The sequence below is a fragment of the Leptosomus discolor genome, chromosome 5 (assembly GCF_034619465.1).
Source record: "Leptosomus discolor isolate bLepDis1 chromosome 5, bLepDis1.hap2, whole genome shotgun sequence".
NCBI lineage: Eukaryota > Metazoa > Chordata > Aves > Leptosomiformes > Leptosomidae > Leptosomus > Leptosomus discolor.
Genome location: NC_141395.1, coordinates 50,713,085 through 50,856,157, shown reverse-complemented (window position 1 = coordinate 50,856,157; position 143,073 = coordinate 50,713,085). Strand labels below are relative to the sequence as shown.

Genomic DNA, 143,073 nt, shown 5'->3' with positions numbered 1-143,073 from the left:
GTTTCCCCACGAATCACGGTTGTGAAGACTTGGTTTTAACAGTACAGTAGCCCTGCAGGAAAGGCTGTTGGTGCTCTGAGGGCATGGCTGGGGCGGTAGGTGAGCCTTTTGCCTAATGCACCCCTCTGGGTGCATTGCTTAAAACACCAGCTTCTGAGCTGCAAGTTGTTCACACTACTAGGTGTGTAATTTGTTCCTGCAAATTGTTACGGGTCGGAGCAACCCCTGGTATCAGTACAGGCTCAAGGATGTGAAGGGATTGAGAGCAGCACTGCCGAGAAGGTCTTAGAGGTACTGGTGGATGAAAAGCTGGACACGAGCCAGCAATGGGTGCTCCAGCCCAATCGCATCCTGGGCTGCATCAAGAGCAGTGTGGCCAGCAGGTTGAGGGAGGGGATTCTGCCCCTCTGCTCCGCTCTGGTGAGACCCCACCTGCAGTGCTATGTCCAGCTCTGGGGTCCTCAGTACAAGACAGACATGGAGTGAGTTCAGACAAGGAGTTCAGACTGTTGGAGTGAGTTCAGACAAGGGCCACGAAGATGCTGAGGGGGCTGGAGCACCTCCCATGTGAGGACAGGCTGAGAGAGTTGAGGTTGTTCAGCCTGGAGAAGAGAAGGCTCCAGGGAGACCTTATAGCAGCCTTTTAGTACTTAAAGGGGGCTACAGGAAAGGTGGGGAGGGACTTTTTAGTAGGGTCTGTTGTGGTAGGACAAGGAGTAATAGATTTAAATGAAAAGAGAGTAGATTTAGACTAGGTACAAGGAAGAAATTCTTTACTGTGAGGGTGGTGAAACACTGGCACAGGCTGCTCAGAGAGATGGTAGAAGCCCCATCCTTGGGAACACTCAAGGTAAGGTTGGACGGGGCTCTGAGCAACCTGGTCCAGCTAAGGATGTCCCTGCTCACTGCAGGGGGTTGGGCTAGGTGGCATTTAAAGGTCCCTTCCAACCCAAACCATATATGGTAAAACACAGACACTGCATCTTTAATTGGGAAACTTACGCCTTAAAGAGTATTTGGGGTGTCCTGCTTCAATACCTTTCTGGGTGGATTGCCGATGAACATCAGTGCTATGGTTGACAGAACCAGCAGTGAGCAGGGAGAATTAGTTTCTGTGTATTTCTAACCAGTAGCAAGTGAAAACTTGGAATTAATGCTTTGAAGCTGAATGGTTTTGGTTGGCCTTGCTACTTGTCACTGAGCAGGTTTTTTAGTGAGAAAGATTTGGAGATTGTGTGAGAAGGAAAGCAACTCGAGTGTCTGTGGAATCTGCAGAGTAACCTGTTGAGTGCTTCCTGCAGTGGTGGGGGAGTGGTTTTTTTGAGTGAACGGCAAAAGGGAGAGCTTTACTGAAATAAATTTACAGACATCCATTCTAGCACACTGGTACGTGAAGTCTTTAATATGCTTCTGTTTCTTATTCACAATTCAAGAGCAAACTTCACAGAATCACAGAAATGTACTTCTCCAATGAAAAGTACCTTCCTATTCAAGAAGCGTCTTTTGAGACAGTGAAAATACGGAATGGGAAGAGGGATTCAGAAGTCAAAGGAAGAACTCTGTGTGTTGCCAAGAGAAGTTGAGACCTTTTAAGCTCTTTGGGAGGGAGAACTGATTAAGTCGAGGACAAAGCAAGCATGAAGTAAAATAACGAAACTTGTGCTGTCTACCTGTTCCAAGGCAATGCTACTAGAGAGGTCTTGTTTCCCCTTCATGGAAGGTGATGGCATCAGCATTTCTGAGGGGTGTGATGGCTCCTTAACAATAATGTTGTATCACAGCTCCCTGGCTAAAGTGCACGCTTGGGGATTGACAGCTGGGAACAAGCAGTATGCAAGTCAGTGCTTGGACTTTACTCTCTTCAGTTTTTATCTGGCAGTACAGGATGAAAACTTGTGAATTGCATTATCAATAGCTGTTTAAGCTCTGAATTACTTGAGCGGTTCCTGTGCTGATGGCTGGGCTATGATGTGCCAAACCTGATGTAACAGTAATGTGCTGGGTATCAGCTGGACCAATCCTTAAGCATAAAGTCTGAAAAGTTTACCAGGCTAGTCCCTTAAACAGAACTGATCTATTAGACTGGCACATGACCAGTACTTAGGGTGGCTATGAATATATGTGGCTTTTTTTGTTGTGAAATGGGACGTGTGCTGGGTTAGTTTGTGCTGTAGGGAACGATGCTCAAGTTAGACTTCACTTAGCAGCACGAAGCTTTATTCTTAGTGTTTGCTGTGATGCACGGTTCCAGGTCAAATACTGCGCGGAGGCAACTTGTAGAAACAGTCCAGTGAAGTTCTGGACCAGCCGCTCACGAAAAACAGTGGAGGTGTGCTTTTGTTAAAAACAAATCCCAAACAACCAAAACCACGTAAAACTGAACAACCCCCCCCCCCCAACCTCCTTCTTTTCTCCCCCCTCCTCCTCCCTCAACTTTTAGAGCTGAAGCTCCCTTTCCTTCAAACCCACTGCATTTCTTCCCTTCCCCTGTAGTTTCCATCATGTTTGCTATACCATAATCGGGAAGAACGGCTGCCTAGCTTTGTGTTCGTCTAGATATATTTCCAGTTTTGTCCACTCTCGTATACTTCAGTAAAATAAATGATTTAACTTGCTCTACTTACTTTGCTGTGAAATAAAAGTGAGGAGCTTGGAGATCAGCTTATCCAAGCGTGCCGAAGTTTAGGAAAACTTACCTTTGTGCGGGATGGACTGGGACACAACTAGATCATGCATAAATATGACTACTGCTTGGAAATCTTGAGAGATCAGTACTTTTCTAATCAGAACCTGTGTAGGTTGTAAAAAAGCAAATATAGGTTGCCTATAATGTCACCTAGAGGCAAAAAAGTGATGTCTTATATCCAAAGTCCGATCTGATGGGAGGGAGTGTGCTCAAGTTCCTGTAGGACCTGGAAATCCTTGAAAGCTTTATCTCTTTGCGGCGAATTGTCTCTGGACGAACTGTCTTGACCCTTTTCTTTGCCTTCCTCTGATTTTGGAGTAATTGGTCATTTATGACTGTGGTGATTTGTGTGACAGCAGTACCTCTGTAGGCTAACAGTTTCATTTAATTTGCTGTCCTAGTCTGACTTGGAGTAGGAGCAAATGTCTCTTAACAGGATTTGCTCAGCTCAAGCAGCATTAAAAGTCATTCAAGGACATATCGGATAAAATCTCACAGTACTTATTAATATAATGGGAACTTCAGGGGTCATAATACTTTAAAGGTAGATGCATTATCTGCATTATATTAGAAAAAAAATAAGCCATTCAGCAGAGTTGGTTTGTTAGTGAATTGCTCCTGGTTCATTGCATGCAGAGTTGCAGGATTCTCCCTCTTATCTCTTAAATGATATTAAAAGCACTGCAGGAATAGTCAAGCCCTGCATCTTGAGTTTGACCAGTTTGAAGCCCTGGCGGAATGTGATTCAAGGTCCCCTTGCTAGTGACAGACATTGCTCCGTACCGGTTTGGAAGCACTGCAGGAGTTGGTGCTGCCCAGCTGAGTGTGCTGTGTAGCAGTACGGGCCAGTTGCCACCAGACTCCATCTGGAAGAGGACACTTCAAGTGTTACACAGTTGGATGGGTGTCTGGTAAAATGTTGGACTGTAAAGGAATCGGTAATGTGTCCTGTTTGATGCTGCAGAGAAAACAACACAAGTTGGTTTGCGTTTCCAAATGACCAGTGATAGTGAACTGCTGCAGCAGTGTGCAAGAGTACTTTATACCAGCAGTCTGTTGGTGTGCCATTAGCAGTCCAGTGTTGGGTCTTATTTTCTTCAGATTAGATGGGTTGACCAAAATTCGGCAGTGGGTGAGAAATGCAGATGAATAATATGGGCTTGCCTTTGTTACGGGCTTGTCTGCTTGGACAAGCTGCAAAACTGTCTCAGTGTCTATTGTTGGCTTTTAATTACCTCATGCATAGGCTGGTTCTCTGAGGGCTTTGTGGCAAAAAGTGTTACTAGTCTAAAGGTGTGATTGGGCCGGTTGGGGAAGGGGGATCAGGAGCATGTTGTTATGACCTGAAAGATTTCTGGGGTATATATGATTGCATATTGATTGTACGGGTGGACTTCTACTGTTGGCTAGGCAGGGTTTTATAGTTTCATGGGCATTTCACATTATCAGATCAGCCAAGAGCAAAAATGTTAATAAGATTTCTATGTAGCTTGCTAATTGCAGTTGCTTGTGTTGGAGAAATCATACTTTAATTGTTATACAGTTAGACTTGTTTGACAGCACCAGTCTAAATCTTAAACCCAGTTAGTGAATGTTGGAGAAGGAACGAGAGTATAAACCTGATGGTTGCCATCATTGTGTTCGATTATTAAGCAAAAAGCTTGTCTTTGTCTTGAATAACAGGATAAAGAGCCAGACTACAGCAGGAGCACAGCTGAACTGTGCACCCAGTAACTTGTGTGTGGAAGTTCTGGCAAAAAAATGTACGTTTTTACAGCTTTGCAGAACATGATGTGACTGCAAGGAGCTGCGAGACTCGAGAAATTAGAAAGGTTTGTGTTTCTTGGGAGGGACCACTTAGAAATAACTGGTGTCCCAGGAACTTGTATGTAGCCACCTCTGCTCGGTAAGGGTGTGTACAAAAAAGCCTGGATTCAGCTGTAAGATTTCAAATAAATTTCCACATTTTGGTATGCATTTATTGGAGGGGCATAATTCTCTTCCAAGTTGCAATACGCTTAAAGTTGGTTTGAGGATGAAAAGGGTAAGTTAGAAGCCTAGGCTTTTGCTCGCTTTTGTAGCTTACTGGAATGGCTCCAGGCTGGTATCAAGTACCTTCAGTTGGCTTCTGTTTGATCTGGTTTAAGCCAGCTGATGCTGTGAGCCTAAAGGAGGGCAGGGTAGCCTAATCAGGGGATTAGGCAGAAAAAAAAAAAGTAAGGTATCCAAACCACCTGGCAAAATTTTGGCTGCCAGGCTTCTGTATGAAGCTGCCACCGAGGAGCGCGTGTACGTGTAACCACAGAAGTCCAGATGATGCTTCCATTAAGTCCCATCAAACCTGCAGTGAGGTTGCCAAGGGTGAAGGTATCTGAGCATGGCCTGCGTTTAGAAAACTGGGTGGGATCTTAGGAGAGCACAGCCAAATAGCTGTTTCCTTCCTTAGTATTAGGGATGTCTGGAGTGGAATTCAGTCAACAGGAGAAGGCTGTTTTGTCAAGATGGAGCTTTCTGTACAGTCTTCGATGGTAAACTTAGCAGTGCTTCTAACACATTTCATTCCAGCTGGTTTTATGTGTGCATGCTTTACGGGAGCCCACCTGCAGATTACTGTGCTCTGACTATTTCTGGGTGACTTGTATGACAACACTAAAAACTACCACGTCCTTGATCACAGAAGTGACTGTCTCAGAGCTTTTGAAGGGCCAGCTAACATCTTTAGCTGAACTGACATGTGTTTCGAAGCTTTTGGGCCAGCTTTTGTCTGCCCTCAGGAGCTTTGCTAGGAGAATCCGAGAGCAAGAACTGGGGTAAGTTGCTGGAGGAATGAAGGAAGTTGCACTGGAGTGAGTGAAGAATAAATTGAGGAGTCTGAGAAGGGAATTCAAAGACTTAACTTCAGCCTAGTTTCCCTGGGCTCTGTTTAAATGATAGACTAAAGACTAAGAGGAGAGGATCCAGCTACAAGGTATCTGTAGCATAGTGACACTGATAGCTAATTTGTCTACTTCAAACTTTTCTTTGTATACGAGAGTGAACTCTTCCTGCTGCAGAGGCATATGTTCACTTCCCCCCTGGGGAAAAGGGGGTGTTAGGGAAAAGCTGATGGCTTTCTAAAATGTATTTGCCAAGAGCAGCTTGTGTGTTAAAGGTCTGGAATCACATATCAGGCCCAAGAAATTGCTTACTCATTCGTCTTGAGAAAAATGTAAGTCAGTCCCTTTTATGTAAATACAGGACTTTTTTTTTCCCCCCCTAGAATCTGGCCTAATTGGACTAGTCAGCTACCTTTTTCCTACAGACTCCTAACTGAAATCAAAATAGTTTCTACTGCTGTAAATTCTCGTCTGTCCTTGATAGTAAACGATGCAATTCTGTGCTACACCAAATCCAGGCATGAACTTGGTAATTAGATGGTGGGAGTTAGTGTGTACCTCAAGCACTGAAGAGTGTTTGCTGGTGTTAAGGTGTTGCTAAGACTATGGATGGTGCTTTTTTTAGTGATATCCTTTCAGATATCACAGTACGTGATTCAGCCTAATATGTCTTGTTGTTAAAACATCAGTATCATTTTTGTCGTGGGACCTGATATTGTGGAGTGGGAATGGCGGGCTTTTCTGGGGCTGCTTTTCAGAAATGGAAGCTCTGGGGTGCAGTGTTGGAAGAGGGAGGTTTGCTTTAAGAGTGCAAAAGAGCAGACTTGTCTTCTGAGGGAGACTGGGAGTTGCTCCAATCAAACTCACTCAAGTAAAGCTTTTAATTAGATTGCAAGGTTACATACTAAAACTTTGTTTAAAACAATTCCATTCTGCACTACAACCTTTTCTTCCTAGTCTTTTCCAACTGTCATCTGGCTGCAGCTCAGCACTGTTTCTCGAGCATTTTTGACAGGTTCAGTCTCTTATCAGGGATCAGAGTCTCTAGAGAATGGCAGCATAACTGGGATAAGCAGCTGCAGTCAAATAACTAAATACATTCCTCTCAAATCTACCTGACAGTGTTTTGACTCTGTTAATCTTACTTGGAAATGTTCCTGTGTATTTGCCGAGTTTGGCCTGACTTCTCCAAAGTCAATGCAGTGTCCTGCCTGATCACTGGTACTGGGGTGCTGGCTACTGCGTCCTTTAGCCTGGACTCTTCCCGTAGGTTGGAAATGCTTTTCACCCATCGTTGCTGAAGCTGACAAACGTGACTGCTTTGGTCACTGTTTGAGACACAGAACTTTGCCCTAAGTCGGGGATTTCTGCCTAACAAACATCTTGTAAGTGCTGGAGCAGTTGTTTTCAAAAGGTGGTGGAGATCTTGGGCAAATACAGAGATTTCTGTCTGATACAAACGAGTTAAGAGTCTTACTGTGGTATCAGCTTGTCTAGCAGCAAAATATGCCACAGTGTGGATCTACTCCCTCACAAGATCTCAGGAAATTAGTCTGAGTTTATAATTGGATTGGGAGGAGGAGAGGAGAATTGCTGTCTTCGCCAAGACACGCGTCAGCTGTCTGAAATGCTGCAGGCTGAGACTTTGGTTTAAGAAAAGAGCAGTACTAGCAACCCCATATTGTTAACTGTAACACTCAGAAGTGTTTGTGTTGCAGGGTGATACATCTTGGGAGAATACAGAGCATTCTCAGAGAGGTTGGTTTTTGTTGGGTTTCTGTTTGCTTTTTGTTTCTTTTTTTTCTAATATAGGTAAGTGAAGGCAGCATTTAGTCTTAAGAAAATGCTGCAGAAGATACTTCTATACAAAGAACCATACTGGACAATGCTGTTGCATCAGGGAGAGCTAGTCCAGAGACAGCATGTGGGAGGAGGCTTAAGTAATGAGATTAATATGGTGGCGTTGATATTGTGATGTTGATATGGTGGTTAATATGCTTGGACTCTGCTAGAAGACAGCAAATGCCTAAACCCTTAAGCCACCGTCTGCTGACCAGTACTGACAGGGCTGCAGAAGCCTGTACTCGTGCTGTTCAGCGACTGGTGTGGCTGTGCAGCTCCATTCACGTCGTGCAGAAGTATCAGGGGCTGGGAGGTGTCTGCTGTTAAAGGGAGGAGAGAGAGCACAACGAGGAAATAGGAGCAGGAATGTACTAATATAATGGTTAGTGTTTGGGCTTCTGTCCTATTGCTTCATGGCATCTTTCTCTCTTAATGAAGTTTTAAGGCTGTGGATCAGGTGCTAAAAGGCTTTGCTCATCTCTAAACTGTTAAGACTTGGAAGATCAAGTTGATGCTAGAGAACCTAGATTGGCTTAAGATGCTTAAGTAGCTTTATAGTTCTTAAAATGGCTTATGCCCTATAAAACTCAGGTAAAGTGGGGAGAGGAGCCTGACTGTTGATGTGTGATTGGGATCTACCTGGGAAAGATGGGGGTAGGGGAAGACCTGGCTGGAAGTCTTTACCCCAGCCGCAGTTACTGGAAGGCCTTCGCTCAGTCTTGCCTGTTAGCAGACTGCAGAAGAGGTGGATTCAAACCAGGAATAGGCTCAGCAGGCAGTTGAATCTTAACAATCAACTTTGAAATAAGAGATTGAATCTTTCCTCCCCCCAAACAGCAGGTGCCTCTTCCCCCTCTGTGACAACAAACTCTTCTCCTCATCTTCCCCACTATCTTTTGCTTGTTGAATTAAGTGGTGGAGTCATGGTAGGCTTGCCACAAGTATGGGCTGTGGTGCATAAGTTGGGCATCTCTGTGCTTAAACAGGCCGCAAACGTAGGACGTCCAAGATGGTGAAGGTGCCTACGTAGCAGCAGAACTCTGATTTGATTAGGCACAGATCTTGTGGGTTGGTTATTTAGGTAGCTTCATCCAAAATACTGTTTGGATCTTGTCCTAGAGTGGTAGCATCTGCATCCTTCCAGTCCTGAGGCATTAGTGGTAGCCTTTCCATTTTGAATTCAGCTCTTTGTATGAAACACTACTGAATACATAGCTTAGTTTCTTCAAAGCCCAGAGGTCGTATTCAGTTGTACTTGAGCTGGGTTTGGTTTCTTTAGGGAAAGAGGGTTATAACGTCTTCATGCATAAACAAATTATTGTTCTGCTAGAACTAAATGTGGGAAAGGCAGCTTCTCTGCAAGGCTGCCATATCTTATCTTTGCTTAGCTACCAACCAGGTAGAAGTGCTTTAATATTGTGTTGCCATAATTAAATTGCCGCTAGAGCCTTGGGCTAAAGTGGAAGCTGCAGACCTGGGTAGCAGGTGGTATCTGAAGAAAGAATGATGTATGAGACTAGGCAGGCAAATATCTGGTTAACCGTGTTTGCTCAAACTTAACGGCTTTCCTAACTATGCAGGAAGTTCCCTCCCTTATGATTCATGATGTGCACAATCTGTGCTGACTGTTGGTGCTAAATAGTTACCTGGGAAAGCTTTGAGCACATTCTCTAACCTTAGCAGACAAGATTACAACATGATTAATGGTAGGAGTTGGGATGGTAACACTTTGCTGAGCCTTGCTGAGCCTTCCTGAGCCACTTAGTGACATTCAGTTGAACTTCTCAATAGTTGGTTCAAGCACCTTCATGCCGGTCTCTCGAACTTCAGCTTCTAAAATGGCATAGATGACTTAAGTACCAACCTCTTAGTTATCCTGAGTTGGTAAGGGTAAATCAGTACTGGTTCTGGAGCAACAAAATCTTCTGTTTTAATCTCTCACATAGTGGGCAAAACCCCACTGCTACTTGTCTCTGGAGCAGGTGCATCCTTAGGCTTCAAGATCTCTTCAGGTACTGGCTTGCAGCCGATACCTGCAGTGACAACCAAGGTACACCTGTAACAATTGAATTTGCTATGTAGGGCAAAGTACAAAATACTCGAGCATGCACAGTAACTACTCTAAGCCACATAACAGAAGTCTAAACCTAAGCTTCAACTCTAAAATGTATGTATGTCCTGCACTGGGAAGGCGGGATACATCTAGCAGGGTGTGGCTCTACATCCTCTATTCCACCTTGAGCCAGCTGTATACGCTCTGAATTACCATGAAGAGTGAGGAGGAGGAGGAAGGCCATGCAGTGGGATACTGTGGTCATGGGAGGGCCCTTTAGAAAGGCTTCATAATGAGCCTACAGGTTTCATCGTGTAGAGAAATCTTGATTCCTGCCATTGCCTAGCTATGTTTGGAGTGTCAAGAGCTGCTAAACTCGTCAAAAAACTTCACGCTGCAGAGCAAAACCTTTCTTTTGGGTTCCATGTGGGTCCTGTCTGTCGTCCCCATCCTGCTTTGTTTCCTTGGGGCCATCACTTTAATTTGGAAAGTCCCTTGGAGAGAAATTCATTCCTTCTCCAAGTGCTCCACAGGAACAGCTAGCAGAGCCTATCTTCTTCAGACCGCCCTTAGCAGTGCCTTTGTCTGCCCTGAATCCCTGCTTGTGCTGAGGAGCTCCTGGGGAAGAAGCAGATAAACTGTTGTGGCTGGCAGGGGAGTATTGTCTTCCCTGAAGTGGATGAGTTAGGGATGACAGGTAGCCCAGAAGTTGTTCTACGGCAGGTTTGGAAGGGTGGACTACAGTCTTTTTTCTGGCTTGGCTTGTGTTTCAGGGTGGAGACCGTCAGACTTCCCTAGGTGATGTTTAGCGAGTCAGCTTCCTTCATCACCAGGTAGGATTTGTAGCTGGGAATGAGTGAGGAGCAATGCTCCTGTAAAGTCCTGCAGGTAAGAGCACAGGAGGCTGATGTGTTTAAGTGCCTTGTTTGGGAGGTGCTGTAGCAACCCCGCTGTATGGCCACCATAAGATAGATTAATCTGAGCAAAGAGGGTCGTTTGAATTAAGGAGTGCTTGCGCGGTCCCTGTCTTCTACGACAGAATTACTTCTGAAAACTAGAGAATTGTCTCGGGTGACTTCTGGGCTCATGCTCAGGCTATGCATAAACCCCGGCAAAAGCAGAATTAAGCCTCTCATGCGGAGGCTCAGATCTGTAACTCGACAAACCTTCCCTGTAAGCCAAGGTATATTCTAGTGGCAGGCAATGTGCTGTACTTGTCTCTCTGAGGGTGTCTTGGAGAGTTCGGCCCATGCATGCTTCTGTCTGTAGCAGTGACAGGCCAGGTCAGTGGTCTTAAACTGGCAATCCAGATGTCTTCTTGGGACATGAAACCCACTTTTGCACAATAAAGACGCAGGAAGAGTACCAGATTTTTTCTGAATGGATGCTATGGGGTAAAACTGAATGCAGGGAGTTCCCTGTAAATGACAAGAATGTAAGTGTTGACTCCAGTAAATGCCCTTGGCCAGGAAATGATATGCCTGATTGTTAGCAGGGATGAACAGATCTTCATAAGGGGTTCTTTGTCCTACAATAGCTACTTTCAGTTGTCATAGCCTGCTAGCATTGGCTGGTGTTGCACTGAATGATTCTCTGGGGTTGGGAAAAAGTCCTGGGGGTAGCCTTGCCTTCAGTCTCTGTGTCGGGAGAGCAATGGTTGAAAACACCCAGCTCTTCCAGTGTGCCACATCTGATAACTTGTCGTGCTGCCTAATCCAGTTAGTACAACCACTGCCTGAGCCATTTGTACAGAAGACAGTCCCCGTCTGCTGAGTTACAGGAGGGAAGGCTGCAAAGCAGAATCGGTTGCTATTCGTATTAGTGTGCTTGGTTGATAGAGAGTATATTATTACTGTAGCCATGTTACAGTTCTCTGCTGCCTTTGGATGCTTTAGAATCTGTGACCAAAGCTTTGACCTTTATCAGGTGAACTTTGCAGTATTTCTGGCAGCCACGTGTCAGAAACACAGAGGGGCATTATATTTTGTTCTTTTCAATGGGTTTTGAAAATAGCAGAATGCTGTGTTTCAGGCTCTGGCACTCCTGTTATGAGTCTGCAGGTAGTCTGCACCAGAACCCAATGTAGGTCTGCAGCTTAAAGGAACTGCTCTTTAATTAGCTGGAAAGTCTGTTCTTGTGCCTGCTGACTGCAGTGGAAATGGGATGTTAAAACTTCAGAAGTGGTATGCTTTCTTCTTGTTTCCCCGGGGAATACATTGCCTAGGCTGGAGCTGGGCATACTGCAAGGCTCTTTCACTCCTGCGGCTTCGAGTGGAGCCTGGCGTAATGTCTCCAATCGGCTTCGTCTTGAAACGTCACTGTTGTGGTGGAGGAAAAGATTAACTTCTATTTGATTACACTCCTCTGTGCACAGGCTGCAAGTGAAGAGCCCAGGTCAAGGTGTGGTGTTGGGAGGAAATGGTTGCTCAGCTGTAAAGGTGATCTACACTGCTAGTAAGCTTGATTTTTCAGTGAAAGAAAAAAAAAGTAGTAAAGCACTGCAAAACTGTGCTGAGAGCCTCTTCTAGGTAAGCAGCACTTCTGCTTCCCAGGGCTAGATTTTATACCCTCGGCGTGAAGTCAGAGGGCTTACGTAAGCCGGTCTGTCTTTATGGTGTACGTGGCAAAACATAAATGCATTCAATCAGGACAGTGCATTCCAGTGTTACTGGTTCTTAGCATAACTGGCAGCTCTAAATGACAGTGGCTGAACCACCAAGGACGTAGGACAGTGCACGTCAGTAATCTTTTTAAAAAAAACAAACCCAAACCAACCCCCCTCATACCCAGATATATTTAGCCTTATGGGCAAAAATCATAACGCACATTAGCACCTTCACTAAGAAACCCTCGATGGTGTTTGTGGCAGAGCCTTCAGAGACGAGTGCTGCTTTCTCCTGTTCTGAGCTCACACTACAGTGCGATACCTGGGCACAGAGACTGGGCTCTGGCTACAGGTTATTACACTGGTGGAAGCAGCTGGGGAAATAGTTACGCACGCAGAATTTTCCATTAATCAGAGGAAAAAGTCCTATACAGATGGTATATGGGATAGATTACGGCTAGTAATCCTTTTGTGTCCTAGAAGATTAAGGATATCCTGGTGTAGCTGCAGTCAGCTGACCTTTTTTTATTTAAATGATTGAAGATTCTTGGTGCAGTTCTGCAGAAGACCAAGGCTCTTCCAGAAGCCACAAATAGTGTGCTGTGGATGTTTGTTAAAGGAACGGTCTGTTTAAGTTGAGCCCCGGTTATAAATTTACAGGAACTTAACTTTGTGCCATGTAAACAGCAGCAGCTACAAGATTGCCCAGAAATCACATGCTGGACGGCTCTATCAAATCTAACAGAGCTGTAAGAGAGCTGAATTTTGTGAGGAGGTGTAGTCAGTGTCATGTGAAGAAACAGAGGGTTTCTGAATCCTGCTGTCCTGGTTGCCCCAGAAAGCAAAGATGAATGCTTCGGTGGAAGAAGAGGGTGGCTGCGCACTCTGAATTTTCTGGCATGGATCTGTATGAGGATTACAAATCGCCCTTCGATTTCAATACTGGAGTGAACAGAAACTACCTTTACCTGTCGCCTAGCATAAACCTTTCTCCACCTGGATCACCTACACTGGCGAAGTCTGGTAACTTCCTTCTCCTTCTTTTGCAAAACCTCTGCATGGAAAGCTTAGTAATTAATGACTGTAAAAAGGAACTTCTCAAATTAAGAATCTATAAAATTTGGCTGTAACGCAGGTGTAAATGAAGGTAAAAGTTGACCTGCTGTTAGCTCTGGTAGCTTATTAGCTTCGGTGTGTCATGTAGGTAATATCTCATGTGCTGTGCATTCACCAGCTTCACCTTATTTGTTATTTCTTAGTTCAGTAGAAAGACAGTTTGAGGGAAAACAAAGTGAGCAAAAAAAAAATCAGGAACAAAAGGGCAACTTCTGCAGGATTGGAGTAATTGTCCTAGTTTGACTATTAGCTTTTTTGCGGGGGGAAGTAGGAATTGTATACTGAGTATGACTTCAGACCTCTGGATAGTTTGACATCTGCTCTTGTCTTAGGACTAAAAATACCACTGATTAATGAAAGTGCCCTCTAAAACCTTTACTGTGTTCCATCTAGCATTTAAAATGCTGTAAATCTTGACTCCTGCAGATACTAACAGTACTCGTGCTCCCCTGAGGAAGCGGCTGTTGCGTGCTGTGCTGCAGCGGCATCCGACTGCTGCTTAATCCTGCTAGTTTCTAGCTGGTAACCGGTTGTAGAGAACACCTACAACCGTGCCTCCCCACACATCCAGTCTGGTTTTGCCACCTTTCCTTTCCATTCTGTGCTGCCAGATGTGATCTTCCAGAGTAATCAAAAATACAGAAAGCTTCTCCCTCCTTCAGGTGTGGCCAAGCGAAGTTACAAAGGTGGCTTTTTTTGTTGTTATTGTTGTTGTAAGGGCTCATTCCTTAAAATCTTAAGGAAATGTGCGCCCCTTGGGGAATGTCTGTGTGAACTAAACCAAACCCTCGGTCAGTTTGACGACCTGGAGACCTCTGGGGAACAGCGGTCGGCTTTCACTTCTGCAGTTACTGCATCTCCAACCCCTTCTGAAGGAGGGGGAGCAGTGCTTTGTAGCTGGTGCTGATGCCTCACCAGAAGCACCAGCCTTTGCTGGGCTTTTATTTCTTTTTTCATTCACTTTGAATGAATATACGATAAGTGTTTGGGAGAAGCCCAAGAACTTTCTCACCCGAGTTGAAGAAATATGTCTTGCTTTGGCTTTTTCACTGAGATAAATGGGAAGCACTTAAATTTGATCTTTCTTGCATATTGCAAAATAATTATCCTCTGTCGCACTGTACATTACTCAAATGTTGGAGTGATCTTGTAATCTTATAACAGTTTGTTCTCCTGAACTCTAACAAGCACCTTATTTCTTTAGCTTTGCCAACTGTGTAGTGATAGCCAGAATGCTCATTCTGAGTGTCTGACCCAGAATATGTCTTTCTGAAGACAGAGCTTTGTGAAGGCTAACCCTCCCCTACCCCAAGACTGCTCAGCTGAGATGACCAGTACTTCCTTAAACTGCTAATGCTTACTGCTAATCTCTGAATTCAGGCCAGAAAGAGGTAGGAACTTCTGGTCAGAACAGAGCATGAACTTGGGCTGAAAGCAAACCCCAAACCAGAAAACCTGAGTGTAAATTGAAGGACTCTAATGCTTCGCCTACCCTGGCAGAATAATAGGGACTTTAAGTGCCACTTCCCTGAACGTGATCTGTGCAGTCCTAATCAACTTGTTCTTGTCTTCATTTGGTTCATTTAAGCAGATCTAATAAACTGCTGCGATAATATGTTAAACTTCGAAATACAGACACCTAAAAACTGACCTTAAAATTAAGTAAGTTTTCCCAATACTAGGTAAGTCTTCCCAATTTTTTTCCCCAACGGAATTTTTACTCTGTTTAACAGTTTGAGACGTGAAATGCTCTGATAAACTTGGTTATAGCAAATGTAAAGATGCAAGAGAACTAACCTAGCAAAAGGTACCAAGTTGGGAGCCAATAACAGCAGTTCTGCTGGTGAACAAAGACCACAAGTGGGAAATGGTCTCTCAGTAACAGATTGAGCCAAAGTATTTCCATCTGCCAGCTGACTGCTCTTTCCCTGGTTTCTTGCTCCACATCGCACCAAAATATCTAAGGTGGGCTGTGTACCTTTCCTGATGAAGCTTGCTGAAAGCCAGGATCTTACCGTCTGTCAGCCCTAATTTATGGGGTACATTTGGGTTGTAGCTGCATCGTTGTGGAGGTCTGTGGGTTGTTACCTGCGCAGACAACTGCTGCTTGGTCAGGCTGCCTAGCACGGCCCTCCCGTGGCACTGATGAACCCTCTGGCCTGCCAGTACTGAAGTGAACTGAGGAACGGGTGCAAAGCGAGAAGGGGTGAACAGTAACAGAGAATGAGAGGGGAGGTGCCAGAGTAAAGACTGATGGGAGACTTCAAATGGAGCTAAAGAAAAAGCAATAAATGGGAGGAGACTGGAAGGCCAGGACAGGAGGGGAAGGCATGGTTAGATGTACAAGGTGAGGCATAAAGGCCTCTTGAGTAGTCGGGGTTTCCTGGCTTCCTGAAAGATCTAGAAATGGGAAGGGGAGGAGGAGAGATCCTGCTGTTTAGCGTTGTGTCTTAAATTCAATGGAAGCAACAAGTAGCACAAACTCCCTTAAAACACTAGTTTTCCAAAGAGAAGGTACATCCGCAAAACGGAAGCTATTGCTGCAGGAGACAATCCAGCAGGTTTTCCTACTTCTGGATTTACTTGATCTATTTTTGGCGAGATAATCCAGATGACTCTTCGTAACCAGATTGAACAGACTTTCAGCTGGATGTGCTAATGCTCTTGGAGCCAGCGTGGCCTTTGGTACTTGCAGGCTTTCTGAACTGGCTTTCACAAGGGTGAGCTCTGTAGTCCCCAAAGGGCCTGCAGCTGGAGAGCAAGGTCAGGAGTTGGAGGCTAACATACTGGGGGTCGTAGAGCATCAGGGGAAGAGGCAGTTTAGATTGTTAGTTTTCCTTCTGTATAGGCATATGTAATTAATGGGATAAATAGCAATTTGACAAAAAGGTGTGGCTTTCTTAACCGACTGATGTTAAGAAAAGGAAATACATTGATGTGTAAACCAAAAATTACCGGATTGTGAGACATGAGCTGTAATACTTTTTTTTGGTCCTATAGTGCTGTGCTTTGGTTTGAGCATTAGACTTGAACTTTTTTTTCTGCCTTATTTTTCTGCCAGAAAATAGTGTACTGGGAAACCTGTAGGAACTACATCATGTCTGTGTAGAAGACAGATGCAAATCTCTGGGAAAACATGGTATAGATTTCATAAATAAATGCGGAATGGGGTTTCAGTTGCCTTCTATGTGCTTCCTTGTCAGTGTACTCCATGGTAACTTACCGTTTACAAATGTTCTACCCATGTAGCAGTGTGCTTCTAGAGGACAAGTGTTCTGAACACAAATACAGGCAGAAAACATGCTGTTTTGGAAAGAATTTGTGGAACTGAGCTTTACCTGAGTTCAGTAACTTGATCAAGAACAAGGCCTCCTCTTGGGTTTGACAGCTGCTAGGAGTGTGTTTCATAGAATACCTACAACTAATGACAGACTTGCAGAATCTTTTTTTCCTGAGTTTTTAGTTGATAGCAAGCCTCACAATGAAATCATAGTGGTGGTCTCATTGCACATTAATGAATTTTTGGATTCCCAGACCAAATGGTAGTATGGAGTGCCATCAGAAGCTGCTGCAATGAGGATGGAATTTTATCTGGTTAATTACTATAGTGGCTAATAAGGGAACACTACTTGATATGTCCTTAGCTTGTCTGAGCTATATATACACACACACACACATACACACATACTTACCCTCTCTCCTTAAAAACAATCCTCCTGGGATTTTTTTCTCATAATTCAAAGTTTTTTATTTAATTTATTTTTTACTCTCTATAAAGCTATTTTATCTCTTGAATAGAGAATTAGTTCTGGGAATCCATAACCATTCCAGCATGCAGTCTCTGCAAACTGGTCTCTTTGCAGATTAGAACAGGATTCTTTAATTCTGGCGAACTATATGTAAGATTTGAAATGGGAAATCTTTTGCTGGAAATTCTGTTCGTTGCATTAAAAGGTGCTTAAAAAGTGATCTTACTGCAAGCACTAAGGACTAAGAATAAATGAATCTTTAAAGTGAGTGCATGATAACAGTACAAGTACTATTGTTCTTCCTTTCCCTGAAGCTGTGAAGGCGAAAGTTGAGGAAGACCATAGGGATGTTTGGGATTCATGCAGAGGAGTTTGGCAGTTTTGGTTCCTGAATTTGGAAGGGGAAGAGGCAGCAGCGTGAGTGGATGCACGTCCTTATTGCTCCCTTCTCAGCACTCCACCGCTTCATCTGAAGTAACGGCCTTTTGTTCCCAAGCTCCTTCTGCAGGCCTCTCATCTGTCTTAAAGTCCAGGCACAAACCAGCAGCTTACTACTAGTTCCATGATATTTGTGACTTTCAAGCCACAGTGGTCCCAGTTACTGGGGACAGAGGGTTGAGCAGGATATGGGGGAAGAGTTTGTACTTGCAGTGGAATCCTTTTCTCGGCCGTTGCTGAGCTTGCTTGTCGCTGTGACTGCTCCCAGGGTGCTGAAAATGGGTGTTTTTAACCTGACCCAGAGAGTGGTGAGGGAGGGAGCCTCTGCATTGGTCCTGAGCACCTCCAGCACTTCTGTGCCACATGAGGAGAGAGAGCAGAGAGTGCCTGGACTCCTTGTAGGAACCACTGGTTGGGACGTAGCATTCTGCACCTTGATTTCTGTCAGAGTAGCGGGATGCATTGTTCTCAACGCTTCCAGTCTCTTATTAGAGCAGCAGTTGCAATTGTGTTGAGCTTTAACACAACTGGATGGAACAAAACAGCTGGTAAAATGCCTCTCGTTGCCTGTATGCCATAGTACTTGGGGAGCGTGGCTTTGGTGTCTTCCCGTCAGTTTTCTTTGTGCACTGGCACAAAAGGGCCGTATATTAATGTTGCCTGCTATCTGGCAGACATGTGTTGATCTGACTTTTACTGGTTTATTCATCTCAAGGGCTGCTGAGAAGTGACTCTATACCTGAGGTTGGAGAGGATGCTGCTGCTACAGTTGGTGTGGCAGAAACACTCTCAGAAGAAGAACAGGATGAGCTAAGAAAAGAGCTTGCTAAGGTGAGTCTCTTGCAAATAGCTCTTAAACTGGTTTTGAGATGAAAATGCAGGATAATGCTGTCTTTGAACGTACAGTTGATGCTTTGCACGTTTATTCTGTGAATGTCTAAAGCTGAGTATGGTACTCCTGTGTGTTGTGGAGAGGGAAAGGGAAGGTGTCAAGGAGAAAAGAACAGCCAGTTCTGGCTATGGGGAACTAAGCTCAAAGTGCTGAGTGGACAGGTCTAAAACCGGGATGCATAAATACCTAAATGGTTTTTTCCTCAAATGAGAAGGGGGTAAATAAGCTGTCAGAGAGAACATGGTTAGAAGCCAAAACTGAGTGTTGTCTCAACTGGTGTGATGTAACTAAAGCTGTTGTTTTCATGAAGGATGCTTCATAGTAATAGCTGTGTAGACACTGTTTTGCTTATATCTAACCATTCTTGTCCATAGTTCATATAGCAGAAATTTTAAAGCAGCACTCCTCAAAGGACAGTCAAATATCTGAACCCGATATGTGCATTTCAAAAGTTGTCAAAGTCAAGCTTTACTGAGTTGCCAGTCTTTTTTCTTGTGTAGCTCTATGTGACTTTAAGATCCTAATAAAAGGCACTCTAAGGTTGGCAGATGAAGGTTAGCTGTGAAATAAGCACATTTGATGCGGTCTTGGTTTTGGTAGTCCTGACTATTACTTCATGCCAAACCAATCGACTGAAGATGGTGAGGGAAATCTGGTCCCGCTTGGGTACATCACACTGGGCTTCATACAGGTATCCGAAACAAAGGGGCATTGAAGATACTTGTATTTCCTCAGAGGAGCTTAAATGTGTGGGCAGCCTGATGCTCTAAAGTGGGTTCAGTCTGGATGAGGAAGGTAGGGTTGGATGTATGCCTCGCCTTTGTACATACGGTCTTAGTGCCTCTGTCATGTTATATAGTCCACAGAATGGCTGTTTTGACATCTCTGATCATGCTCTGGTTGTGCTTCTGTGAGAGCCTTGAGTGACCATCTGTGTAAAGAAGGAAGTATACAGGCAATACAGTTGTGTAGTTGCTGAACAGGTGCTGTGGTTTTGTTGTGGGGTTTTTGTTTGGGGTGGGGTTTTTTTGTGATGTTGGTTGGGTTTTTTGGTGGGTGTGGGTTGTTTCTTTTTTTTTTTGGTGGGTTTTTTTTTTTTTTCAACTGCTCAGTCTGCCACCATTTCCACCCCTGCTCTGGGGAAGGCATTCCTGTGGCTGGGTCCAGCCTGCAGTTGCTGGCTTAAGCCACAAAAGAACCTTTCTGTTCAAGCACGGAGGCAGAAGTTGTGTATGGGTCAGACATGCTCTGAGCTTCCTGATGGTGGTCACGCACTGGTATCTCTTCTGGCATGGAAGGCGAATACAGACTTGGCGCTTGTTGCAGGTCTGGCTAATCTTCAAGCTTCACATAGGCTAATGTTGTCTGAAGGTAATGATTTCTAACTATACAGTCTTTTAGTTACCAGCTTCCTTGTGAATATTCCAGTAACAGAGCTGGCTGCAGGTAGTTTACTTTCTCACTAGCTCTTGTTGTAGACCATGTTGGATTTCCCTTTTTGTATGTAGAAACTGTGAGGCAATGTTAAAAACGCGTTAGCCTTCCCATTGCTGATGCCTAGTAGATGTTTTAATAAATACAGAGTTAAATGGCTGGGTATATTGCTTATTAACTTACCTCTCATCAACTCTTCTGCCACAGGTGGAAGAGGAAATCCAGACGCTCTCACAAGTGCTAGCTGCCAAAGAGAAGCATCTAGCAGAAATCAAGAGAAAGCTGGGAATTAACTCATTACAGGAACTAAAGCAGAACATTACCAAAAGCTGGCAAGATGTTACATCAACCACAGCGTATGTACAGGTTCACGATTGTCTCAGCTGTTGAGGTGAAAACTATGTAGTTCTCATCTTGCGTCTAAACCCTCTGTTCTTGTGTAGATAACACAAAGTTGCGCTAAAACTTACCTGGATAAATGATCATAGATTTCTTTAAAGAAGGCCACTGTTGGCCATATCATCTCGTGCAAAGTAAGAATGGTTGCCCATAACATGCGTGATTCTAGTACACTTTTTGTCAGATGTGTATGAGCTATGTCGGACATATCTGAGCTACCAAGGTGTCCTAAGTCCAACAGAATACCCTTCTTTTCCAGCCTGAAAAATTGGTGTAAAGTGAGCTCATGCAGGAAGAGTGCAAAGTCACAGCTAGTGTTCTTGCTGAACACAACTGTTAGCTTAAGGTCTGGAGTGAACTGCCTTCTGCAATGACTGCATAGAGTGTTAAGAGGAGGTACCTCAGACTTTTTATGGTGAAATTTATCGACAAAAGCATTCGGTGCAAGATTTCAGATGCCTGGCACAAAACCAGACCTCTGTTCTTTTTCAGTGTGTGTGCACGGTGTTGTTTTCTTGGGCTTTTTAGCTTTTTGTGGTTTTTCTTTGTTTGTTTGGGGTTTTTTTGGTTGTCTTTTTTAAAGTCCTACAACAGCAGAAAGCATCTGTTCTGGGGGTGGGTTAGTAGGTGCGTGTTGGTGAACCTGATCTGAAGTCTGAGATGGCAGAGATGCTGTAGCCACAAGGGACTGCAGTGGCTCAAAATAATCCCTTAAGTAGCTTGTCTGTTTGACCCCAAAGTTGAAGTGTACCTCTGGGCTTGACACAAATTTACACACAGTCAAAGGTTCCTTACTTGTTCTATTAGAATAACTGCAGACTTAATTTCGTTTGAACACAGATACAAGAAAACATCAGAAACCCTGTCTCAGGCTGGCCAGAAGGCTTCTGCTGCTTTTTCATCTGTTGGTTCAGTCATAACCAAGAAGTTCGAAGATGTCAGGTAGGTTTCTTTAGCTTTTCCCAAGGTGTCGCACTTTTGATTTAAGCAGGTGATCACTGAAATAAATTTATGCTGTTAGCGTACCAGCGCTTCCAAAAGTTAATCCATTGAGAACCCTCAGCATCTGTTTTGCTGCAAAATCTGCTTTTGTGTCCTCCCTGATGCAGAAGAGTTCTGTGGTCTGTATTTTACATATGCAGGAGAAGCAACATATGCTGGTACCTCCACCGCTACTCTTATTTTTCTGGTAGAGTTGCAGGTGGCAGCCTCTCTGCCTGCCTCTGTGGGATGCACATAGCATTGTCGTTTCTGTTCTGACTTTCTCAGCTTGTGGAATACTACATTTAAACAACTAATGTCTTTAACTGTTTGTGGTTTGGTTTTGTTGGGTTTTTTTGTCTTGTGTGTGGAATCCTTTCAAGTGTGTTTTATTTCTTTGTAAGCTGTTCTACCTCATAGCAGTGGCTTGATTTTATTACCTTTTTAATAGACTATTGGCACTTTTTAATTCTTAAATATTGGTGTGCAACTTACTTTGACTCTGTCAAATGACACAGCCCTTCAGTTAGTTTGGTGGTCATTTCTAGCACTACTGTGAGCTGCATGCAAAACTTTTCCTGGATGCAACCCAATCTTATACTTAGCTTACAATTCTTTGTTTGATTATCTAATTTTTACTACTGAAACATGTACAACTACTCATCTCTGCTTGTAACTTGTTGTGAATAGTGGGTCAGACTTAATTATTGGGCAAGTAAAAATTCACACGTTCTAACAGAATGTTGCTGCGTTGGAAAGCAGTGTAATAAAATCAGCCCTCTGTTTTAAAGTCCTGCCATTAACCTCTTTCTTGCTTTTTGAAGTCTAGTGAGAAAACACTTTGAGGTACAGCTACACAGTTACATATTTTTCTTCAGATTTATCAGAACTTCCTTTCTTTTTTTTAATGCTTACTCTGGCATTGTGCAGACTACAGGCATTTTCACATTCCTTTAGGTAAGGTGGACACAAGAATTGTTTCTGAAACTAAGCATGTAGTCAGACTGTCTCCATTAAAATCTTTAAATAAGCTTTGTCTGTAAAAGGTAATTTCTTTTTTTCTCCAGTGTTAGTTAATGTAAAACTGAAGCTCTTTTAACAACACGAAGAAACATCTTCTCTGATCACCCAGTAACTGTCCCAGAACATGAAATCTTGAGAATACATCGTAATCAGTTAGTCTCTCCTCCTTATAGGAAAGGAATCTGTTAAAATGATTCTGCAAGATTTTTTGTAGAGAGACAGAATATGGTTTTGAGGTCAATGGCATGCAGGATTCCTCCTCCTCTTTGTCTGTACAGTGTTTGTGCCTTGACAGAGTACAAATTTTCCCTTTTCTGTGTCTATTAAAATGGCTGTTTAGCATTGTGACCCTAATCAAATTGCTAAAGTCTAAATGTAAAATAGTTTGTGCATTCTCTGTTCATAGTTTGTCCACTGAAACAGTCCTTATCTTTGAGTTGATTACTTTTAGCAGCTCCAGACACTGAGTATTTTAGTTACTCTGTCTCGTTGCCTTTTATCTGCCTAGTCTAAGCAAATGTTCAATATTAAGTTTTCAGGAGGTGAAATTCCTGTGCAGCAACTTCTGTCCATTGCCTCTCGTCCTATCTGTGCCCACCTCTGAGCCTGGCTTCACCTCTCCTGTACTCTCCAACTAAGCAGCTAAAGACAGCAGTAGGAACTCCAGAAAGGTGTAGGGATCTGGCTCCTAGAATGTGAACTAGGAGCCATAGCCCCAGGGGCAGAGCCTGGGGGGAAGGTGGGCAGCACCACAGGACGATATCAGGCCTCAGACTTTGAATCGAGCTCAGGTTGCTCCTCCCCTTCAGCACTGGGAGGACAAAGGGAGCCTGGAAGATGTCTGTACCTTTTGGATGCAGAGCTCGGCTGCTCACTTGACAGGGTTCACCTTTCTTCCTTGTGGCTATGGTGTTCCCCTGCTAGTATTAGACTGTCCCATTTGACAACGACAAGCACAGACTCAGCTCCTTCTGGCTTCAGGAATTTAGCACCTCAATAGAAGAGTGTCCTAATTACTCAAGTTGGTGGCTAGGTGGCTGTCGAGTACTCTCCATTGGAAACTGGGCCACAGGGTGGGCATGTAACAGGGCCAGAGTCCGCACTGCTGGTGTGCTTCTTGGGGAGAATCACAGCAGTGGGAATTCAAGGTGTTGTGTTAAATTCAGGAGCAGCTGGGTTTAAAAAACAAACAAAAGAGTGGGAAGAATTAGTGCTGTTCAAGATCTTAGTTGTACTTAAACAGGAGACTAAAAACCTTTGAGTGCTTTGCTTTCATGAGGACCAAGTTCATCTGGGATTCATCCAGGAATTCAGGTTCCAGAGTTATGCAGGTGGTGTCTACTTTTAAGACTGCACAAGTCTGAAATTTAGATCTAGTTTTAGCTGCCCAAGCTCTTTTCTGGAAATGAGAACTGATGGGCTACTCTTGGAGTCTTATGTGGCAGCTTCATCATGCCTTTGCTTTTCTGGTACTGCTTTAGCTTAGGGACTTCTCAGCTGTAGTAGCGTGATTGCTTTTGTGTTGGACTTCTTGCGCTTGTTCCATGCAGCAAACATCACGTGCAGGTCTTCGTTCTTGCACTGCAAAGTGATGTTGGAGGGAGTTGCGAAAGGGAGTAAGGCAGCTGGTGGAGCTGTGAACTTGGAAAGTAGTGAAATAGAGAGGAAGAGAGAGTGGTGGTGTGAAGTCAGTGCATCATTGCTTCCTTTTTGTGTTCATTTCCTCTTTTTTTTTTTTTATGCTGAAAATGGACTTTGTTCCTTCGTAGGTTTCTCTTAATACCTTTTTTGTTCTCCTTTACAAGAATGTCTTGAAGTTTTGATGAGCTAGCTATCCCTGTGCAGGCAACATCAGTATTATGTGCAAAACAGTAGCAGAACCAAGATGCTCCGCAGAGCTCCAAGCGCTCTGCAAACTTCCTGAGCAATCATGACTTTGCACTTAGCTCCTCTTGCACCGCATCCGTGGTACAGAGCAGAGGATCTCATCTGTGCCCTGTTATGAGATTAGAAGAACTTTCTTCACTTGCTTTGGAAATCTGATATGATGATGGACTCCTAAGTATCGTCATTTATCAGGATATCAGTTGGAAAGCTAACCGTTAACAAAAGCAACTAACTGGGGTTCCTGCATTCTTAAGCCCGTGTTTTCCAGGCAGGGACTCTGGCATACTGCCTTGTGCATTTTCAAAGTGCGAGGCAACGCAGTAGCTATAAAAATAATCATGTAAAGGATACAAAAGCTTTTAATGCAATACAAAATACATGGAAGGTTGGAGAGCAACTTACTGTGCCTTTTTTGGTTGGGTTTGTTTTGTTTTGTTTTGTTTTTTTAAACCTAGGGCTTTGCTTGCGAGCTTGTAAAAAGGGCTGTTCTTCAAACTGCAAAACTTGATGGCCTAGTTGAGTGAATGCTTTGACGTGGCATTCTGTCGTTTGTGAAAAGAAATACAAGTTCTCTTCTTTGTAAAGCTGCTCAAGGCTTAATCGTGCTTCTTTGCACTACTTGAAGAACAGGTGATTTGACATTAACAATATCAACTGCACGCATCTAATCTAGTTCTTTTGCAACCCAGATGATGATGTGATAAAACTATATACGATCTTATGGTGGCATTTTACAAAACGGATACTGAGTATACAACAATGTATTTGTACATCAGCATGTAAATCCTTCACGAATGTACGAAGAGTTCTTCCATTAAATGACCTCTATGAGATTAAACTAAGCTTCCCTAGACGCCTTTTAAAAGGTTTGCAGTACACCATAGGGGGTTGTTTTCTCTGTGAACAGGTCTACAGGTTGTAAATATATATAACTATGGGGAAAAGAAGGTAACTTTCACTCTCTTCAACCTTGAACTTTGTGCAGGGTGAGAGAAGTGGCTAAGCACAACCGAACAAAGAGAACTAGTTAGTATCAGCCTAGTTCTGTACTAAAACTTAACACATAGCAAGACAGAACTTGGAGTCCTGCACGTCACAGAGCTCCGGAAGACAATTAGCTTCTATGTCCTATGGAAAAGGTTGTGGAAGCTAAACCATCCGTGAAGCTGAAAAACAGCAGAAATGGGGCTGGGGAAAGGGATGAAATGTGGCCACGCATTACTGACGTGTGTCAGGACAGTGTCTGGCCTTACATATCCGGTTCCCAATACACTGTACCTACAACCCAGCCTTCAGTTGCACACCTGCTGTAAGGGATCCCAACATTCAGAGAACTTCTTATGTGTGTAGTTTCTTTTTCTATCACTGTATTCTACTGATGAGCCTCCCAAAAGAATCTCTTAAAACTCATTTTGTAGTGAGCACAGAACCTTTTTGCTTCTGTGAATGTATCTTCTGTTGTGCTGAAAACTAATTGGAGTGTTGGAGGTGCACCAAATGTGAGAAGAGGGGTCTGCCTGCTCCCCCCCAGCAATCGTCTAGGAAGTATTCTCTTGAAAGACATCGTAAAGCCCCATTACGAATTCCACATATAGTTATGAAAAACGGTGATCATCAGTTTTTCTAACTTACCATTGCAGTATTTGACAAGAAACATTCAACATATACAACTAATTTGTTTCAAGAGTAAACAACAGGGGTTTTCTGGAATATAGCACTAAATTAGGTTCCAGATATTCCTGAAGGTACTTGGAGCTCCTTAGTCTATATCCAGTCACCTCCTAGGCGTAGCTGTGCGTTGCCACTAAACAAGCAGTAAGGGGCAGGTTACAGAAGTCCTCCATGAATTTCAGAACAGGGTTGAGACTAGGGCTTTCTTCCTGCCCCCCGCATAAAGCTGACCTTGAATACAGACTGATGTGACTGCTCTCGCTAGATAATCTGTATTGACAGGTAGGTAATTTGTGTTGATGAGTATGGAAATCTTCGATTGAATTGAAATGGAAGACTTCTGAATGTAGGAATAATTCTTTCAGTAGGATGATTAGTTGATTGATAAGACTCTTGAGTGTTCACTTTCTACTTGGTATCATCAAAACTGGAAATGCAGCATGACCCTCATTGCTTGAGAACCTTAACGAGTAGGCAGGCTGTGGCAGCTAAGCAGAGTATGTACTAACAAGCATGGCACTTGAATCTAAAAAGGGAAAAAAGTTGTTGCAGCTTTTGCTCTGATGTACTTGTGTGTGTGCGCATGGCTAAGCAATTTAAAAAAGCGAAACCACACAGTTACTGTGTAAGGTGGTATAAGACTGGCTGCTTACCCAAGACAGTATCCAGAAGTCGGCGCTCTCAGACAGTTTCTTCTCCGTCTAACACTTAAACTAACTTCTCGCTTTCTTCTTTCTTAATGCTGCCGTTTAGTATACGCTCCATACAACATTCCATTAGCATGCCTATTATGAGGTAATGTATGCATAATCCAGCTGTTGGGTTTATTTATTTTCATGTGTGTAATCAAGTCCAATTGAACTTAAGTCACCTAACATAGATTTAAAACAAAACCAAAAAACCCACCCAACTTTGTAATGAATTTCCTGTACTAACATAGAGGATAAAATTTGTTTTATTTCTGCTTAATGGTGGCGGTGATCACACATCTGGAATGTGACCAAGTGCACTTGCCTGCTGTTTGGGGAGCTACAATAGCGTTTCCCTGCCCGTTAGAAATGTAAAGCTACTAAATGAGTCCAAGTTTAAAAGGCAATAGCTTGGCATCTGTTTTACAACAATGAAAGTGAGTAAAAAGTACTGCGGTTTCACAAAAAGTCTCTTGCTTACTTGGAGTGCTTGCCTTTTCTCTCCCCTTGCCTGGCACTGTGTCCCTCCATCTCCTGAGAGAGTCTGGTTTGAGATATATGTGTCACTGTGTGCTTTCCCAAATGAAAGAGTGCTGCGAAGTGTGGGTGACCTACACAAGCAACAGGCAAAGGCAGAAGGGATGCATAAGACCTCTTTTGAAAAACTCTCCTCTCTTTCATCTTTATATAATAATATTTTTTTTGACTCTACTAGAAATCCTTGGTCCTGGTCCGCTGAAGGCAAGCATTTTCCATCCCGTGTAAAGGCAGAAGAGGTGTACAGGCTATTGCACAAACTTGCGAATGGCAGGGAGAGCTAGTTGGAGCATTAAGCCACTCTTCTGACCCTAATAAATAATGTGCTGGCCCTCAGCACTGAAAATGCCAAGTTGTCCTGCTCTTTGTACGCAGAACTTGGTGGTTGTAGTCACAGCTGTCTCCAGCACTTAAGAGGCAAGGGGGAGTCTCCCTTGAATTTAACACATTAGCAGGAAACACTGCTGCGAACTGCGAACACATAGCCTGTTAAATTAAGCTAGTTTTCCTATAACAAATGAAAAACCTCTGATGATAATCTTTCTTCAGCAGTAACGTACTAGGCTAACCAGAAGTGATGACAAAGCTTTTCTGAACAACTGCTTTAGCCACAAAACTGTTTGAAATCACCAGGAATAATAAGCTAAACCAAGAACTTGCTAGAAGTTCTCCGTTCCACGTTGTGATGAAAGACCCTGTCACTGAGCCTGGCAATGCTTAGTTGCCAAAGATATAAATCAGCTGCAACTTGGGTGTGTTTTGAAGCTTATAGTTTTGTAGTCCTCAGGGAGGTCCAGATCTGAACTATTTTTAGGCTACCCTTAAAACGAGGAAAGAGCCCTAAACAAACACAACTCACATTGACATTGGAAAAAGGAACTGTCTGCTTGTTTGCTGATATGTATAGACTAACCAGGTATGTTTTTAATGCTGTGGTTCCTTTTATTTTCCTAGAAATTCTCCTACTTTCAAATCCTTTGAGGAAAAAGTCGAAAACTTAAAGGTAAGCAGTACTAAACCACCTTGGTGATTATGGAGCTGTGGATGTGGAGAAAAGACTGAAGTGGACTCTGGGCAGCCTGTTTTGTAGTTACTGGTGAACTGTTGAAGGTGTTTAGATGACATATTTTTGAGTACTGTGGAAATGGTTTCTCTGCCTCGTGACCTGAGAATAAAAAATGGACTACTTGCCCCTCGTACAGGAGGATGCCTTTAACTAGAAGGACTAATGGCTAGCTAACTTGCACAAACAGCTAGGGTAACATACCTAGTGGTATGTATCCAAAATAGTCTATGCTTTTATGTCCATGCCTTCCTAAGGACTAGTACCCTATGCAGGAGAAAAGCTTGGGATGTTTCTTTTATTTCTGGCATAAAATACGCAAGGCCTTTGTACCTTAATTTAAAATTTACTCACAAAAGCCTTAAGTGCCAGAAACAACCGTTAATAGCTTCTCCAGGTAAAAAAATAACTTTAAAAATAATTAATGCATGTAACTGGAACTAGATTTTGATTGTTCTGGTGGGCACACTGGGTGGAATGAGAAGCATGAAAGCAATAGTGAGTGAGAGAGATAGATAGGCCAAGTGCAAGGTCCTGCACCTGGGTCAGGGCAATCCCCAGCACAGACACAGGCTGGGGGATGAGTGGATCGAGAGCAGCCCTGCGGAGAGGGGCTTGGGGTGCTGGTGGGTGAAAAACTGAATATGACCCACCAATGTGCGCTCGCAGCCCAGAAAGCCAATTGCATCCTGGGCTGCATCAAGAGCAGCATGGCCAGCAGGTCGAGGGATAGGATTCTGCCCCTCTGCTCTGGTGAGACCCCACCTGCATTGCTGCCTCCAGCTCTGGGGTCCCCAGCACAGGAAAGACATGGACCTGCTTGAGCGGGTCCAGAGAAGGCCACAAAGGTGCTCAGGGGGCTGGAGCACCTCCTCTGTGAGGACAGGCTGAGAGAGTTGGGGTTGTTCAGACTGGAGAAGAGAAGGCTCTGAGGAGACCTTATAGTGGCCTTCCAGTGCTTAAAGGGGGCTACAGGAAAGGTGGGGAGGGACTTTTTAGCAGGGAGTGTAGTGATAGAACAAGGAGTAACGGTTTCAGCCTCAAAGAGGGGAGATTTAGATTAGCTCTTAGGAAGAAGTTCTTCACTGTGAGGGTGGTGAGACATTGGCACAGGGTGCCCAGAGAAGCTGTGGCTGCCCCCTCCCTGGCAGTGTTCAAGGCCAGGCTGGATGGGGCTTGGAGCAACCTGGTCTGGTGCAAGGTGTCCCTGCCCACGGCAGGGGGGTTGGAACTGGATGGTCTTTAAGGTCCCTTCTGACCCAAACCAGGCTGTGACTGGGATAGCGTGGGAACGAGGCATTCCCTTGCAAGCGCATTGGCAGTAACACTCCTGCCATCCCACAGGGTGTGTGCTGTAGAGGGCAGTGAAAAGGCACACGTGTTACCTGGGGAAAATAAAATAGTCGCCATGCTCTGCTCAAGATCTCGGAAATTACTGTTGAGACTGGAAACTGTTCAAGGTTCTTCATTGAAGAATGCAGAAGCGAGTTTCAGCTCTCGAGTCTTTCGAAGCCTAAATGGCTAGAAAGGCTGCATACCTGTACCCGTTTTTAACTGAGGGTGTGTCAGCCTTCGAACTCCTGGGAACCAGGGCTGCTTCATGCCCGTGTAGTTCAAAGGGAGACTGCTGTGGTCATCTGCTCCCGGTGATTGTTTTCCGCATGATACTCAGACTTGTCTTCAGAGTATTGTGGAAGTAGCTCAGTCCTGGAAAAGCTGCTCTGCTGAGAATTTATTTACTTACGCAGAGGCACTGATTTTCTACAGCTAAGGGTGTTTGGCATGCCAGGTAACCACAATTTGATGTTGACGCTCTTTCTGTGTTCCAGTCTAAAGTTGGAGGAAGCAAACCTGCTGGGGGAGACTTTGGAGAAGTTCTCAACTCTGCTGCCAATGCCAGTGCCACAGAAACCATTACAGAACAGACACAGGAGGAGACCCACTGAGATTCCTGCCTCTGTCCTGCTACCCACTGCCAGATGCTGCAAGCAAAAACTAAGCACACTCGTAACATTCTTTGCGCTCTTTCCACCAGATGTGCTTTTATTTAGCACGTAGCGATTTCACTAGATTAACTGATACCAAGCTTGTTCGTGGGTTCAAAGTATTTTTGAAACTAAAATACATTGTTTGGGGTTTTATGTGGGAAGGGAAATTTTTATGCCTTTCAAGCATTTAAAGGACTTATCTGTAATTTGAAGGTAACCTTTAAAATATAGCAATGAAAAAATCTCTTTTGAGCAGTTTATTATACTGTACATATACTGTGGATACATAATTTCTTTTGAATCTGTAACTACTGCTTAACTTAATCATTACGAATCTCCTGCTGCCAAACAAGCTTGTTACTTCACTCCCTTGTGATTATTTCAGTTAAGTGTCGCCTGCTTGGGACATGGGACTAGGAGGATCACTCCTGGCTAAAGACAGGACTTCTGCTTCCAGAGGCTTTAAACAAGTCATCCATAGTAGGATTGCACAGGGGTAGGAACATATTGGATTACCAGCATCTTCCTCACGCAACAGATGCAGATGGGGAAACATAACGTCTCAGGCTGATGGACCTGTCTGTGGTTGTCCACCTAGGAAGCTCCTGACCATCGCCAACGGAAGCAGGATGCCTAGCAGTGCTGGTGTGGTTCAGTTACAAGAACATTTTCAGCCTTGGTTTTTGTACGTGCTGTTAACGTGGTAAGATACGCTCTGCGGAACTTTTGATCAGTCGTGAATAGATTCATCTTAATTCGCATGCGGTGGTGTCACATTTACACTAACAAAACATCGACTGTAAGAATAAGCCTGAGCAGGGAAGCGGCTCTTTTCTAGGCATCAAGAGAATTGCTCTCGAATGCCCATGTTGTGTACCATGTAGGCTGACCATCAAAAACATCTGTGATACCATCTTATTTTTTTGATGTGTTGAAGTCCTGCTCCGCTGGCACTCCTGGTCCTCCGCTGGCACTCCTGGTCCTCCGCTGGCACTCCTGGTCCTCCGCTGGCACTCCTGGTCCTCCGCTGGCACTCCTGGTCCTCCGCGAGACCCTGGAAATCTGTTTTGGGAGGCGCATGGTGTCGTACCGCAGCACAGCTCTTACAAGATCTGTTCTCCTACCTGTTGCTTTATCTGATGTCCTCTTCATATTTCTTGTGTTTTGTATGTTTCTGGCACATGGTATTGGTATGGTTAGTACTTCTGGCATGTGTTCTATCACTGCGCTTAAAACAGGAAACAGGTTTTGAAACACTTGTGTGAAATCCATGAAACTTTGATGGCCACAGGATGTCTGGAGGAAAAAAATGTTGGCTCCTGACAACCGTGTTAGCATGTCAGATGTAGTATATATGCTTAGTTACATGTGAGAAGCTTAATAAAAACCTGTATGAGGAATGTATTGTCCTGTGAATATGGAGGATTGTATAAGTAAGAAAGAAATTTCTATTTCTAGTTGGAACAGCCCTTTACCTTTGGTTTCAAACATACTGCTGTATGTACTACGGCAATGTACTTGGCGTTTCTAGAGAAGACTGGGCCGCGGTTGACTTCTCGTGGCTTACATAAAATTAAACTGCCCCAATTACATGGGGAAGGTCAGAAAATGGGTCCAGATGTACCCTTGGCCTCTGGCAGCTACACCTTACAAGTGAAGGGAGAACGGAGTGATGCAGTGAGCGGAGCTCTGGCTCCATTGGCTCAGCACTGCGTAGGGCAGCTCTGTCTGCAACGTGAGCCTTGCCCTAGGGGCTATTATTTATCGAACAGGAGAATTGAGGGGTCATCTGGGATGGGTCTGGATAACAAAGGAAGGTTTGGTTTGTTTTTTTTTTTTTTTTTTTTAAATGCCAAGTGGCTGCATCGTTGGGTCTGTAACGCAGTACTGCTCCCCTAAGCTTCACTGCACCTCCCTCTGCCCGCACCCTCCCCGTGAGAGCCACCAGCCTGAGGGCGCTGCGGCAGGCCAGCTTTTACTGTCGGGCTGTGCGAGTTGCCGCCGCCGCACTATCTCCTGCTCCCCGAGGCAGGACCGCCGCCGGCTCAACCCTCGGGCCGCTGGGCTCGCTCCTTCCCCCCCCCACCGGCCGGCCCTGCGGGCAGCTGCTCGCCCTCCGCCTTTCCCTGCGGCGGTCCCCGGCTCGCCGCAGCGGGACACCGGCGGAGGACAGCGGGCGCCGCGGCCAGCCGGCTCGCCTCTTCCTCCTCCTCCTCCTCCCTGAGGAGGCCCGGGCCCGCCCCGCCGCCGCCTGAGGGCAGCCGCCACCTCCCGCCCGCGGAGCGCGGCCAAGGTAGCAGCTGCCGCGCTTCAGCCGAGACCCGTGCGCTTGCGCGCGCCGCGTGCCGGTGACCCGGGCGCGGCGCGGGGGTCAGAGTTCACGCTCCGCCCTTCGCGCGCACAGTCATGGCGGCGCCGAGCTGGGCTCTCGCCGCTGCACGGGCGGGCGTTCGGCCGCGGCGGCTGCCGGCGATGCGGCGGTACGGCGGCGTCCCGCCGGCGGGAGCGCCGGGTGCCGGCACCCCACCGCAGCAGACGGAGGAGCGGCCGGGCACCCGCTTCGCGGCCCCCGGCCCCCGGCAGGTGAGGGCGCGGCGGCAGGGCCGGGCCGGGGGGCGGTTCTGGCCCGGCAGTGCTGCCTCGGGAGCCTGCTGCCGCCTTCCTTTGCCTCTTGGCCGGTGCAGGCGGCGTGCTTCCCCCCCGGCTCCGCTTTGCCTTCTTGGAAGTGCCGGCTCCGTGCCCAGCCCTTGTGCCTACGCGCCTGGCTGTTCTCGCGTGTTTGTCGCTCTTCTCGCCGCTTCACCCTGCGGAGTAAACGCCCCACAGAAATGTGGGCAGTTCTTGTGCTTCTTTTTTTAACATGCTCCTACGAAAGTCCAAGTGTACAAGTAGTTTTGGGTGCGTAGAATACACGGTACAGCTTCGTGGGCAAAACTGTTCTGGCTTTTACAGGCGGGCAGGGAGGATGTGGAAAATCTTTAATTAAAACAGTTTTAGCAGATCAGATCAAAGGCCTGTTAGGCCAGTACTCTAGAGATTTGTAGTGGAAATACAAAGACTGGTATGAATGAAGCACCTGTGGAAATGCATGTGTGTGAAGGTGCCAAAAGAAATAGCAGGACAGGGGGTGAAGGAATAGCAGATATTACTGTGGAAAGCCAGAGCACAAGTCTTATGAGGAGCGGCTGAGGGAACTGGGGCTGTTCAGCCTGGAGAGAAGGAGGCTGAGGGGAGACCTTGTCGCTCTACAGCTGCCTGAAAGGAGGTTGTAGCGAGGAGGGGGTCGGTCTCGTCTCCCAAGTAAGAAGGGATAGGACAAGAGAAAGTGGCCCCAGGTTGTGCCAAGGGAGGTTTAGATTGGATGTGAGGAAGAATTTCTTCACCAAAAGGGTTGTCGAGCATTGGAACAGGCTGCCCAGGGAAGTGGCAGAGTCACCTTCCCTGGAGTGTAGATGTGGCACTTAGGGACAGGCTTTAGTGGTGGACTTTTTAGTACTGGGTTAATGGTTGGACTGGATGATCTTAAAGGTCTTTTCCAACCCAGATGAGTGATTCTATGATGCTGTTCTCAGGAGTAAAATTGAGGGTCATGATGTTCTTGTCAAGGCCTGCACTCTGATAAGCCTGGAGCGCAGGTGATTCGTCAAGTGCAGACCCTGCTTCGGAACAACAGGAGGAGGGCAACAGGCTTGTATCATATCTTACGTGCTCTTTGCTTTCCTGTTATTCCACCATGAAACCAAACACGGAGAGAGAGGCGGTGAGCAGCAGGCTGCATAAGTGAGAGTCTGGAACAAAGGACCAACCTGTAAACAACTGAGGAATCCTGAAGGGTATAAAAGATTGCCCAAAACCTGGTTCATCATTGCCAAACAGATTTGAGGCCTTGACAGCTGGCGTCCTCTGTCCTTGATGTTGCACCCAAATGGTCCTGCCCAGGCCACTTTGGTTATACACTTCTTGTTGTGAGCCTGTGGGTGTGAGGATGTGAGTGAATGAAACTTTGTGAGTATGGGTGGGTAAAATGCATGTAGAGCTTTTGTGAAAAATCATCACTTTCTCTGTTACATTGATTTTTGTCATGCTGCTTTTCTCACAAGGCCTGTTGTGACTGTGACCATTAACAGATATCTGTGGAATCACAGAAAAATGCAGTGAGTGTGCACTAACACGTCTCAGAATATCTCTTGCGGGCTGAAAAACCCTGACCTCTGGTTTTTTCCTTAGGTGGAGGTGCTCCATGCTGCTCTTCATCCTTGTCACTCTTCTTTTTTTAACTTTTCCAGTTCTGTTTGACTGCATCAGGGGCTGGGATTACTTGGAGTGTGCCCAGTAGGATGTTTAAATGAACGCTGTGAGTTAATATTGCAGGGCCATTTTAGTACTGGGAGTGCAGAACTAGGAATGCCTCTGTCACCGAATCCAGGGCCTGACATCCCTAGTTGTCGTGTGATCTGTAACACCCTGTTTTCCGTTGAATATCCACACTGGCAGGGCTGGCCGTGCCAGGACTGAAGGTCTGTCTAACCCAGGGTGCTGGCTTAGGTGCTGTCCAAGGGGGACGTCCACAGAACAGTTTAGGAAGAGATCCAGTTGGTGTAGCCACAGAAGATACTGAATGTTGCTCAGGGATTAGGGGGGTTGATTCCCCCCCAATTGAAGTAAGAAGCTAGGAACATGTTCTTTTCTGTTTCTATCTGTAAGTAAATTGTCAACAAGCCTGTAAAGGTTCTGAACTAACTCTAATGTTACACAGTATTCACAACATCGTGTCCAAATGGAATTACATACTCAAATGTAAATAATGCAATACAGAAATCAAACTAGGAATGTGAAATGAAGAGCTGGACTACAACTCTGGATTTCTCTATGTGGTGCTGGATTATTTTCTCCCTTGAACAAGAAGGAAACCAGTAGCTTGCTTTGCCCTGACATGGTGGTGTTATAAGCGTAGCAATGAGGTGGCTACTTTCACGCTGTTCTTAGTCAAGCACTCGGTGAGCCCAAGTGCAGCTGAGGGTTGTTCATCGTTTGCTCTTTTGCGAGGGAACGGGTTTTGGTGAGGAGGAGTGTGTGGTGGGAGACGGCGTACTGCAACAAGGAAAGTGAAAGGGATCTCTCTTGCAGTGTAATCTGTTGGTTCTGTGTCGTTTTCCCGAAATCACCTTTTTACCAATTTTAACTGATCTTTGATTGCTAGGAATGTGTTACTTGGTAAATAAACTTTCCACAGCTGGGAGCAACCTTGATGCTCACGTGGTGTAAAGCTGGGTGATGGCGCTGGAAAAACTCAAAGCTTTAGAAGACCTTGGAGAAAATCCTTCTAAGGGAAGCTGCACACTGCGCTCAGGAGAAGGTGCGGTGGCTCTAGCAGCAGTCCCTCTCTGGGCTGCCGTGCACCTGCAGGATCTGCCCTTTCAAGCAGGAGGAATGTGGTCTTGCTCATCCCTTCCCTGAGCTGCAGCTAGAGGAAAGCTTTGGCCTTATCTCTGCTAGCAAAGGGTAGCGCCTTGTTCCTGTCCAGGCTTTTGGTGTACTCGCAGCCTGTAAGAGCACAGAGATGTTATTGGGGTCCTTAGTGTTTCCGTTTCTTTTGGGTTGGGGGAGAGATTCGATAGTGTTTCTGTACTAGTGTCCTGTGTCGCTGTTTTTCACTCATTTTTGAAACTGGGTGAATGCCAGGGTATTTGGTAGGCAATGGCTTACTTTAGGCAAATGTCAGGAAACTTGATAAATGGGTGTGTTGACATGCATTTGTCTAAAATGATTCAAAAAGCATGATGGTATTTTTCCTAAGTAGCTTTTTCAGTTTTTTGGGCACAGCAGCAAATGTGTACTGCTGACCTTGCTTCGTGGTTGCCTGGTGGTGTTCTCTGCTGTGTTGGTAATTTTTTAGGGTTTTGTGTTTTATTTTTCACCTTTGGTTTATAGTTCTGTTGTTACTGTTTTGCAAATAGTGAAACTTAGATGTTCATTAAAATTGTTAAAAGTTAGCAAAATATTCTGATCAACCCACATGGCGTTTAACTTTGTCTACAGCAGGCAGCTTCTTACTGTTTTTGTAATGTCTATGTTTTACATTCTAAACAGAACAAAAAAGAGACAAGTTTAAAGTTCTTCTCTGTGGAATTGCTTAAAGAAATGTTTTAGAAAGACAGGAAATGCTTTAGGTGTTACCTTTATTTGCAGGTTCAAGCTGCCTGTCTGGCAAAATAGGAAATCTTGCCTCTTAGGAAGGACGTGATGATTTTTGTTGACGAGGTAGAGAAGTGGTGGTTGAGCTCCGTTCCTAGCTGGGTTACTAATGTTGGAACAAAATGTAAGAATGAAGTAACTAAGAAGAAATTGTGTATTTTCCTGCCCTGTGAACCATAAATAGTCTAAAAATGTTTTTAGAAAATGAATTATGCAGTTTGTCAAATATATTTTAGGTAGAAACGGGTTGTCGTTATGTTAGCTTTGCTTCTGCTCTGCGGTGCGTGCCACGGCGTGATGAACCTCCTCCCGTGGTACCTTTCTCCAGTAAGAGGTACGAACCATGGGGTGCGTGTCGGGCAGGGGCGCAGCCCTCGCTCGGCAGCAGCGACCCCCAGCCCAACTTGCCAGGCTGGCCAGGACTGCTGGGCTCGGACTGGGGTGAGCCTACGCGTCCGGCACAGCAGAGGGCATTGCTCGGCCCTGGATCTCGCAGCAGAAGTAGCACGTCGGAGGAATTTCCTATGTAGTCCCTTTCAATACCATGTTTTAAGGGACAGCATTTGTTAAGAAATTCAGACGGAAGGGACAGGTTTGGTACCAGTACATTGTGATAACTAACTTCTGAACTAGAGAAATTAGAAATTATTCTTCCAGAAAAGTATATATTTTTAAATGTGCTTTGTCAGCCAGAGGTTCTTTCCTGAAAGGATTCAGAAATTTGAGGAGGGTGTCCATGTGTTTACATTTCTTGTCATTATTTTAAAAAATAAAGTATCAATATTCATAAAGAGAAGAAAATAAAAACTATTTTAATAGATGATACAGAGTTGTCTTATCTATTTATGTTTTAGAGGAAAGATTGAAAACTAAAACACAAAAGTGAGAAATTTAGAGTCTGTTACACTTCTGTTCTGAAAGCTACATGGATATTCTTTGTAAAGGATGTGTATCTGTCTTGCTTATGCAGGATCTTGGCAACCTCAATTTAGAATAGTGTGTAACACTGGATCTTTTGAAATCAAGCGTTAAAAAAAAAAATCCAGTTATTTTAAATGTAATTATTGATGGAAAATATTTCTCTCAATCTGTCTTCCCACCTAAGTTAACAAGTAGAAGGTGATTTCACTGAAGTTGCAGTTATTTGAGAGCAAAAAATACTTACTTATGTTTAATGCAATTTTCACTTGTAAATTTTCATAGTGTAATATTTCTCAAGACACTTACAATCTTTGCATGGATGGAGTGTTTTTCCAATGTTAATGAATAACTTAGAAACATTTTTGCTTTGATTACAAATGTGACAGCAGTTTATAAAACCTGTATGCCAAGCCTACACCATGATCTACCTTTCAGGTAGATTACCTTCTGGCCAGTGTTCAGGAACCAGAAACTACTGACTGACTGAGAGCAGGACTTACTAGCTGTGGGATTTGTGAGAGCGGGGATGAGTTTTCTTTACCTGTCGGTTTCTCTTGGCTAACGTTGCCTGCTTCTCTGTCTGCGTTTGAGAAACTTGGCTTACGTCTGCTCCTGCTATGCTGTGAGCACGTCCTGGTGCTAAATAAGGACTGTTATCGCAGGCTTCTCGGCATCCTCCCAGCTGGGCCTGCTCAAGGTGCTGGTTTGCACTATGGTGGGAGCAAAGCTGTTTGTCCTTTTGTGAAGGAGCACTTGTGACCTGGGAATGCTCTGGCTGAGGCACCAAAACTGCACTCTTCTGACTTGGGCTGGGCCTGTTGAGATGACCTGACAGAAGTACTTGCGTGACAGGACTTTGTAGAACTCACAGGGTGTCGGAGCAGCGCTCTGATGTGAATCAGGCAGGACTTGTACTGCTGTTGGTTGGCAGAGGAATGATGCGTCCTGCCCTTGTGCACGTGAAATGTTGTACGGTGAAATTTTACACCGGTGTGATAGGCAGCGGCTACTCAGGAACACAGACTCGTGTGGGAAGGCCCTGAGCGTGAGGAAGACCACAGTGCTGGAGGAGCAGTGGCTTGCAGTCGACCCTGGAACTCGCTCCTTCAGATAGCCCTGGGTTGGCCAGTGATTGCTTTGGGATTGCTGGAGGTCTGCGAGTGGTAGGCCTATGTGATATGCCTTGGATGACTGGCTGTCAGAGTGGAATCCCAAAATTTGAACTGCCTTGGGACTGCCAGGATCATGGGGAAAAGCAAGTGAATGCCAGCTGCCTACTCTCGATTGGCTACGTGTGAGATATCTGGAAGAATGTACACGGAACCATAATGTGAAGGTTAAACAGGAGTTGAAATCCTTCTTAGTGGTTATTGTTATCGACAGGATATTTACTCCCACTGTTGCTGTGGGAGATCCCAGTTACTCTCCTGCTATGACTCTTGAAACAGCGCCCTGTCCTCCAGGAGCCTGCAAGGGCAGGGCGGCGAGAAATGGAGAGACTGGCAGGCCGAGGATAAGCCAGCGCTGCGGTGTGGGATTGCCAGGGTCCTGCTTCAGCCTGGCAACCCCGTTCAGCAGCTTAAAACGTGAAAACACAGACATGTAATTGCTCAGAGAAGTGACGCAGAGTTCTGTGTAAGCAGCCTGGCTGCACAGGCAGGGGCTGGGCACCGCGGGCTGTTCTTGGGGCTGTGAGTGCTCGACTGCTGCGGATTTCTGTGTGACATGATCTGTGCATAGGGGCTGTCCCTGATGCAGGGCTGAGGTGGTTTCTGGTCAGAATGGCACTGGAGAGTTGGAAACCTTGGGTGTTCTGCAAGCTGTGAGTTTCGGTGTGCTCCCACCGGGAGGTGACTTGGTGGTGTGTGCTCCTCAGGGTGGCTGGCAGCGTGCGAGGTGGGTGGGAGTCGTGCTGCTGCCATAGCTGGTCCCAGCTCCTTTAGGAACTGGTGCAGGCACAGGGGTGGAGTGTGTATGAGCTGGAGGTAGCTGGGAGGAATGTGAAAAGCCATGGACATATGGGTTCAGGACATTGTAGGAATCGCCTCTTGGCTCCTTTTTTTTTTTTCCCCCCATCTCTTTCCATGTATTACATAAAGTAGTAAAAAAGACTTAGAATAACTATAAGTGATCTGATTTTGTTTCCTTTCCTGTTACTGATGAAGAAATTGCAATAAGAATTGGCTCTCCTTTTATTCCTTAAAGCAGATCATCAATGAACTTTTGTCTGTACTGTTGTCTTCACCTCTTTGTTTTCATCCGTTCTTCCTTTCCACCTTGCTGAAAGCTTCATGCTTTCTTAATCTCGTATTGATACCATTGCAATGTTCTAATTTTTTTTCTAGAAAATAATCCTTGAAAGGAAGATGTAGATTAAATTATATATAGAAGTTATTTAAATTCAAGAAAAATAAGCAGCTTTATTGTGACCAAATTATGTACTGTTATATGTTATGAAATAGATTCTTAGCTCAGTGTTGTTTAGTAAATGATCCTTTTGGCTAGTCAACAAGTCTATTTTCAAAACTACATTTGAAATGCTTTATGGAAGTCTTGTTTTGCAGTTTCTGCACTGTGTGTCCAAGCAAAACATGAAGATAAATTGAAAACTTTCCTTTTACTACCAACACAAAGAAGTTGGTATTGAGTCAACCAGTGCAGCAGATTGTACCTTTATAAGATTTGTTGGGTAAGCCGTGATGGTTTGGGTAGTGCCTTGACAATATGACTCTGCTGCTTTTTGGCATTTTAAACGGGCCGTTTATTGATGAAGAAGTTTCAGAAAAGGTCTAGAAGCAGCTGTAGATGCTCAGTTTTCTTGATACAGCAGTGGTGTCGTTGCCCTCCCCAGATGTACTCTGCTGTTTATGCTATTCCTCCTAAGCACAGTTGCATAAAGTCACAGGAAAAAACAAGTATAGTTTTAAATTTCAGTTGTGTGTTGCTGTATATAATACCAAAAAATTCAGACTCAGACAAAACAGAACATACCTTTGACTTCTGCTAAGGGGCAGCTATAACCATAATTGACTAAAAAAATGACCTGCCTTTGGATATACTATGATAGTGCAATATTTGTTGTAGGACATACGAGGTTCGTCTCTTAATCGAAAAAAATTACGTTTGTTTTATGAACAGTATTGCTACATTTGGTTTAGCAGCATGTGATGAGACGTTGGTAACTTACATCACTGCACAAAGTATTCTGAATAGTTGTGCTCTTTTGTGAGTTTGCAGAACAGTTCATGTCCTGCATCTCGATGCTAAGTCTAAGAAATACCCATCTTCAAATAGAAAAAAGCTGCAGATAGCCTTAACAACAACATAAAGAGATCTCTAGACAACAGAGAAGTTTGGGTATTAAAAGTATGATCCAGGAAAACCTGTTGAATATTACGCACAGCGTACAAATCCTATTTCTGTGACCTTTTTTTTTTTTAGATGTACATGATCCCACTTGAAAAATGTAATTATGAGAGACAGAAATTGTTTTCACTGTGGTATTTAACTGGTTGAGTGCTGCTGGTTAATTGTTATTTGCATCCCTTTTAAAAATGTGCTTAGTTCACAGCATTACATTGTTCATTATGATGAGGACAATATATATATGAATATTTACATACAAGTGTATTGCGTGTTCTCTACACAGCTGAGCAGCTTTTAATTAGAAGTTATACTGTATGCAAAAATAAAATTAGGTTTGGAATATGCTATATTCATCAGTCAGCATTGCAATGAGTGCCAAAATATAGCTTGATGGAAGGATTGATGATCATAAGGAAGGAGGTTGATGAATGTAAACTGATAGCAAATAGTGCATGATGAATCTTTCATTGTTTTTAAAATACAAGTGTAATCCTTTCCTAATCTTCCATCAAAATATAATTTTAAACACTTTTTTTAAAAAGTGTAATTTCAGTGTATGAAGTTGGCTTAAAAATTGTATTTGTAGCCAAGGAAAATCTTCCAATGCTGTTTGCCAAGTATGACGACTGTTACCCTTATAACTTCTTACACCCGTGTTTGTTTCCCTTGGGATAATGCTATGAAATGGGAATAGTTCTATTCTTAGTAAAACTGGAGTTTAGTCCTTTTCATGTTTTTTCTTTTTTGGGAGGAGAAAGGTTGGTAAATAAGAACTGCAACGTGGACAAAAATGAAGATATTCTTCAGTGAAAGCAGTTATTTCTGCATTACGTGCATTTCAAAATAGCTTTGTAGATATTTTTGTGGAGTAACCTCTTTCTTATTCACAATTCTTCCTCGGTGGAAGTCAGTGAAGCAGTACAGCTCTCTCGGATCTTATTTTGGTGTTATGTGCCAGAAGATTTTGTTGCTTGTGTAGGACGTTGGAAAAATGGTATCTGTATTGTTGCAAGTATAACATGTGCTTAGGTAACTGAAGATTAAACAATTGATTTTTAGGCTGGGAAGGATCACTGAGGCTGTCCAGTTCTGGAGTCCCCAGTACAAGAAAGGCAGAGCGGGTCCAGAGGAGGCCACAAAGATGCTCAGGGGGCTGGAGCACCTCTCCTGCGAGGACAGGCTGAGAGAGTTGGGGTTGTTCAACCTGGAAAAGAGAAGGCTCTGGGGAGACCTTACAGCGGCCTTCCAGTGCTTAGGGGGCTTGTAAATGTGTCTTTTTGTTTTTCTTACCAGGGCCTGTAGTGCTGGGACAAGGGACAATGGTTTTAAACTGAAAGAGGGGAGATATAGGTTTGACAAAAGGAAGAATGATGAGGGTGCTGAGGCACTGGCACAGGCTGCCCAGAGAAGCTGTGGCTGCCCCCTCCCTGGCAGTGCTCAAGGCCAGGCTGGATGGGGCTTGGAGCAACCTGGTCTAGTGGAAGGTGTCCCTGCCCATGTCAGGGGATGGAACTGGATAGTCTTTACGGTCCCTTCCAACTCAAACTGTTCTATGAAAAGTGTCAATCGTAATACACACGTGCAAGAAAGCAACATCAGTTTCACTTCCAGTATTATTTTTGGTGTTTTGTGCCTTATGAGGGCAGATTGGATATCCACTTAATGTAACTATCTAAATGGGATTTCCTAGAGGCTTTTTTACAGTATTATTGTAGTTTACTTAGGACTAAATTGAAAAATGAAGTAAGATATTCTTAATTTTCCAGGGTTTATAGCTGAGCTCGTTTCAGATGGATTGGCTAGAGCAGCTTTAAGTTCCCTGGTTTACAACTAAGGTTTAAAATATTGTCAGACCATTTTGCCCAAGCTGCACAGAAGGCTTGTGGAGTAGATCATGCCCTCTCAGATGTTCCACAGGAGAGAGAGGGTGCTCTTCTCCAGAGATGTCAGTTCAGGTGTGCTCCCAAGTTGTGCTGAGACACTGAGACTTCCAGCACGTATGCGGCCAAGTCACTGACCGATTTTACCTTCAAGTTATCAGTGAATACAGAGATACCTTAGCTTCTGTACCTGTGCTCTTTAAAGCCTAATTATTTAAAAATATAAAGAGTCAGGTTTTAATGAAGAGGTCTTTACAAAGTATTATTAGACTTGCACAGTAAATTAGTTGCCAAAAATCCTAATACTTACGGTGAAATTTAAATGACGTTTTGCCAAACTCCTAGTCAATGCTTCTCACCAAGGGATGCTTAAATGCCTAATTTCAGCTTTTTACTTCCAGCCTTTTTGGCTGAGGGGTTTTGTTTTGCTTTCTAAAATAAAATCCCATTTCTTCACTATGCTGAGGAGAATGTGTGGATGTTCCTTTTCTGGTTGAAATGGCGTTGAGTTTGCTTTGCTTTCTGGTGCTTCTTTGGGGGTGCTTGTAGTTTTAAGGTTGTGATGGGAAATAACTCTAGACATTAAAACCTGAAGTATGCAAAATTTTTGAAAGTTTATAAAGGTTTAATAAAGGCAAGAATGAAAATATAGCAGTCAGTTTCCCTCATCCTCTTCCAGGCAAAAAGAGCTGTTTTCCTTTGCTTTTTTCGATCCTAAAATCCCTCAGAGTTTTAAAGTTTTGAGGAAGAACTTCCAGTTGCTCACTGTGCTGTTCTGGAGTACCGGTTTTGTAGTATCATGTTGTATTAACAAGTGGTTCTGTTTTCTTCTCCCCTCTCCTGCTCACTTCAAAACTTACCTTTAAAAGGGTACAGACGCTATTTACATTTATTCCAAAACTGTATAATTTGGGGTTTGCTGCCATTGAGGGCGTGATTCAAATCACTGCTCAGGTATGGGCAGAAATTAATGAATATGGTATCTGTGGAATTGTTAGTTATACTGATATTTCTTCTACTGGACCATAGATATTAAATAATTAATATTAGAATATACTGGAATCCTTATAACTGAAATAATTCCCTTAAAGAATTCAGGTCATCATAATGTAAGCTGGTGTGCAAGTGCTGCCATTACAGAAATTGGACCTTGTAACAGCCTTTGCATAGGAAATGGTTCATCTGAACCTTTTTATAAAATATCTTCTTGCTTACTAGCAGGGAAGCTGCCAGTTTTTTCCTGAACTGCTTTCAGAGCTCTTCTTGGGGACTTTGCAGTCATTGATCTTAGATTTTTCCCTAAATCACTGCTTTTATTTCTGCTTTGAATCGTAGATCTTCCTTTTATACTTTCTCTTTGGACAGTTTTCCTTTAGTAGCTTTATTAAATAACACAAGTCTTGCTTTTGGTTCAGCTGTATACAGTAGATAATCTTCAAATCCTTTTGTTAGCAAGAAGCTTGTGTTAGTTCTTCACTTTTATCTGTTCGTATGAAATAAAATGGAAAAGTCTCTTGTTTAAAGGAAACTGAAGAGATCTTCCTTGTCTTTGTGGCTGCCCAGTTTGGTTTGTAAGTGGAATCTGTTGGGAAACACTGTGAACTTCAGTTGTTTGATATTTTTTTTTCTAGGACAAAACCTCAAGCCACTAATCGAGGAGGAAAAAGGACTGTTGAGAAAAATGCAAAACAGACAGTGGGCTTTAAAAGAGCAAACTCTGAGTTCATGCTGCCTTTGATTGTAACTGTGTGCTGTAAGTGGGATGATTTTGTGCTGTTACTTATGAGCCTTAGTAGGTGAATTTTGTGAAACTTGTATTTAATTACTTGTATACTAGCTAAAACTTGTGCCCTGGTTTGCATTATGCAGGGGTGTGTAAGAATAATCTCCCTGTTCTCTACAATGTGTGTAGCTTCGCATTGCTGCTTTAACCGTAAACTTTTGGGTTATTTAAAAAATGGCAATTTAATATTTGCCTTGGTATATATTGCAGAATTAAACATCAGCCTTCAAAAAAGGCTGAAATAGCCTTGTACATCTTATTCACTTTAGCATCAAGCTGGTGTCCATGGCATGTGTTCTCCATGTGTGAATAATGTATATTAGCTAACAATTTGCAAATTGCCTTCTTTAATACTACTTGAGACGAATGCTGTTTGCGAATACGAGTAATTTGATATTTTTTTGCAAATGCCTCAAATGGTAGAATGGAGATGGAGAAGGCATGTGTCATACTGAAGAGGCGATTCTGGCCTTTGCGTTACTGTTCACATGAAAGTCTAAGCGGTGCTCTGGAGAGACTTCTCATTTCTCCTAATACTAAAAAATATCCACAAGTAGTGTAATGTATATATGACAAGTACAAGTATTTATCAGATTTTGTTTCTATTCTTTACATATCTACTAATAATAAACAAGTAGGTGAACCCCTGGCCTGCAGAGCTATAGCTTGTATGGTCTGAAAATATGATGGTAGGCACGAGCCTTCTGGAAAGGAGTTGGATGCATAATACTGTAGTTAGTGCTGTAGACTGAGGTGATTACTGATGATGTTTTCAGCATCTCGGCTTGTATGTAAGCTGTGCGACAGTATTTACAGATTTTGAAGGGAGAAAAAGAACAATTCTGTGGCAGCCCGTGCTTTGGGTAGAGATGCGAATGGTAGAGACTGGAGGTGGGCAGCCCAGTGTAGTTTTTGTTTTGCCCAGTGCGGAGCTACTTCAGACGAGGAGACCTAAAGTCTGTGGCTGCAGGAGGTTTGGAGGTCTCTGCAGGTTTAGTGGAGATGCTGTCTTGATAGGCAATAGCTGAACGGTGGAATGAGCCTGGAGATGCAAGACTGGGTTGGTTTTTAAGAACTCTAGATTAGGTACTTACTAGAGGTTGACAGTTTTTTAGAGTAAATAAGTAATAAATGTTAGTGTCAGCTCTTAACTTTTAATTTTTTTTTTCCCTAGACTTTTCTTTCCTACTAATACAGGAATCAGAGCTTTTGCTTTGAGAAACCTCCAAAATCACTGATTACTGCTAGGCACGAAGTTGTGTGCATGTGGGAAGTTGGAGGTGTAGAAGGTACTTGACCTTCCTTGGTCAAGGGGAGACTGAGAGCTGTACATCTCTGAGATGAGTTAAAGGTGTGAGGCCTAACATTTGAGCGATGATATTCTGAGACCAGAATAAGATACATTGAATTTCTTAATAAAGAGTCATCAGCATTAGACCAGATAGTTTAACGTGAAAAGGTGGCGGTGCCCAGAGAAATTACTTTGAGCTGTAATTGCTTGTATGTTGAAATTTCAGTCACTGCAGTCATGTGTCAGTCCTCTTAGTGCTCCTCCTGAGTCTTCACCTTCAGTTCTTGGAAGAACTTCACTATACAGGGAAGCCGTGGTGGTGAAAACAAAGCTTGACGCTCATTCTTTGATAAATTTAGCAGAACTCTTGGGTGGCAATGGTTGTTATGCTGCTTCTGGATGGAAGGCCGTTAACTGTTGGATGTAAGGTTTTGCAGTGTATTGTCTGAGTTGGTCCTCTTGCCTTTAAGGTGATATTGTTCTGCACAATGGATTTTTGACTTAAATAGTTTGTTGCAGTCATTTGAGTAAAAAATAGTAAAAGTACGCTAGAGATGAGTTTGGTAAATGAACTGTGTGAATCACTATGACTTGTTACACTAGTAATGCTACAAAAACTTTTTAAAAATTCCTGGGATTTAAGTTCATATATGAGCAACAGTACTCACTTTCAGTAGTTACAAGGTATGGAAAATTAAGTTCTGGTGGGCTAGTAGATTGTGAGATTAGTTTCTTTTTAGGTGATTGTCTGAAATAAGTGCCTTATCAATATGTGCTTGGCCAGAGAGTAGCTTAATGCATTGGGGTTTAATATTATTTGTAGCAGGCTCCCAGTCTTCTCTTTTTCCTGAATAAAATAATACGTGAAGAAGTGATCTCAGGAGGTCATCTGTTCAGGCCCCTTGCTCCAGGTAGGACAAACTTGGTAGAGGATGCTCAGGGCCTTTTCCAGTCAAGTTTTGAGTATCTTCAAGCTGTTGGGCCTTTAGCTATTGTACTAGCTTGTTATTGCAGTTTTCCCATTTTGTTGTTTTGGACAGAAAAATCTTTCCAGCTGTGGATGACAGTGCTGAGGAAAACAACTGATAGTTACGGCGGGTTGCGTTCTTTGCGTGCTGCTTGATGTTCGCATGTCATTCACCCCTTAGTTGTAGCAGTCAGATTACCAGTCTGCCTTCTCACTTCTCCGGGTTTCATCCGTATCTCTCACATTCCAACATGCACGCTGCTTGCCTTGGGAAGCAAACAGAAACCACATAGGTAGGGTTTTAAAGACCTGTTGGTGGGTGGGATAGGACCACCCTGTTTGTATGGCTTTGCTCCAGAAATAGTATGTGGCGTTCCTCCACTGGAGTGACATCTTTCATTTGGATCTCACTGGGGTTTAAATCTATGACTTTTTTCCACTTTGTGGTTAATGTATGTCATCTTGCAGAGTATTCTGTTATTGAAAGAGCGACTGTTTTTTATTGAACTATGCAAACAAAAAGTGAAAGGCATCCAAGTATTTGTGAAAAAAAACCCGCTAGAAATTAGAAGGAAAATCAAACAGGTTAGGCATTAAGAAAAGAGTAAAAAAAAAAAGCCTTTATACTTCAGGCACTCAAAAAGAATGTGCCCTTTGTGCTTCTGAATTTTGTAATTTTCTCCAACTTTTGCAACTTGACATGTTATTGATGCATTATCTATCACAGCTGCCTCGCCAACACTCCCTGAGAATTGGAAGAGTGCTTAATAAAGTGTGTTCCCCTGTTATCTTGCTGTCTTAGTGTTTTTCTGTAGTGCTACTATGGGGAATCCACTTAAGGAGATTTAGAAATCATGGAGGAAAGTACTCAAAATGTCATTAAGTCTCTTTAAATGCTTGAGATAAATTACTGTTTAATGAGATCATCTTTAGGTTCTGCAGAAAAGTGGAGAAAATCCTGTATTTTAGCTCACTCTGTTTCTAGACTGTCCACAAAAGAATCCTTGATGGCAGTAACTGATGGAGTCTCTTGCGAATTCTCATATACATAAATTAGATATTGGTGCACTTGAGAAGTTCCTCTCCAGAAAGCAGAACAGAGAATGCTGCAGACTTGTAGACCTGTGATAGAATTCAGATTCCTGGTGGCTTCTTGGAAAACTGTCCGCAATGAAGAATGGACGAGGATCTCTGTACGTTAGGATCTGTATCTTGGTGAGTTTAATCTCCGTTCTAGGAAGGAATGAGCACATCTGTCCTTGTGTAAAGGTAGCACTTGCGTGTCATGTACAGAGATTATTTCACAAGTTTGCACATGGCAGAAATTTTTATCTGCGTATTTTTCCTGCCAGGGAGATAAAGGAGAGGGATGTTATTAACTAGAATGGACCATTTTTAGGTGATAAAAACAGGGATCCATAGGATGTTCGTATACTCATGTTCATGATATGGAGATAAAAGTTTTACGAGCAACAATTTTTTTATTTTTTTTTTTTTAGGATAGAGAGGCTAATGTGTGTGCCATCATATGAGGGCAACAAGAATGAGGTGAATGCCATTTAATGAGTGTTAATTTCCAAGAGACAAAGGAATATTCTGTGAATTGTATTATTGCTTTAAAAAAGCTCGGTGTTGCTTAGTGTTTTCAACGGCCATTACTAATGCCATCTTCCTAGATAACTTAGGTGAATCTATTTCAAACCAAACTCAGAAGTTCTCTTCATCCTCTCAGCTAGCTCAGGCTTTTTCCAGATGATCTACATGTAAGAAAAGGCAGTTCACTTGATGGAAATGGATCGTCTGGTGTATCTCATTCCACTAACATTTGTTAAATTGATCCAAACTGTAGGTGGACCTCCTCGCATCCTGTTGAAATAGGAGAACAAAGCTGCTCTTTACCTGAGGCCTGAACTTAGCTGGGGAGTATGTTTGCGTTAGCCTACAGGTGGTAACATCTGCCTTTGTTTATGGTGGTGTTTTTGTATGGTTAGTTGTGTTTTGTTTTTTTTTCCCCTAGACCAATTTTCTTATTGGTTTGCCTTGCTGTGAATGACAACTGAAAATATTTTGGGATGAAATTACAGTGGTCCTTATCATCCTGTGTTTATATGTTGCTGCCATGTTCTTATCTTTGCTCTTGTCTGTGGGTGCTCTCACACTCTCGTTTGTTCATCCTGATGCTCACTTGATCCTTTGGTGATCTGCTTTGGAAACTAGACCAACAGGAAACTGTCCTTTCAAGAAGGTAAATAGCTTTTGTTTGTTACATTCCTGAAACAGGCTTACTCCATGTTAGGACAAGTTTCAGTGGTGGCATAAAGGGACAGGGGTTCTGTCTGGGAGGGAGTGGAGAAGGTAGGATGAGGCATGGCAGTGCCGGCTTGGTTGGGTTGAACGCTTACAAACCTGTGTCCTAAATTAATATGACTTAACAGAGGTTTTGATTTCTATCAGATGTTCGGTCTCATAGACGGAGCAGGTAAAGTATTTGGAAGGACGATCTGTTCCAAAACAGCAGTTTCTGAAAAGCCATCATCTCTGCCGGTTGCTGATACTGTGCTTGTGTCTGTCTCTTCAGTGTCCTAAATGCTGCTCATCTGTATTTACACTACTTGTATTCTTTAAGTCCTTGCAGGCGTTCCCCCTTGATAATGGTAACTCTTACTTGGGAAGGTTGCTTTTTGTGTGTAGCACTTGGCTGCTCGTCTGAGAGACTGAATGTCCACTGGAAATCCTCTGCTGTGATGTCTTATCTTTGAAAACAAGGTTTATGAGCCTACAGGATAATGGAAAAGTGTTTGTTGCTTTACAGGGGCAGGTGGTTGAATTCAAAGGCAATCGGGTGATTCCGCAAACTAGTGAGTTCTTAGTGAGAAAGTCAGTGGAAGACGACTGAATTTTGCACTTTGTTGTATCTCAGTTTCCCCAAAAACAGGTTTTGCCATTTCAATATGTGGATTGATTTGTAATCTCCTGCCCAGATGGAGTCATTTTGAAGGGAGGTTAATTTCTAAACATTTACTTTTAGCTTACGGTTTATACATTGATTTAAAGTTTCATCTAGATTGCTGCTGCCCCCTCAATTCATGTGGTGAATCTCATTTAAATACTTCCTCTTATTGCTTCCATTTATTCTTTGAGCACTTACAAATGCATCCTGTACAAGTAATTTTTATGTATTTGAATTTAGACTGCATTGTGAAATTCAAACAATCCTGTGTTTGGAACCTTGTCTGCTGTTAGCTTTCCTGTATAAAATCCTGCTGCTCTGTTTGTGGTTTACCATCACCAGCCGCTTGCTTTCTGTGTGGTGTGTGTGTTGCACTTTGCTCACACATCCCCCTTCTCCTTGGGATGCTCCCTCTGACAGTTCCCGTTGCTGAAGCAGGGGATTTACCAGGTGTCAGATCTCTAGCTTATAACCCTCGAGGCTGTGTCACGTCGGAATGACCTGTGCTCTTTGTGCCTTCCAGCAGAGCTGAAATTCAAAACCATCTCTCATTTGACTTCCCCAAGAATAAAAGTTTTCAAATGTACAAGTGGAAAATGATGGCATTATTCTCCATTCATATAAAATACCGATGGATTTTCAGCATCCACTTGAAGTAGTAGGCAATGGGAGAGTGTGTTGTTGAAGCCAGCAGATCTCTAAGCCTTTAATTGCTTGATTATTTTGTTCTGTTTAGTTCTTCTGCTGGCTTGCAAATAGTCTGAAATCTTGCGTGAAGTGATTGTTGTATCAGTTAATTACTGCTAAATGTGGGGGAACATTAATAGGCTCTCCCTTTTTTGAATCTGTTTATCCATCTGTAAAATGATTTCCTTAGATTCACTTTCAGATTTCAGGTACCTATTGCTTCCAGAGCACGTGTCCCCCCCCTTCCGTTTGTTACTGGCAAGAAGGTTTTTTTCTTACTAACTGTATTTCAAAGGCGGTAATCTTAAAAATGGTCAAATTTAGTGTATCAGGGAAAGCATGTGTGAGAAGGTGTCTCACTTTGATATAGCTGGCTGTTTTCACCTGGCGAATGATGGGAAGCCTGTGATAGCTTTCTCAGATCACACAACAGAGATGTCTCCATGAAGAAGAGCAGGAGGATTTATGTTCTTCCATTTCCGCAAAGCTCTATGAGAAGAAACTTTGTTTATTTAGTTACTGAATTAAAATAGTTACTTTGATATTGTAGAATGAAAAATGAGAGAAGTGATGGTTCAAATTTTTTTAATGTGCTATATCAGTCCTATGCATGCTTTCTGCTTTCGCTGTTTTGGCAGAGTGGTTTTGTTCTTTAAAATAAAGATTTAAGTAGCATTCGTTATTACATAGTTGCATGAGTAGCTGCAAGGTACTAGTTCTGTTTTGGTTTTCACTGAGGAGATAACAAAGAGATCAAGATTCTCTTCAGGAGTATCTCCTAATATTTGGAACGCATTTTTAAGCCAGCTGATCTAAGCAGTAGTGGAACTGGCAGGTGTTTTCAGGAGACACAGTGTGTTATGTTTTTGTGTGACTGAATTAATGAAAGCTTTAACAAGCAAAATGTTTGGGGTTGGAGAAATATACCAGATGCCTCCTTAGAAGTCTTTACTAAAAATGCACTGGGCACATGAAATCTTGTAATTTAGTGAATAAAGCCTTTTTCTGTGTTACAAGTTTAATTTAATTCCTCCTTCAGATAGTATGTTTTGTGAAATGGTATTTTTTTTTATTTATTTACCTGTAGGTTCCTTCAGAGAAATCGGAATCCTTTGCATCCATGTTGAGACGCTCTCCTTTAATTCAGATGGGACCTGCCAAAGATAAAATTGCCATTGGTCGAATATTCCATGTTGTAGAAGATGATCTTTATATAGACTTCGGTGGCAAATTTCACTGTGTGTGCAAAAGACCCGAAGTAGATGGAAAGTAAGTAGCAAAGTTATGGTAAGCGATTAACATGTGTGGGTGACATTCCAAAATGCTTAGCTAATGGGACTTGACCATCTTCTGGGCTGAGCTTGGGTTGTTTGCATGAATTTTGTCGTTTGAACTATAGAAGTTAACATGCTGTGCAGAATGAAAGTATGATCTCAAACAGACCATTGTCTTAAATGCAGATTCCTTTGCAAGTTTGCATTATTGCTGTCTATATTATTCCAACTTACGATTACCAAAGGATGTTACTGGATGTTTTCTCGCCAAGGAGAGGGGAAATTGTTATCATCCAAGTTGTTAAGCACTGTTTACTGAAATACTTGAGTGTTGTGAATGTGGAATTTTAATCACATGTATATTGTAACCCTCCTTAGGCAGGAACTGTCCTATGCTGAATATATATGCATGAGGCAATGTACTGGGGAGTTTACACTGTGTTTATGATAATACTGTTTGTAATAGATGACCAGTGCCAACGCGATCAAATATTCCATATTGTAGAAGAAAATTTTAATGTAGATTTTCGTGGTGAGTTTCACTGTGCGTCCTGAACTAGAACGGCTGTGGTGGAAGTAGAACAGTTGTGCTGGGGAATGCAGTAGTCAGAGCTAAGAGGTAAGGAAGCTCACTGTTTCCTTGTGTGGTGTTAATGTCTCGTTTTGTCATGGTGCTCCAGGATACTTGGGTGGCAAGGCAAATTGGGAGAAAGTAGTGAAATACTACTTCCTAAAAAAGCTCGCAGGCAGACAAGTGTCTCTTCCCTCCTTCCCTGTTCTCATCCTTCTCCTGATGCTCTGTGTCTTTTCCAGTGCATGTGGTGGTGGTACAGGGGGAAATGAGGCCCAAGGAGACTATTGTTGCAGCAGGTGCTTCAGAGTCAGTTGTCCATTGAACACTGGGAGCATAAGCCTGGGGCTGAGAGGATCTAGGCCAGTTATATTTTTGACTGTCTGTTACAATGATAAAACCGAGCAGATCCACATAAGGGTTGTTTATACTTCCTTCTCACTGCTTTTGAGTGGGAGTGGAGAGAGGGGAAATTAACAGCCTAGGCATTTTTAATGAAATAAAATTTGGAACTAAAGGTGGTAGTTCACAAAATGATAGAGATAGCATTTACAACATTGAGGATGTAGTGGCAGTGGAAGTGGTAGTGTTGATACCTGTATAGTGTGAACTAGGGGCATTCATTTGAGATGTAGGTGGCTGATTCAAACCCACTTTCTGCTCCATTCAGTCCAGGAACCTGAGTTTCTGTCTGACTTAAGTGTTTTTAGTGCTATATGGGTCTAATCCTCTAAATAAAAATATTGGTATAAGAAAATAAATAAATCCTGCCACCTTTTTCCAATTCGTTGTGTTTCTGGAATTGGGAGTTTCTAAAATTTACCTGGATTTTCAAAAAATTGCAGTCACAGGCAATCTTTTTAGCTTGTATCTTGTCATAAAGTGCTGTGTCTCATAACGTAGTTGTGCCAGTTCATTTCTAACTGGGATTTGTAACACAGAATTTGCAAAGTACTCGTGGAATCAAAAATAAACATGGCAAACTGTTATGTTAGCTAGCTGCGTGTGTCACCAGTAGCATTCGGGTGCTGCTGAGTTTAGATCTCCTTGCTTATTATAAAGCAGTGGGAAGCCTTGTGCCTTTGCTTGTACAATTGCTTTGATCTGCTCATCTAGTGAAGACAGCAGCTCACTGATTTACAGAGTAAAGTTTGCCGTATCAAAACAAGTACAATCTTTTTGTATGCTGTGGCAGGAAGTGTGAAGGCTTAGAGTCTTTCGATGGATGCTGACTTCTCTTTGGAGGGCAATAACTGCTTTTGATCACCAGAATAAAGGTCAAATTAGTGCTATCTTCTACAAAAGCTTGAAAGTAGCTGGGTGGAATTTGCAGTTTGCATTTAGATCTGTGCCAGCTTACACTGGTGACTGCAGTAAGACTTTGTTACTGTTATTTCTGTTAATTTGCTTGCTGACAAAAGTGACTTCATCACCATATTGTATATGTGCATTATCAGTAGGATTGTTTACTGTTTTGTTCGCAAAATGTTTATTGTTTGTGCCAAGGAGGGGAAGGGGCATTTTAATTTACAGGTAACAGAAGATTCTTGAAGGCCATCCGTTCAGGACAGAGGAACCAGGTTTGATCTCCAGACACAGAAATTTATTTTACTATTTTTATGAAGTCAGTCTTGAGAGCGTGGCTGATGGTTTGGTTTTGCTGTATTGCCTTGTCAGGTATTTGGCAACTCCTCCAAAATATTAGTGAAGCATCTTTAAAGGAAAAAACCCTCTCCCTTGCAGTTTATGTGAGGAGGTATCTCCATGAAGACGTGCGATTCTGATATTTCCTTGGTCATTTGGCTTTTTTCTCACCGGAACTCAACTATTTTCATGATGCTATAATACATTTTTCTTACATAATGTCCTGTGCTCTTGGAAAGTGCTAGAAGTTACTTGTAACTGTAAACTTGTAACTTCTTGTCTGTAAAGCTTGTTCTCTTAAAGTGCTCAGTTCTCATACTAACAGTTGTGATTTCTTGGGATGTTCAAGTGAAAGACCCTGTAGTGCTACCACCATGTGGCCATAAGAAAGGTTTCCACCCTCAACTGTCTTGGGTAGAAGAGGGACACTTTTGTTTGCAGTTGCTCACTTAGAAAATTTGAAGTAGCTACACAAATACGTGTTTTCCATCAGTTCTAAAGTAAACTTCAGCCTTTAAAAAAAAACAACCCACGACAAAACCAAACAAAACACTACAAACTGTTAAGTAAAAGAAACCTTAAACAGTAATGATACAAAATTTGAATTGAATAAACATTTGGAGAACCTGCTAGCTATTTTCTTTCAGTTTTTGCTGATTGTTTTTCTTCTTCCTATCCTCTTCAGGAAAGCTGTTTCATAGGATTGCAAAAAATGTATTTCATTATCAGCATTGATGATATAGAGGTTGGAAGCATGCATCAGGTTAGCTAGAGACCAAAGGTATTGTTGGTAAAATCTCACTAGGGTCAGGCAAGGATGTATTTGGTTATAGGTATCAACAGCATTTTGTTATTTGGGGTTATTTAATGTGACAAAGAGTATTTATTACTCTTATGATTTCAAGGTCTTTTTTAATATATGCTGTACTTACTTAATATATAATGTAATCAGTAAAAACATGTTGTTTTTAATACACTGTGACTTAAATACTGTATTAAATTTGTGGTTTATGCCAACAACATGTAGCAGTTCTGTAAAGCATCCAGAGTTTATACAAATGTGAAGGGGTCTGTAGGAGAGTAAGGGTAGAGTAACTTCTTAGCTATTGGAAGAAAGTGGTATATTTTTTTCCCCCTTCTTTTAACATGCAGAGGAGATGAAGTCCTAAAGAGGAAAGTGTCTGAGATTTCCAGATGAGCAGCAACTTAATCCGTGGCCAAAAGGTGCTGTTACAACCTGCTTCTGCCGTTACCAGAGTATGTGGGAAGGGGTTGTGCTGCCACCGCCTGTGCGTGGTCTGCACCTGTACTGTTAATGACCAATTCCCATCAAAAGCACAGTGGCTTTCAGCAGTTTTCTAAAATGTAGGATTGCAGGACCAGCTTCCAAAGAGGATTAAACTGCACCTCTCCGTGCCAGTGTAATGAAGCTTTATTTTCACAGACTGCTGGAACCCTCCAGCCACTCCAGCGTTATCAGGCTTGTAGGATCAGAAAGACACTTCCTTTATGTTTGAGTACGCAGCTGGTGCAGGGATTTCCAGTATATCCTGTGGCGGTTTTACTTGACACCTTTTATACAGTGCACGTTTGCCAAACGTAAATAGCAGAGAAGGGAAGAAACCATTTGATGCCGGTTGTGATTTAGAACGTGTCAGCTTAATAAGCATCATAAAACATTACCTAATGCTGTTTCTGTAAATTGTATCAAAATATTTATGCTGTTTGAATAGTCGCCAAGGTGAATTTTATTTGGGAAACATTTTAAATTCTTCTCTTTTTGTTCTATTTTAAAAATACTTTATAGATAAAGGCAGAATGGAATCCAGTTAAAAATAATGTATCTTTTTAGACTAGGTAATGTGAATAAGGCTGGCTATTCTCTAGCACATTCATTTTATTAACATAGTCTTAAATTTAAGTTAATAGTGATAGGTGGAACTATTTAAAAGATCTTGTAAGATTAAAAAAATCAGTTTCTGAAAACAAACAGAGGTGCACGGAGAGAGATGGTCTGCAGGGGGGGAGGATTTCAGTAAGACCCTATTTGGTTTGGTTCCAGTTTGTGTACTGAGCAAAGTCACTGCGCGCGAAGCTGGAGGGTGAGGTTGGAGTTGACGATTTTTTGATGCCACGTCAATATGCTTCTTGAATAATTAGTGTATCTTTCAACCAGAATGAGGTACCTCACACAAAGCAAGGAGCAAGCTACCTCGCTGTAGGTGTGAGGCAGAGATACTTGCACAAGGGAAGATGTCGGTGTGTGGTAAATTCACCCTTTGCTTGCTGAACCCTGGTTTCTCTGACTGTTGTGTGCATCATGGTGCAAGATTACTGTGGAAAGGTTTAGAGAAACAATGTTAAAGACACAACCTTTCTAACTCTTTCCTTTAAAACTATGTAAAGACCAGAAAAGGTAGGAGGCTGGCCTGATAGAGACACCCAGCAGCCCAGTCCTTTCTCGGCCCTTGATTGCCAGAGGAACCACAAACATCAAATTCATGCTTAACCTGGTGTCTGTGACTAACTGGGAGTAAAGTCCCTGAGTGGCAGCGTGGGCCATACGTAGGGTACAGATCTGGTGGCAGTGGAGAGACTTAATGGTGTTTTCCTTAGAGTATGTGTTTCTTCCCTATGCTGTAGTGCTGCTGGCAGCCTGACACATCCTACAGCTTTCGTGTGAGACTTTGAATGTTGATGGAACTATTACTGCTAAAAAAAAAAAGTAATTAATGTGATGTATAAAGGAAACATTTCTTGCCGCAGTAATGCTGATTTTAGTTTTCCATGTTTGTTTTTACAGTGGTCTGCTTCCTTTTTACTGTCTGTTGCCAGCAAAATAGCATCCATCTGTACTGTGTCGTTCTGGAGGGGAAAGAAGGAAGTTGCTAACCAGCAGTACAAGTGATACTGTAAATGGTGCTTTTGCAAGTACAATTTTCAAACTCATGCAGATGCAGAAAAAAAAAAGTCATATGAAAGAGGCTGAAAACCTGTAGACACTTAGTAGTTAATTTTTTTTTTTTAATTATTAATGAATGTTGAAAATACTGATAAAATGCACACCATGCTGGGTCGGTGTGCAAAATTGCTTTGGATTTCCATGGTGGAGTCTTGCTTAAAAATGTTCAAGGTCTGCTGAGGAAAATTTAACTCCCACTTTTGGTATGTGAGGAGTATGAACACAGTAACTATAGTACCAGCATTTTCTCATTCTGTTTATGTGTTCAAATTGTTGCTGTCAGCTCATCACACTGAACTGGTCGTTCCGTTCTTCACTGCTTCCCTTCTTCTGTCGTAGTTCTCACTCCCAACAGATCAGTCTTTTTCTCACAAGTCTTTCTAGTGGTAACCACATTGTAGAAAAACACTTATAAGAAGATGGAGAAAATGTGTAGCCAGTCTCTTACAGGGAACGCATATCTTCCTTCATCCTTCCATCGTCTTCTACTGCCATTCCCATGTTCATGTGCTCCATTGTTAACTATTTGTACCCCTTCTAGGCTTGCTCTCGGTATTTTTTTCCCAGTACTGATTTCTAATACATATTTCAAATATAAATATAGTTACATTTATAATTAATTACAGTTCTATATTATTATCTCTATTCAGTATTACAGAAGTTAGTAAGCCTTTTTACCTTACATATTCTTGCTCACCTTTTTACCAATGTTTTCTCACTGAACTGTTAGAATTTGCACTTTTGTTATGTGTTCTAAAGCAGTCACCATGTGTTAGAGGTGGCTGTATTGCAGCAGTATATGATACATTCCTTTTAATTATGCCTTTGGAAAAGTTTTATAAATAGTTTTTGCTCATTTATACATAATTAAAGCAGAAATTACATAACTTGCTAAAATACCTATTAAAATGATCTTAGTCGACATGAATGCTTACGTGGCCTTTCACACAAAATTTGCTCTATTCTTGTGTCATCAGCTCTGATTTTTGGTTGGTTTGTTTGTTTTGTTTTGTTTTGTTTGGAAAGTATTTCTTGCCTAGTAGCAGCATAAGTAAGCAAGCTGGGAGAATTTGGTAAGTTTGTAGGACAATGATTTCCTTTGTGCCTATCACTTTGAATGGTTTATGTCCATCAGTGCCATGTTGCTGACCAATACATTTGTAATACTAAATAGCTGTCTGAAATCAAAGCAATCTTCATACTTCCCTGCTCCTTCCTCACCCTCCTTAGCTTCCAAGTTGTCCTGCCTGTCAGGAAAGCACCTACTTAATTGGAGGGCAAAATTACTCTGCATGTTGAAAGATTAACTTAGACCGTATTATTTTTGAATTGTTGAATAATTATGACCTGGTCAAATCTGCTGAAGTATAAAAGAAAGTGTGCACACACACTTTGCTGAATCTCTTCCAGTTTGTGTCTTTTATGGAAAACGTAACCAGACAGCTGGTCTCCACACTGTGAAAAACTAGTCTCTTCCTGTGATTCACATTACCAGAATGTCATGTTGAAATTCCCTGAGGACCAAGGTGGTTTGCACTAGTCATCAGTAAACTTTGGTTTTGGCACTCTGGTCAGCCGTTGGTCTCAAACTTCACCCAAATTCCAGGGAGAAATGGTAAGCAGGACTGATCTAGTCCTGTTCCCACATACCAACATTGCAACTTAAAAGGGAAGCCTTATTGTTTGTATTGAAGAGGGCTGTCGTGGTTTAACCCCAGCTGGCAACTGGGCCCCACGCAGCCGCTCGCTCACTCCCCTCACAGTGGGATGGGGAAGAGAATTGGAAGGGTAAAAGGGACTGAAACATCCCTGTGTTATCAGCACAAATCCAAAATATTGCCCCGAACCAGCTACTGTGAAGAAAATTAACTCTATCCCAGCCAAAGCCAGCACAAGGGCTAAATTCAAGGAGGTGGCATGAACTCCCTTTTCTACAAAGCTTCCATATAGCGCAGTTCGCCATTGCTCCGAGCCCAAACAATGCACGTGGTGCCATTCTGTCTGCTGTCGAACAATTTCAGCTCTCTTTTTTTTTAAAACAAGCATACAGAATAGCCGTGTGATTGCAAACTTAATCTGTGTGCTTCAGCAAATAACCTCTAACTTATTTATAGCAGTGTGCATTTTGGAAATTACAGCATTTTTGTCCCCTATGGACATAGCTTATTATTTGATCGGTTACTTTACAATTGTGACTGTTTTTTGCCACCCACTGTATATCATTCTTCAGTGGTTATTTTCAACCACAAATGGATGTGTTGGCTTTGTGTGGTTCTGTAATACACAAGAGTGTGCTTCCAGAGTTCCTGGAGCCCAAAGTCTGTAAACGTGGTTTGTTTGGGTTTTTTTGGACTATACTGTAAACTTTTCATCCCAGATAGATACTTTAGAGTTTAGTTAATGTAGTAATACCGTAAGTCAAGTGTTGGTTATCAAAAGTACAATTAATCCATATTAGTGAGGCACCCTACGCAGCATTTGGTATGGAGTATACAGCATAGACCTAGGATTATGGCCACAGTGGTGTATGCGAGCCTGCTAATCTCTTTTTCATCTCTTTTCACTTCTGTCATTGGTTTAAAGTAGCAGAGAGTTATGGGATTTGATGGCCTTTGGAGGGAAAAAACCCCACAAAACTAGTAGCATTTACTGGTGAAAACTTTGTGCCAGCTCTGTCCTCCCCGGGCATCATGATACATGGGGGATGGAATATGCTGTATGAAATGTCTTGGGAGAACAAAGCAGTCCGTCGGTGGCCTGGAGATTTTTTGGCAGTGTCAAAGTCTGTGAATACTCTTTAAGCCACACTTTTTCTCATATGTGGACGTGCACACATACACAATAGGAAAAAAAGGCCTGGGAAACTTATTGCTGCATTGGAAGGCTTGAGTGTGATCTGTAGAAGACAAGGTAGGTTAACTCTCTCTTCCCTCTAATCCACGTAATGGCTGTCAGGAACTGTAGAAACTAGAATTATAATCACATGACTTGGCAGAAGAATTAAAATTGTTCCTAGTATTTTGTTTTGAAACAGATGAGAATAAATGACTTGAATCTCTGTATGCAGCATATTTGGAAATTCTCCCCCCCCCCCCCCCCGCCCCCCCTTGAGAAAGCCTTGCTGTTTGCATGTGAGGAGGATCTCTTCCACTGAAATACTTCTAGTAAAGTATAATTAATTACTTCAATAGCTAGAGAAGGCTCAAGGAATCTCAGCTGTTCCAGGTGCAGAAGATTATGAATTTTAGTGAAAACCCTAACGTTCCCCGGCATGTTTCACTGGCCAGTGCCTCTGGGTAACAGAGGGTGAGGTAGTGACGTGCGACTTACATAGGCCCATGGTACTTTTCAGGGGTACAGGGAACTGTACTAAACAGCAGAGCAAGGTGCAGATGTTTCTGGCTTAAAGTCTGGTCAGTTTGACCTGTTCCTGTGACAGAGGTAAGGGCTAGATGAAAAAACAGTCCAGGTTACCGAAACTTTATTAATAACTGCTTTATTTGGTTCGGTGTAACTGCGTTAAACACTCCTCTTAGCATAGTGACTTGAGCTGCAGAGCTGCGCTGATGCGACTTTGATTTCAGTTTGGGAGCCAGCTTGGTCTAGTTTAGCTCATGGATCCATTGAGAGGTGTAGGCTTGTCCAAAGACAGGAGCTTCAAAAACCAGAAGTTTCTAGGTTGAGTAACTGAATTAATGATGGTTTGGACCAAATGTGAATTGTGAGTCTTCATGTAACATAGATCTTACTGAGAAAAATTAATGCTATCATGTAACTGTGGAGTGGTAATTATTCATCCCTTGGGAATAGTTTCAGTAACTGAGTCTGAGAAGGGAATTAACACAGCTAGGGAAACACCGCAGGTAATAACCTTGAGCCCTTCAGAAGGCGTGAGTCAAGCCTTCTACAAATCATGATATTAAAGTTGGTTTTATCTTTTGTTTTATTTCTTTTTGGGTTCTTTAATCTTTGAGTTCACATCAGTCTTTTTCTAACTAGGCAGAATAGGAATTTTTAATTAAACCAACTTTTTTTTTTTTAAAGGCAATTGAACTTCTTGTGTAACAGTATAAGTGCAAGAACCAACGCTTTAAGACGCTAAATATCAGAAAGGTATGATAAAGCTGTTAGTATTAGCGAAGCTAGAGATGTTATACAGAATTATTTCACTGATAGTTCTTCTCAGTCTGCTACATAATATTAAGGTTACTCAAGCTGGAGGCCAGTAACTAGCAGTGTACCCCAGGGGTCAGTGCTCGGTCCAGTCCTGTTTAATATCATTAATGACCTCAATGATGGGACAGAGTGTACCCTTAGCAAGTTTACATAGAGTACAAAACTCAGGGGAGGAGTTGTTGCACAGGATGGTTGTGCTGCCATCCAGAGGGTCCTTGACGGGGCTGACAGGAACCTCATGAAGGTCCAGAAAGAGAAGTGCCAAGTCCTGCCCCTGGGGAGGAACAACCCAGGCACCAGTACATGCTGGGGCCACCTGACTGGAAAGTAGCTTGGCAGAAAAGGCATTGGGGGTCCTGGTGTTCCGCAGTTAATGAGTAAGTTCCGTAAAGAGCCCCTAATATGATGAAGGGACTGGAGCACCTCCCCTGCGAGGACAGGCTGAGAGAGTTGGGGCTGTTCAGCCTGGAGAAGAGAAGATTCAGGGTGATCCCATCCATGTGCAGAAACACCTGAAGGGAGGGTGCAAAGAGGACAGAGCTGGGCTCTGACAGGACCAGGGGCAATGGGCACACACTGAAACACAAGAGGTTCTCTCTGAACATCAGGAAACACTTTTTCACCATGAGGGTGACCGAGCACTGGCACAGGCTGCCATGGGAGGTGGCAGAATCTCAGCCATCTGCAGCCATTGATGATTTAGTCATGCATTTGTATTGGCAGTCAGCTGGCTGTGCAGAGGGATGGCTCATCAGAGGGAGGAGTGGGTGTTGACTGCCACTTGGAATAGGCCCAAAAAACTGATAAAATTAATTCTGTTAATCCCACACACCAAACCCCTGACAGATGCTTTTCTTCCCCTGAGGTTTTCTGTAACTCCTAGTCAGCCTGTTTAGATGTTATCCAGCCAGAGCACAAAAGCAGGTAAATTCCTACAAAACAAGGTAAGCCTTTTGAGGCCGAGTGTTTCTGAGCTGTGCAGGGGATTCAGCTGCTTTGCTGTTATTAGGCAGCACAGCAAATCTGAATAAAAAGAAAAAAATGGTGTTCAGAGGCAAGAATAAATAATGTTTTATTGCATGTCTATTATTTAAGAGTAATTTGTTTTCCTTTTCTGCTCACTAATATGCTAACAAAAACAACATGGTCCTTGCCACCTCTCTTTTCACATGCTCTTGTGTGGAACTAGGATGGCAATAACAATTGAGTATAATTTTTGTATTAAGTGTTTTGGAGGAAGAAGCAGAGGCAGTAGGACTAAAGCAACGCTTAGGTTGTGTGTAATTGCCCTTGCTGATTAAGGAGTGTCTGATAATACAGTCCCTGCTATGGTATTCGCTTGCCTAATTTTTCTTAAATTTTCAAGATTAAATTTAAAAATTCTAGGCAGGTATTGCTGTTGTGCTGGAAGAGCTGCAGTGTAAGCAAAGACTCATATTTAAAAAGAAAACAAAAAAGAACTACTCTTCTATGAGTATTCAGTAGCTGCTAAAACTTGCCTTAATGGATTTTGGAGTCTGTGTGTGGTCAGTGCTGCCATGGCTCTGTCAGCGTTTTGGGCATGATAGCAGCCAAGCAGGGATGCAGATGGCTGTTGCTTTGTGAACTTGCCGAACACAGCCACGACTTATGGACACTGAAATAGGAAGCATGATGATAGTCAGTCATGGTGCATTTTTTTTAACAAAACCAAAGCTCTTTACTTTTTCCTTTTGTGATAGCTGCCAAGAGAGGCAAATTTTCTATTTTCCTGTCTTAGCATTTTACAACAATTTATTTTTTATCTAAAGAACTCAAAATGCAGCCACCCAGCTTGGGTGAGAAATAATAACCCTCCCCCCGAGTCCTCCAAATCCTGAAGGGATTGTTCTGAAAAATACCAAAGCTATATTTTGAATGATCTGCTTTGTGACTTGGCAGGCTCTGATCACATGGAAAAGTGCTCATAATGTGATCATGCTGTGTGAGCACGTACCAACTTAACCGAGAAATTGAAGTACGACTCTGAAGGCAGGGACATGACCACTGGGTACGATGAAAAATGCCTGTCGCTTATTTGTGTTTGGTGACTTCTTATTAGTAGGGTAAGAGGAAAAGAGCTTAAGCAATTTTTCTTTGATTAATGATTTTATTAGAAGGAATGAAGGATTGCTTACTTGTTCTCTATGAAACCTCTTTGTTATTTTCATAGTAGTTGGGCTCTTCCAGAGGCAATGAGATCTTAGGAACCAGTTTCACGGTTCATGTAAGCCTGTATAAAGCATGTCTTTATAGAAATGCACAGCACACTTTTAATGCTTCTGAAATCTTCTGGAAGTAATGGAGTGCTAATTTTAAAAAATTAAATATTTAAACTATAATCTTCTACAACATGAAATCCCAATCAGACTTTCAAGGTCTTTTCCATCCATGATAAGGAAATGTTAAGTAGCATACAAGTTTAATTTATTTGTAATTTGTACTAATTAGGTTCAAGTATTCAGGTAGAGATCCTAATCTGAGTGGTAATTACCAGTTGATTGCTAATCTGTCCTCCACTGAGGGAGTTCAGTTACTTCTTTTCCTATCCCTTTATACATTTGAAGTTACCTAAAAGTGTTTTAATCTTTCAGATCGTCTAGTGCCTGCTCCCCCTCACTCATCTGTGGGTCCCTAGTGCCAGACCAGTCTACTTACCACCTAAGGAGGAGATTTTTCTTCCTCTGAAGCCTTTCAAGCCTTCTTGGCAGCTGGTTTGACAGGGCTGCTGGAGACAAGACTGAAACGCACTCTACTTCCTCCAGACAGAGCTCAGGAAACAAGCTGTGATCCTCTGCTTGGCAGGAGGCAGCGCTGCCAGCCCGGGGGGGTGCAGAGCAGTGGCGATGTGTGGCAGCAAATACAGTACCCCTTTCTGGGTCTTGCGGTGGCTTGATTCACACGTTCCTGTAACGTGAAGGTTTGTGAAATAATGCCTCTGCTTCTGCAGGATGTGTTAAAAGCATGCTGAACTTTGGCCTGGTGTACGCAGCAGTGGATTATTTAGCTAAAACTAAGTTATAATAAGCCGGTGGAAAGGAGAAATATAGGGCTGGAGTAGGTTAGGCTAGGCTTAACTTGCTATGCCATGATTTAAGCTTTAAAAAAAGAAAAAAGAAAAAGGACTTTTGCAGTGATTTATCATAGAATCATAGGATGGTTTGGGTTGGACCTTAAACACCGTCTAGTTCCAACCCCCCTGCCATGGGCAGGGACACCTTCCACTAGACCAGGTTGCTCCAAGCCCCATCCAGCCTGGCCTTGAACACTGCCAGGGAGGGGGCAGCCACAGCTTCTCTGGGCAGCCTGTGCCAGTGCCTCACCACCCTCATAGTGAAGAATTTCCTCCTGAGATCTCATCTAAATCTGCCCTCTTTCAGTTTCGAGCCATTACCCCTCGTCCTATCACTATGCTTCCAGGTTTGCACGGGCCCACCTCTCCAGCCTGTCCAGTTCCCTCTGGATGGCCTCCCTTCCCTCCAGCATGTCGACCGCACCACACAGCTTGGTGTCATTGGCAACCTTGCTGAGGGTGTGCTCGATCCCACTGCCCATGTTGCTGACAAAGATGTTAAACAGCACCGATCCCAATACCTAAGGAACGCCACTCATCACTGGTCTCCATTCAGACATCGAACTGTTGACTGTGACTGAGTGTGTCCACCCAGCCAATTCCTGATCCACCTGTCAAATCCATGATTGATCAGACCCTTGGTAGGCTTGCAGGCATGTTTCGGCATTCGTACAAACATTTGCCTACGTTACTTACTCAGTGCCAGTATGCTCAAGTGCAGTCCTGTCTTAGAGCTGGTGTTCAAAGCAGGCCGGCCTGCTTTATTTAAATAAGGCCATATGTAGATATAAGTAGAAATTCTTGTGCTGTTTTAAAATAAAGTATCTGAAAATTAGGTGATGATCTTCACATGTCTTTCTGGTTAGTCTCTCACAACTTGCTTGCCAAGAGTGAAAGTCATGGCTTCAGACTACCAAGATCTTTATGACTTGCTCACACATAACAGAACTTCCAGTTTGTGGAATTAATTTTTTTTCTGGCATTAGGACACATTGATTTTTTTTTAGTATTTTGGGACTTGCTTCTGTAGCTGGTTAATGTAATAACCACATTCCAGTATTTCAAGCTTAACAAATAAAATTGAAAGAGCAGTAGAAAACATGCTAATGCTATCTTGGCTGTTAGTGATAAAATGAACAGTGTTCTTTGTGTTCCATTCATGTAAATACAGGGCTTTGTTTAATTTAAAATGCAATTTTCTTCTTCCCCCCCCCCTTTTTTTTTTTTTTTTTTTTTTAAATTAAACCAATTCACAGTCTAAAACATGTTAAACAGTTCTTTCCACTTTATCATGGATGACTTTATCTGCAGTACGGTCTGCATGAGTTAGAGCGGTTGCGAACTCCCTTATTAGCTTCGTGCTAATCATTCCAAAGTCTAAATACCTTTAGCAAGCAAAGACTTCATCCCTTAGAATAAAGTATGTGTATTTTGGTTTGTACTCTGGTATATGAAGCAGGTGAAGATAACAGTTTTGACGTCGAGCTAGAGCGCAACCTTTGTTTCTTAAACATGCTGGTAAGGATGGCAGTGTAATTACTGGAAGTATGGTTTCCATAAAGGGAAAGTTGAGAAAAAATAATTATTTGAAGAGTAGCAGTAATCTATATGAAGTGTGTTTTTTCTCTGCTAGCAGGTAACTAATGCACAGGTGCATATGCGATATTATGATAAATTTTCCCTGACCCTTTATTTGCACAATCTACAATTGTTCTGTGTGAAATACAGGTGTAGAGCTATGGTTGTCTTTTGTTACTCTTCTCAGTTCCTTTAGAAGTCTTTGCAGTGGGGATTTAGAATGACGACTATGTATTTGATGTACCTTTTGGAGGGATGTAGGGCTGTTGTAATTCCATATCTTATGCTCAGTTTTTCTTCTTGGTTGAAGTTGCAGCTGTGAATTGGGTCATGGTGGGAGGGAAGAAGCGGGGTCGGGGGCACATTACTGTGGTTTTGATGGAGGTAAAATAAGTTCCTTAAAACTAGCAGGCTGTCTCTGTAGAGGTGTCACACGTGGGCTTCGCCTGAGGTCAGAAGTGAGAAGCACGCTGCAGTGCGGTGGGGTGGTGGGATTCCCGCCGGATCCGCTGCTGGCTGCCGGGGCGAGCGCGGAGCCATTCTTCCGCCTTCACTTCCTCGGCTCTTTAGCCCCCATTGAGCAGCGAACAGTGGTGGGGGACAAAAGCTGTATACACTGTACAAACAGAGCACCAAAGCGGCAGTACACTGACTCATTCTTCGCTCTGTGTGAGAACTGAGGGGGACTCTATTCAGCGCCTTTGTGCCGGTGTCTGTCAACAGCGCTGTTTGAGGCCAGCCCCATTGTGCCGGCCAATGTTTCTTATTGACCTGAGTCTGTGCCCGCAATGTTCCCAGGGTCGAAGTTGCGAGCTAGAGAATGTTTGAAAAGGGGTAATCGTGGGCTAAATGCGTTTTGCTGCATTGTCGTCTGACCTATTAAATCTAAACTGCGGTCTGCGTTCATGCAAACAGGTAATTATGTAGTCACAGCTGCAGCCATTGACATCTGGTTACCGCCCCGTGGAAAAAGGGGATGGGACGCTCGTCTCTCCCTCCAGGCTCTCAAGCACTGAACTTTAATGATATTAACTGAAAATAGAGGGTGGATTAGCGAGACTGACAGGTCAACAAGGTGGATACTTTAGCCCTGTAGGCAGAAATCAGTCCAAGCGCAGTTGCTTGGGTATTTCTGCTACCTTATGCACCAGATTTTTCCCATAGCTGTGGGCTTGTCCGGGCTCTAGATCCAGTTATTATTTAGTGGTTTTAGATCAGGAGAGGTTGCAAAACACTTTTGTCATCCGGTCTTGATGACCATTGAGAACACTGGACTTGATGATCTTAGAGGTCTGTTCCAACCTAATGATTCTATGATTCTTGCAGACTGTCTCTGCAGAACAGCTTAGCAAACGGCCACCACATTAACTCTCTTTTTTTTTTTTTTCCCGCCTAAACCAAGCAGTTTATAATGGCTCTTGTCCCTAGAGGCCGGGTCGCCAGCTTTTCCAGATAACAAACCTTCATTATCAATAGCCCAGCATGTCAAAACTTAGTGGTAAGCATACAAGGGTAATAAAACATTGCTGGCCGTAAATTATTTTAGGACAACTGCTTTTTCTTTTAATGTACTTTGGAACTGAGACATAGAATTTGCATGTAAATGAGTCTGACACATCCTCTCTCTCATCCCCCTCTGCTCCCCCCTTGCGCTGGGAGAGAAGAAGTCTCCATGTAACATACGTAATTATTAACACACTGCGTTTTTCTGTCCCGTGCAACTTCCAGTGATGGAGTAGACAGCAACGCCTATGGAAATCAGGAGAGAGGGTTACACGGCCCTGGGTGACTTTCATGGCACGTCAAGGTGGGCGCACACTCGTGCTGGGCAGCCCTGGCTGCAGGGTGGGAGGGGAGTGCAGCTGGCTGCTGCGACCCTGCTTTGGGGGATCTCTTGCAGGAATGGTTAGTGCTTCTCCTTGTGTTTGTGTCCCAGCGCTGCTCCTTAGGAGCCGATTCTTCCAAAGAGCTCTTGCAATATGGGGTGTAATGCAACAGGGAGAGTAGGTGCTACATGTTATGGCAAATATATAATATATAATTCTTTGTAGTTATGGAGGACTGTAATTGCTAAAAGGGTGAAACTTTCTCCTACAAAGGCATGTCCACTGTTGTGAAGGGAGGGAGAAAAGCTGGTCTGCTGAGATGCATGGGAACCTGCTTGTGTTGTGGATCTCTAAAATTGTCCTGTGCAGGCATCTGTTACATAATTACCTTTTTCTCTTTTTCTGTGGGTTGTTTTTTTACTTGATTTCTACCTTTTTCTACTCCTTACAGGCTTCTGTAGAACTTACTGACTCTATCATGCAAGAAGCAGTGGTAAAAAAGTGAAAACCAATAATACAAGTGTATCCAGAAATGTGTTGGCATTAGCGTCTCTTTCAGGTGGAGGACAGCAAAGACAGACCAGGTCCATCTACCAGCCAAAGACAGTTAAATTACATCTTCACATTTATCTCATTTTGTGGCTTTTTGATACTTATTGCCATAGGAAGGAATAAATTTCCTTAGGGACTTTTCTAGGGTACACCAGGGCTGTATACAGACTCTTCACTGCTTGTGTGTCAAGACAAATTTTTCCAAATATGCAGAAAATTCTCTTTGCGCATTCCCCAGTAGATTTATTAACTTCATAAAAATCCTGGATAGTCTTAGGAATTTGTTGTTTCTCACCAGTGCAGCTCTGTGTCGTAAACCATTTGCCCATTTCTCTGCTTAAAAAAGGAAAATATTGAAAATATAGTATTTCCTCTTCAGCACCTGCTGTTTTTTCTGTTGTAAAGGGAACACCAAAGAATAATATTTATCTAAAGGACTCAATTGTCTAATAAAACAGTGTTCTCCTCAGCTGTGTTATCTGTAGAGGAGATAAATGAGACTGAAGATTTATGCTATAGAAGTCTGTAAATGCTCTTTAAAGGACTTTAATTCTATAACTAAGAAAACCTGTTCTACTCCAAATATGAAAAGTCAGGACGAACTCAAAATCAGAATTCCCAGCAGAAATCAAGAAGCTCCCTGGCTAAATTGTTGTTTCCCCTGACTTACCCAAGAAGTAAAACTTGATCAAACTTTTAACTTGGGTACTCGGGTTTTGGAGCCACATGCCATCCTGTGGTGCCTCAGCTGTAATTCCGAGTGCCTCTTTAGGTAATTCAAAGGGAGTATAAGAGTACATTTTTCAAAGAGGCAAAGATGACTTCTTGTCTTTAGATCTGTCACCCAACTTACTGAAATAGGTACTGACCACTGCAGCGTTCTTGTATGTTTGGAAGGTGGTGCTCTGTGATGAAGGGAAGGTTGAAAACTAGATTTAGAAACAATTATGTGCTCAGTGGTTTGGAGCATTAAGATAGTAACATCAATGTAATCAGGGGGAAACCTTGCATGGTGTATGTAGCCTTGTTTCATGCTCCAGCAAACAAGGCATTACAGGCAAACTCCTTACAGACAAAATAAAGAGAGCAGGGAATCTTGGCTGTGCGCTGAAAACTGATTACCTGCACGTGCAGTGTGTGTGCTCAGCATCCTGGCCTGCACTTCACGGGGAACAGCTTCAGCGCAGACTCCTAGGTTTTCCCAGAATTAAAAATTCATGATGAATTTGTTGGTCTAATTCGTTTTCCTGAAGTGGTGCAGAAGTAAAAGACAAACAAGCATAAAGAATTTCAGTTGAAATGAATAATGAGGGGAGTTTGTTTATTTTTTTTTTTCTTGGAAGTGGCAGTACTTGAAATGCTTGCTATTACATGGGAAACAAGGTGTTTCTGATCAACGCTTAACAGCTTTTCCTTTAGCTTTCACAGCAGCAGCATGTATCACATAAAAAACTTACAGTAATTTATTATACCTTTTACAAAGAATTCTGCTTGATTTTTTTTACAAAAAGATTTGTTTATGTAATGGATTAGATTATGATTAAGTTCTAATATATCTCTTTTTCTATTTTAGTTTAATGTGAGTTAGCCTATGTGAGACTATTCACAGTGCAACAGTGTTATCTGTCCATCAGTATCCTTCTTTATGCATTGGAAACAGGAATGAATAATACTCCTTCTGAAACTGGTGTGCTAACTGGTAAAGTCGGTGCTAATTCTGACGCATATGTAGCCGTAATCTACATGGGCATAGTTCATGTGCCTTTCTTAGAAGGAGAATGAAGCGTGAGTCAAAAAAAAAAGAAAAAAGGTTTCTAAGAGAAATTAGTTGGCTTGTTTCAACAAAGGGCCCCAGGATATCATAACCTATGTGTAAAAACAACAGTACATTTGGCACACATTGCCCCTGCAAGTTCAAAAGAACTTTATGGGTACTGAAATAACCTTTCTAAAAATATATTTGAGGGCATACCCTCTGAGTACTGGAAATAACGTTCTGGTAGCACAGTGTGGGACAGCCCTTTTCCGATACATAGCGTCTGTGGGTTACAGCTATGAAGAAAATACAGTGGTGCAGCATAGGAATGGACAGTACCTGTAGATGAAGGCCAGCCTGTCACCACTGTTCCTTTTAGGGTTTGTCTTTGTACAGCCTGTGGGAAAGGACTTGTGGTTCTGTGAACTCGTGATACAGCTGAATGTTATACGTTTCCCTTATGAAGATTTTTTTCAGATTTTAAAAAAGTACATTTATCTCAGCAGAAAACTGGAATAGCGCAGAACGTTTGAAGTCATTCTTAGTAATTAAAAAATAAAAAAAAAAATTCTTAAGCCCACTAGGTAGCTTATTTATTTCGGTTTAAAAATGTACAATACCTAATACTGAGACAGCATTATGAGCGCGTTCATGTAACACGCAGTTTTCTGGATATATCGAAACGAAGGACTCAGATGTTGCTTTACAGAAACCCAGCTATATGGAGGATCAGAGCTTTTATTTGTTAACATACTGACTAAAGTAGAGAATTTAGTTTCAAAAAAGGAAAACCAAGATGAGATCAGTAATGGCTTTAGAAGGTAGGTCTTTTTCCCGCTGTGGGGGCTAATGCACCGCAAGAGCAAAGAAGTGGTATTGGCTTACAAATTACCTCATTTAGACTGTGTAAAATCCAGATTTATTGTCCCAAAATAATCAAAACCTTTGTTACAAATGCCTTCTAATACTCTGTAATATGAAGGCAGTTGGCTGGTCAACTACATGTTCTGGTGTTGTAACTCTTTTAAAAGTTGAAGCAGTTTGCTTTTTCCTATTGGTTTTACTGCATATAAACATTTCTCACATTCAAGTTAAGATTATTTTTTTTCCCCAGTTACTAGAACGAAATTAACTTAGTTCATCTCTCAGTCAGGTTGTGACTTAGATTGCTTTTCGTTAGGGAAGATTTCCGTGTATAGACAGGATGCAGTGGTTAAACAGGGGTTTGGAACAAGAAAATACAGATTACAATCGATGCAAGTCAGCCTTGACACAGGCTTCCTTTTACCCCTTCTGACTATTGTCACAGCTTCCCCTCATTCAGTTTGGTGGTGGTTGTTCTTTGTGTGAGACCAATAGCTAGTATTGATAGATTAGCAAATGTTGCATTTATACATGATCTCTTGGAAAATAAAAATGCAGCTCTGGATCCTTCAGAATTCCTCATGACAGCATTGCAGCCTTCGAGAATGAAACGAAAAACTATTTGGAGAGTAAACAATTTTCAATAGCCTATTCTTGCTTTATATTTTTTAAGGAATTTCTGCTCTTTGATCATTTGAGAGCCGTGTGTTTTTCTTTGAAGGAAAACAGACATGGCAGTACACACCACGTTCAATACTTAGTCGCTTTTAGAAATGCTGCTGGAAGTCATAGTGCCAGCAACCTGGTTAATCCATCTTCATTTATAGAATCAGTGAGGTAGAAATGCAGAGGACTTGGAGCTCTCACAGTACTAGTAATGGGAAAGCTGCTCAGGTATTTCTAGAAAGAAGATGCTTATACCTTGGATGCTTCAGGAGAAGGTAGGAGCAGCAGAGGGTTAACTCCCTGACATACTGAAGTGTCTTAATTAGAGCTTGGCAAAGAGCCAAGGTCAGTAGAAAATATGCTGTGCCTGAGACAGCACCAATAACTACTGGTTAGAGCCCCTGGCGAGGTCTCCTGCATTCAACAGCATTCTGCTTGTGCCTACCTGTGGTGGGAAAGCAGGATGCTGCCCGGACCTGAAACAAAGCAGCCAGGCGTTTTCCCATCCAGCTTCACCATTGTAGCCTTAAAAAGAAAGGATGTGGGGATGCGGAGAGGGGGGAGATACCTGTCAATAAAAGCAGCTTTTGCAGCAACTCGCTGCACATGGTGGCCCACAGTTGAAGGAGAGGCGAGTTAAACTGCGGAGCAAATCTGATCTTGCACACTGTAGGGGAGGAGTACAATATTTGCCTGAAAATGGGAGTACTTGAAGTTTGAGGCAGAGAAGATTTTAAAACATTGATGACCTGTGGTGATGCTTTTCAAATTGGGAATTACTGCAACTTTTTGAAGAATTACGATGACTTACTTGTTAGAATTATTAATAGATATTGCTTGCCCAAGGTTATGGCCTATTTATAGTCCTGGTGGGAAAAATATAATGTCGAGTTGCCCAATCAATTGTCACAGGATGGACAATGCAGATTAAATGTAAGACGAAACACCAACCCGGCTATTTAAAAATGAAACAATAAAACTGCTTATAATTTCAGGACTAGGTTGCTAGATCTTACAGTGGGAAATACAGAGACAGACTTGTGATAAAATTGAGCTGATAGCATTGTAGAGGTGCATATTCAGAGAGACAGTAGAGTAGGTACTCCTCAAGCTGGTATGTTTGTAAAGTGTGTCAAAGGGCATGTACTGTTACAATTTAAAAAAAAAACAGAATTTGTAAGACTGTCTTGGGGTCTGTGTGAATGTCGCAATGCCTCATGCCTGTATTTGAAGAGAAGATAAATGTTGTAAGTTTGAGGGAGGTCCCAGAGGTACCAACAGTAGTTAAGCCTGTTGTATCTCTCACTGAATTTCAGTGGAAAATAAACACCTAAATCCAGTCTGTGGGGCTTGAAAGTCATCTCCTTTTAGGTACAACATTAATAATGCATTGCGGTCTGACTCTACAAAACAGTAACAAAAATAGTCTTTACTGGTATTAATATTTGATAATAAGTAACAAGATCAGATCAAAAACGTACTTGTGCGTATCTTCAAAGATAGAGAGGTAGACCCTGTTCACTTCAGGTAGACGCTGTTCACTTCAGTGGGACCCTGCATTTATAGTAAATCACATCAGAGGAGACTTGCAGGTCACGGCAGAGTGGAAGTCCTGCTAATTAGTTAGGCATTGAATGGTCATTTAATCCATGCCAGTTGTGTGCATAACAATAAACTGTTACTTTAACACCTCACTGGAGCATTTCTTGAGTTTCTGACTACCCTTGCCTGTTGAGTGACGTCAGAGCGGCAATGCCAAGCGTGGCTTTGTGTGTGCCAGGCTGGCGGGTCCCGTTAGGGACCTGTTCTTCACTGTTCAAGTAGGTTTTGGTTACAGAGAGAGAAATCTTAAAAAATCAGCAGTGAATTACAATTTGCAGTTTGCTCTCATAAAACCCCACCTGGAATAGGATGGTAATGGCCCTGGAAGGTCTGACTATCTCCTGTTTTATGCTTTCTACTCACAAGTTTGACTTGCTGCCTGGCATCATGCATCACTTCGGAGGAACCCATCAAAACCTTTCAGCAGTGAAAGTCCACTCTGCAAAGTGGAAAAAACAACCTGTCTCCATAGCATTTAATCATAGCACAGGCTGCTTCAGAAGAGAAGGACCTTCTTTGCAGAGGACACCACCTGCTATCTTGCTGCATGAAGAAGGGTTACCTTCTGCTTGAAAAAAAAGTAGATTTAATTTATAGCAGGCACAGATAGTAAAGAATTCTGGGTCCCATGGCAGACTTCCCAGTACTTGTACTTGATTGGAATATAGGGAATTGAGCTTCTTGGGTTTATCCACTGCATTATGTCTCCGAGACAGCCAGCTCTTCCTGTGTGGGCACTTAGCTGTATGCCACGGATATTCAGAATGTTTCTTTCGTGCCTAGTTAAGACATGGGTTATTCCTTCCAAGGAAACTGCCCGGGAAAATGGACGGTGTCCTTGAGAATGGAAGTGTTTCCTTCTGACCATACTGGTCTATGGTACATGGAGCTACAGCCAAGTTAATTTTACTGCAGAAGTTGTGTTTACATTTTCTGCATATGTTTTCTAGGAGAAATATTTGGATAGTCAATGATCTGCTCTGCTTTTCCAAATATTTGTGCAATTATTTTAAATAGAAATAGAAGAGCAAAGTCACCACTCAAATATATTACTGTAAACAGTTTGCATGTGTGTTTGTTTATTCTAAGGAATGTAACGGGTCTGTAAATTTGTGTTTAGACACTTGTAAAAATAACAGTTTGAACCAGTTGTGAGAGCAGTTGTTTTATGAAAGAACTGCTGAGGATCAATTAAGATCTACCATGAGAAAATACATATTGGAATGCATAATGAACATTTACAGTGAAAATTCCATAGCTAAATTATTTGAAAATTAGGTGTGTAGGACATGTGTTTCGCTGATACTTTCAATGTTTAATTTTAACTCTCTATAGTAAAACCCTTTTGCATTTGATTCTTATAAACCAGGAAGAAAGGTTCATATTTGAGCCTTAGCTTGTAAAACATGTTAAGGAATTAGGTTGAATTTTAAAATGTCCTGAAGAGAAAGGGAAGTATTTGCAAAAATACTTGCTTTTTACATACATTTGTTGAGGAACTAGATTTGTGCGTTTTATTATATTTATTGCAGTGAAATTGTTTGTGTAGTATTAGAACTACTGTTAAGTGGCTGAAAATTGTATGTGTACCTATATATATTTATATGTAAATGTATTCAATTCCGATATTATTTCCTGGATTATGTGTTTTATTTGAAGTTCAGTTGGGCAGAGGACGGTGGCAGCCAAACTGTTGCCAGGTAGGAGAACAAGTCAGTTATGATATTAAATTGTAATGGGTGTTGCACATTTTCATATTTCTTGTTTTACAGAAACACAGTCACATGGGTTTGTAAAACTTGGTGGTGAGTGAGAAACGCATCTTACTACCGGCTTCACCTGCTTTTGACTTGGTAAAATGGTTGCAAGAATGAAATGGGGATCAAGATCCTGCGTGCAGTGTGGGTGTTTAGCATCAGCAGACATTTCTTGGGAATGAGCCTGTGTACTTCCTGCAATGTGCTTTTGCATTTTACGGTTCCTGGGTACGTTGTGGTTTATTATATGCAATTCAGAGACTAATGGCACAGATAGGCCTAGAGGTGTACCTGAGCATGGGACCGTTCTGGACCAAGCTCTAGTACTTGCAACACTGTCTTTGTATTGTGATTTAAGTGTTGTTTAGCTTCAGTGAGGCTTCACAACATATGAACTTGGGCAGATTTAGCCCTCACATAGAGCTGTGGGTTTTGCAGTATTACTGTATTTGGATGACTGCTGTTGATGTTAAGGGGAAGTGAATTCATAGGTAAAAAATCCAACATTTGATATTTGACTTTCTTGTGTAATTGTGCAGTATTTTATATAGCACTTTTGCTGGAAATTTTCTCTCCACAAAGAAAATAATTCTCTATCCGGATCATTTTCTGTTTGAAATCAGATATGTGGAGCAAGGACAGAAAAATTAGAAGGGCTGGAGTTTGAAAAGATAAGTAACTTTATCTCCATTTAGTCTAATTCACTTTTAGAGTCTCATTCAGCCTATCATAGATGTCTGTAAACTTTTAGATGTATAATGTAATTTACTGTATGATAGGAGGAATTTTGGGGGGGTTAGGAAATTAAATTATTTCCTTCATTGCGTTGTATCTTGCAACAACCTAGAAGACGAGGAGATGGGTAACAATCCTTTGGATTTGTTAAAAATCATGTAAATTGAATGTAGTTTTCTTTAAAAAAAATAGTATTGGGGTCAGCAGGTTTTGTGGACAGAAGGGAAACTGTGCATGTTAGGTTTTTTGTGCCATTTCAGTAGCCTTCTGATAGCAAACTAGGAAGGCAGAATCTATACCACACATGCAAAACTCGTTTTAAAACCATAGTGCATCATTATCAGTGAGTGATTCGTTGTCTGAATGAAAAGAGACACTGAGTTTGCTTCCACAGGACACTGCCTTGGGTTAATGGTGACTACCAGCATTTTCTTTAATAGTCAAGGTGATGGAATACTAAGTGTGCTCGTTAAACATGTGGGTGATAGCAAGCAGAGTATCTAATCCAGTTTCAGGTTCCTTTAAACTGTAACATGGCCTTAAGTTTTAAAATTGACAAGTTGGAGAAAGGGTTGGAAAAAAAAAATTGGCAATCAGAACGTGCAGTTGCAAAGTGTTGGACATATGCAGAAATAGGTTGTGGGTTGTGCAAATGGGGATCAAATGGCAGGCAGTAAAACCTTGATGTTACTGTAGATATGAAGCTAAATATGAAGCAAAAAAATCATGCCCCGCCCCCTGCCCCCCCCCCCCCCCAAAAAAAAAAAAGTTAGAAGGAATAACTTTTGCAGATAAATAAAAGGGACCTTTTTGGTTAGTGTTGTTATTTTGATCCATGGTGTCTTTTTCACGCTTCCCACGTTGGTGATCCATACAGCTCCCTTCTCTCTATCTTCCCTGTCCACCTCCAGTCACCTGAGAAACCAGTGAGTCTGTCGTTTTGTTGAGAGGATTTCTTAGGTCTGGTGATGGGACAAGTCCTTAGGTGTCATAAAATGTGTTGGGCGGGGAAGATGGCATTGGCCTGCTGTCATTTTGTTGGCGAGAGCCATGTAGCTGCCATCGTCGTGGTGTATCTATCTGTGATGTCCTGCGGTCAGGGCAGACAGTCGCTTGTCAAAAGATGCTTCTGGTTTAACTCATTGAAGCACTCCTCTTCCCGTGTCAGATGAAAGTCAGTCACAATGCGTTTTTGGTGAATAAAGTATGTTATCGAGGGTTTTCCTCAATATAAAGGGATTAGCTCTGGAGAAACTTTTCTACATCTATTCAGTGACAAAATGTACGTTTTTGATGTAGGATCCCCTGGCTTTGATTAAATTATGTTAAAATGTGTGCTGAGTCAGTTGCATGCATTTTATTAGGTATAAATACATGAAAGGAATAACAACACTTTGTTCACTGTGCAATTTTCAGTCACTTCTTAGGTTTTTATTACTTCAAATGAAAGAGGCTGTACAAGCATCAAAAATTTAAGCTATTTAAAAAAATTTTAAACCAATTAAAGCAAGGTTGCATTCCTGGTGAGAAGAAAGAACAATTTTGCTGAGTTGCCTTCGTTTTAGATTCAGACATGATTTTGCATCAGTATTTTTAAAGCAATGGTTTGTAAAACCTTTTCATGTTTGTTTGAATAACAGAAAGTTTCCAGGGCATCAGCGTTTTCCTTTTTCAGTGACTTAAGTTTTGCTTCCAGGTAAGTGATGAGATTCCTGGTCTTTGAGTATTTCGGTTTAAGTATAAGGGTAGCTTTTAAAGGCTTTACTTCCCTCTAATCACAACTATTTAACTCATGTCTGGGGATATTTGAAAATAATTGAGGTTTTTAAGGTGTTTTGAATGGATGCAGAACACAGAATTGAGAGGAGAGGGAAGGACTTTCCAGCTCAGGACTCCAGACTCCTCTTGTATCCACCTCCCTCCAGCCTGCCTGGGAGCTGGGCCCTACACCCAAAACCTCTTGTTGTGGTTGCCTGTGGCTTCTGGTGACAGAAACAAGAATGTAAAAGCAGCTGTTTTGGGTGAGACAGCAGTACCTCTGGCAGTACCCAGTCTCTAGCAGTAGCCAATGCCTGGGGAAACTTTAAGGACACGGCAATAATAGAACAGTGCTTTTGCTCAGCTTCCAGCCGCTTGTGGCTGGAGGGGCTTCCTGAGCAAGAGGTAGTATCCTCATGGTTAATAGCCCATCACTGATCTCCCCTGCTCCAGTAAAACACTCCTTGAACTTCTGTCAAATGTTTCGGCATCTGCAGTACCTTATGACAGAGTATCACAGCCTGTGTGATAAATGAGGTTATTTTTTCTTATCTTAACATGCTGGTTTTGTTTAATGCCCACTTATTCCTGCCTTAGAAGCAACAATGAACCATTTTACCCACTCGATGCTTTCCACAACTCAAGACTCAAATGTATTCCTGTTTGTCACACAAATATGAAGTTTACCAGGGGTCAGGAGCAAGGACTACCGGTCACACTATTTAATCCTTTCTTTTTGAGGCTGAACAGTCCTAGATATTTTTTCCACTGCTTGCTGAACACTTGGAAGTTTAACTATATCCTTTTACAGACCAGAGGATGAATAAAGGGGGCTATTTTAAGGCCATTATTTTGTACAGCAGCATAAAACGTTTTCAGTTTAGTTCCCTTTTTCTTACGTAAAGCCAGATACGCAGTTTGCATTTTTGACTGCAGGAGAGGCTGAAGCAGAAGCCCCATCCAACCTGGTCTTGAACACTGCCAGGGAGGGGTCAGCCACAGCTTCTCTGGGCAACCTGGGCCAGTGCCTCACCACCCTCACAGTGAAGAATTTCTTCCTAATAGCTAATCTAAATCTCCCCTCTTTCAGTGTAAAACTATTACCCCTCGTCCTATCACTGCCCTCCCTGATCAAGAGTCCCTCCCCACCGCTTCTCCAGGATGAACAGCCCCAACTCTCTCAGCCTGTCCTCACAGGGGAGGTGCTTCAGCCCCTGAGCATCTTCATGGCCTCCTCTGGACCTGCTTGAGCAGATCTGTGTCTGTCTTGTGCTGGGGGCTGTACATAGCACTGCAGGTGGGGTCTCACCAGAGTGGAGCAGAGGGGCAGAATCCCCTCCCTTGACCTGCTGGCCACGCTGCTCTTGATGCAGCCCAGGATGCAATTGGCTTTCTGGGCTGCGAGCGCACGTTGGTGGGTCATGTTCAGTTTTTCACCCACCAGCACCCCAAGCCCTTCTCCTCAGGGCTGCTCTCGATCCACTCATCCCCCAGCCTGTGTCTGTGCTGGGGATTGCCCTGACCCAGGTGCAGGACCTTGCACTTGGCCTTGTTGAACTCCATGAGGTTTGCATGACCCCACCTCTCGAGCCTGTCCAGGTCCCTCTGGATGGCCTCCCTTCCCTCAGCGTGTTGACCACACCACACAGCTTGGTGTCCTTGGCAAACTTGCTGAGGGTGCGCTTGATCCCACCGCCCATGTTGCCGACAAAGATGTTAAACAGCACCAGTTTATATATATATACACACACAACTTTTGATTTGCTATTAGCTTTTTAAAAGAACTTAGTGTACTGGTTATCAGAAACTATCAGTAAGAGATTGGATGCCAGCTCTTATGGTGGGCTCTGCTTGTGGGATTATTTTGAAGGTAACTGTTAAATTAACAATTGGATCAAGTAGAGTGACTGCAGGATATGGCAGTGAGATCAGTAGCGTCATACCAGTGATTTAAATCAATGATGATCACAATTACCATGATGTAGTAAATAAAAATAAATAGCATTCTTAACAGATACCCAGTCTGAAGTAAATTTACTCAGAAGAAATGAATATGATTAAACTAATGAATTTTTTGCAGTCATAAAGCCCATTTTCTGTCCGATTAGTTCTGGGACTATTTCTGTCTCTGTTATGTTTGCTTTCATTGAATTACAGACACAACTTCATCAAATATTAATAGTAAGGGGTGTAGGATAAAACCTGTGCGTCTGGTTCCTTGCTCTTCCTCGCTGCCTTGTCAGCAGTGGGAGTGTTCTGGAAATCATGGTCAGCTGCTGCTGCAGAGCCAGCAGATGGAGAACAAGAACGCTGCTCTGTTTCTATGTGAATATGAAATAAGAAGGCGCTATTGTTTGATGAGGAAGGGGGCTCAAATGTAATTAGTCAATACTGTGAATAGCAAAACAGGTTTCTGAATGTTGAATTTTGGAAAGAGCCACCCAGATACTGCCTCCCCACCTCCCTAAGTCAGTTATTTTCCCCCTTAAAGTATTAAAGTGTACTCAAAACTTTCTGGCTGGGCAAACTGACAATTAATGCATATAGCATGCAATCTAGCAGCATGGCTAGATTCTACCTAAATAGTTTATTATAGCTTTTTGCCTCCTGCACCTGATAGAAGGATGAGATTGCAGTACTGCTGGTAAAAACGCTTTTGTTTTAACCAGGCTTGAAATTGGCACCTGCCAGGTATACATTGGCAAATGATTGTAGTTGTGCGAATAGTGGTACAGCCTCTCTCTGAAGACAAACACCTGGGCCAGCTGGCAATATAGCAGATATATCATTTTATCAGTTTCCCTAACTGAGTATCTCCTATTCTGATACTCCTCCTTTCTTGATTTGAAAGTACGACTTTAATCTTTTTGCAGAAGGTTGTTTTGCAGCCGAATTTCATCACAGGAGAAAGCATTAATTATATCATGAACTATGTCACATTACTGATGAAAGTATAAAATCTTTCCCCAATATTCATATCAAGAAATCAGGTAACTTCTAGGATAGTTAAAAATTATCTTTTTACAGCCAAAATTTGTATTAATGAGAAAAACATCTTTTAATTCAGGTAATAATGAGGCTGTTAAAAAATCCCTGCATGGAAACAAACATCCTGTATACTTGCTCAGGATTCTTGCTTATGACAAGAAAAATTTTTTATATAATAAAGCTCATCTGTGCTTGCTCTTGTTATCAAGCCAAAAACTTCTCACACAGAGTTGTACGAAGGATTTTATGGGCTGTTTTTAGCAGTGAGCCTAATGTTGTATAGTCAGTGTATCCAGGCTCAGCCTCTCATTGTTTATAAACCTGTTCCCCTAAGGTTTTAGTCTTTAGTGTTGTTAACTTTGAATATTAGTTATGTATGATGGGGTAATGATCCCAACTGCACTTCGAGGATTAAAAGCAAGGTTTTGCCCATGTGTGTCTGAAGATTAGGGACAGTGGAGTTTTATTCTGCTTAGGTCCCATCTCCTGCACCCGTCGCCACGTACACGTGCACATTCCAGCAGCGCCATGAGAGGCATGGCTAACATCTGTCACGTGCAATCCACTCTTTGTTTTTCTCCCCTTTTCCCAGGGGTAAAGTTTCATATGGAATTTTGTTTTTACAGATTTTAGTTTGTATCTCATTTAAGTTTGCTTCCTAGAAGGAGCCTCAGCTTGTACTTGAAGCATGAAGGTGTGCTGTGAGGTGGTTCTTACACAGGCAGGCTCCCTTTTTGGAGCGTGTGTCTTGAAAACTTAAGTTTTGATTTGTGAATAAATAACTCTGCATGCTTCAGCTTCAAAAGTACCTTTAAATAATAGAAACCTGCCCCCTAGAAGGTCTTAGATATCCAAGCCCTGTGTCTTGAAATACTTTTAAGTCCAGGGGACGAAGATCTTGTAATACAGTGCTGTGTTTTATAAGTCAGTGTGCTTGATCAAAGGATGTGCTCCTGGTAACCTGTATTACCAAGGAACTTCTCGCAGTTGTTTCCTCAGGAGTGGCCTGATGCCTGGAGAAGTGATGATGCTGTTGTCCAAGTGCCTGATGCTCACCTCTCTCCTATTGCCCTGCCAGTTGGGAAGGGGAGTCTTTGGGTGGTTTGATGCAGTCCCAGAAATCAGCAGGAAACTGCTGTTCACAGGAGAAGGTGGAATTCAAGTGCTCTCCTCAATTCCCACCACTGAGAGGAGGTCTAACCATTTTGTCATCTGAGCATTTGTTACCTTTGAGAAACAGTAAGAAAGCAGAGTGTCTGAAAATTACTTCAGAAGGTGGCAGTAACCCTGCTTGCCTAGTTTAGGATGTATGTATTTCTGAGGTCAGACCGCTATCAGTCATGACACAACACTTTTTTTCAGTTTCTGGTCATGGATATCACTAAGTATTATTTTAAATTTTATGTGACACCTTAGCTCAAGTAGGACTTTTGTATCTGTAATCAAGTGTTTCTCACCGAAACCAGTATCGACTCTTTGAGTCACAAAATGCCTCACTGGTGCAAAACCAGCAAACACGCTGGTCAAATGTGCAAAAGTTGGATTGAAATCCCTTTAGGCTTGTGCAGTATTTCCTTACATACACAAGGGCTGAACTGGAGGAAACTTGACGAGTTGTTTGATAGATGGTGGAAGGACGGGCTTGTGGTACCAAAGGAACATTTTGGATACCTGTGATGAGAACAGGTCTTTGCAGTGCTGAGTCATGCTGAGTTACTTAGTAATTCTTTAAACTGTTTTTTAGTAAATCATACCAAAAAAAAGGTGTCTTTTTCTTGTCTCTTGGTTTCTGAATTAGCTTTCCATAAACAACGATCACATTTGCATTCTCTTTTATTTTAGAAAATTAGGCTGCTCTAAGGTGCCATGAGGAGCTCACTGGAATGAGAAGCCTGGTGATAAACCCCCTCGCTTATTGATCTGCAGACAGAATACTGCTGTCCTCCAGTCAGTTCAGTGATTTGAGCCCCTGTGGACAGACCATACCTCGCTGAATCACTGAGGTTGGTTGTTTCAATGAATGCCTAATTCAAAGGAATTATTCAGGTTTTCCTTCTGGTTTGCATCTGCCATTTGTCAGGTTTTTCACTGTGAGTTAGTATTATATCTGCATTGCGTCTCAGTTACAATATAAAAAGAAGTTTGGTTTCTCTCTGCCTTCTACCTTGTATTTAAAAAAAAAAATAATCACACCTTCAAATTAAAGATAGGTTAGATATTCTGCCACATATTTATGCTTTAGTGACTAATTTAGTATGATTAAAGAAGCTTTCTTTCCCTTTTGCTTGTAGTATTGATGTACTTTTCAAATTAATTTTGTTTATTTTCAAGGGAAAAAAGCTGAATACTTTTGTTAATTACATAAAAGAATTAACATTGTCAAATACCTGCATTTAATTGGATTTGGAAATACCTTTCAATATATCTTTTATGCTTCTGGTCCCATGCACAAGGTGGATGCAGGTTTTCTGCCTGCAGTTTGACTGGAGGACATGGGGTTTCATCTTGAGCAGCTTTTGAGCATGTGAAAAACAGAGCTCACAAGCAGCTCCTTCTCCCCAGGAGCAGGGATGTGCATACGCAAGCGTTGTGCAGCGTGTATCCAGAGTGACAGGAAAAAAAATTTAAAAGGGGGGAAGAAAACAAAACAAAAAAAAAGGCTGGCTGCAGCGTGCTGAGCATAACCAGCTGCTGCTCGCTGTCTTGTGCTGAGAGCACCTTTCTGACAGGTTCTCAGGCTCGGCTCCGAGGTCAGCGCGGGATTAGGATGGGAACAACCCACTTTGCCTCTCCTGACAGCTGCAGTGTTTAGTCACTGCGCAGTGACTTCAGCCCTGTGGCTTCTAAAGAATGTTTAATTAGTTTGCCCGCTATCAAAAATTATCTCAAGCAGACACACAAACATATGTTGGAATTGGAGAAGACATAGTAGGGGGGCTGGTGAAGGGTGGCATCCAAAATGTTATGAATAATTTTTGATATAGACTGATACGCTTTGATTCTGATCTTGTGATTGCGTGTTTTGGTTCTTCATTTATTAAATTTAAGTGTATTCGAGATTAAAGTCTGCAGCGAACTGGTGCTGTTTTCACAGACATGAGTTTAATTTTGATGATTTGAATTGTAATCTAAGCGTTGTCTCTGGTATTACCATATTCCGCATGGTCTGTGTTTTGGCATGTGGAAGTAGAATTTAAAGTTTTCATAGGTAGTAATCCCAAACTGAAGAGATGCTTTTGTTTGGCACAATTATTTTTGAGACATCCCCTGAAATCAACATTTCTTCTCCAATGAAAAAGTATGCTGAAGGGAACAAGTGCGCTGCTGTTCTTTCCCGCAGAGCAAGAGGTTGGTGGGAACTTGAGGAGCCTTGGGAAGACACAAGTGCTGTTGTGCGAGGAGAGCCAGCCCGCCTCGCCAGCACGCTGTGAGCACAAGCCAAGTCGAGCGAATTTGTTATAGATAAAAGCGTTGGGTCTCTCTTGCTTTCCCCTGGGACCGGTGGTGCCTCACTGTAAATTGTGACTCCATCGCACCCTGAAATACTTCCTGAAAACCCAATTATTTTCTGAATAGCTTTTAAAACTGCACGAAATGTGTCAGCATCCCCTCCTTTGTAAGCTTTCTGTAAGAAAACAAACCGCATTTGAAAGGTAAAAACAGTTTCACTCGCTTCGATGTTTAGCTGCGTGGCTTGCGGTGGGAGCGGGGCTGCGGGAGGCAAAACGTGGCAGCACTCACCAGGTTTCATGGCCATGTACGAGATGCGACCTGCGGCCACTGCTTCCACTTGGCCGAACCTCCTGAAAGTGGTGCTCCTGTTCAAGGGCATTTTCCCACCAGAATATTAGGGAGGAGGCTAAGGAGGGCTTGATGGCCTACGGGGTGAGTTACTGAATATTTAGGTCATGTTAGACCAGCAGAGACTGCAGTACAGATGTACATGGATACACATTCATAGGAACCTTAAAGACTTATGCCCAGCTACTCTGACTGCACCACAAATTGGGGTTTTTTTCCCCTATCCTTGTCTCTTTTACCTTTTTTCTACCTTTCTTTTATTGACTGGTCTTAGGAATGGTTTTTTCCTACCATTTAATTGTAACCTCCTTGTGGTATGGATAATCCCTACAATGAACCTCAGTCCATATTTTGTTTAAAATTGTTCTGAATTATCATGTTCAGTACCTCCTGCATAACCTCGTGGCCTGTTTTTCATCTTCACCTTTCCTTCCCTCCTGCTGTTTTAAGCTCAATTAATTTTTCATTAAAAGTACATTTGTAGGCTTTTCAGGGTAGGAGTTTATCTGTTGACTGTTTTGTGCATCCCTGTAACAAAATGCCTGTTCCTATTCGTGGTCTTAGGCTCTCATGAAGGATTGGTGACATTATAGGGGAAACCACCTGTTACATGTCCATATCCTAGTTTGTATGAGTAACTGTCAATAAGATGAGTCTCTGTACAAGTTGTCATGGCACTTCACTAATTTCTGTTGCTGACTTTGGAATCCTCAAGAGGAACGTTGTAAACATTAATGAAGCATGTTTTTCAGCATCCCACTGCTGTAATAAACTATTATTCCCATTTTATGAAAGAAAAAATTTACAGCATGGAAACTGTAAGGTACCCATCAATATAGGCTTTTCTGGCAGGAGTAGGAAGTAATTGAATTTATAATTTCTGTGTTTTAACCAGGAGACATTCTTCCTGGCTGAAATTTGTTGATTCACATCATAGTTGAAAAGGACTCTTCTGATAAATGGCATAAATGTTGCTATGGCTTCCCAGCATCTGTTTTCTGGCAGTCAGACTGCGGAGCAGCTTGGAGCTAGTGAGGAGTCTACCTCTGCTCGTGCCAGTTTGCTGAACTGTGCTGTAATGGAGGGTGTCAGCAGGATTCTTCTCCTCTGCTTCACAGCAAGGAGAAAAACTTAGCACTGCCTTCTTAGTGTTTAGCTTCTTGTTTTGCTCACTGGAGATTTATGAGAATAATTAAGAGGGTTAATAATTTAATATGTGTAACATACTACATAAAGGTAGGTAGTTACATCATCACCCCTCAGCCAGTTGCTAGAGTTAAACGTTGACTGATGTTCTGCTTCATATAACCAATATTTCTGAATGCGAAGATAAAAATGCTGCATATGTTCCTGTAAACAGATGTTTTCTTACGTTTTGGATAAAGATGTATGGAGAATTGCATATTTTAAAAAAACCTGTGGATTTTGCTATAATCCCAGTATTTATTGTCCATTGTCTCTTGCAATTGTTTAGTGGGCTTTTTCTATTTAAGACTTGTTTGTAGAGAAAGGTTCCTGTTAAAACCTTAATTGCTTTCATTTCAGAAAGCTAAAAGCTAAATAAGAGTACTTGAACCCCACCGAGATATGTACCTAGGGAAAGAAAATGGAGAAAAATTGTTCTCCCAGCCTGTGTACAGATTAGAGTTGCCACTTGTAGAATAGAACGAAAACAACCTGTATGAAGTGACATAGTAATTATGGTATGAATAGAGGAGTAGCAGCTTAAGACTGTTATCTTCTCCACAGAGCGCATACTGCTTGTGTGCACCATTGTTGGGGATTTGGCCTGCCTCTGCAGTGCATCTGGGAGTATTTCTGATGTGAGGTTTTACTGTGTAGGACCGCATATTCTGCTGACAGTCGTTGTTTCAGAGATAGGCGGAAGAGTTCTGTTCTTATTTCTTCCCTATCCTGTACATCCTTCAGTTCCCCATCAGCCACTCTTCCTGTTGTGCCTCCGGTACTGTAGGTATCATAGTCCATTACCTGTCCGATAGCAATCAAATGGATAGTCTTTAGGAAAGCCACAACAAGGTCTCCCCGGAGCCTTCTCTTCTCCAGGCTGAACAACCCTAACTTTCACAGCCTTTCTTCGTAGGAGAGGTGTTCCAGGCCTCTGATCATTTTCATGGCCCTCCTCTGGACCTGGTCTGACAGGTCCATGTCTTTCCTGTGCTGGGGGCCCTGGAGCTGGATACAGCACTGCAGATGGCGTCTCACCAGAACAGAGTAGAGGGGGAGAGTCACCTTCCTCGACCTGCTGGCCACTGTTGATGTTGTCTTTTAGCTTGTGTACCTTGCCATTCCTCTTCTGCTCTAACCCATTGGTTTTGGAGATACTTTGAAAGTTTTTGCTTGATTTCCTCAGCTATTTCAGTGTACGTTAGCCTTCAGCACAACAGATGCATACCAGAAAGAGGGAAATGCCCTTATCATTTTGGGAAGCAATGAATCTCTTAATTTACCGGAGTCTTGGAAAGGGAGCAAGGAAGTTCTTGACTAATCGAGCAGTGGAAGATAACATTATTGGTAGTGCATTAATTTTACCTTTGTATATAGGCTATTGATAAAAACACAGCATGTCACACGCTGATGTAGTCCTTTTCATTAGAAGTGTTGTGTGAATGACAGGGAATTGAGTAGGAAGCACTAATTATCAACCAGAGTTTTATGTATGATTGAGTCTATAACGAGAAGCATGACTGGTTTGTTTACTGTGTGCTTCAGTTCTAAAACATGGCCAGCAGCACAATGAAGACCTGTCCTCATAAGGTCACCCAATTTGATACCAATGTTAAAATTTATTTGGTATTAAAACAGTGCATTGCAGGCATACATAATGGTACCAGTCATTTACATGTACATTTTATACAACATATATAGCTGTATCCTCAGATTGGGGGGAAGACAAGAGATGGATGGAGAATATTGAAACAAAAAAAAGCCCACCTGAGCTTCTTTGGTTATGCCATGTGCTGGTTCTGCTGAGTCTCTATTCCTCAAGAGGTTTTGATGGGGAGGGCTTTTCAGTGGAACAAATTGCACCGTATTTGGGCAGTGGTTACTCATGAGCCTGATTATCTGCTCACTAACTTCTTGTGTACAGCTGTTAACATTTATGTTGGTGCCAATTTAACTGCACTAACAGTATTCTTGAGGAGGATGTAGGCAAGAGAATAGTAATGTTTCCTGCGAAATACAGCATCTTTCAGCAATAGCCCGTCTCTGAGGTATTACACTATGCTGTCAGCACTGGGGAGAAGCCCATCGCCTCGTGAGACTTGACCTGAAGAGCCTTCTGTCAGCAGATGAACAAGAGGAGCCAAAGTAGCTCACAAGACGGGTCATCAAGCAGCCCCAGGCTGCTATAGCAGCAGCCTATAGCACTCACTCACTCACTCATAGTGACTTTACAGTAAAATTGAGGATGAATATTTCAGATGACCAGGGCTGGGACATAAAGTATCTGCAAAGTAGCTTTGATCCTTTTCTTGGTATACCGTTTTTAGTATTTGGTCTTCAAACTTTACCAAAAGCCTAGAGAAATTGAGGAGGGGTAGTTAATAATCCCGTGAGATTTCATTTTCTTTACATTTTTCTTCTGCTTGTCATCTTTAATAATGTGTTTGAATAAAAACACAGGACTTCTTTAGCTAAGAAACTTTTTGATCAATTTCTTTTTTCTTAATAGTGCTGTGTGGACTAATCCAAGAGGCTATAGAGTATTTCTGATGATTTGGAGGTACATGGTTTCCATTGTGTATCAAGTATTTCTTTCTATGGGAACTTTTGAAAGGCACGGTTTCTAGTAGGTCGGTTTACGAGTATTGGCTGTTACTGTATTCTGTCAGCAACCATACTAGCTGTTTAGTTGCCTTTATACCATTGCATAGCCCATAATTGTATATGACTAGTTGAGAACAAAGATGGCAGTTTCCAAGTGGTTGAGGTTGGTTTTTTTCTTTCCCCAGACATTTGTTCAGAAATTAAGCCAAAATGACGGGAAGGTGGGGCATCTCATCTTAAGCTAGATAAAGCCTCTTTCTCCAGTACGTATGTGTTGTGCGTATGTGCCCTCTTTTCTCACGCGCAAACATGTGCTTGAAAAGCAACCAAACCTTACAGGTGTTTACAAAATCTGCCTAGCACTCAGAAGTTGAAGAGTGCTTAAGTTGCCTATCCATGCTTAATTTTCGCCTTCAATTTTTCTAAGTCTTTAATATTGTTTAGTGCATAGAATGAATGGTATTTGTGTAATGAACAGCTATGCCATGCTTTGAATAGCTCACAAAGAAGGTAAAATTCCCTATTTCTTCTTGGCATCAGTATGATATCATTATATTAATATGCTTCACGGTCACAAATGAATTTAATTTTTCAGGATCCTATGAGCAGAGAGGCATGTTTATCCCAGTTCACAAATGGGCAGCTAAGGATCAGAGATTAAGGGTGCAAGTATCTGTTATAAATTCTGGGAATTATGATTACACAGCTTGAGCCATTCCATCTTCCATTTCTCTTCTTTGATACCTAGCACTCTTCCTGCAGCTGTATGAACCAAGCAGCTGCCTTTGCAGTCAGTGCCAGTATTAGATACTGGCCTCTGCCTCCAGCACTTTTTCTTCAGCTGCATAGGCAGGCAGGCAGCTGCTTTTAAGTATTACTATGTGGAGCTGGCATTGGTTATTAAGGCAGCTGCTCGGCTGTCCGTACAGCTGGAGGAAGGGTGTTTCCTACTAGGAACAGCTCATAAGAGTGGAGAGACTTCAAAACAAGGAGGGTATGGCCTGCTTTTTCATCTCTAAGCTATGTTACGTAGGGCTGCAGAACTGTTTGGTTTCGTTAGGAAGTGTAAACAATTAATGGAAGTAATTGAGTACATTGAAGTTACCTGCTGTTTTTTTCTTCTGCATTTTATGGGTTTAGACTGGTGATAAAGTCACTGTGTGACGTGATTGATTTTTTTTTTTTTTTAAGCAGAAATGTTTTTATTGCTTGATTTTAACCAATTGAGTTGTTTTATGCTGAATGTAAAATCTTGTAGCACTATCTCTTTTAATTGTACAATCAGTGTTAGGATCTGTTCACAGAAGTTTTAACATTTTGTTACGGTTTTCATACACACAGAGGTGAAGTGGGAAGTAGGGCATGGCCAACCTTGCTTGTAGCACTTGGCCGTTTGTTCAGAGTACTTCCGCAGGGTTTAAAGACTGAAATGAGTTCGAACCCTGAGCTTTTACTTCTGCCCTTCTTTAGAGAAAAAGAATGAGGGCTTGCATTACGGTTTGTGCAGCTTTGACAGGTGAAAGCTCTGAACTGCTGTATTTCATCTGGTCAGCAGCAGCCAGTGGCAGCTTGGTTTTGGAAGGCCTTGTCCGTATGAAACGTCCTCCTGTCAAATTCTCAAGTAACATAAGGCTTAGGAGAAAAGGAGAATGGGGATTACTGAAAAGCCTGAAAGTGCTGTGTGTGACATAAAGCCATGCCATCATCGGTAAATGACATAAAGCCCACCACTGAGCTACTTCAGACTTTGTGGATGATGTTGAATGAAGTAGCAAAATTCTGCAGTTTCTTGAAAGAGGAAAGCAGCGGAGAGAGAGCAAGTGAGGCATTATTCAATATTCTGTTGGGAGTGGGCAGAGCAGGCTTCAGTGGTGCAGTGCTGTGCACCTCTTGAGGCTCTAGCAAGCTTTCGTATAGGGCTAGTGGAATAAAGGAGGTGTTTGAGGAGTAAATAGGAAAGCATGAGAGATCTCTGTATTGACAGGAGCACGTTCCTCCATGCGCTTGGGAGTCCTACGCACCATAAGCTGCTCTTGGAGTGTAAACAAACACCTCTTGGAAGAATGTGGTGTACTTTCCTTTGATGTTTCAGAGACGTTTTGCAGTAAGAAGCAGTCTTCCTCTTTTTCACACCCACCCCCTCACACCGCATAGTTAAAATTCGTTTCTGTTCTTTTATATGATATTTGCAGTATGCAGAGTGAAAGTGTTTTCTTTTTTTTGGGCTATAATGAAAATCTCTTGTCCCTTCAGAAGTCTTCAGACCAAAAGTCAAGTTTGTCCTATACTATTTTTAGGTGGCAATTCAAAGAAACTTTATTATTGAGCATAATTCCTCCTTTGGTATACAAATGAGGTTCTTTTGATGTGGGGCAGTTGTTCTCATAGCAAAACAACTCTTCAGTGCAGTTCATTATTAGCAAGCAATTGTTAAATGTATACATCTATTTATACTATGTAGGCAAAAGTGGTGTTACCTAAGTGAGCTTGCCTCATACACTGTGTTTTATATCTCCTGTTACTCATTGTGCTGAATTCTGTCAGATTTTGAATGCTTGGAATTAAAATAGCCGCCGTCATTTTTTCTTGAGTCTGCTGTTTCTTTATTTTACTTTCTGTATTGCAGAAACATTTCAAGCATTTCTGGAAGTACGTTGCTGTAGGTGTTTTTTATGGAGTGTTATCCTGCCCTGCTTCTGGGCAAAACCTTGAAATTTGACAGGGCTAGCCTTCATCGGGGAGGTGCCTCATGGTACTTGCTTGGTAATCCACGTAGACTGAGCTAAGATAGTAGGTGTTTGGACATGCACAGACATTTCATAGGTGCTTCTGGTGAGGATCTTTGAATGCATCGGCTTCTCTGAGCAATGGTCACCTCCAGGCAGCTCTCCGTTATTTTCAGTACCCTTTAGTGTCTGATGGTTCTTTTCGCAGACCAAAGGCACCTTGAGTGCTGACAGCAGGAGCTCATGTCCTACAGCGCAGTGAGGGGGGATGGATAGTAGTCAGGGAGAAACGGTGAGTTCTAGACTACTTGTTTTATTTTTCCTGGATGAGAAAAGATTGATTTGTATTTCACAGTCCCTTGGTCACTGTGCCAGTCATCGGTCTTATAATTAAAGAATCAAGTATCAATTTTTCTGTTGGATACTAGACTGTTTGTATGGCGTGCTTCTGCTAGCGCCAAGAGTGACAGCTAGTAGTAGTGCTGATCTTCTCAGGGGAAGACGACAATACTGAAAACTGAACTGGGGTTAGAAAAGTTAGGCTCTTTTTTCTGCTCTGTGATACGCTTCCTATAGCAGTAAAACCAGTGATGTTGAATAGAACTTGAATGTATACCTGAGGGACTGAATTGCGAATGTTGGAGAAACTGCATTTTCATCTTTAGCTTTCTGAAAGCTTACTTTTGTCACCTTAACTTTCTTACAGCTTTCCTTCATGTCATGAATACCAGAATTAACAAAGTGTTAAAGGAAGCCTTGTATTTCATCAGTTCTTTTTTAATCATTTCAATATGAAAATAATTAGTGCATGTATTCAAAACCTATTTCCAGTATAGAAAATTATTCAGTCATATCTTTTGATCTTTGCTGGAGCAAGAACAAAAAAATGTTGGCTTGGTTTAAACAATTAGCTTAGATATTATAAACAGGTTCAGCTGTTAGGATAGTGTAACTCTGAGAGGGCTTACCTAGGGGCTGTTTAAAAAAACCTTTCCTTCATAGAAGTTTCTTAAAAGCAAGTTAAATAAATATTTGTCAGGGGTAACCTCCTTTAGAGTAACTGGAAGTCTCATCCTAACCTTAGTTTTTCTGATTTCGGTCAAGATTTAAAAAGTGGCAAGTCATTAAAGAAGACTTGCTTTTGAGACATTGCAAGGCAAGTACAGGAGGAAACCCAGCTTTCCAATAGAGTAGGTGCCAGTAAACACGTCAAAGCTCCTGAAATAAATATTTGTGTGCTGCGTGTAAAATACTGTCTTTTTTCCAAGGTTTTATGTTCCCTTATAAGTAACCCAGATGGATGAGAAATACTTACAAATACAATCTCAAAGTAATCTGCTCAACTTCTTTTGCAAATGGCCGTGATATAATTAGGAGTGAGATGGGAAGCATTTGGCTGAACTACTAATAGAACTATTACCCAGAATTGATTCTGCCACCTCAGTTTTCATGGTGTGCATTTTCTTAGCTCTCATTCCTTTCCATTTGCTTGGTAACTGTTGGAAGAAGCTGAGGTGGTTAATCCTGTGATCTTACCTCTAAAACAGTTTACTAGCAGGCTTTGCTAAACTGTAACTTGAGTAAATATATATTTTCTGGCTCACCACGAGCTTGCACTATATAACAAGAAATAACCTCACGATGTGCCTTCTCAACTTCTGGCTCTCTAATTTCCTATTTTTCTTATCCATGTCTATGAAGAAAAGTGTTTTTTATCGAAGAATGAATATAATGCTCACAGCTTTATACTTGGGTTGTTTTCTCAAGCTAGAAAATATTAAGGAGGGAAAAAAAACCCAAACATGTGAACATCCAGTATCACTGTCATACAGCAGTATTTGGTATGAGCCTGCACACACAGTGTAGTTTAATTAAAATCTGTCATTGCTTGGCTGCTGGCGTGTGCGCACATGCACAAACCGGTTGACTCCTGAAAGGGAAACTGTTTAAGAAGGTATCTTGTTATTGCCAAATGTATCTGTTAGTCATTTCATAGAAGTTATTGAGATACTGAAATCAGGAAGTAAGTGTTGAAAATGCTGAAGTTATTAACTTAGAATTATTTTTTTTCCGTCACTGACTGTGACACCCTCCAGCAACTTGAGTTACAGCAGAGTCTCACTCCTGTGTGTTGGAGGGTGGCATCTTTAAGACTAATACACTGCGACCTTGAAAAATCTATATATTTCTGGTCTGTTGGGGGATGGAGTTTAGTTACCTCTGTTTGATATCAAACTGCTAACCTGTATATTACTGCACAACCTGTGCAATTGCTGCACAAAACCCATTTTATTTTGCAGCATCCAAGGTGTGAAGTAAGGATAAAACCCAGGTGTTTGAATATTAAATTCTTTAATTTTACTAGTCCTCACTTTTTAATGGGGTTTTTTGTACTTTATCCAAATTTCTACAAAATATTAGTATAGTAAGACTTTTTAAGTCCAGTGTTACCTTTGAACTCGTTATGTTTGAAGGTAAAATGTAGGTTGTAGTCAGAATGGTGCTTCTACTGCAATATCAAATGACACAAGTCTTGTGAATTGATCTTTTTACATTGCAAAGATGGATGAGGATGTATTTGACCTGCAGACTATGGTGATGATACTCCAGACACATTCAGTAAATACTTCACTGGTCTCTTCTCTAGTCCCTCCAGCAAAATTAATTTGGTTTCTTAAGTAAGGCTGAAACATTGGAATTATGCCTGATAAAGCTGCAAGAAAACCACTGAAATATAATTATTTGGAGTTAACTCTATTCTCTGTATTATTTCACGACCAGAGGGTGAGGAATTAACTGTTCATGTAGGGAAGGGGAACCCTTGGACCTCCCAGAGCCACTTCACTATTGCTGTTGCAGCAGCGAGGTTACGGTAGCTGCTGTCTTACCATGACCCCAGCTCTGCAGGGGCGAGCCTGCCTGCTGGTCCCCTGCCGCCATTCGGAAATGGCCACAAAAATGGCTTTTGCTGTAGAGAATCCAGTGCACAGAGAAATCTACATCCCCTGCCAGAGATTTCCAAATCCCATCTAACAGTAATTGTAGTGCTGTAAAACTTCTGTGGTTTCTTTCTGATTTTTACTGGAGTTGATGAAGCGTAGCCATCATTCTTGCATTTACTTGCTGTTTTATTGGGTGTTAAGTGTGGCATGTTGCTAAAATCCTATGTTAAATAAATCTGACTTTTTATATATTAAATTTCATATATAAGTTTTATTTATCTATTATAAACAACATGACTTTTCATATATTAAAACGATTCCTATGCAAAAGTGTTACTTTAAGGTTTTGTTAATTAATCCTGTTTTGTGATATCATGTTGTTGGGATGATTTGATTTGATCGAATCTGTTCTGCCCTTGGATGAAAGGCTGAACAAATTGATCACGTGTTGTAAAAGGAAAGTTAAATCAAGTATTTAAACATTTCCATTTAAGACTTTTTAATTACAGCATGGAATAAATAGCGACTTTTTAACTGCCATAGTTTCCTTTGTGCGCATCCATCAGTACTGGAGTTAAATAACTTCACCTTAACCAGCACACTTTCTTCTCCGTTTCTTCTAATAGTTCACTGAACTTCATAGGTGTGGTTAATGCTGAAATGGGGCAGCGGGAGATGTGGCTATGATGGGGTCTGAAAGGGTGAGTCCCACACGCTTAAAGAACTTGGTAGATAGTTGAAGTGCTGAAGTACTGTCAGCTTACTGGAGTTAAATTTAAGGTTTCGGTCGCTAATCACCCATGTAATCTCAGTTTATTCCCAAGTATAAAAGCAACTGAATGTGACCTGTGTGACCGAATGCCTGTTTTTTCCTTGTATAGTCATTATTGTTATAGCTAACACCATCGGCTTCAAAAGTGTTTTACTGCAGGCACGATCTGTTAAAATGCATAAGTAAATTCTTTCAGAGTTGATGAAATATTTTAATGGAATTGACACATTAATAGGTAAAATCATTTATGTGTAGTTTTGTCCTTTTCCCTGTGTGAGAAAACTTTCAGAATGATTCTTCCCCCCACCACCCCCCCCCAAGAGTATTTTGGACCGTCAATAATTTCCTTAAGTCTTTTGTGGAGTACAATAAACCTCCCTGTCCTTTTTACAGAGAGGGTGATAGAATTTCACCCCCTATTTAAAATGCAGATAATACATTGTTTGGAGAAGTTTGTTTGAAAAGGTGGGTTAAGCTGGAATGAGTCGTCACCTAGGCACTCTCTTTGTGTGCGCATGTCTCGGGAACTTGACACTGTGGGAAAGCTGCAAGGCACCTTCTGAGGTGATGGAAAAGAAATACTGTACCTCAATTAGTTTTACTCACGAATGAGAATAGGATTTTGTTATCGTGATTAATTGCATCGTACCGTACTCCACCAGAAGGTAAGCAATAGCAGGACCTGAAATTCTTGAATGATAGAAAGAAAAGACTAACAAGTGAAAGGTACGGAAGCAGTCTTGAGATCTCTCTTACTTTTTCCGAACAAATATAACCAGAAGCTCTGACTTCTGAGATAGATGGAAGTGATAACCAGGTCCCTTTTCAATGACCGAGCTTATTTGAACATTGATTGGGACAAAGCTGCTCTTTGTTTTAGTAGTAGTACTGAATCTTCAGTACAAAGTTGGCGTTTAAACCAAGGGCTGCCTTTTCACTACAAGGCTAGTTTCTAATATTTCAGGTGCCTGTTTTATTCCAGGCTTATAAACTGTGAATTTTCCATTGGGCTTCGTTTGTTTTAATCAAATCCCTCCAACATGATACATTGGCAAAGCCTGTTGTCTTTTATCCTATTCTCCATCTAAGTAGTTCTTCTTGATCTCGGTTTGCAGCGGACAAAGGGATGGAGGGGTCCCAAATCATTTTTATGGCCTTGTCTTCTGCTGTGAGCAGAAGCGGGCAGGGTCCACATTGGCATTATCCTCAGCCGCTTGCACTGGCCACCCCTCTTGTGCAGCTGCATTTAGAGCTGGGTCAGGGAGCTGATGCAGAAGAAAACTGCCCTTTTTTTTTGTTTCCTTTTATTAGTCTTCAAATTGATCCAGTTCTTGGTCAGGTTGGCAGCCAGAGAGCTTGCCCTGTCACAAGGACAGCATCAGGAGTGGTCAGGTCAGGCTGAAGGAAGAAGGCTCAGACTGCCCTTCCACCAGCTGAGGTTTGGGCTGGGTGAGTATGGCCAGGTGGTCCCAGCAGCTTGGTTTTCCAGGAGCTGATGCAAGCATTAGCTTGGAGCAGTTGTTCTCACTGAACACTTGTCTCCTTTGACACCACCTAGAGAAACTTTTGGTGATGCTTAAAAATCAAATAAATGCTGATGAGGAGAAGGGGGGTAGTGAAGGAAGTTGTATGGGGAGTTTCAGTTTAACTGCCTAAAGTTTTCGAGGAAAATATGAAAAGTAGAGTAGAAAAGTAAGCATTACATTCATAAAGAAGAGTTACTGCTCTGAAAAAAAAAGTGCAACAAGTGAGAGATGTTGCCTCCTTATTTTGTTCTATCTGTTCTTCATTATTTTGGTTGGGTTTTGGTTTTATTTAGCCCCAAGTCAGCAGCCACTTATGCAGGCATATTGCGCAGCTATATGTGTAGTCCCACAGAAATCAGTAATCTTATCTATGTCAGTGACATGGACAAGAACTCTTAGAGAAGGCAAGCACTAGTCTGCAGATATTTCAGGATGTGCTGTCTCTGTACATGTTGACACAAAACGTAGCACAGTCATACTCTGAAACTGGGTTGAGGATTTGGCAGTAACAATGAGGGGAAAAAAGGAAAATGATCTAAAAATCGCACGCGTTTGTTGCAGTTGACTGTTTCAACCATTTTAATCTTATTTTCATGAGCATTTACATCAACTAGTTTCACTGAAAACTGGAAAATGAGAATTAAAATATATTGTCTGTTCGTGCACAGATATTGTATTAAGCAATTATTTTTATTTTCTGGTAATTTTTATTCATGCGTAGAACAGGTGAAACATTTTTCTTTCACGTGGTACTAAGCTCAAGTAAATGCCCTAACTTTATTCAAGTGTTTAGTTGTGTTTTATCTAAATGAGGCCTAGTTTGGACTTCATTCTTTGCAGTCACCTCTTTTCCAACGTGATTGGAGTGGAGATACCCCATTTGTTCCATTTGCCAGGATCTCACAGCTATTACGGCATGCACTAGGAAGGACGTCCAAGAGGTTCCATGCAGGAGATGTTGGCACCCGCTCACCTCAAGCCCCTTCAGATGCGGGCTGATTTCTTGCAGCGCTTGTTTCTTGTTGTGGTCCTTCGCATCCAGAGTTCCAGCAGGACGTACTAGCTTAAGTGCAACGCTGAACTAGAGCTGACTCTTCCCATTCAGGTCGTGTTAGACCTGGGTCAATAAGACCTTCTGGAAGTTGGAGCCCCCTGCAGAAACGTGTAATCAATCTTGATTTGGCAGGATCAGGGCTAAAAAAAATCTAAAAATCTTTTCCTCGTCCTTAGCTCACTCTCTGAAAAGCCACTTTCACCGTGCCCCTCGGAACTCCTGTTACTGGGAGTCTAGTGCAGCTGTATCAGATCTGGCACCACAGAGAAGCAGTTTAGGTCTGCATGGTTTGGTAGTCAAGATCTGCTCAGTAAAGGTTCTTGGACTGTTTCCACACCCAGGGAGCCCTGTTAGACCTGAGCTCTGCATGCCTGAGTTCAGCCCTTGCTGCATTGAGCCTCCTGAAGTGGAAGTGCTAGACCGGTGTCTACAAATCCAAAGTAAAATGCCATGGACACCTCTCCCAGATGACAGAGCTGTTTTGTTCACTTTCCCTGTGGACAGGAGTTGTAGGAGCTCCTGTGAGTCAATCTCCTCTCTGGAGAAGGGACACTAAGGTAACATTGCATAGTGTGAGCAGAAAATGTCATATTCTTTGTCTGCATGTGCAACAGGTGTGTCAAAACCTGCCTGTTTTGCTCAAGCACATTCCCAGCAAGGTGAACGTTTGAGAGGCTAATTGAAAGGCTGAGCTCTGTTCCAGATTTACATCTCCTGGCTCTGTTTTCCCCAAAGGGAAGGGGATGTAATTTCAGACCCTTGGTTGAAGAGTTACAAATATGTGGGGAAACAGATAAGTTGTTGCTAATTGATTCCCTGAGCCACTTGTTCTCAGGTTTGGAGGTACTGCTGGCATTAAAGGTGAGGCATGAAGAGCTAATGGTCGCTGTTAGATGATTAGGTTGCACCACGCAGGTTGGGAAGAAACGTCTGGAGAATGGGCAGGAAGAAAAGGAGAATATGGTGTAAGCATAGCTCCAGAAAAAAAAACTTAGTTTGTTCTGACTTTTGCATGTAGCCAGGAACTTGAAGACATTTAAATGTCATTGGGCCAGGACAGTCCCACCACCAGAAAGTATCGTTTATACTGGAGAAGGAAGCAGTGTTTTTCAATCCATCAGTAAAGAATTGTTGGATTATTTAAATAGCTGATTAAGTAGGTCTTACAAAAACAAATGCTCATCGATAAGCAATGGTCTCTGCCCTCTGTAAAGGGTCGCTTGCTTCCCCTGGGCTGGTTTTCATTGCTGTACAGCTTTAATTTCATGGTAGTGCAAGTTCCTGGTTCACACTCTCTTGTGCTGCTCTTCAAGTGATTGACCCAACATTGAGAAAGACAGCAGTATTTGTACTTTTTTGGCTGATTTTTTCCCCCTCTTTTTTAAACTTCACTTTGTTCCTAATCGAAGTCCATGAATGCATCCATCTTGTAGGAGACATTTTGCTGCCTGTAGTTCAGCATTTCATGAATGAGATCTGTATTACAGTCATAATGATTTGTGCTAAAGGGACAAGTAGACCCAGAATCCTCAAATTATTTGTTGAAAAGTAGATATATGTGTTTAATGCCTAAAGAAATCCTTTCTGGTAAAAATAAATCCAGGCTAAAACTAGTAATGTGGGAGAAACTTAACCCTTTTCACTGGGCTTGGAGAAGTAGTTGATAAGTGCTGCGGCTGTTTGACTCCCTTGTTCAGATTAAAAAATAAATTAAAGGAAGGAGGAAGGGAATGAGAGAGCATTTCCTTACCAGGCAGTCACACAAGCTATTGTCTGTGAGCTCCCCGCCCCCAGCTCTTTCACCCAGGCACACACACACACACACGCACACAAAAAGCCAGTTTTGTGTCCTTCTGAGCACACAGATGTTCCTCTTGGCATCCCTACAGTATGGATAGGTTTTTTTTGCAGGCGCAGAATGTGAGGCTTCTTTGTTGGAGACAAAGTGTTGCCTGTGGTGGGAATTGCTGCAGTGATGGGAAAGTATCGTAATGTATTGTTGGATTACTGTGTTTTTTTTCCCCAGTAGAGACAGTACATTAAAGTAGCTTTGTGGGCAGTGAATTGTTTGAGCCAAGCCTGGCTAGTAACACTCTCTCCTTGGCAAGCGGTCGTACAAGGTATGGTTGGCGTAGTTTGGATGGTCACGGGGTTCGTCCCAGGCATGTGCAGCAGTTCTGCTGCCTTCGGTAGAAGTCTTACCAGCTGTATTTGGTGAGCTAACAAAAGTGGTCTGACAGTGAAGATGGAGCTGTTGTACTTTCAGCTCTTCATTTTTTTTTAGTTGTATGAAGTTCTGATACAATACTTGCTGCCTTCTAAACAATTTTTAGGACCTCTGTTCTGGGTTTTCTGTATAATGATTCTAAGAAAACAGCTTAAAATTAGAAACTAGTAGCAGTAAGTGTTTGCCTGAGCTTTCATACAGAAGAGGATATAGCCCTTTCAAATTTTCTTGTGCTACAGCCTGCCAGAGAGCATGGTGCTTCCTTGGGCACTGTGGATGATGTTGCCTACCTAAAGCTCTGAATCCAGCTCTGCTGTTATTGACAGTACCAAGCAAGAGAAACACAGGCCTGTCAGCTGGGGTCTAGATTAAGTTCCTTTTGTCCATATCATGTTATTTTTTATCTCCATTCCTGAAATACACCCAGATTTTGTTGTGACTTTTAACGCTTTTGGTTGGCAGTTTTATACCCCCATAATAAATATCTTCTGATGTGAAAGGTCTGCTTATGTAGATCCAGTTGAAAGATTGCAGTTTAAGATGGAGAAAATGAGGTATGACTGCATTTCAAAATGGTTCAAGAAAGAGCTTATAGATGGAAAATTCAGTGAAGAAGCTGCTTCTAGGGAGAATTTGGAGATGAAACTAGTTCCCGGGAGATGAAAGTGTTCCCTGACTCCATATAATAACCATGAATTATTTTGTTTCTCAGTTTGTTCCTCTAATGGCAGGAGCTCTATTCTTTCCTTTTTTCCCCATATATTTTTATCTGTCTCTAGTTTTGTCACTGTGGAGAAAGATGCAATGATTGAATTTTCTGTGGAGCTTTCATCTTTCCATATCTAGGAAAAAAAAAAAACAGCCACAGCCTTATTTGGTATGTTTTCTCAGTCCATGTTTGCGTATTGTGTTTAAATTAGAACTTTTCAGTGTTTCTTTATTGACCAGAAGATAATAAAGTGGTTAGAAAAGAATGCATAAGCCAAACAAGTAGATCAGGAAGACAGTTATTCTCTTTGTACAATGTTGTGGCAGTTGTTGCTAGTTCGTTTCCAGGTGTACTCCACATACTGGATGCAGTCCTGCTGCTGTCATGAATATCCCTACTTTTTACTATTCTTAAATAAGCTTTTTTTCATCCCTGAGGCCTATTTCTGGCTTCTCTCTCCAATTTCACTGAATTGCTTAGATTATAGTTATTCCAAGCTTTTCCCTGTTCTTCCACTCCCTGTTTTAATGCTATAAGCATGCTCCTGTTTCTGCATCAGTGTCCCCTGAACAGAATTCCGTTTGGAAACCCTTCCTAGCCTTCTGCTGCCTTTGCTTTCCTGCTGCTGTACTCAGCAGCATGGTTTCTTTCCTAGCTTTCCCTGGAAGTCCCTCCTTGTCTACTTCCAACCTGCAACTGCCATTTTTGCCTGAGCGTCTCTTTTGATACATCCAACTGTTCATTTCTTCTGTATTGCCTCCAAAACTAAATTTTCTGATGTTCCTTCTAAGTTCCTTTTGATAGTTATATCCAGTGATGGTCTAGGTTTCCATAACCTCAAGCATTATAGCATTAAATTAACCTTTGTAACTTCTAATATCTTAATAGTGTCTGATAATACCTTGTTTCATGCTATTTTGTATGGGTTTTCCCTCCCTTTAGTATTTCTAAAAGCTTCCCTTTGCAGTCTGAGCTCACTCCTGACATCATTGCGTGCAACAGGTGAGTGGCTTGCTAGGTGAGCTGTCTCACTGTTAACTCCTTGCCTGGACCCAAAATGTTCTTCATGGATTTTCTTTGTATGTTTTCCTTTTCTGTTTCACATGTTTTGTGAAGCACATTTTTTTAAAATCTGAAACGCATCTTTTGCAAAATTGCTCCTCTTCAGACTCCAGTTAAGATCCCTTAATAGATCCAGAAAGTGGAACCATCGAAATTTGGGTTTTCTCAAAGACAGGTGCATGGCATTCTGCAGAGAAGCGAGCCTTCCCCATGCTTCACACTTTTCCGTGGCAGTTCTTGAAAATCAAACTGACAACATCAAACCGGTTGTATTTTTAAGGTGGCGCTCCCCAGTGAGATTTTCCTGTTGTCTCTGAAGAGGCTTATTAGGTGTGAAAGCTGTTTGAATGAATAATGCAAATGTTAAGCTTCCAAAGAAACATTCGTGACCAAATCTGAAAATGACCCTTTTACAGGAGCACCATGACCTCTTTTTCATGAAAAAGTCCGTTCAGTATTAGTCCATATTGTTCATTCATCATGTAAGTAGCTGAAGTTGTTCTTGGGACATTGAGATTAAATGGGCACTTGTTAGGAGTTGAAACTTAAAGATGTATTTCTTGACATGCCTTAAAATGTTGGATAATGTTCTCTGGTGTTTAAATGCAGGCAGATACTCTGGATGTGCATACTTAGTGATGCTTCAAGGTGATTTGTGTGCACTGGAAAGAGCTAGGTTTATAACCTGTTGTTACAGTGATGCTTTCCTCCTGCAAGATCCCATTTCATCCTCTTTTGGCTTTGTCAGGCCATAGTGTTGATACTGGCAGACATTTTTAGCTAAAATCTTTGATTACTTCTTCACTGAGTGTTGCAGTTGTCTGAGCAATCCGCTTGTGCTTCATTGTGTAGTCTGGAACTTAAATGTGTCTGGACTTTTGCCACAGGTAATGGTAGGAATGACGAGCCAGCTGGAGGGCAGACGTTACAGGCAGTGCTTTTGTGTCGGCACCAACAGCCAAAAGGAGAATTGGGGAAAGGCATGGGAATAGGGAGATTTAGGGAAGAGACTGGCACTTTTCAGCAGTCCTTTGGGCAAGAGCAGTCTTCCCTCAGCCTTACTTGATTGATAAAGGGGAACCGTATGGTACCTCCAGCTCCTCTTGTCTTAGAGCCCTATCCAGTTCTTCCTCGTTTTCACTCAAGCCCACCAACTCTCACCAACCCAGTATTCTCCACAGACCTCACCCACATTCTCCAGAGTTATTTTCCTCATCCTGTGTCCCCTTCAGACCCCACTCCCCTCTCCCAGTCTTTCTCTGGGACCCCAAACCATTAGCGCCCAGCCTTCCCCCATCTTGAGCACCTTTCCCATCTCTCATGTTGGATTCACGTGCAGCTGAGAATTCAGGTATCTGCTTCAGCTTTCAGCAGCTCTGTTTTCTGTCTGTCTGTATATGCCAGCCCTTACCTTAACATGTTTACCAGCACTCACTGCCACTGGAACAGCCTTTCTAGCCTCCCCACCTGTCCTCTGCATCCAGCTCTCCCAGGAGATAATAAATCCAATGTATAGCTATGATGGAGTTTAAAGACAAAGAAGGGACACGGATAGTACTTACCGTCAGCGCAGATGGGAGCGTCAGAGCAGGGTTAGAAGACATGTCTGCAAAAACCTGCTGACAATATGTGAATTATCCTGGTTTGCTGAAGTTTTTCCTGTGTGACAGCTTCTCCAAGCTGTACAAAGCTTGAGGGTTGAGCACCAAGGCTGAGCAGGTTTTTAAATTCATTGTGATTGTTCCCCTAGCTAGTGTCATTACCCAGACCATCAGAGGGAGAAACAGTCTGATTTGAATTTTGATAATAACCGTAGCTGGATTATTGAAACCTACTATTTCTAATCCCGTATAAGAGACCTGCCAGGGTGGCCAGTGCAAGGGCACTGGTATCGGCTGAGTGAGAAAGCTGAGAAGCACTGCAAGAAAATGAAGGGAGCTGAACTTAGTTGGTACTGGTGAAAGAAAAAAAAACGTGATGGGGTAAGAAACTGAAAGGAGAATGGGGTTGGCTGGATAAATGAGCTGGGACTAGGATCAGTGAGGAGGCAGTAAGTAAGAGAGGACAATAAAAAATGTCTAATAGGTTTTCCTGGGGTAGAAAAAGAGAACTGGAAATCCCAGGGAGACAGCGAGAGATCAGAGAAGAAGTTATGATTAGGGAAAGGAGTAAGTGTAGAAGGAGGGTAAGATCGAGACCACGTGTATTAAGAGGAAAACCAGAACAGTATTGCGGAAACTGCGTTTGAAATTTGGAGGGTTGTAGGTTTAGGACTATGTACATGGGAAGTATCTGACTGAGACAAGGTCCCAGCATGGGAAAGGAAAGCAACAGGAGCTGCAGAAGAGATCACTTGTGGAAAGGTGAACAGAGGAGTATGAGCTAGAGTGTGCTTCACATGAGTGAGTTTGCCTTTTTTTTTTTTTTTTTTTTTTAACTTGGCTACCTTTTTCTTTCATCTTTTAAGCAGTTTGCTGGGCTTCTGGTGGCATGAAGGACTATGGGGTTTTTTAATGTTTTGTAGTATAATTGCCTAAATTTTTTATATATGCAAGTAGATAGTCTTTATTTTTTAGCATTTTGTGAGTTACAAAGCAGTATTTTAATCAAAATAGTTCATTGTGTAGTTTAAACAGCAGAAAAAATCCAATTTGGACTAAAGATTCAGTTTTATTTTAGAGTGCTGTTTCCTCACAAGTTGAAAGATATGTTTTATGTTATAGACAGAAAGCAACTGGCCTAAATTACTGTATGATGACATAACTGTATCTGATAGCAGTTCTTAGATGACAGGAGGCACCTATTGCAAGTTTTGTTTGTCAAAGCTTACCTCACCATGCCATAGAGAAAAGGTTATAGCATTCATCGTTCATGCGATACGAAGTACATGTTAAAATACAGCTTATTCTGTGAATTCCTTCTCTAAAAAGGGAACAATCCCATCCAAAAAGTGGTAGTGAATGCAAATTGATTCCTACAGAGACTGTAGCAAAAATTACAGCAAGATTTTTTGGTCTGTTCTAGTAAATATTGGGTACTTTGTTTTTCGTCTGAATTTGAAGGCAAGCATGTTACTTTTTAGGAGTTTTTCACAACTAAGAAGTTCTGCTGAGAGGCTAAACGTCTGTACTGAGCAGAACAGAATTAAATTTAAATATTTGACATCTTTGGCTGTGTTTTTTTTGCTGTTATAGACACAAATGCCATTGGTTACTGATACCATTGCAGTAGCAGAACTTGGCAGTGTCTTCACAGTGGTTCACGGGTCTTTTCCATGACAATCATAAAACAATTCTTGTTAGGCTTTGCATTTACCTTCTTTTAGCTATAGGCATGAAAACTTTCATGTTTCATTCACCTACCATTCACCACTCGGTCCGCTGCCGGTCATCTCAGTAGCCAACCATGGAGACACAGGGAAGGGTGACAAGGTCCCTGCACTTGGGTCGCACAGCGTGAAGATGCTGGGGCTTCACCAATATGGTATGATTTTCGGCATCTCCATAAGTATAAATAGAGGTAATATTTTACCCCCTAATGATGGGGTGACCCCCAAATTCTGCTGCTCTTACCAGTCTGTTGGGTAGTTATCTTCTCACCAAGCGTCGGTACACGCTGTGACGTTAGTGTGTGTGCTTGCTTCTGTAGGCTCCAGTTGGCCAGGGGTATATTTGAGTGCTTCAGGGTGTTTTTCACATCAGGTTCTAGCTAATAACCCCAAACTCTTTCTAGTATTCGTTTCAAATTTCTGCTTTAGCAGTGGTCAGAGCAAAGTGGGGTTTGGCTTTGGACTTCCTTGGGTGCATACAGCACCTGTTGGTATTAAGGATGCCGTAGGCTCTGCTTAGGCACTGTTGTTTGAAAACACAAGGTGACAGTGCTTAAACTGATGGTTTCGCACAGGCTTACGGTGTTCTGCTAAATGCTTCCAAGAGTATGAGAGGCTTTTATCTGCTTTTGTCTCCCCAAGTATCTGTAGATCTGCTTTCATCTAGCAGAGTGTAGCCTTTTTCCTTATAAAAGGATGGCTTTGACACAAGGAGCAAAACTATTCTGAAAAATTCTGAAGCAGGTGTCAGAAACGGTAAACGTTTAGAATAAATGAGAGTGTGTTTGCTTGCTTAGTTCATGGAAAGAAGAAAACAAATTACGCAGGAAACAAATACAGCTGGAGTGGCAATGGGTTGATGAGTCACGAGAAGAAAGATTGCACTTTCTGATGGAGTATAACCAGCAACCTTGGAGCATTTTTTGTGAAGTGTTTGATTGCAGAGAACAGAGGAGTTTGGAAATCCTGTTTTGAGCATCCATCCTTTATTTGACTGACTGGGTGCTGTGATAATAAATAAGGGATGAATAAAATTTGAGCTAAAAGGGACCTTCAGGTCGTCTCTGAGGACTTCACTGCATGATGAGACGTGACATTTCAGCAGGTTATCCTGAACTGAATTAACACATCTGTTTTGACGTCTCTTGACATCTCTTCAGCTGCAGCTGTCAGTGGCTGAAAAGTCTCAGTGCTTGGAGGGTTTTTTCTAGCGGTTCATCAATATTATTGGTGAAATCGTGATTCTCATTTGCATTTGTTGGTCTTCACTTTCCTGCCATTACATGCTTTTCCCAGATAAATTTAAGCACCTTTTAATACCAATATTTTCTTACTGTAAAGGTATAGACAGCTCAGTCTTTTTAATAACTTAGCAGATCAAGATCATTACATGGTTATTCAGTTTTATGCATGTTCTTTGTCATCTTTAATAGCCTTTAAGGGAAGGTGGGCAGCAGGATACTACGCACACTCCTAGTGTCTCTTTTACCATCCCATGTTCTGCTCTGTGCAGAACTCGCACTGCCTTTCTACAGCCACTTTCTGCTGCCTTGCTCATACATGCAGAGCTAGGATTTGGTCTTTTTGCCCCAGCATTGCCTAGGAGCTCATACTGGGAGGGGGGTGTGTGTTACGACTGCTGTATCGAGATCACTGTCCCCCTGTCGCTGGATGTGCAATGTGTGCCTTGCTGGAAAAAGCCGCTTTAGCAAGATGTAGATTGCTGCATAGAACTACGCTGCCTTCAAATTGACAGCAGTCTGCTAATCAGTCTGCTAATCTCATCCGTATTTCTTCTGAACAAGAATTTTATGTGTACTGGTGTTGAGCGAGGGGTTGCTGGGAAGTGGTGTGCTCTTGCTGAGCTCGTTCCCTGTAGAGCATCAGAGGGTGACGTATACAAAAAAAAATATAGATCTGTGCCAGGGTAGCTCCTTAAGCCAGCTGTATGGCCTCCCTTTGCCGAGACCAGCGTGGGCTCAGGCAGCAGCTGTGAATGCTTCAAACCAGTTTTGAGGAAGAAGATGAGTATTTCCACACGCAGCTTCATCCCACTCCAGCTGCGCTGCTTTGCTGCTGGCTGGGGTTGAGTGAGAGGTGGGCTTGCTCCTGGGGATGCGTCATAGTTTCAGTATTACTAATGAGGAGCTACAGGGTGATTTTGAATGGATTTGAATGGTGGCAAGAATGGGGAACAGAACATCTGGAGAAAAAGTGATGGTCAAATTTATTTCATTATGTTTTTTGTTGTTGTGGTTTTTCTTAGGTTGATAATGTAATTAAAATAATTTTTTAAAAAAGAGAAAATGAGAGTCTTGTGAACTGTTCTGTACTGTACTCTGTTGAGGCACTGAAACAAAACCTCTTCAATAATAGATCTGAAAAACACACTTTGAAGTTCTCACAGTACAAAAATGAGAGACATCAAGACTTCTCTGAGAGAGTACTATGGCTCAATTCTAACCCTGTCTTTGGAGTGGTTTATATTAATCTATTTTGTATGGGCGATAATCGACAGATTACTTTTATTGCAGTTTTTGAAAGCCATCGCTAGAATGTGTTGGGAGATGTTAAAAAATAATGATGAAAAAAAATGTAAAAAATTAAAATTAAATTCTCTAAATGACACCCTCAGTAATGACACCCAGGTTTAATAGTTGTCTTCCTGTTCCATTCAGAGGTGCCTGTTTATGAGGGGTAGGGCAGATGGCACAGAAGAATGAACAGTGGGTGAGAGTGGTCGCAGCCAGCTGTGGGTAGTTCATTCAGCTTCGCATTGCACAGGTTGTAATTCCAAAAGGAGGCAATGGAGACTGAAAACCAGTAATGAAATAGAGGGAATATAAGCTAAAATATTCCATTTGTCTTAAAATAGCAGTCCTGTATTTTTATAGTATGGAATAGAGGGTATCTGTGAACGCAGTTTTAAAATGAGTGGGAAGTACTAGCCAAGACCTGGTGAGACTCAACCTTTTCTGTAATTGTGTTGTTATTTTTGTAGCAGTGTTTCCAAGAATAGAAGGTTTGTTCCTTTAAATTTTAAAATAATAACTTGAGTAATTTTAATGGAAAAAGGACTGCTTGTTAATTTGTGATCACATGTCGTTTTAAATATTGGATGGTTTAACAAAATGCTTTAATGTCTCCACCTATAATTTAGAGTTTTAATGAAGTTCTTAATGACGTGTAGTAATGAGTATGCTTCCTCTACATGTGAAATTGCACACCTGCAAAACTACTGTCCCATTTTCTTGGTAGCAAACGGTATAATTAGGATCAAAACCCCACTTTTACTTACAGCCTCCTTGTTTTTACATGCTCATTGCTTTCCAAGTTAGCTCCCTTTGTAAACCTTTCACTGTAGCCTGAAATGACTTTTAGATTTAAAAAAAAAAGTTTCCCCCCAGCATTCTTGAAGTTAGCAAGAGCTGAAATACATAATTCCGTATCTTCCCCCTCCAATTTTGTTATGTAAAAATATTAGGGGTTTTTGTTTATTCATATATTTTAAGGGGAGATAGTAAAGTGACTTTTTAAAAAGTACAAGTTTAAAATCTTCACTGAAGAGTTTTTGGGGTTGGGGCTGTTTCTTTTAATTTATCATTAAAATTTTGAGAGATTTAAAGCTTCAGTGCAAAAGTGAAAGGATTACAATAGGGACCAAATTGCAACAGAAGGGGCACAGCCAGTCAGAAGGAAGATTCCAAGTTGCTTAAGTTTGGAAGTGTGCACTATGCTATTTATGTGTGTTCAGCAAAGAGAAGACCTACTTTGTCTAAGTTAAGACACAGTAGTTTGATATTTGTGTTCAAAGATAAAAGGCCCTACTTTTAATGTAGTAAGAGGACATAAACTTTAATTTTTGCATTTGCTTTTAAAGTTTCTCTAAGCAGCGTTGGCAAGGCTGTACTGTGTGCTTTCTCTGTGCTCTTACATTGTGTATTATGTTGGTGATGTACAGACTTACAGTTCAAGTAAGAAAAAGGATTTTCATCTTGCTTCATTTCAAATTCTTCTCTGTGACAGTCCAAAAATGACAAAGAGCACTGAAGCAATTATTTGGGTTGCCTCCAACTTAAGTCATCTGCTGGAAGCGGATCTTTGAGGAGCAGTGCACCTGTACCCAGTGCTTTGCCCACTCCAGAAGCGGTGAAGCCTGCAAGCACTCATTCAAACTAGAGAAAGCTTTATGGAGCCTGTTGATTCTTGGCTGAAATTTAGGCGAAGGTTTCTAGTGGGTACTTCAGTGGGTGCTGTAATGATGCTGGCCTGAGATGGGGTCACAGTTCAGCAGCAGCAGCTGGTGGATTCTCACCTCTGAAGCTGGGTGTTAAGTGGAGTCCTTCCATGCCAAACTGGTGTTCCCAAAGGGTTAAAATTGGTAGCGCTTGTAAATAAATTCGATAGAAGTGGAGAAAGCTTTGACTAGCAAAATTATTTCTTCAAGTTCTGTAGAATATTGCTGTACCTTCACGTATGTACGCAACTAAACGACCTTTGTCTGCTTCAAAGTGAATGTAACGCTCTTGCCTGGCACTAGGAAGTGGTAGGAGGAAAACACAGGCATCGTCGACACACACGGTGCTTGGGGGCTGGGCAGGGGTTAATGGTTCCTGCTGATGGTCGTGAGATAGGATGATCTTGAATACCAGCATTGTTACTTAAAAATAAAGCAAGTCCTTTTGCAAAATGGAGTAGATGGTTTCTTTCTTTTTACACTGGTGTCCTGTGTCTCCTAGGACACCGTTCCTGAAAATAATAAAATGACTGCTTTGTTTCTGGGTCCTGCTTCAAGCTTCTGCCTTAACCATAGTATAGTTTTATCTGTTTCTGAAGGTAGGATAGCTACCTTCATGGGTAGAATATGCTTACTATGCATGGAGCAACCTGTCATTTCCTCTTGCTCTGAATGTGATGGATAGACCACCACTGCACGTTGTGCTCATGCTCCTACTTTTTCTGCATCTTCCACTTTTCACTTATTCTAAAGTGTTTTAGCTGCACAAACCCAAATGATTATATCCATACAAATAGGAGTTGTGTCAGCTCCTTGAAGTGAAGTTCTTCAGGATCTCTTTGTAAGCAGATGTGCTGTGACTGGAAAACCTTCTTTAATAATTGAGCTAAGTACAATTAAAGTATCTTGAAATCTGTTGAGTTACTGAAGCAGCGTGGAAGATTGGGGTTCTTTTTATGAAAATAGAATTGCTTGGATTTTGCATTACAAATATATGCTAAAGTCGTGTCTGGAAATTTGAGCAAGGTGCTCTGCAGACTACAATAAGCAAAGTCTTCGTAATGCTAAAAAGGGGAGGAGTCATGCTTAAGATTATTAATTTATTATTAAATTAGATGTATTAATCATGAAAGTACAGTTTCTTTGCAGATTTTCCTCGTGGACTTTCCTGGTTCTAAATAGCACTTTTAAAGGTTTGATTAGAAAAAATGAGTTTCATCTATTCACTTGCAAAACACTTGCCATTGTAGTCTTGCAACCAGCCCAAAAGGAACTGTTGCATGATCAAAGTAATATTTTGTATCAGTTACAAAGACGGAGCTCAGTATCACTCCCACTCTGTGCTGTCAAATAGAGAGAGGACTTCTAATCCAATTTAAACCTCATTCAGTTCAATCTTCTGTAGAAAAGCATTGGACCCTGAAGCCAGTTTTCAGGACAGCGTCCTGTTATTGGTGAGCTGCAGTTCCTCTAGGAGGAAGGAGAGGAGAAAAAGGCAGAGGGATGGCTGATCTTTAGAATTTGTCACACAACCACTAGTTTTAATATTAAGTTTTGTTAGGTTGAAAACGTGTCTTTAAAAGCAGCACAGAATGTTGTAGTTCACAGGTCTGAGTTTAATGTCACTTAAGCTTTAATAGTTTTATGCGGTCTTTACTTTCCAATGACTTTTTTCTTCTTCTGTGGCTCTAGTCTGCATGCAGTATCCTTCATTTCTACACTATTTGCCTGCAGTTTTCAGTGCTTTTTGTCACCTCCTTTACCATTTATCCCCTCTTTCCTATCTTCCCAAGCCTCCTTTTTTCTCATTATAAGGTGTCTGCTCCCTCTTTTCTGTTTCCACAGACCATTTCTCCCTCTCTTCTTCTTATTTTGCCTTTTCTCAAAACCTAATTTCTCTCTTTTTTAAAAAACAAAACAAAAAACCACATTTTTTTTCTCATGCCTTATCCACTCCTCACACTCATTGATAAAGGAAGAAAAGTCTGATAATTTATGCTAAAGATAGTATTGGGATCAGGGTAGCTTTATGGTTGGATGCAAAGGCAACCTGTCCAGCCAGCAGCTGTCAGTAAGGTAAAGGTTTGGTTCATGCTAGAGAATTTTCTGGAGATTTCTCCCAAATGGCTAAAATCACTAGTCAGCTGCTGTCTTCATTTAAGGTTCTTCACTGAGCAGCTTTCCTCTTCAATCCCCTTCTTATCTCAAAACATCCTGACTTCTTTGGGGAACTTTCTCTTTTACGTAAGCCTAACAAACCCCTGAAGATACCGTCCATTTTTAAGGTCTTACGCATAGTCTTTTAATTTTTTTTGCCCTTATCTTACTCCCTTGAAATGCTGCATGTTAGCTTTCATGAATAATTATCACCAGTTGTGAACTGTTCTGTTTTGAAATGCAAATATTTCACAGAGAAAGGGGCAGAATTGATCCTTTCCAGCTATTCAAGGAACAACCAAGTGTAAGCTGTTCTCTGTCTTTGGTAGCTATGCCGTACTCTTCACTGCAACAGCAGTTACTTGCATTTTGGACAGATGAAGGACTTCAGTCTTATGGTTTTAAGAAAATGTGTGGTGTTGATTCATGCAGATCATCACAGGATTCATTGAGATGAGTGTTGGCAGAAACCTTACTGGTCGAAGTACTGTATGGAGCTACTTGTTCAGAGTGGAGGTATCAAAGGATCTTCCTTTGCGGTTTGTAACATAACCGAGTATGTTACCTAGGATTAACCAAGAGCCACGGGAACTTAATGTGAGATACAATAGACAGAAAATAAAAAAAATAAATTCAAGACCAACATCTTTTCTTAAGACGTTTAGTTTTTCAAAAGGATGTGCTGAAGAAAGTTGAAACCCGGTTCAGTTTTGCTCCGTGTGCTAGCAAACAGACAGCAAATATTGCCTGCCCAAGCTGAAGGTGAATATGAGCAAGGTGGAAACGCATGCAACCAGACTTCCCCATTACGTTTTCTCCAGTCTGAAACTGGAGAATGTTTCAAACTTTCTCTTGCTTTTGCTTCTGGTGGCCAAGGTGCGTCTTCAGCTCTTTATGCTTTGACTAGGAAAAAAAAAAAAAGAAAGTATGGCTTGAACTTTCAAAAGAAGAATAATTCTCAGTTTTATTGCTGGACTTTGATCAGTAGCTCTCCAGGTGCATTATAAAAGATGCTAGTATTCCAAAAATCTTCACTAATTTGGCATGGCCTCTTGACACAGGGTCTGGTTTTAAAAGATGTTGAACACTCACATCTTCTGACTTAAAAGGAGAAAGGAAGACAAAAAAAGAGCATAAAACAATAAAACCCAACCCCATAGGCAGAATGTTTCATTACAATAGTTGTGGAGTTTCTTTTTAAGTATCTGTAATAAAAAACTTGCAGATGATACCCACTCTTGGGAGGAGGGGATAAGACAAGAAAAGTTCCCTTGCCTGAGGTCCAGAGCTGGAAATATAAACCATAGTTAGCTGGCATTAAGCTTTTCTGTTCATAGCAATGTCACCAGTGATGTAATGATGGCTTGTCCTCCCCTTTAATGATACGTTGTCCTGCAGATAATTGCGTACATGATGGCAGATGATCCGGTAAAATATTTTGATGGAAGGCCCACACAGTTCCTCTATAATAAACTCCTTTTCTGTAGAGCCTGCATTCCCTCAGCAGGATCTGGTGGTGTCTGCTCTTCCCTGGGCGGGATTGTGTCAACAGAGACTGGCTCCGTGCTGTTACAGAGCGCGTCCCAGCGGTTTTAGTGCTGATGCATCACAGCAGCATTGGACTTCAATTGCAGCACGTTGGTTTCTATGAGGCTGCTACTTTGTCCTGCAGACAGGAGAGCAGCCTTAGGAGATGCAGAACAATTGCTTAAAAAAAACTTACCTTCTTCCCCCTCTCTCCCTTTCTTCACAGAAAATACCAGAGAGGAACCCGAGTACGCCTGAGACTGCTGGATCTTGAACTCACGTCTAGATTCTTGGGCGCAAGAACTGATACAACATTGCTGGAAGCTGACGCGGTGCTTTTAGGGCTTGCAGAAAGCAAGCAAATGAAGCAAAAGGAGTAAATTTCATGTAAATAAACGCCCTTTGTGCTCTATAGCAAATTATACAGATGAAACGTTTCCTTGGGAAATAGATGAAAACTTTCTGTCCGCTTGGTTATGTAAATAATGAGATCAATAAAAGACAATGAGCACATAGTATGTGACTCTTGCACTGTTTTTATTCACTCATCCTTCTAGCTGTTTGCCTTTAATAGATTTAAATGTGAAAGGTTAATCAAGCTTCTGTAGGTCATATTAGTTGAATGTTTGCATATTCTTGAACAAAGAATTCCAGAGTTCGTCTTTCCATCCCAAAGGGATGTTGATCTAAGACATTGTACTTCCATGGAGGAAGTCCAAAGCTTGCTGTCGTGGTGGTCCTTCCAGTACGGTGTTTCATACAGAACAACGTCGAGGGTTCCTGGTTTCCAGGTTGCAGTGCAGAATGTTTACTGCAGATACTGCTTTTAATCTCTGTTATGATACATCATGCTTTTATCTCCATCTGCATGAAGAACTGGAGAGCAGAAGCCGCGGGCAATTCTGTTAGATTGCAGCTGGCCTGCAGGTCAGGTTGCCACCCAAACTCTACAAGTCTTCATGTGGGCCAACAAAATTCATTTGGAAAAAGATACAAAAGCTTTAATTTGTTTAGAGGTCTTTCCCAGAAACGTTTGTAATTTTTCTTTTAAAGGTTGTTGTCTTTTATTTTTTTTGTTTGAAAGCGTGTAGAAAGAAAAGCAAAAGGAAAGCTGAAGTGCCTTTTCACCTGGAACCACAGCCCTGTGACACAGTGGTTTGATTCCGTCTTACTCCTCTGCCCAAAAGAAAAAAAACTTGACAAAAGAAAACTTTCCTACCTTTGCTGTTTCCTAACACTGAGAAGAGAGGTATAGAGCAGGCATCATCTGCTACAGGTGGTTTCCAAAATACATCTCATGCCTGATCTGTCAAGGAGAGTATTCTTAATAGAAGGTATTTATTTGCTGGATATACTAGGGGGAATCACATGGAAAATGCATAAGTGTTCTGAAGGGAATGGGAATGTTTCAGCAGATCCTTTTATAGTTTTGCAAAGTGAAGTTTTGTTTCTGAAATCGGTAAGGATCCAAGCGAGAGTGGAGAAACGAGTGATGGGAGCTTATTTTGTTGCTTTAACTTGCTCATTCATCTCTGTGATCTTAATTAGAGGAGTTTGAACATGAATTTTATTGGGTGTTAGCTTCCAGGTAGAGAGTTATCCTGGCACTGGAGTAGGAAAAGAAGGCCTTTTTAAGAAGCCAGAAGGGATTTAAAATATCAAAGACAAATCCTGTCTGTTGAACGTAACTCATCCTACGTGCTTGATCAGCCTTAAGTAAGAGTGATTTGGGAGGAAATCTGTGCGTTAACGTTTTGGGGACAGGCTGAGTTGTTTCACAGTAGGGTATCAAATAGTGATTTTATCAAATCTTCCTCTGGATAACCTTTAGGGAGGTGGCTTTTAGAGACTGTAGTAGTTGCTGTTTCCGATTCAGCTTAATGTTTTATTTGGAAACCCACAGGTTCACATAAACTGACCCAGTCTTACAAATCACGTGGTTGAACCTTCAGTGGCTTTAGGCTGCTGCTAGCTGTTCTGGCCTGTGCCCATCACACATTGCCTCAGTTCTGTGCAACTCCCAAATGCAGAATTGCAATGAGAGAGCAGGGAATCCTGAAGTGTCTTTGTGATGGGCTGTTGGGGTTGTGTTTCATAATTGTAATAGCTACGTGTGCCAAGAATATGTGTAGAGTACGTGTCCTTAATGCAGCATAAGGATCCACCAGTGTTGATTACTGAACAACCGTGATGGCACAGTTGCATGGCCCTGTGTCTATAAGCCTATTCTCATTTTTGACTCCAGTCTTTTATCAGAGTAGAAATTGATAATGCAAACAGGTACTTCTCGGGCCATCCATACAGAAGAATAACAAATGCAGACACTTTGCTGGTTGCCACCTATCCCCAGCAGTTCCCTCTTTCTTCATGGCCACATGTCTTTTTGCTCCTTCTCTTTGCATTTTCTGCTGCCAAACGCACACAAGCCTATGTACAACCTGTTCTTCTTGAGCAATGTGCAGCAAAGTCTCCTTGTCCACGTAGTTTAGATCCCTGAGTGGCCTCGCATGTGCCTTGGCTTGGGCAGTTGCATGAAGCTGACTTTTTGTTTGGAGGCCATTCTTATTTCAGGTATGAGGATAGTCTTTCCTGCCAATAAAAGGGAAGGGTAAAGCCACCCAGCAGCTCCAGCAGCACTCTGCATTCATCTGACTGCCAAAATCAGGAACTTCTCTATATACCATGCTGTGTTTTCTTCTGAATTTTGTAATTTTGTCTTACTCTGAACCACTGACCAGATGAGCAAAGATAATTACCAAAATCGTATGGATTTAATCTCGCACAATTAGTTTTTTGATTATGCAGCTGAGATGACATTTGCTGTCAGCAGATGTGTTTGTTTCTTGATCTGTTTTTCAGAAGTGTTTTTTTTTCTTATAACAGTCTTGATTTTTGAAAGTGTTTAAGTTTTTTTTTCCTCTGAAAATTTTCAGGTAACCGCACAGATCCCGCGTCATTAGCAGATTCTCAATTCTTCATCCTCCTCTATCAGATACTGTTTTGTGTGCTGCCCCCATCTCTTAATTGACAAATTTCTCACTTAATTTTGGATGAGCGTGACCGATTCACCTCAAGCAGTTGTAATTCGTGCTTGGTGTGGTGTGACATTTGCACTGGGAGGTGTAACGCTGAGTGCTCGAAGAGCAGCATGGCACGCATCCTCAGCAGAGGGAGGAGAAGGGTGGCTGCCGCTGCGGCCTCACCATCCCCACTCAGCCGGGTGCTCTACGTACGCGCTGGCAATAGAGCGCTGGGTGATTCAGGAGCCAGTAGCTGTGGGCAGGTACAGATCTTCACTGCTACATAAGCAGGAAATGTTTGCACACACCCTAGAAGGACCCTTACTTCTTCTAGGCCTATAACTGAAGTGCCCATGAACTTCACCCTGCTGCACATCCGCTTCTTACTCCACCCCGATATTATCCCTGAATGTCCATAGGGCTGTCTGGTTTTAAAGATGTGCTTATAAGCAAAGTTAACTGAATCAAAGCTGGTTTGCATTTTAGCTGAAGCTGCTGATTCAGGTCCTGTTTTATAAGCTTTAATAAGTTTTCCTAAAATTCTACCTTTTATTTTATGAACAGAACATTAAAACATCTTATACATACTTGGAAAGCAAAATAGATGTGGAGTCGGAAGAAAAATGAAAAGAATTCAGTGTTCTTTTGATGACTGGTGTGCTATAACAAGACCTGGTAAATCCCCCTGGGCTTGTCTGCCCTTTCATATTCCAGGCCTTTAGGTGATGAGATGGGGAAAAAGGGAAATGTTGAAGAAATCAGGCCTGCCTATTGAGAGCAGATGAGCATCTTGCCATGAAAGCTTTGGCACTGAGATCGTTTCTAAAGAAAAGAGTAATTCACGTTTTGCTTTTCTTTAAGGCATTCTGGAAAGTTTGGGTTTCTCCTTGATACTGTCACATTTATAAATCAGGCAAATTATAGTTCAAGCTTTTTTTCTGACGGCATTATTCCCTTATGCTGGGAAAGCTTTCCAAGTCTTCTGTTTTGGCTAGAGAGCATTTCTGCTAGATGCAAGCCTGCACTCTACGTGTGGTTTTTAGTAAATTATGCGTTCTGGGGGAGTGTTTATCACATATGAAGGATCTGGGCTGCCCAAATTGAGGCTATTATGTTGTCATCTGGCCATAACCCAAAATAAATATTATCCCTGGTATGACTGCATGAGGCTAACATCACTAAGTTCTTAAATACTCTTAAATGTTCTTGTTTCCTTCTGGGTTGTGTCGTGTTCAATCAGAGTTAAGGAGGCTGATGCGCTCCCTCTACACAGCGACTCTAACGAGGAAATCGGCCGTTTGTTAACGTTGCAGCCTGCCTGCAGCAGGCTGGGTGTCAAGTGCGGCCAAGGGTTGTGCTTCCCAAATGGGTTAATCGATCCAAGACATATGCAGCCTTTGGGGTAGATACTGTGATCACTCTGCAGCTTTGGGTTAACTTCTGAAAGTGGCAACATATTTACATTATTTTTTAAATCTTGACATTTAAAGTACTGAAAAAGGTCTTTTTTCCTCCTGTCTTTAATGAGAAATCAAAGAACTGTTGAAATAATCAGCTTTTGTTAGATAGCAGTTGCACTTTGACTGTCTTTCCTTCACATAATGGCAGGTTCAGCCTTTGCTTGTCTTCTCAGCATCAAACCCGGTTTGTGTTTAAGGCATGGTGCATACAGGAACTTAGGTGTTGTTTCATGGTCTCAGTCCAGTAGCACGAGGAAGAGAGTTAAGAGCTTAAGGGAAAGGAGTTGTCATCTTCTCATCAAAATGACTAAATCGAATACAAATAATACACAAAGCTAAAGTGTTGGGACCAGAGACGGTGGGCACACCCTGAAACACAGGAGGGGAGGTTCCCTCTGAACATCAGGAAACACATTTTCACTGTGATTGAGGGGCTCATGCACCAGTTTGGGTTCCCCGTTCGCTCCCAGAAGACCCCCGCTGCGTTCATGGCGACGTTTGGGGTGGCAGGGTCTTCAGCAAGCGTAGGAAGGGTGCGTCGCCCCAGTGCTCGGGGTTTCCCTCCGCTGGGCGAGCGGCGGGGACGCAAGAACTGGAGTGGGCGAAGGCAGGCAGCTGCCTGACAGCTCGAGCTGTGAAAGAGCAGCGTCGGCTCAAAATCTTTCTGCTGTGCCCTTTGCACCTCGGGCTGCGGCTTCTCTGCACACGCTGGATCACCGGGGAGCTGAAGTTTCATTTACCGACCGAACGACTCTGAAAAAGGTCCCCCCGTCCCAATTAGTGTTGCCAGTCGCCCGCCTCAATGGCGGGTTAAACTGAGCTGCCTGCTCGAGCGGTGGGCGCGGGGCTGGGTGGGGGGAGTAGGCAGGGGAGCCGGCAGCGTGCGCCGGGGGGCGGCGGGGGTGCCCGCCCCTCTCCAGGACGCTGGACCCTTTCAAGCGAGCTGTGGCGCGCCGGGTTCTTGTGTGAAAAACAAGGGGCACAATGCTGGAGTCGTAACCTCCTCACCCCTGACGGCATGGGAAAGTGCACTCCTCAGCTGTTGGGTATAGAAAGGCTGCTGCAGGCATGAGAAATGTTCATAAAAATGCTGTTTAGAGCCTGCCCTTCTACTCTGCACATGTCATCTTGCCTATCAAGCTGCCTAATTGGAAAATTAGGCTGGCCTTAATTTAGACCCCTGAAAGTTCATGCCAATAATTTCCCAGAGACTTCTTTTACCAATTATTGTTATAAACAGTTTCAGCACATTTGAAATCTTTATCAAAAAAAAAAAAATACACCCAGAAAGAGCAGATCTTTGATTTCAGAGAGATTTCATTTCAGAGAGATTCTTTAATTTCTGTGCCTGAAATTGTATTGTCGTGCGTCCTGTGAATGATCATCCAGAGACGAATGTGAGCCCCTGTTGTTTTCCCTGCATCATTCCTTACTTGACTGTACATGGAGAGCTGCGTGTATTTTAATTTACAGCATATTATAATCTTATTTTGAGGCTTAACGCACCTGCCGTTACCTATCTGCTGAGCCTCTGAAAACAGCAGTGAGCAGAAGCTGCCTTGCAGGTGTATACGTTCCCCCCCAGCAGCTTGCCTCTGTGGGCACCGCTGGTCCCGAGTCACCTAAGGAGAGCTGAGATGGTGTGCAGGATCAGGCCGGCTGGTTGAATCCTTCCTGACTGTGATCAGGGCTCAGCCTTGCAGTTAGCCCCATCCAGACAGCTGTGGTCTACGTCTCTGAGAGCTCCGTTTCGGACATGGTGAAGATCTCCTCTCTGTGCCTGGATACTGTCCATCTGAGACCCCTGATGGGATAAAGGCAGTGGTGACCATGCACACCAGGCTGTCTTGTTTACCCTTGGCTGTTAGGATGAGGAAGAAGGATTTCAGCTGACTTCTACTTGTCCTCTGCAGACAGGAGCTGTGTTCTGGCAGCCGGCTGGGCAAGGGCTTGCAGAGGCAGCATGGCAGGGTGCTTTTGTTGTTCCCACCTTATGTGCCAGCGGTTGGCTGCGTTGGAGGCTGGATGGGCTGACAAACCCTCTCACTGTGTCTCTTGGCAGCAATAGGAGTTGTCGACCTGTACAGCAGGGACTAAAGCATGGCTTGATAAACCTCTTAGTCCTCTGGATTTTTATCTTGTTGCTGAAAGCTGCATGCATGAAGCATGGGAGTGGGAGAGGTCCGTATCTAAGATGCTTTTCGAGGTCAACATTGGACCTTAAGACAGATGCAGTGTGCTAAGGCCATGGACACATCGTCCCTGGGTCCTGCTGAGCCATCTGGAGAGGCTGCTGCTCTTGCACAGCTGCTCTGCTTCTTTCCACCCCAGAAACTCACTCCCAGGTGAATTGCCAACCAACTTTGACCCTGCTGTTTGTACAATTTAAGGCTAGTCAATCATTCTGGTTGCTTGGTTTGGAAGATGTGCTTACAGGGGCAGGGGCAGGCAGTAGAGGGAGGGAGGAAGGGCATCTGGCATGAGTTGGGGGCAGTTGCCTTTCCATCTCCAGGAGAAGGGCACCACTGAGCACTGGGGCGAGAGGGTGCCCATGGGTGAGGCAACCAGGCACAGCTTAGGGGCAGGATGCAACCCCAGGGTTAGGGCAGGTTCAGCCCTTCTCTTGGTGAGGCAAGCTATATGTGTGAGCAGGACACCCAGCCTTCATCTTCCCCTAAAATTGTCGCTGCAGACAGGCTGGGGCTGAGGTCCAACGCTGATGCAGAAAGAAGGGTTCACCTAATGAATTGCCAGCACCAGCTATGAGAATGATTTTCCTCGAACTATCCTATCCATCCAAGTTGTGACAGCTCCAACAGCCTTGGTTAGGCTCTGGCAAGTCCATGGAATTAAATTTTCTGCGAGCTATACTGCTCTCAATACAGCTTCGCACATTGCCGTGACTGACCCACAAATCAGAAGGGAAGCAAAGGTTGGATTTTTACAGGTGAAAACCAAAACATTAGGGTAAAGAAAATACAGAGAACAAAGTGAAAACAAAGCAAACAAAACCCCTGCTCATCTCGGGCTCTGTCCGCCCTCCCTGTAGGCGTGTAGTGTTGCATGGGAAGTCTCCCTGCAATAAAGCACCCACGCGTCCCTGAGAGGATCACTGCCATTTCACTTCTGCTGCAGGGCAAAGCCAGGCCTGGATGGGATGCGCAGAGCAACAGGTCCTGTCTTCAGGAGAAAGAAGTGCTGTTGTTGTTCCACATCTATCAAGTGGTTTTGAAAGGGCAGGAGGTCTTCCTGGAGCACGATTGAGTCTTGGGTGCATGAACCTGGGCAGAACAAGAATGTGGTCCCCTGTGCAGCCCAGAGAGGTGGATAGAGTACAGTGTGGAGGTACTGGTACACGTAGGTACTGGCTGGAGACGGTAGGATGTAAAAGGCATGTTTCTTTCATTTGCACAGAAAGATGAAAGTGTGCTGCTAGCCGTCTGCAGCAGTGCCTCTGGCAGCACCTTACTGCATCTCCCTTCAATGTCATGGTAAGACCTAGAGCTCAGCTGAGTCCCTCCTGTGAAAGGGCCAGTTGCAACGTCTCTGACCTTATTTTGGGCACCTCGTTTGCTGGAAGAGCTGTGACTAAGTCCCTTGATGCAAACCACAGTAGCACCCTGCAAGCTCTGAAGATGGGCAGGTGGGGAGGACTTTTTCCCAGTCTTTAGCCCCAGCTTACCTGCTATGTATAGAAAATGACAACTGCACTTACATATTACCCTATTCGAGCTCCTTGATACGGGACTTGGCGGCTGGCCCTGCCAGTGATGTGCCACCTGTACTGCCTTTCCTCTGGGCAGGCCCGCACTTCACCAGCGTGAAGTTAACGGGAGTTATCCTCCCTGCCTTCCGCCGCTCACAATGGAAATTAGTTCAGCGGGATGAAAGGTTGATGGTGGGAAAGCATGTCAGAAAATACAATGCAGAGAACACAACTCTGGGGAGCGAGCCGTTTGTTTTGTTATTTGAAAGGGCTCAGGATTTAGCTGAGGGGACGTAGTTATAATTTACTTTAAGGGATGCTGACAACTGCATTTGTCAAGTTAGATTATGGTCACACTGTCATAAAGGATCACTCTGTTGTTTTACTGCTAGTGTATATATGCATAAGTACTTTGGGCCTCAATGAGGATAAAAATATGTCTCTGATGCGCGAAAACCCGTACCGCTGCCTAAATTTCCACGCTGCTACATGGCCCTTTGGTCGCAATGGGACTATTCAGTGCATACGTTTGTGCACTCGAATAGATTTTAAGTCTTTGTAGATCTGAAATAGCTTGACCTTCTGACAATCATGCTCTCTTAACTACTTGTCCGAAATACAGGTGGACTGAGTGCAATATGCCCAGACATTTTCAAAGAGATGTGAGCTCAGTGCTGAAGAGATTGGGCCAACACGGGCACCTTGATCTGCCAATATGTTCAGAGACAGGTACTTGTTTAGCAAAGGGAAGCTTGGCAAGGCTACAGGTGCTTCTGGGGTACTGAGCTATATGGGACAACTCTGAACCATTTCTAGCTCCTGACATGAAATAGAGCCCCTCTCAGGCTGCATACCAGTGTGTGTGGACAGACCCCTGTGTAAAGCAAGTCTGATTCGAATGTAAATGATGGGACTTTGCTGCAGTTGTCCACACTGAGGTGCTAGTGAAGAAATGGCTTGGTCCTTCTGAGTTTGGCAGTGTGCTTGTGCCAGATCCCTCGCCTTCCCTTCTCTTCGTGGGAGAAGAGGGATGAAGAGCTGGACTGATGTGCGGGTAAGCAACTGCCTGCCCCAGTTTTTTTTCCATTGCGTTCCATATAACTCTCCCCTTTCTGCCCCATGTTTGCTATTCTTCATGATGTGCTCCTGAAAAGTAGCAGCTGAGCTTAGTTCAGTCTTTCCACCCTGAAGGGTTATTCTGAAAGAATTATTTTCTGCATGAAGGTGGGTACATTAAAACACACCTCTTGCAGCCAGATAGGCAGAATGGGGTGTTAGCAGTGCCCATCTAGTTGACCCGGAGCGGTCTGTGGATGCTCATGCCAGGTACTTGCTGCCTGCTCACCTGAACGGAGGCTCTTCTGGAGCTTTTGAAAACAGGTTTAACTGGCAAACCCTGAGTTTATTATAGGATGCTAGATTTTTGGCAGAGGGACACTCCAGTTTTGAGTCTGGCCATGCATTTGATTCCTGTGTGAAACACTTGGCTGTGGCTGCAGGTGCAGGTAGGTTTAGTCACTGGGGCTTGCTCGCGGGCATCCATCTTCTGAAGTTCATGGTCCCTTGAAACTTAAGCTCAATGAGCCACTGTTGGGCTTTCCCTGGTGCTTTTTGCTCCCAGAAGGACACGTCGTTACCCGTGCGCGTGCTGCGACAGCCAGGGTCTGGCTGGGGCGGCGCGGGGCTCGCCAGGGCCATGCCGGCGGCACAGCTGCGCTGCCGGCCCCAGCACAGAGCCAGTTCTCCCTGGTGCTGGGGCTGGTGGGTGCACCTCAAATTAGCCATGTGGCCAGCGTTTAACCGCAACATTACTGATTCGCATCCGAACAGCTGACAGCCTGAATAATTTACTGCATGCAAATGGTGGGACCTGCTGTCTCTGTTAGTGCGGGGATCCGATTGCCACAGCCCATTAATTGTAATTGCTAGTTTGTGCTGACAGGCGCAGGGCCGTCACCCTGTGAGTGATTAGGCAGCTACTGGGGAGACCATCCCCCTGCTCGCCCTCCCCCACGAGGAGGCTAGGGCTTTTTTCTTTCTTTTTTTTTTTTATATTTAACTCGACTACAAGTGACTCCCATATGCTGCGGCGAAGCCCCCACCCCAGGGGAATGCCGTTGCTTTGGGACCTAATTGGGTCCTGAGGGTTTTGTGAGGGCTGCCCCGGAGGTGGGCAGGATGCCGTGTGCTTGCGGGAGAAGAGGTTTACTGGCACCAGTCCTGCTGCAGGGGATCAGGGCCACCAGCCCCGTCTGGCTCGCAGGGGACAGTCCTCCAGGGCCTTGCTGCCATCTTGCAGTGCGGCGTCTAGCACGACCATCGGTCCCATTTGGGAAGGCTAAAGCAAAGGGGCATCCACTCCCTGTCTTGTCTCTTAGATTTCTTTGCCAAGAAGCTTCTTCATGACAGCCCAACTTCTCTTTTCATTTTTCCTTTGCTATTTCCAGCCTGTCTTCCTCACCCTTAGCTGGACCGTCCCGTACAATCGCTCAGACAACCACTCAGGTACCTCCTCTGCTCCATAAATCCTTCAGGTTCTTCTGTAAAGCAGATTTCGTCCTCAGTCTTCTTTGTTGATCAGTCAACTCTTTGTGAATGCACTAGCTTTCAGTTTGGGGTGCTCCTGCAATGGGGTAATAGCAGGATCAAGCTCCTGAAACACAGCAGTTATGTTGTATTGGGGTATTTGTAGCTGCTGCTCAGCTACCAGAGCTGTTGTGAGTGCCCAGGAGGGTGGGTTGCCAGCACACACGGCTGGAGCAAGGGGTAGAGGTAGCAAAGAGGAGAGAAAGCTTCCCTCCCTGCTAAAGCCTGGGAGAGCGGGCTAAAAGGAAAGGAGGGAGGGAGGCAAGAGTGTGTGCAGGGGACATGGAATGAGGGAGGAGGAGGAGGCAGCAGAGAGACCAAACAGTGGGGCAAGAGCACTCACAGCCCTGGAGCAAGCCCGGGCCTGGGGAAGCTCCTTGTCAGAGCTGGGCATGAAAGAGCAGGGCTGCTCGTTTTGGCTTGCAAGGACAAACAATAGTTTTTCAAGTCATTGCCTTCTAATCAGTGACTGCGTGAGAGCGCAAGCCCACATGAACTACTGTCAGTCGAATGGCTGGGGGATGCGGAGACCTGGGGAAAACAGCCCCTCTAGAAATGGTGTAAGGAGCCTGTGTGGCACCTCTGAGTATGTGAGCTATTTCAGGTATGTTTGCTGCACTTCTTCATTACTTGCCAGCACATGATACAGCTACGCCTATGTGCACATGCATGCTGTATGCGAGAGGACATGTATCCTGGAGCAATGATACACAGGTTGCCTTTAAATCTATCGTGTTGGGCCCCCGTGTGTAGCAGATGACAATGAGAGGTGCTGGTGGTTTGCTGCTCTTGTTGATACAAACTGTGTTTAGTCTTGACCAGCTCTTGGACATTTGAGAAGTAGGAATTATTTTTCTTGCTCCTTTTCTTTATGTGCTCTCCAGCACAAACCACAAATAGCACAAGGCCTCTGTTACCATCTCCCCTCCCTGTCAATCCATGTGCTTAGAATACGCAGCTGAATCCAGGCAAAAATTTTGGAAAATCTCTGCTGGGGGGAAGACATAATCTGATCCCTTCCTTAATTAGAACATAGGCTTGATTTGTCTGTCTTGAAATGTGAAAAGCATTTGTGTGTTAAGCAAATACTTAACAAAGGCTTATTTCAACCCTGCACAAATGTATGCAGCTCTCCTGCTCATTCAGTTTTCCCAGGAACATGAGCATTAAGGGTGAGATGCAACCGGTTTACATCCTTCTGGCGCTGAGAAAAAAGATGTCTGAGGGCAGGTGTGGTAGAGGTCTATACCATCGTTTTATGGTAGGGATTGACCGTTCTTCCAGTGCAAGGCATAGGGGCATCCAGGGAAGCCAGCAAGAGGCAAGTTCAGAGCAAACAGAAGAGAGAACGTTCTCCAGATGGTGTGTAGCTAGCTCTTTGCTGTGGGATGCTGGAGAGGCTGAAAGCCTGCACAGATTGAAGGGGAGACTCCACAAATCAGAGGAGGGGAAAGCTGTCAAGGGTTGCTAAATGCACAGAAGCCGCTGCTGGCTGAGGCAGATCTGCCACCGGTTGGAAGCTGGGCAATGCTGGTCGGACCCAGCACAGCTGTTCTCATCTCCGTCATCCACCCCGAACGGGTGATCTGCTCTCGGATAAAGTGTCTGAGCCACATCCTATGTGCTGCCTCAACCAGCCACAGTGGGCTGAAACTGAGCTTCATCCATGACACTTCTAACCTCACCAGTGACTGGCCTGAAAAACTGCTTTGTTTGAGCTGCTCTGTGAAGGAGAATGACGATCTTCCTAAAAAAGAGAAAAAAGGGGAAAAAAAAAAAAAGAGGTCACAACATATTGAATTTGATGTCCTCTTTACCTAGACCTCCCGTCTCTCTGAGTCCTGGCACACACACCTCTTCTGAGCAATCTGCCCTCAGTGAAAGCTGCACTGAAGTCTGCAGGTATTTGGGTATTTCTGTGGCTGAGGTGATTCCTTTGCCCTCATGCAGAAGAGGAGTTTGTCCCCAAAGCCCTGCTGCTTGTGATGCCTGTGGGATTACTCTGGCTTGGAGGAGCTGTTCCCCATCACACATAAACACTGGCCACAGAGCTCCAAACTGCAGCTGCCACCTTGCACCAATTTAGGCCTCCTCAGAAAGGACCTTCAAAATTGCACTAAAACAGATATGAAAACCTACTTGGGGCGAAAAAAAAATCAAACCAAGCACAACAAAACCAACCAACTTTTTGAATTCAGTGATCAAATTTCATAATTTGTCATTGGTTTGACATAGCTTATTTCTGAATGATGGACGTGGTGTAGATATCTAGAAATCTCATTTGAAATGCTAGAAGAGGTTACTTCTCCTGAGCCTGTTCCAGCTTCATCTTCCAAGCCTGTGTTGTGCTGGGACCTGTTGTACCAGCCAAGGCATGGAAAAGGCCTCAGCAGCTCTGCAGGTGCGGAAGCTGCTAAAGACAAGTATTTTTACAAAGAGAAATCTGCTAAACAAGTTTAATTTGGATATTTTTCTCTCTTCGCTTAGGGAACCTTGTAGTATGACCCTCTGAAATGTGTCTCTGCGGTGGTGGGATGTCCCCTGCGCCTGCTGGATCTGCAATGTGCCCTTGTCTACATCTTGGTGCTTCGCTCCCCCTTTATGCTTGGCTTTTATAAGGAACTATGCAACATAACAGCCTGGGGGACGGGCAGGAAGAAGTGACACTTTGACTGGCCATTTTACATAATCTTTAACAATAGAAGGGTTTTAGTGACTTGGTACAGCCTGTACTCAACATAAAACCCAGTCTGTTATCTAGAAGTGTTGAGATGGCAAGATAAGCTGTTAATGCTAGTGGAGGAACATTACTGAATAAGAATACAATGATGATTTTTTTTCCCACTTCCACTCTTTTTTCCTTATTTAAAATGTTCCCTTGAGCATTACCTGATAGACCCGAGTCCTACATCAGGTCATTGTTTCAGTTGGACAGGCTGAGATCTTTTCCTCATTTTAGCTGATGCTAAAATTGTGGGGTTTTCCTTCTTTTTTAAGTAACTCAAGATATAAGCTAACCAAAATGCACGTGTTCCAATCTGATAGAAAGAAGCTTTTACATCCTAAGAAGTAAACCCTTGTTCCAGATTACAGGGATATGTAATAGCGATATTAATACTTAAGAGAAAACTTTATTTAATGAAAATGTCCTCTTTTTTTTTTTTTTTTTTTTTTTTTTTTTTTGCTGAACCTCTTGCTGAACTAACACAGTTCATATGCACTCCATACCAGGATGTATGCTGATGAGTGTGTAAATAATGTTTACATTATGTAAATTGCAGACAAGAGTGATACTAGGACAGTCTATCACCAGAGCCATTTTTTGGGGCTTGTCATGGAAGAATTGGAAGAAAAGCCCCTGCAGTCACCCCAGAGGTGTCCACATTTGCCAGCTGAGCGGTGGGAGAGCAGGGAGCAGGTCTCTTAGCTTCTGTGTATTCAAAGGTGAGGGGAATGGCGTCAGGCTCCAGCATCTGTCTTTTGCGTGTGCACCTCAGTTCTTGAGTCTGCTGGTTGTCCTCAGCTCTGCGGAAGGAGGATGTTCTCCAGGACACTGCTTCTGCCCTGGCATCAATGGAGGGATCGACGTCCTCACATAACTGGCCCTTCCCAAAGAGCCCCTCCACGGAGACGGGGTTGCTTGTCCGCATGCAGGACATCTTAGTGGGTCTGGCACACCATGCATGCATCGCCTCTGTGTCAGCTCCATCCTGCCCTGCCAGGAGAGTGACCTGTGGCCTGGAGGGCACCAGGGGGATTTCTACAGAGGGGGTTGGCCTGGGTGGGAACTCGGTTTTTGCAGGGGAGAGGGAGGTTCCTGTGATGTGAGATGATGTGCGGAGAGATAATTGGGTTGGGGAAGAAGAGGCTGCCCCTTGGGAACAGCAGCTTTGAAGGAATCCTGCCCAAAACCTCAGTGCTACAGAGGGTTGGTGGGGAAGAACCTGGGCTCAGTGGCTCTCCTAACTTGTGAAGCGATGAAGTGCAGCTATAGGGGAGGCAACAGGTCTGCAAAAATGTCATTGCAGAGGGTAACAATTCAGCATTGTCAGTGACAATGTGTCAGTAGAACAAGTGTCCTACTGGGACATGCAGTGGGAGAATAGCTTGGTAGGACCTGCAACCCCATCCTGCCATTCTGCTGACACTTGCGTGACCTCCACTGGGGCACTGGTTCTGATTTAGTTTCAGTAGGGCAAAAAGGAGACAGGTCCATTGTTGAGAACACAGAAGAAAACAGTGCTCAGGGGCTTGGGATACATTTCTGAGGAAACATTGAAAAATCAGCGTTGTTTGGACTAATGAAAATACAGAGGGCTTCAACTACGTACACATCAGCTGCGGGGAGCAGCGTTCTCCAAGTCTGTGGAATTCAGGGAAGAAAAGTGATGGTTTACATTGCAGTAGGGGAGCATTGCATTAGACTTCATAAAATATTTTCTATCAGTGAGGAAACTGAAGGAGTAGGATAAATTGCCTGAGGGAATTTGTGCAGCTTTTGTTACTGGAAATCTTGAAGGACAGCTCAAACATTCACCCCACTGCTCTCCTGCCCTGAGCAGGGGAGTAAGCGAGATGACTTCTCGAACTTTCTCCTCTTCTAGGACCTATTCAGCAGAGAGCATTAAACATGTGCTTGAATCAGACTGGAGTCATCGGCTTTGTCTTGGCTTGGGTACAAGCGTTATAAAAAGTGTTAAAATTGATCCATATTCAGGAAAGCGTTAAAACATACGAATTATTTCAGACACGTTTATCACCTAGTGGGTTTTGTCTTGCGTAGGAAGGGAAGGGCTCGTAACAGAATGTCTTAATTAACACATTTCAGAACTCCAGTGTGGATGCAGTCGTGTAGCTTTCAACATCTCCGCGCCGGCCAAGTTGAAAGCAATGCTGCCAAAACTTCCCAACACATCTTTAAATCCCAGCCGAGGACCAACCCAGAGGGGTTTAAGCATGTATTTAAAATGAAGCATTTGCTTCGTTTACATGCTGCCTGCCAGGCGGGGAGTTTCGTGTCTGGGGTCGGTGCTCACCTGGCGGGAGGGCACGCCGTGGCGGACACAAATGCCCACCCTTTGCCTGCGTCCCATCACCCCGCACACAGCTCCATGGCCACTCCGCAGTGGCCTGGAGTTTCTGCCTGAGTGGGTCAGCGTGCCCAGGAGCCGTCGGGGAAAGTGGCATGATTTCTGGTCTTAGCGGAGCGCAACAGGCCTGGCAAAGCAGCAGCCCTTATGGAGACGGAAGTTTTGTCTGCCGTCTGTCCAGGGGCTGCCGGGACATGCAGTACTTTGCCATCAGTTCTGCTGGATGCTGGGTGCCGAGAGCAGCTCCTGCCTGCCCCAGCACCCAGCCCCAGTAAGTCAGGTGCCTCCACTCCGTCTGCTCACATCGCTCCATTCATTGCTCTGAGTAAACTCTGCTGTGTTTTTCATTCACCCCCCAATTTTTCATTTGTCACATTTATTAAACACCTCATTGCAGAGGGTAAAATTTAATATTGAAAGTAATGCACAGACGTTGTCCAGACAATGCCTAATGAATGATGAAATGGGAATTAATTAGTATTTTCTTTCAAAAGGTTTTCTTGTGGGAAAGTCCTTCTCTAGATCCTGCACAGTTGGATATTTTCCGCTTAAATTTTTGCAGTGTGAAGTTAGTGGAAGAATGCAAATGACACACTTTTTTCTTTTAAAACGCAGTGTTTAGAGGACAGAGGCTCCGTGAAATACTTGACCACCTTCATTCAAAAAGGCGATACATTTGATATACGTGAATAATGTTTTCCTCCACCTGTGGAGTGAATATGAGCAATTGCTTCACACAACTCACACTGGTACTTTTCCCTGTCAGAATATGATTTGTATCAAACAGTTGTTGTGTTTGTGTCCCATCTGATTTACCACCTTTCATACGTGTTCTCCACGCTGGAGACTGTCTTCTCTTCCTCCATTTAAAACCATCAGCTTTTTTCCTTACTGTAGCTTGTGTGCCAGAGTTTTACGTGTGCTGCTAGTATCTGTGCTGACCTCCTAGGCTCCGTAGGATATACTGATTTCCTATGAGCAATTGTAAAACCTTACCCTTTTTTTTTTTTTAGCAGGACTTGAGCACAACTTGAAGTGTGCGCATCCAGTATGAACAACGGTGATTATGTTTAAATACCTGGTGGGTTTGCTTTTTTAAGCTATTTAGGGGGGTGCTAGATGGTAACCTGTGCAGCATCAGGCAGATGCTGTCAACAGTAATGCTCGTAGTGTAGCGTGCTTTCGTTCTAGCGATTGCCCTACACTCTTGGAAAGCATTTAGCTATGGCCAAGAGACCCCATTTTATGGTAGATTGATGTCAGCCAACTTCACGGCAGCATGCAGGGGTTTCTGAGCTCGCAATGCTTCACCTTCTGCTGCCTGATCACGGGGTCAGGACCTGAAGGAACATGTCCTTTTGTCTCCGCAAAGCGCCCAGGGAAGTCCCCGCTCTGTTGTAATGAGTGGCAAAATCTGTGTTAAAATCAACAGGACTGATATTTTTCCCTTTCTGTTTCCTATGATACATGCAGCCAGGGAAAGTGTGGGTAATACTGTAAGCACTGAAGTAGCCTGCTGTAAAAAAAGGCTGGCAAGACTCTGGGGATGAGTCAAAACTTAATTCATTTTTAATCCCAGGGCCAGCCGGCAGTTGCTATTCTGTTATCAACCTTTCTTCACCCCCCAATATTTTGATTCCGAAGAGAGAGACTGAAAACAATAACTGCTTGGTTAGCAGCTATTTCTTTATAAACGATATAAATAGATGAGTACTGCACTGCCCTACACCGAGAGTTTGAAAAGGGTATTTAGAAGGCTCCTTGAGTTAAATGAAGTATAAGATCTTTATTGGTTTGTGGGCTGTAAGCGCCTGTGGCAATCCAGAGACAAACCAAGACCAACAGAAAAAAAGAATACCCTTTGATAAATAACCTTTCCATATTAAATGCACATCAGCCTGACATCAACAATTAGCTGTCAGGTGCTTGGCTTTGCTAGCAAAGGCCAATTTTCAGATTAGTGCTAATTGCAGGGCAGGCTGACACATCAGCGCAGAGCCCCGGTAGCTAACGGCCCGGGTAGTAGCGGACTTCAATAGTGGGAGCAGGGGCGGGCTGAGGCTGCCTGTCTCCAGCTTGCTGGCAGTTTGACTGTAGACTAAAGTAATGGAGCTGGCAGGGTGGAATCAATTACTGGCCAATGAAGATTTTCCCACAGGTCGAGGCTTGGGAAAAAAAGGACGTTCCTGCTGCCGAGACAGCTGGCATGGACTGTCCACTGGGAAAGGAGCCTGGAGAATGAGAAAAAGAGGGACAGTTCTCGGTGATAAACTGGTGACAGACTATAAATTATGAAAAGGGGATTTGGCAGAGGATTTAGAGCTTGCTACCTCTGCTTTTCCCTCCCCCAAGATTTTAATGCCAGCCGTGTTCACTGAGTCATTCAATTATCTTAGTTAGAAAATAAGAAGTGTTAAGAGAAAAGGCTCAGAATATGTTTCGCTGAGCAGAGTGTGCGCACATGTGAGCCGAGCTTTTAAAAACCTTTAAACCAGTACTTTCCCCTCCAAGGAAACCTTCGGACTGAGCCCCTGGATGCAAAGCTTCCTCATGCTGCTGTGTTGGGGGCTCGCTTGTGAGGCAGTTGGATTTCTCCAGTGCTGTTTCAAAGGTCACAAAACGTGACAAAAAACCCCTTTTGGATCAATCTGAAATGTCTTTTCCTGCTCCTTTTCTATAGCTGTTCGCTTCGGTCCCAAAGAAAACAGTAGCAATGCAGGAGTGCAGCACCTCTCGCTGCGTTTCGCTGCATCTCAGCAGCAAAGTCAGTGATGTACTTGCTCTGAAAAACACTGTCCTTCACTGACAGAAAGGAATCACCGCTGGGAACAACCATCTCTTCCTGTACTGAAAATAAGTTATGTTCTCAAAATTAAAATATAACAGTTTAAGCATACACTGAAGTGAAATCCATATATAAAAGGCTGACAGAGATGCCAAGCTAAAGATGCAGGTCTTATTCTCCCTGCTCCTTTTGAATGTGTTTACACATTAGGACATTGTTTCTTTCTGTCTCCTTTTTTGTTCTCGGAGGAGTTTAGTTAGAAAAGTCAGGAGGTGACATGCGAGCACTTGTCTTTTTTTGCTGTGTAACATTTATTCCCGATGTTGTGATCAGAAAACTAAATCTTCGGGTTATTTCTGTAGCCTTGTTATAACTGAGCAATATCTGTAGTGGAACTCCTGTGAGGCTGATGAATTTGCCTGGGTTTTACATCAGTGTAACGTGAGTGGTGACTGTATTTACACCAGCAAACCCGATATTTGACATGGGCATGTGCCTGTGTGTGTGCCTATGTTGGTGAATCTCTTTCTACCTCTATGCACTCTGAAATAAAACATAATGAAGGTGTCCAACTGCCAAACAAAAGTTTATACGCCTTTATTTTGCAGTGCGTGGTGGCACAGGGCAGTTCACCCAAGGACAGAGTCACGGCCCTGCAGTGACCACCCCAGCTGTCCCACACCAGGAGCTATGTTGAGCTGTGGGCATGGTAGTTACTGCGGGCTTCTTTTGATTTGCCTTCTGTTTTCTAAGCCAGTATGATTTGCTTGATTCACAATTTTGAGCTGTCTTTCATGGCCATGAGGTATAGAAATCTAATTTTAAATGAAAGCTGAGATTCTTACATCATGATTTCCATTCAGGACCTGGGGCTTTAGGAAAAACACCCATTATCACAAGACATCAAGAAAAATCTCAGGAGAATTGGCAACGTTAAGTTTAGGTTAGGTTTGAAAGGCTTTGTGAGAGTCTTGTAGAAAATATGACTCTGGTTTACATCAAGTTCAACTAGATCTTTCTGAAACTTTCCAATTGTGCGTGTCAGCAGATGGATGGAAAGGAGCTTGATTGGTACGTTGGCCTGTAGGTCTGGAGGAGGATTTCTCTTGTCTGTGCCCAAGAGTTGGGAGAAAGTACAGAAAAATCCAGCAGTCACCTGGCTCAGGCAGAGCCCCTTTCTCCTGCCCACTCCTTGATGTGGCTGATCCTCCGCTCACCTGCCTTTCTCTTTTCCCCTCTACAGACACCAGAACAACTCCCACTGTCGCCCCTCAACCGTGACAGGGGAGACCAGCTCTCCCAGAGGCTTTGCTGGTTGCTTCACCATTTCTTGTCACCCTTCCTGGTTTCAGCTTTGGCATTTGCGCCAGCCCTGCTCTTCCCACCAGAGCACCCGGGATGCCACTGTGCCCAGGCTCAGGCAACCCTGCAGCGCAGCCACCGTGACCACTGCCACCATCGCCACTGCCACCATGGACTACAACAGTCCAGCAAGAGCTAAAGTCCACCTGCTGCATTTTACCCCAAGCTCCAGCTTTGGCTGATAGTGTCTTCCCTAGTTCAAAGGGGGTGTTTAAGGGTGAAGAATGAGGTATTGCTGCTGAAGCAGATAAGAGAGAGGTGATGTTAGTGTCAGATAAGGTGGTACTGCAGGGGAAAGATTCCTCTTGGTCCTGCTCTGCCTTCCGCGATGTCTTCTGTCTCTTCGTTTCTCCCCCTTTCTCTCTCACAGCTGTAGCCACATGCAGGGAAGTACATGTTGCTCTTGGAAGAAAGGTCATGTAGTATCTACTGTTATCTTTGCGAAGGATGACAGATATCCTTGAGTCTTCATGGAAGAAAATCTGGATCTGATCATTTGGGTTAAATATGAGGCACAGTGGCAGTCCTGCTTTAGGAAACCCAGCATGCTGGTTTCATGGTAGGGTTATTCTTGAGATAAAAACAAAGGACTACAGTTTTTAGAGGTACTAACTGAGAACAGTTCAAACTACTAAATTTCTAGAGTGGAGGTGATCCAGCTGCATCAAGATCCATTTCAAGGTTTTCTTTAACAAGGGAAAAAAACCAAAGTAGATGTATGAATGGACTCAAATCAGAAGATATATTTCCTTGGAATAAATAAAAGTGTCTGGCCATGCTGCTGTGAGCCCAGCCTAGTCTAGGCCTCATTTGTGGCGTGGTGAGACAAGCAGGGGGACAATCTGAGAATGGGCAAGCCCCTGCGCAGGGCTGTGACAAGGGCCCAAGATGCAAGGGGTGGCATTTGTGGCCTGAGGTCATGGCTTGCACAGACATTGTCATGCATCTTTGAAAAAGGCATTTGAGGGAGTCAGGTCGGAAACTGCTGGCACTGTTGGGGATCCATCAGATGCCCAAGGTATGCTGGGCTCTTCCTAAACCCTGATGGTGCCCTGGCCTCACTACTGCTTTTTCTCTTCTTGCGTTTCTGTTCTCCAGATTGTGTTAGTTGTTTTTGTTTTCTGAAATAATTTAGAGACTCACCTGACCCTGCTGACAGGTCTGGAGGCTGAGCAAATTCTTCGCCAAGAGAGGCAGGCTGGGCAGTGCTCCTTATGGACCGCAGCCACAGGAGCCCCTAGTTTGAACAGCAGTTTGCTTCCTAGGACTGGGTATTTCCTGGTGGGGTGCCCCACGGGATGAGCAGCCCCAGTGCTTGTTTTGGGGCTAGCCTGACAGGTGGGAATGGTGACTGTGATACCTACTACAGAGGGTGCTGGCAATTAAATACCAGCAGGGCTGGGACGTGCCATATCTTGATAAACTCAGGAACTGTCCTCTTAGGGCATGCAGGGGTTTTAAGTGTCACACACACGTTGGCCTGGCAGCAAATTGGTTTGGCTGAATGGAGCAAAAATGTACCCTCAGAGGTTTCCTTCTTGGCCGCGCTGAGCCCTGCAGGGTACCTGCAGCTCCTCATCAGTGCCTAATGGCAAGGTGAGGGTGGACTTTTAGTTAAATTAGGTGATGTCATGGCTGCAGAGCAATGCAGTGAGATAAAAAGAGAGAAATTCAGATCTGACTGCTGTCTTGACTATGATTTTTCATTACAATTGCTGAAGATTGTCTTCTGTAGGCTGCATCCTGTGCCCATTGCTTGTTAATGGAATTTCTGTGGCTTTTTCTGCTTAGTCTTGACTGTTTCATGACTCTCCTTATAATAGATTCACCTTCCTTGTGTGACAAGTAACATTCAGAGTAGGAGAGAGGCTCATTAATGGATGTGAATATGCGGAAGATGTGGCATCGGGATGTCAGGAATAAATCCAGCCATAGTCTGGTGGCTGCAATGAAAGAAAGGTGGTGTCTGAGCGACAGGACAGCCTCTCCTGATCATGTCCATGGGGGAAATCTTTCATTAGATGTATTCAAAGCTCTCAGGAAGGTGAATAGGTGGGACAAAGCTGATTTCAGCATCAAACAGGCAATGTGGGGCTATTGTACTGACCTTATAATTTATTTTTATATGTAGTTCAATAAAATCCTCAGGGATAGCCTTGCTTCAACATTAGGCCTGGCTTACAGCAAATTGTCAGAAGTTTTAATGACTCTTATTCAGCCTTGGAAGAGGCCAAACAGGCCAAAAGGGAGGTGCAAAGCTCTTCCACTGGGTAGGGGAATTATTCCCTTTGTCTGAAGTGCTGTCTCCAAAGTTTCTGCTTGAAAATCCCCACCCACCCCAAAATAATTCAGAGCAACTCTGATTGCAGAAGGAAAGCCACTCAGAGCAGGTTTTCTGTGGGGGCTTCTCCATGTCTCAGACATGGCTCCTGGTGATAAAAGGGAGACACGTGAAGTGATCCAGAAACGCTGTAACAAGAGCTGTGGCAGATATCTGTGCTCCCGGAGCCTTTTCCCACATCTTTCCCCTGCCTCTCCCAGGGAGATGGATGGGGAAGTACTTTTGACTGGTGGAAAGTCAGCCAGGAGGGCTGCAAAGCCTCCCGTCACTTCTGTTTCCTTTCATGCCCCCAAACCCCTCAGACTGGACTCGGCCATATCCACCCATGACGGTTGTGGCGGCACTTGCACAGCTCCAGGGAGGGAGCCGGCACGGCCGCTCGGGGAGGGGGGGGGGGAACAGGGCAACAATACCGTGGCCCAGAGGATATCTCCACCCAGAGACCTGAGCTGATTCCAATCTTGAAACACCGAGGAAACAATTGAAAGCTTTCAGGCTTAGGTAAAAGGACTGAAAAAGGCTCTGAAAACGTGGGTATGAATTAAGTGTCAGCATCCTGAACAGATCCTGTTTAAATGCTGGCATAAAACATTTCCCTGACGGGAGCCACCCTTGCCATCCCTAGGGATGTTTTCTAGCCAAAAAACCCCACTCAAGACCCCCCAAACCTGGTTGCTAGCACCAGTTGGTCTCCCCCTCCACGGCTGGGCTCACGCGTCCCTGCTCACATCTGACAGCCTCATCACTTCGGTGTGATCCAAGCAGGCTCATGTGCACATGCTGAAGGTCTCGTGGTGGCGATGGCTGCGGGGTCACCGGTGTCACCCCAGCCAGCGACCTGGGACGGGGTCTGCAGTGGTGGAAGCAGCTCCCAGTTTCCCTAGCTCATACGCATCCTTCGAGCGACTTTAAGAAACGACTTCTGACAGAGGCTTTCCATGCCCAGAGCCAAAATCTGAAGCATTTTAAAGGACTTACTCAAACCCGCTATGACTCATGTGAAAATAAAGCATTTCTGGATGTGAAAGGACCATTTATCCCCTCTACACACAAAACCTTTTTTTTTTTTTCCCTCTCCACATTGTAAGCTCTTTGGGAAAGGGGACTTTTTATCGCTCTAAATTCAGGGCTTTATGACCATGTGGTATCTGATTTTCTCCCAAAAGAAAATAGTGAAAAAGCATCTTTCTCCCTTCTTTTTTTTCTCTGCAGCAATTCAGGCTTTAAGAAGCTTAAAATTATCAGGATTTTCTACTTCATGTTTTCTTATGTAAATACATAAAGTATCATGGCTGGGAGGGATGAAAAGTTGTCTGTGAAACACTGGCTTGTCATCTGTCAACCTGTTCATCAACTCAGTATGAAAAACATTCCAAAATATTAATAAAATGTAGAGTAAATTTAGCTCCTCTGTCTTTTCTATTCCTCTATGTGCTTTTCTTTCAGATGAAATCAAAACCTGATTGCCCAGGAAACTCCTCGGTCCTGTCCTGTGGTTCTTCAGCCAAACATTTCTGGTGTTTACTCCTTAAGAACTGACAGAACCTTCGGCATCTGCAGAGATGCGATCCAAACCTCAGGCTGCTCTGTCGGGATGCTAGTGTGTGGCCTGGCTCGCCGGACAGCATGGGCAGAGGGGGGTGTGCAGGGGGCAGCGTGCCCTTCTCTGAACACCTGATGCCACATGACAGTGCTGCTGTAAAGGATTCTCGGAAGGAGTCTATTCAAGGTTTATTTTTGCTCCTCTAAGTATCTTTTAAAGTCACTTCTGCTTATTTGTACAGCTTTCCCAGGGTCCTCTTTCCCCAGCTTGTTTGTAGTTGGAAGGTCTTCTGCTTGTTGCTCGTCCTAACCCCTTGTCCTTAGCGATGCTGAACCTAGTGCCCTCACCCCTGTCTCCACTGCACTACAATTAATTTCACTTTCTTTATGGATCCTCTTCTTCCTTGTGTGTTCAGCTTTTCTGTCTATTCTCAACGTGTTTGCAGTTTCCAGCATCACAAACATGCTTCCAGGGTTAACTCTTACCTTGCACGAGGATCCCTTTCCCTAAGACCAGCTCCAAAGCCAAAGCCTTTTCTAGCTACTCCCCCCGCCAGTCTCATGTCTGAGGCAGGCATCCTCCAGTTTGCTCCTGATGAAGGGCAGTGTTCCCTTTTTTTTTGGCCTGTGAAGAGACCATGATGGCATTGGTCCCCGGGAGCTGAGTCTCCATTCCTAGCCCTCCTGTGACGTAAGGGCTTCACAAGCTGTGGCACTGCTTTCCACCATGAAGCTTTCCTTCTCGCTTCCTCCCCCCACCCTCTCCAGCCACAGGTTTTTGGACCCCATTTTGTTTTTTCTAGAAGCCCTTTTGAACCACTGATACATGTTTCCACTTCTCCTTTCCACAGCCGTAAAGGCTGGCAGTGTTGCATTCTTGGCGTATGTAGAAACCATCTCCTGGATTTCTCTCCTCAGCATCTTTGGAGGTCTGTATAGGATCCATCCTTGTGTTTCATGACCACGATGTTTTCCTAATCTCTATGCTCCCTTGGCTTAGTCAAAGTATTTGCTTCCGATTTCAACCTTAACAAAAAGCTGTTGCTCCCACATTCGATTAGTTTTGTAAAAGGGAGGCAAGCACAAGCTCTCCAGCTCCTTATGTTCAAAATTCCTCAGTAATTTTCGCACTTCATCCATTTATGTCACCTGCACAGTACAGGTATTTTGATGAAGACAATAATGCTAGGTCAGCATTTATCTTGTACATTCAGGTAAAGCATGTCGCTAGTCTTCATTCGCCTTTGCAACATATTTTCTTTCTCTGTCCATTGCTAATTGGGGAGCACTTGCCCTTATCATTATTTTTTTTTCATTCTTTACAAATATCTAAGGCGCTAACCAGGTTGCTTTTCTGTAGTAGCAGGTAATTTATTTGTCTCCATGGAGATAAAACCGCTGGCACTTTTATTCATGCTGTTTCATCATTTAAAAATAACAATTATCTCAGAAATCCTGTGGCTCTTGCCTGATTCCTCATCCTGCCCAAGTTCCTTACGAAATCCTCTAAACATAAAACCCTAAAAATTGATTTTAGAGTTTTTAAAAAGGAAGAACGTTTACACATCTCTGGTGAGGGCTACTTACTAAGAGTATCTTGCAGAATAAAATCACTGTAATCTGTATTTATATTGTCTCTTTCCTCAGAAAGTGCTTTCGAACCTTTTAAATGGCCATAATAAGTAGGAGAAGGACGTCGTATATCACTGAAATGTATTACCCCAGACATAAAAATACTGCACTTTTGAACATCTCTTCTTCATAGGCTTCCTCTTTAATGAACAGAGAGGTAAAATGAGCATGTAAAATTAACCCCCTGTCATTATCTCACTAGTTTCCCAAGAAGGTGATCTGAGCTCCAGATCTACCCAAAGGACTTGTAGCATCCCTCCAAGTTAAAAACCAATGAGTTGCAGCATCCTGGTGCCATCTACCTGGACAGCACAGAGCCTGAATTCTGTGACTCACGCGGTGTCTGTGCAAAGCGGACAACGTTGCCGATAGAAAGAAGGAAAGAAGAAAAGATGTTTCCACAAATTCTGACGTGTCATGCGTTGGGTAGGTTCATTCCTGTCTGCACTCTGGGCTGGAGCTGTATCTCGGCCTTACAGAAGGAAAAAAACATACAGCCTGGTTTGCAGATTTGGTTGTTTTCTATAGTCAGCTCATGAGCTGCACCCCTCTTGCCAGCAGTGCTTTCTGACTCGTGCCGCCTGCTAGCTTTGACTCAAGCCTGGCTTGGCACTCTCTAAAACCAGGGAGTGTCTCCAGCAACTTCTGGGGACATTGGCTCTACCCTGGATTCCTCACCCTCACCACAGATGCTTTCAGAAACATGCTACAGAGCATCGTTGCTCTATTTATTTATTTTTTTCCCTAGAATTAACTGGGTTGGGTTTTTTTTCCCATGGCTGAAGGAAACCCTGGCTGAGAGTGGCTTGGGTGACAACGTCAAAGGGAACATGCTGTATTTTCTTCTTTCTCTTCTTTGGAGTAAAATATTCTCAGGGGCTTTTGGATGGCCTTCCTTTTCACTCCCATCCCTGAATGAGGCCGTTGGGCAGAGGCAGCTCAGCTCTGTTGTGCTCTGCTCCGCAGTCCCGTGAGTAACTGATGAAGCGACGGATCCTGCAGCCTCTCCTTATGTGCACAGACCCTTTGAAGTCACTTCAAAGGGGTTGTTTGCAAAGGGGCTTCAGGTACAAGGCGGTTAAATATGGCCAATACCATCTCTACTGTTTAATGATTCAAACGTTATTTCTTACGAGCAAACAGAGGCATTTTTTTATATTGTTGACACTGATCCTCTAGCTTAGCAAAGGGCACTCGTGCAACATTTTCTGACTCAATTTATCATCTGCCCTAGGCATTCGTTGCACTTTTCTCATCATTAGGGAAGAAATAAAAGCCATTCGCTAATCCCCAAACCACTTTGTTCCTCTATGGCCCTTCAAAGAGCAGGGCCCCTAAATGGTGATTAAGGACTCTGGAGACCTTTCTCAAGAGAGATTCCTTTCCTTCGCCATATCAGGCAGAAGGAATCAAATTCTCAAGCTGGGTAATGTTTTTTTAATTAATACCATGGGACTGAAAATAAAATAAAATAAAATAATTCTATGGGCCTTTTAACCTTTTTTATAGGCTTTTTATGTTGCCTTTAAATAAAAACAACTCTCTCCACTCAGCTTGTAGATTTAGGGTGATGGTGTTAATTTGCAGGCTGAGGCAGAGATGACGGGATTAGGGAGTTAGGCTAAGCTCTACATGGTCGCCCGCTGAAGAAGCAAGAAGATCTCTTTGTGCCCTCTCGCTCTTGCTGATGGACACAAACCCGCAGTGCCGGCAGCTGTGGCAAATACTGGGTTTTCTGCCCGCTCGGTGTAAGCTGAATCCTCTCATGTATGTGCAAAATGTGGGGAAAAATATTGGCATCTGCGGTCATTGGCACAGGTGTGAGTCAAGCGCTGGGCAGAAGTTCAGCAGGAAAGCGGGAAAATTTAGAGACCTCCATTTCTATTTTATGACACTTCCATTTTTTATCAGTGTGTTCGTTCTTCTTCTCTGGAGCCCTTTCCAGTAGCAAGTGCCCTGTGAATACTGATATGAGACATGACCTCTGGTTGGAAGTTTTTTCTCTCTCTCTCTTTCCCTCCCAGGCTGGATGGTCACATGTCTTTATTTTCCTTTGAGCACAGCAAAGCTTTTTTTAGCTCTGATGCTGTTGTTTGAGGCTTGGGGACACAGGTGCATGCGTGGGAGAGCAGAGGCATAGCCACTGGTTGAACACTCTTTGTTTCGCCATTAGAGGACTTTCCTCTTTTACCTCCATCCCCAACCAGAGAAAACACGGGGCTTCAGAAGAAGCCCTGTGTGGCAGAAATTAAATATGTTTTGCCTCTTACAGCTGGCTTCAGAAGCTCAGCGTGCTAGAAAACTGTGATGAGTCAGTAATACCCATGAAAGGAAAATAATTGACATGGTTCTCCTTATGGTAGTGTTTCTAGATCTGCTTTGTTTTGTTTGAGCCTCTGTTTTAGGAGAACATTTAGGAGAACATAGGAAACCCACATTTTTAAAAGCCCCTTCTTGATATCGGTGAAACTCTGATACTCTTGTTTTAAAAAAAATCATTAAGTTCCCTCACAGGTAAGGGCAACGGTACTAGAGTTGTAAGGGGGGCTGCAAAGCCACCACCACTTCCACTGGGCAGTGCAGGAGCTGGAGGGCTCCAGCGGAAGGCTCAGCCCAGCAATGCTGGCTGGTGATTCCCAAAACACAGCCCAGGGACTGGCACTGCCCTGCCCCTGTCCAGCCTGCATTCTAGCCTGAGGAGGTGGCATGCAGAGTGGGTCTTCCTGGGGGCTCCAGGTTTGGTGCAGCCCTCAAGAAATGACCCCCAGGATCTTCTAGAAATTGGTGCTGCTGGTGCCCATAGGAAGAGGAGGAGGAGAGCAGTTCTGCAGCAGTAAGTGAGCAGAAAAGCTTTGCTGTTGTCCATAGTGAAAACACAAAACACAGTGCTTTGCCAAACTTTCTGCAAGGAAGACGGGTTTGTGCCTTTCGTACAAACCACTGGCCAAAAGACTAAGCTATATTCTCCTCTCAGTTCAGGCCCTCTGGTGTAAAGCTGGAGTAAGCTGGTGTGAGTCAATGGAGGCTCAGCAGCACTAACTGAGAAGAATTCGTCCCTTTGGTTTTTCTCGCCCCTCATGTATTCATCTGTTGTTGGGAAGAAGTAGAAACTTACAATTAATGGAGAAGCAGGAAGGGAAAAGCAAAGTTCAAAGCCTTCTGCCAAAAGAAAACGATCCCAACTGAGTCTCCCATGATTGTGTCTGGGATGACAATCGCAGCCCAGCACTTCCAAGGACAGCTTATTGTTGTGCCGTGCTCTCCGGCCTCGGCCGCCGCTATTGTCCGCCTGTCGTGCCTCGCTTGTTGGGCCGTAGGTTGCCAACCCAAAATTAGGAGTCTTCAGGGGCTAAAGGTCAACTGGCAGCTCTGCAATCTTTCCGAGGACGTGAGTTACAGTGAGATCACAGCAGTGTTTGGACGACGAGCGGCCGAATGGGTTGGCTTAGCAACAAGGAATGGAGCAAAACTGGGGGGATGAGCCATTCTTCTGGGTAAAGTTCTAGAAGAGTGTCGGTCTCATCTCACCCGTATGAAACGAGTCCGGTTTAACCTATTTAAACTGGGGTTAAAAGGGGTCATAAATCCCTGCAGGAGTTTGGGATCCGCAGAAAACCCGATCCGATCTCTCTTACATCTGCTCCAGGTTCTCAGCCTTACGTGCCTCAGCTGCCTTTGCGCCTCGCGGCCGCACACAAGCGCCGCCAAACAAAGGTTCCTTTGCCGGGGCTGAGTGGCAGGTATAGGGTGACCGTGCCGCGGCGGCGGCGGGGAGGGCGCGGCGGGGGTTCCTGCCGCCGGGGGGGCGCTGCCGATCGCCCGCAGGGGTTGTCCGAGGGGAGCCGGTCGGGGCGGCAGCGCCGGTGCGGAACGCGCGGCCCGGGGCCCCGGAGGCGGCCGGCGGGCGGGGGAGCGGCGGCGGAGCGGCGGTCACACGGGGATTGAGTTACAGCTGCGAGAGCGCGGGGCGGTGGGAAACGGCACCTCCCGGGCGCACACACGGCCCCGGCGGGCGGGCAGCTGCGGGGCCGGGCCCGGGGCAGCCGCGGCGGGCGGAGGGAGCGGGCCCCGCCGCCGCCCGCCCAGCCCCGGCTCCGCCGCGGCCGGCGGCTGGAGGGAGCGGCCGGGAAAACAGAAAAGAAAGAAGGAGGCGGGGGGGGGGGGGGAACGGGGGCAGGGTGAAAGGGAAAAAAAGAAAAAAAAGAAGAAGGAGGAAAAAACAAGGGAAAAAAGGGGAAAAGAGCAAAAAAGGAAGGAAAAAAAAAGAAGAAAAAAGGGAGGGAGGGGAAAAAAGGGAAAAAAATAAGAAAAGAAATGAAAGAAGAAAAAAAAAAAAAGAAGAAAGAAAAAAAGGGGAAAAAATAAATAAAAGAAGAAAAAAGAAGGAAAAGAAGAAAAGAGAAAAGAAAAAAGAAAAAAAGAAAACAAAAGAAGAAAAAAGGGGGAAAAAAAGAAGAAAAAAGGAAGAAAAAAGGGGGGAAAAGAAGAAAAAAATTTAAAAGGGGAAAAAAAGGGAAAAAAAGAAGACCAAGAAAAAAAGAAGGAAAAAAAACCCAGGCAAAAGGCCGGGATGGGAAAGGCAGGATGGCAGCCTCACAGCTGGAGGGGTCAGGCTCCAGAGGGGATTTTGCTGGCTTTAACCGATACCTTTTAAGATTTGCAGGTTTATAGCGTTTCACTACCGCTGTGGGGAAGAATCTGAAGACCCCACCAGCCCCCTCAGATACCAATCGCCCTCCTAATCCTTTTGATTTGCCATGTACTCTGCTGGCATTTCACAAACCTGCGGTATTAATGCCTCTGAGATGAGGGTCGGGGCGGGGGCTGGAAAGCAGAAACATTTTAAGCTCTATTAGAAAGGGCAAAAAGTCAGCTGGCTTTGAAATGAGCTCGCCCAGCAGGAGCGGTGGAAGCATTTCCAGGAGACAGCGGGAAGGCGGTTGTTTTCTTGGCTGGCACCGAAGAGCCAGCTCGCTGTGCCGTGCACCATGCGTGGCCTTCTGTGGGGCCATCGCACCTCGGCGCCTGCCAGCCAGCCCTCCACGCCCGTTGCCACCCCGCCACAGAAGGAACCCCCTGGGCGGCTTTCGCTCAGCCAGGGAAGAAACAGCCTCCTTGCCTCCCCTTTAATCACCCGGGTTTGCACATCTCCCTTGAGGGCTGGGTGAGCAGGGGTCAGAAAATGACCATAAAGGCTCGCATCCAGATTTCTTTTTTTTTCCTTTTTTTTTTTAATTGTTATTTTTATTATGCAACCCGCTTTTCAAGACAGTATTTTTCATTTGATTTTCCAGTGTCTCCCGCTTTGCATAATCCCCTCTTTGCCCAACTCTACTCACAAACTTTGGCCAGTCCATTTGTAATTTCTCAACCTCTAGGCTAGTTCTCATAAATAAAACACAAGCCAAAGATCAAGACAATGCCTGACAGTGGAGCCAGGGCTCCGCAGACTCCGCAGAACCAGAGGGCAGCTTGCCCCCAGCTACGGGGCAGGACCAGACCCACGCTTTGCAGCTCTAAGCGACTTAACTGCGAGGCTGATCTGTGCAGCTCGGCTGAAAACCGGAGTGGCTGGCAGTTGTGGGTCCCAAACTGGGAAAGACACAGAGGTACACTGTAATTTGTAGCCAGTGGCCCTGCAATATGGAAACCAGAGGAATTTTTCTCCTGCTCTTCCCAGGGATTTACAGACTGGACTGGAGCCCTACCCTTCTCACTGGTAGGGTGCTCCGGGTAAAGGCAGACCCCTGGCACTGTCACATTTTGTCACGCTGAGCTGCAGACTGAAGCAAGCAGTGAATGACTCGTGCTCAGTGTGACAGCCACCATGCACCCGCTGCCCGCAGGTCAGCCAGAGGGAGACTTCCCCGGCTTCAGGTCATTTCACTTCCTACAGACATCACAAAATCAGTCCTTAATCGCC

At 43.2% G+C, this 143,073-nt stretch overlaps 2 protein-coding genes across 4 annotated transcripts; both read left to right on the top strand.

Moving 5' to 3' along the window:
• The first annotated feature begins 12,913 nt into the window (after positions 1-12,913).
• On the top strand, positions 12,914-30,205 carry TPD52 (tumor protein D52). 3 transcript variants are annotated; one of them, XM_009955027.2, is made up of 8 exons: positions 12,914-13,085; positions 18,081-18,196; positions 19,899-20,047; positions 20,931-21,032; positions 22,002-22,028; positions 26,406-26,447; positions 27,833-27,881; positions 29,771-30,205. In XM_009955027.2, exons 1-8 carry the CDS (start codon positions 12,914-12,916, stop codon positions 29,885-29,887), a joined length of 774 nt encoding a protein of 257 aa, XP_009953329.1. In that variant the 3' UTR covers positions 29,888-30,205. The 3 variants fall into 3 exon arrangements, with proteins under 3 accessions (XP_009953329.1, XP_009953331.2, XP_009953330.2); XM_009955028.2 differs by lacking the exon at positions 22,002-22,028 and having other exon boundaries at positions 12,950-13,085; XM_009955029.2 differs by lacking the exons at positions 22,002-22,028; positions 26,406-26,447 and having other exon boundaries at positions 12,941-13,085.
• A 2,130-nt stretch (positions 30,206-32,335) lies between these two features.
• On the top strand, positions 32,336-112,141 carry MRPS28 (mitochondrial ribosomal protein S28). The gene is made up of 3 exons (XM_086466014.1): positions 32,336-32,512; positions 51,057-51,238; positions 111,853-112,141. Exons 1-3 carry the CDS (start codon positions 32,336-32,338, stop codon positions 112,004-112,006), a joined length of 513 nt encoding a protein of 170 aa, XP_086322140.1. The 3' UTR covers positions 112,007-112,141.
• Positions 112,142-143,073: the final 30,932 nt, after the last annotated feature.

Bases quoted from the DNA above. Each gene is read 5' to 3' on its own strand.
- MRPS28 (XM_086466014.1), top strand. From the start codon at position 32,336: ATGGCGGCGCCGAGCTGGGCTCTCGCCGCTGCACGGGCGGGCGTTCGG. The intron at 32,513-51,056 runs GTGAGGGCGCGG...ATTTACCTGTAG, and splicing joins CGGCCCCCGGCCCCCGGCAG to GTTCCTTCAGAGAAATCGGA. The intron at 51,239-111,852 runs GTAAGTAGCAAA...CTTTCTTCACAG, and splicing joins AGACCCGAAGTAGATGGAAA to AAAATACCAGAGAGGAACCC.
- TPD52 (XM_009955027.2), top strand. From the start codon at position 12,914: ATGCTTCGGTGGAAGAAGAGGGTGGCTGCGCACTCTGAATTTTCTGGC. The intron at 13,086-18,080 runs GTAACTTCCTTC...ATTCATCTCAAG, and splicing joins ACCTACACTGGCGAAGTCTG to GGCTGCTGAGAAGTGACTCT. The intron at 21,033-22,001 runs GTAGGTTTCTTT...GGCATTGTGCAG, and splicing joins AAGAAGTTCGAAGATGTCAG to ACTACAGGCATTTTCACATT.